This window comes from Scyliorhinus canicula, chromosome 15, assembly GCF_902713615.1.
Source record: "Scyliorhinus canicula chromosome 15, sScyCan1.1, whole genome shotgun sequence".
In the NCBI taxonomy this organism is placed as follows: Eukaryota; Metazoa; Chordata; class Chondrichthyes; order Carcharhiniformes; family Scyliorhinidae; genus Scyliorhinus; species Scyliorhinus canicula.
The window spans coordinates 60,614,209-60,758,387 of NC_052160.1; positions in this window are offsets into that span (position 1 = coordinate 60,614,209).

A 144,179-nucleotide genomic window follows, 5' to 3' on the forward strand; every position below is an offset into this window, starting at 1 on the left:
GGGGACTTGATTCATGATTCCTTTCATGCTTCCGGAGGAGGTTGGGCCCTGTCAGCCAGGACGGGAGCGAGACCCTGGAGGTGGACTTCCTGGGGAAGGCAAACATACGTTCGTGAGGGGTCTCGTTGGTGGTAGTGCACAGGAGCGACCGGATGGAGTGGAGCGCATCGGGTAGGACCTCCTGCCAGCGGGAGACTGGCAGACTTCCAGACCGTAGGGCAAGAAGGACAACCCTCCAGACCATCGAGTTCTCCCTCGCCACCTGTCTGTTGCCCCGGGGGTGGTATCTGGTCGTACTGCTGGGGGCGATGCCCTTGCTGAGCAGGAACTGACGCAACTTGTTGCTCATGAAGGAGGAACCCCGATCGCTATGGATGTAGATGGGGAATCCGAACAAGGGGGAGAGACTGTGCAGGGCCTTGATGACGATGGCAGAGGTTATGTCAGGGCATGGGATGGCAAAGGGGAATCTTGAGTATTCGTCAACAATGTTGAGGAAGTACACGTTACGGTCAGTGGAAGGGAGGGGCCCTTTGAAATCGATGCTGAGGCGCTCAAAGGGGCGAGAGGCCTTTACCAGGTGCGCTCTGTCTGGCCGATAGGAGTGCTCCGCGCAGACCTGGCAGTCCCTGGTCACGGTCCTGACCTCCTCGATGGAGTAAGGCACGTTGCGAGCCTTGACAAAATGAAAAACATGGGTGACCCCCCCCCAGGTGACCGAGGTCATTGTGGAGGGCCCAAAGTGGGTCTACATGTGCGCTGGCACATGTACTGCGGGATAGGGCTTCCCCGGTCGGTACAAGATATCGTAGTTGTAGGTGGAGGGCTTGATCCTCCACCTCAGAATCTTGTCGTTCTTGATTTTGCCCCGCTGTGTATTGTTAGACATGAAGGCAACAGACCGTTGGTCAGTGAGGAGAGTGAATCGCCTGCCGGCCAGGAAATGCCTCCAATGTCGCACAGCTTTTACAATGGCTTGGGCTTCCTTTTTTAAGGAGGAGTGGTGAATTTCGGAGACATGGAGGATACTGGAGAAGAAAGCCACGGGCCTACCCATCTGGTTGAGGGTAGCTGCCACAGCAAAGTCCGATGCATCGCTTTTCACCTGGAACGGAATGGACTCGTCCACAGCGTGCATCACTGCTTTGGCAATATCTGCCTTGATGCGGTTGAAGGCCAGACGGGTGTCAGCTGTCAGGGGCAAAATGGTGGATTTAATAAGTGGACGGGCCTTGTCTACATAATTGGGGACCCAGGGCATAGTAAGAGAAGAACCCCAGGCATCTCTTCAGGGCCTTGTGGCAGTGGGGGAGGGAGAGTTCCAGTAGGGGGCGCATGCGGTTGGGGTCGGGCCCAAGGACTCCGTTTTCCACAACGAAGCCAAGGATGGCTCGGCGGGTTGTGCAGAAAACACATTTTTCCTTATTGTAGGTGAGGCTCAGGAATTTAGCGGTGTGGAGGAAGTGCTGGAGGTTATCGTCATGGTCCTGCTGGTCATGGCCGCAGATGGTGACATTATCTAAGTATGGGAACGTGGCCCGTACTGGTCAACCATTTGGTCCATTTCTCGTTGGAAGACCGAGATCCCATTGGTGACGCCAAAGGGAACCCTGAGGAAGTGGTAGAGGCGGCCATCTGCCTCGAAGGCAGTGTATTGGCGGTCCTCCGGGTGGATAAGGAGCTGGTGGTATGCGGACTTCAAGTCGACTGTGGAGAAGACTCAATACTGCGCAATCTGGTTGACCATGTCAGATATGTGGGGAAGGGGATGCGCATCGAGCTGCGTGTACCGGTTGATGGTCTGACTGTAGTCAATGACCATCCGGTGCTTCTCCCCAGTCTTGATGACCACCACTTGGGCTCTCCAGGGGCTGGTACTAGCCTCAATGATCCCCTCTCGTAGGAGTCGCTGGACCTCCGACCTGATAAAGGCCCTGTCCCGGGCACTGTAGCGTCTGCTTCTAGTGGCGACGGGCTTACAGTCCGGGGTGAGGTTAGCGAAGAGCGAGGGTGAGGTGACCTTAAGGGTCGCGAGGCTACAGACGGTGAGGGGGCAGGGGTCCACCCAACTTTAAAATAAGGCTTTGGAGGTGGCACTGGAAGTCGAGCCCCAGTCATTGGGCATTGCAGAGATGGGGAAGGATGTAGAGCTTAAAGTTAGTGTACTCTATACCTTGAACAGTAAGTGTCGTGACACAGTACCCCTGGATTTCTATTGAATGGGATCCGGAAGCCAGGGAGATTTGGGTCGTGGGTAAGATTGGGAGGGAGCAGCGCCTTACCGTATCTGGGGGGATGAAGCTGTCTGTGCTCCCGGAGTCGAAAAGGCAGGCCGTCTCATGCCCATTAATCCGGACTGTCATCGTAGATTTTGCGAGGTGCTGAGGCCGGGACTGGTCGAGCGTGATGGAGGCAAGCTTTGGAAGGTGAAGGGTAGGCCGGTCGGAGGTAGCGGCGGCCAGCGTACGACCGGGTGAGCAGGGCTCCCGGGAGGCTGCGGAGAGGTGCCAAGGTGGCGGCCGGCATTGGCGATGGAGTCAAAGATGGCGGCTCCCATGGGTCGCGCGTGGTGGGCGAAATCGAAGATGACGGGGAAGATGGCAGAACATGGGAAGATGACGGGGAACATGGTGGGTGGCGCGGCAGCTGGGGGCGGCCCCGACAGGCAGCAGGCAGCGCTGCTGGGCCTAGGAGTTTTAGGGAGAGCTCGGGCCTGGTAGGCTTTCGCAAAGTGGCCCTTCCTCCCACACCCATTGCAAGTCGCGTTCCATGCAGGGCAACATTGTCTGGGATGCTTACCCTGGCCCCAAAAGTAGCACCTCGAGCTTCCGGCGTTGGCGTGCTGCTGCGGGCTGCTGCGCGGCACAGGCTTGCGCCTCACTTGAGTCCGATCGTGGCAGCGCCCACGAGGTTCACAAGGGTGCCGCGTGGTCGGAGGTGTAGGCCTCCATGTTCTGGAAGGCCACCTCCAGCGCGTTTGAGAGCTGCACTGTCTCTGGAAGGCCAAGTGTACCCCCTTCTAGCAATCGCTAGTGAATGTAATTCGATTTCATGCCTGCGATATAGGCCTCCCTGATCAACAGCTCCGGGTGTTGGGTAGCCGATACCGCCTGGCAAGCACAGTTCTGGACCAGTACCCGCAAGGCACGCAGGAATTTGGCTAGGGACTCTCCAGGGCGTTGTCGCCTCGTGGCAAGAATGTGCCCAGCATACACCTCATTTACAGACTTTACATATTGTACCTTCAGCAGCATTATCGCCTCCGTGTACAAGGGGGCGTCCCTGATGAGAAGGAAAACTTGCGGGCTCACCCGTGCGTTGAGGATCTGCTGCTTTTGGAGGTAGGTGAAGTCTTCGTTGGAGGATATGAGGTACGCTTCTAAGCAGCTTAGCCAGTGCTCGAATGTTGCAGTGGCGTCGGCTGCCTGTGGGTCTAGCTCCAGGCGATCAGGCTTTAGCGATGAATTCATCTTAGAAGTTTAGTTTATTAAATTGATGTGCCATCAACGAACACGAGACGAGTAGTGAACGTAACTGAGGCTTTAATAAACTAACCAGAAGCCTCCTGGCCTCTGATCCCGAACTGGGGCAGAGGCGGAGATCAGCCACCTTTACATGGAGCCCGAGGGGAGGCGGAGCCATTAGGCAGTGGTTTACCACATTCCATGTAATACAGTGGCAGTTTACCAAAATACACATATTATATACTACAATGGTTCAGAGCCAGCAGGGGCAAGCCCAGACATGTAACAATACAACAGTACAATACAATACAACACAGTGGTTTACCACACAGAGCGTGGAGGTGGGAGGAGGGGGTGTGTGAAGGCTAGGCATTCTAAGTGCCTACGTTGTCAATGCTAAGTAGCTGAAGGCACAGACCCCAGAGATGGAGAGAAAGGTGTGAGGGATTCATAAGAGGTGAAGCAAGGTATATGCAGGGTTGGGGTTACTGAAGGGACAGGGAGAGGTGAGGCCGTAAAGGAATTCAAACTTGGTGGTGCATTTGAAATATGAGCATCTGGGGAGCAGGAGCCAATGAAGGAGAGTGAGGACAACAGTGATGGGGTCAGTGGGACTTCGAGCAGGGTAAGGTTATTGGCAGCAGAATTTCAGCTGAATAATTGTTACTGGTGGGTGGGGGGTAGGCGGTTCCATGGCCGGCTAATCATTTGAACCATCGAGTGCGGATACGACAAAGGCATGGCTACAGGTTCCAGCAGCCCATCCACTGAGGGTATCAGTGCTAATGGGTTGGAAACTCAGCTCAGGATCAAATAGGATCCAAACAGTTTGCTTCCACCAGAGGCTGTGAAGGAGAATAAAATCAATACTAAGGACATGGACCTAACAGCGCTGCATAAAGATAATGAAATGAAAATCGCTTATTGTAGGCTTCAAATGAAGTTACTGTGAAAAGCCCCTAGTCGCCACATTCCAACGCCTGTTCGTGGAGGCTGGTACGGGAATTGAACCGGTACTGCTGGCCTGCCTTGGTCTGCTTTAAAAGCCAGCGATTTAGCCCAGTGTGCTGAACCAGCCCCCTGGGTGGGATTCTCCATCGGTTGACACCAGAAATGGGATACGCGGTTGGGCGGAGAATCGGGTTTGGCGCCAAAATCGTGGCGGGCCCCGGTTTCACATCAAATCTCAATTTGCATGTACAGTAAACACCATTGGCATATCATTAGCGAGCCTGACCTGGTATTCCCTGCGTTTCACGCGATGCTCCGCCTCCACTGGGGCGAATTCCGACGGCGAGGTTCATTTGTGCTTTGCAAAATCATGAAACAGGCACTGTGGCTGCTGAGGGAGAGAGAGAAGATACAGAAAGTGTCCAACATCACCATAGTGTGCTGTGTTGCTATCTTTTAGTGGCTATAAATATGGTGGTTAATAAGGTCGCCTTTCTTAATCTTAATTATGAATATGCTTTTCAGAGTCGCCAGGTATCTCTTGATACCGCCACAAGGTTCAACCAAATATCGATCAAAGAGCCAATACACCAGTTAGTTAGTTCAAAGTCAATGGTACTTTATTTACAGTATGGTTTACTCATGCACAATAACACTACAGGCTAAACTATCTCTATCACTAACACCTATACTTAACTTCGGGTGCCCACTTAGGTCAGAGGAACAATGGCCGTTGTTCGGATCTGAGGCTGTTGGGTTCGAAGAGGTAACAGGAGAACAGCTAAGGTCGTCCGTCTGGTAGCGAGCGTTGAACTTGAACTTGCTTCTGGTGGTGCAGGTGGAAGGGTCTCTCCAGTTGAGAGCCGAATCCAAGAGAGTGAACACATGGCGAGGGTTCCTTCTTATACTCGGGGGGCTTTGCGCGCTTTTAGGCGGGCCTTAAACTTGGTCCCAATCAATTAGGCAGCTTCTCGATCACTGCCATCGATCTGAGCCAATAAAGGGACGGGTGCCTTGATGGCTGGGCGTGTCCTAAGTGGCCGTTGGCCTTGCTTTGTTTGTGTCTTCTTGCTGAGGTAATGGCGCCGGAATGTCTGGGACAGTATCGGCTACCTGAGCACTAGTCTTTTGTTTATCGGAGATGGGTCATCAATGTGCAAATCGGCCAAGAGTTTCGGTTCTGTCTGCAGTCTGTCTTCTAATTACACATTCAGGCTCTGTGCCTGCTTGTTACTTTGCATTGTCCATTTTTCCCTGTATGCTCTTCGAGTGTCCATTTTATATAGCTGAAAGTGGCCATCCCAGATGGCTACAGCTGACAGTTGTGCTGCTGGCCCGGCGAGGGGGGGGGGGGGGGGGGGGGGAACAAAGTTATATTAACCAATCAAAACCTCAATGCAAACCTGGAACATTCAAACGCTGCAAAAAAAAAATGTGGATTTCCTTGGCTGTTAGGATTGATATCTACATAGATACAGCTCTGGAGAAGTGGAAATTGAGCAGTAATGTGGACAATAACAGCAACATCTTGGTACTTGGAGAACTGAAGAAGCATTGCTGGTGGAATGGAAAAGGGATCTTCCTGTGGAGTCTACGCCTGTGGTAGAAATGGCCCTGGCCCTCGGAGGACTAACGGCATGCTATCTCTATAAACCTGGCATCATCCAGAACTCCACTGCCCTATCCCATTGGTTCCAGGTTAAGAGCACCTTCAACGTAAAATTCTCATCCTTGTTTCTCAGACGTTGCCCCTCTTTATCTCTGTAATCTCCTCCAGCCCTACAACCCTCCCCAATATCTGTGCTTAATCTTTGTCTCCTTTAATCTCTCCATAATCGGTGGCCACACCTTCAGTTGCCAAGGCCCCAAGCGCTGAGATAGGCTCCCCGCACCTCTCCTCCTCACTTTCCTCTTTCTAAACACCTCAAAACCTCACTCTCTGAAGCTTCTGGTCATCTGAATTAATATTTCTTTGTGTGACTTGGTGGCATTTGTGTTCTTGTGATGTGCCTGAAGATGGTTTAGGTAAGGCACTGGATAAATATCAATTGTTTTTGGTGCTGATCCTTGAAAAGATAAGTAGGATAATATAAATAATATATTGAATAGAGTCAGAGCGTTTGGGGGGGGGGGGGGGGGAGAGTGTAGTGTAAAGGGTTAATGTGAAATATGTAAATAGGCAGTCCACATCATCAGTGATGTAAGCCGGCATGGCAACAGGACATGCCGACAGATGGTTCTGTATATAGTTACAATAATGTTTAATAAAAGGTATCAACAGCCTTGCCTCCAGCAGCCTCTACTGATCCTAACCAAGGATGACCTAAGCTAAAGCCCACAGCAATGATAACAAATTTACTCATGAGTTTGGTGGACTAAAATTTTTTTTTTTTTTTTTTTTTTTTTAAACATTTTTTTTTAGTAAATTTAGAGTGCCCAATTATTTTTTCCAATTAAGGGGCAATTTAGTGTGGCCAATCCACCTACTCTGCACATTTTTGGGTTGTGGGGGCGAAACCCACGCAGACACGGGGAGAATGTGCAAACTCCACACAGACAGTGACCCAGAGCCGGGATCGAACCTGGGACCTCAGCGCCGTGAGGCGGTTGTGCTAACCACTAGGCCACCGTGCTGCCCTGGTGGACTAAAATGACTGGTTGATTAGATAGGTGTGTACAGCTGAAGTCCAGCCCTCCTATTTGTAACACTCTCGTAATTTGTTTACATCGCGCAAGTCATTTTACAAACAGACCTGGGCTGACAAGTGGCAAGTAACATTCACGCCACACAAGTGGCAGGCAATGACCATCTACATCAAGAGAACATCTAACTATTGCCTCATGTCATTCAATGGCTTTATCATCACTGAAACCCCTGCTATCAACATCCTTGGCTTACCATTGACCAGAAACTGAACTGGACTAACATATAAGTACTGTGGCTACAACAGCAGGTACGAGGCTAGGAATCCTGCGGCGAGTAACTCACCTCCTGACTCCCCAAAGCCTCTCCACCATCCACAAGGCATAAGTCAGGAGTGTAATGGAACACTCTCCACTTGCCTGGATGAGTGCAGCTCCAAGAACAATAAAGAAACTCGACACCATCCAGGTCCCCCTTCCACAATTCAATCCCTCCACCACCAACGCACAGTGACATCCATGTGTACCAACTACAAGACACACACTGCAGGGACTCACTTAGGTTCTTTAGGCAGTACTTTCCATTCCCATGACCGCTACCAGCTAGAAGGATAAGGACAGCAGATACCTGTGAACACCACCATCTGAAACTTCCCCTCCAAGTTACTCACCATCGTGACTTATAAATATACCGCTGTTCTTTCGATGTCATTTGGTCAAAATCCTGGAACTCTTTCCCTAACTGCACTGTGGGTGTACCTATATGTCTGGGACTGCAGCGGTTCAAGAAGGCAGCTCACTACCGCCTTCTCAAGGGTAATTAGGGATGAACAATTAATTCTGGCCTAGTCAGCAATGCCCTCATCCTGTAAATGAATTTTTTTTAAATAGGAGAAAACAAAATGGCTGACCCAACCAACCTACTTTCCGGAACATGCAAACCTAGACCCCATCTGCCCTCTAAGACAAATGTACAAGATCGAAACAGGCACATAGAAAATACAAGCAGGAGGAGGCCATTCAGCCCATTGAGCCTGTTCCAATATTCATTATTCCTGGCTGATCATCCAAATCAATAGCTGAATTACGCTTTCCCCCATATCCTTTGATCCCCTTTGCCCTAAGTGCTATTTCTTTAAAAAAAAAAAAATTTAGAGTACTCAATTCATTTTTTCCAATTAAGGGGCAATTTAGCGTGGCCAATCCACCTACCCTGCACATCTTTGGGTTGTGGGGGCGAAACCCACACAAACATTGGGAGAATGTGCAAACTCCACACGGACAGTGACCCAGAGCCAGGATTGAACCTGGGACCTCGGCGCAGTGAGGCAGTAGTGCACCACCTTGCTGCCCATAAGTGCTATTTCTAACTGCTTCTTAAGAACATATAATGTTTTGGCCTCAACTACTTCCCATGGTAATGAATTCCTCAGGCCAACCACTCTCTGGGTGAAGAAATCTCAACGCATCACTGTCCTAAGTGGTCTACCCCAGGGTTTTTCATGACCCGCGGGTGAGCGGTTGTCAGAAGGGTCGTGGAGGCCACGACCGGTAACAATTCTGAATTTCATAGGGAGAAGCTGTTGCTCGTTATGCTTTCCCTTAATTTGCTATGTTTTAATTACCTTTGCTCAAGAGTCGTCAGGTATCTTTCTGATACCACCACAGGGTTCAAAGCCGAATACTGATCAATGACTCGATACGCCAGTTAGTAAGTTTGAAATCAATGCACATTTATTTACACACACAGTCAATTATTACTCATGCATGAACTCTACTCGCTAAACTACAACTACTACTAAAAGCCTATACTTAGCTTCGAGTGGCCCACTCAGTCAGAGGAACAATGGCCGTTGTCCGGTTCTGATACTGCTGGCTTCAAACTGGTATGGGATAGTAGCTAGGAGCGCCTATCTTGTAGCGTGCGTTGACCATTGACTTACTTGGTTGGTGCTTGGCGGCCTCTCATCGCTGAGAGCCAAAGGCAAGGTGAAGGTGAAGAGATCTTCCAAGAGCTTTCAAGAGAGCAAACTGACCTTGGGGACTCTGTTTTATAGCCCCCAGGGGTTTCGCACCCTTCTGGGCGGACCCCGGACTTGGTCCCAATTAATTGGACCATGTCCCAATCGTTCGTATTGATTTTCTCCAATAACGGGGTTGTGCCCTGATCGTTGGGCGGGTCCTATGTGACCGTTGGCCTGCCTTTGTTTTAGCTCCCACTGGCGCCGGGGAGTCTGTCCTGGTACCGATTGTTTCAATGTTTCTTTTTGTCCCCGGAGATAGCTCATTACTATGCTAATGGCTATTGGTTTCAGTTCTGTCTGGGTTCTGCAGCTCCTAATACACAGGAAACCTTGCCCCTGCTTGTTTTCTCTAGTGCTGTCCATTTTTCCCTGCACTCTTTGCGAGTGCCCATTTTGGAATCGGGAAGTGGCCACCCCAGGTGGCGACAAAGCTGCTCCCCGGAAGAATAAGAGTTTAACGAGCCATTAACTGGATACGAAGCACAGAGGTGATGTGCTGCGGCCGGCAGCACTCGCGTGCATGCGCCCTTGCATCCAGCTACCCGGCAAGTTTCTCTCAGCGATCGCCCAACTCCAGTCGGAGCTGCCACATGGAAGCTGTGTTTAAATTCCATCCTCTTCCCAGCACCCCCCCCCCCCCCCCCCCCCCCGCCAGTGAGCGTAGCAACAATCAACAATCCCTGCGTGTTTGCATTTTTGCTGGAAGCAAAAAGGAATCTTTGATTGAGAGCCAGATAGGAAGATTTTTCATTTCCTTGGCCTTGCAGCTGTGACAGACATTGAGACCGAATATCCACTTGATTTTTCACTCGATCGCTGGTCACGGGTTTGCCCGACATTGAGCAACTTATTCCGTCATCAGCAACTTTTTTTTTAAAAATGCTGTCGACGAACTTCTACTTGGGTTTTCTGAGCATTTTACCTTTATAGGTTCCTTATCCCCTTAAATATGTGGGTTTTTAAATGAAAATACCCCCTGAAACTAAGTGAAAAGGAGCCACCTCGTGCCCATTTTCCCGCTACATAACACCACCAATAGTCCCAGATTTGTTCTTTTTAACCTCCGTCTGTCTTCCACTAGACTTGGGGAAAGTATGGGGTGTGGTGGAGGTTCAAATTAACCCTCCCACCCACACAAGGTGATTGCAATTGGACCCAAAGCACAGCGGGCTGCTTTACTGTTTGAACATTCTCCCTGTGTCTGCGTGGGTTTCGCCCCCACAACCCAAAGATGTGTAGAGTAGGTGGATTGAACACGCTAAATTGCCCCTTAATTGGAAAAAACGAATTGGGTACTCTAAATTTATTTTTAAAAAGGAATTAAAACTTTCAATTAGGGCTGTTAGATGTTGCATGTATGTTAATCGTGAATTTATTGCACACATTGAAGAAATAAGACAACACGGACTAAGATGTGTGATTGGACATTTCTTTAAGTTAGTGCTACACCAGACCTTAACTCATAAAACTGCCCTTACGTTAGAACCAATTGGCTAAATTATTGACTTCAATCAGGAAGGCCACATAATGGCTCATGTGTGAAAATGGAAGGGATCGTGTTGGTGGATTGGAGTGCTCTTTAGAGTTTGGGTGTGGAGGATGCTATTGTATCTGAACTGTACTCTAGCTGATATGGCAATGCTAGGCACTGACACGAGCCTGATTCACATCCTAGCAGCAACATTCCCCAACTGGGATAACCAAAGGTTCACGCACACGCACAATGACAAAACCTGTATGGATCCGCATTGACTCAAACATTTGCGCAGTTTGAGTGCTTTTGGCAGGTGGGCTGCCCTATTTCAGAATTGCACAGCTTTGATCCCAGCCCCGGGTCACTGTCCGTGTGGAGTTTGCACATTCTCCCACGTCCATGTGGGTTTCACCCCCACAACCCAAAGATGTGCAAGGTAGGTGAATTGGCCACGCTCAATTGCCCCTTAATTGGAAAAATAAGAATTGATTACTTTAAATTTATATTTAAATAAAAAGAATTGCAAACAGCCCTCAGAACAGATTTCTTTAAACTAATTAAAGGCCACACAGTCGCTGGGTCAAAATCCTAAAATTCCTTGTCTGACAGTACTGTGGGTGTATCTACACCATGATTTCAACAAGATAGCTCAAAATCTCCTTTTCAATGGCAAATAGGGATGGGCAATAAACGTTAGCCTTGCCGGGGACAATAAATTCCATGAATGAGTACAAAAATGATGCAGTGTGCCGAATGGGCTGCTTCTGTTTTTACCATTCTATGATTCTATTTTGGCTTTTCGTTTAATTGGACCATGTTTCTTTCCTCTGTAAGTAGGGTTTCCAACTGTGACTCAAAGTATTTCTGGAGGTTTCACTACATGACTTGCCCCCACACTCCAGCCATTAGTCGACCAACACACCCAGCCTTGTGATGCATGGCCTTCCAATGCCAATTAAGACTCATTATCCAATTGGACTGTCCAGTTTGACTGTCAGCCAAACAGCCTGTTATTGCCATTTTCAATATTTTTGTATCTGGTAAAGAGAAATGGTCGAATAAACTGCTGGGAAAATAAAACCATTTTCTTTTTATGTCCTGTTGATCTTTCTCCAGGGTTGCACACAGCAAATTGTTCTCCAATTCCTGGAGACTACAGGGCAATCGTGCAGCACTGGCCATCCTATTTGTAAGTGGAAGGACTGTTTGTTGTGATGCTTTCTGTTTGGTGACCCTGGGGCAGGGCAGTATCATCTTGATTGATCCATCGGGAAAAAAAAGGCCCAGGCCATTCTTTTTCTGGAAGTCTTCCCCATGCACTGACTGACAGAGGCCGTAAGCCTGTTCTAAATAGCCCGAAGGTCTCTCTCTTAGTGACGTTCTTCGATCTCTTGGCAAAGTGGAATAGCAGGCAAGGTTAATTGTCCTGTAATCTTCAACACTGTGCGGCATCTCCATCCCTTTTGATGGTAAATTGTTGCCTTTGGCTTGGTACTTTCTCATATCGTTCTCACAGAGTTATCACATTGTTTCCTTAACTGGTTCCACTTGTTTAATCAACTCAGGGAGGTGGCAGTGCTGCTGATTTATGGTTCTTGGGCTTTTTGACACCTGCTCTGACCTCATCCTTTGGAACCTGCAAATGATTGCAGTGAATGATAAACCAGTTGCAACATAAACTGGCATGATAATAAACAGGCTGGCCTGCTGTGAATCAAAAAGGTTGCTGTGTACATCGAACAGGGTTTCATACATCATGGTGCATTTGTGTTAAGTAAAGAGAAATAAAGGTTTGCTTTTGTGGCAAATGAATTGTTCACTTATCAGATGTTTACGTGATTGACGTAACTTATCGAAGTTACAAACTCCATTCTATGCGGCGATCCCTGGAAATTGCTGTTTAATCTTTTTGTGTTAATCTGTGCTGATACTGACTGAGTTTTGAAACTCCAAACTTTTTGTCACAAACCAGGTGGCTGGGTTGGTCAAATGATTTACGATAACAAACCGTAGCAGGAGTTCTTGGAATTCCAACTGAAACTCTCCATGGGTCAGTGGAGAACAGCAGCTAAACCGGTATTTTTAATCATCTTTCTCTTCATTGTCACAAGTCGGCTTACATAAACATTGCAATGAAGTTACTGTGAAAAGACAACACGAAGGGCTGGTTATGATGGTGTGTGTCTTTGTCTGCATAATGGGGTGGTGGATGATGTGGGGGGGGAGGGGGTGGGGGGGGGGGAGTGGGCTGCATAATCAAAGACCCCTCCCCCCCCGGCTTACTCACTCTTCCAACTTCTCCCATCGGGCAGGAGATACAGAAGTCTGAAAACATACACAAACAGATTCAAAAACAGCTTCTTCCCCACTGTCACCAGACTCCTAAATAACTCTCTTGTGGACTGACCTCATTAACACTACACCCCTGTATGCTTCATCCAATGCCGGTGCTTATATAGTTACATTGTGTACCTTTTGTTGCCCTATTATGTATTTTCTTTTATTCCCTTTTCTTCCCATGCACTTAATGATCTGTTGAGCTGTTCGCAGGAAAATACTTTTCACTGTAACTCGGTACACGTGACAATAAATAAATCCGATCCAAATGGGGGAGAGGACTGCGTTTCTGTTCCAATGTGCTCACTTCACCCGGATGCTCTATTGCTGTTCCTGATTGGGTCTCATTTTAATATAGGGACAACTAATCTGAGTTAATCACACTGTTTATGGGTGACTAGTGAATTGTGTGAAGTGTTACAGGGCAGGACAGTCAGCGGTCTTGTCATTTGTTGGAGAGTTGCTTGGTGGTGAAGGTCAATTCATTAATGATGGGCGGGATTCTCCCCTACCCGGCGTGACGGAGGGTGCCGGCGTAGGGGAGTAGCGCCAACCACTCAGGGGTCACGCCTCCCCAAAGGTGGGGAATTCTCCCCACCTTTGGGGGCCAGCCCCGCGCCGGAGCAGTTTGCACCAGAAGACTGGCGCAAACACCCGGCGCAGTCGGAAGCGGGGCTGGCCGAAAGGCTTTCGGCGGTCGGCGCATGCGCCGGCAGTGACGTCAGCGGCAGCTGGCCGCTGACGTCACTGCCGGCGCATGCGCGATGCGGGGTTCTCCTCCGCGTCCGCCATGGCGGAGGCCGTGGCGGCGCGGAAGGAGAAAGAGTGCCCCCACGGCACTGCCCCGCGGAGTGAGCGGGGGGCCCCGATCGCGGGCCAGGCCTCCGTGGGGGCACCCCCCCGGGTCCGATCGCCCCCCGCCCCCCCAGGACCCCGGGGGCCTGCTCGCGCCGCTGAGCCCGCCGTTTCAGAGGTGGTGTAAACCTCGGCGGCGGGAGAAGGCCTCCCAGCGGCGGGACTTCGGCCCATCCGGGCCGGAGATTTGAGGTAAGTTTAAAAAAAATGAAATCCCGCCGGCGCCAGCTGTTTTCACAGGCTGCCGGCGGGATTTGCACAACGCCGGTTTATGACCGGCGGGAGAATTGAAAAACCTGCGGGAGCGGAAATAACGCCGCTTCCCGCCTATTCTCCGACCCTGCGTGGGGTCGGAGAATTTCGCCCGATATCTGCAGCAACCTCTGATGTGCCTGTCCTTCATGTAGTCAAACATGATCTGCTGTTGACATGTCACCACTTGCAGGTTCCTGCAGGAATAATTGGATTCAGAACTGGAACTCACCAACTAATTTCCCTTTCCATCCACCATTGGCACACTGAGGTGTGTCAGAGTGAAAAACATTGGGACTAAAACAAGTAATGTTAAAAAGACAACCTTATCACGCGGAGCACTTGCAATCAAGCGGATTAACTAATCACAAAAATAGATATAAACGGGCATGAAACATGGCTGCAGGGTGACCAGAGTTGGGAACTGAGAGTCCAGGGGTATTCAGTATTTAGGAAGAGCTGACAAAAAGGAAAGTGTGGTGGAGTAGCACTGTCGTTTAAAGAAGTAATTAACGCAATAGTGAGGAATGATATTAGTTCTTTTTTTGAAAATAAATTTAGAGTACCCAAGTCATTTTTTCCAATTAAGGGGCAATTTAGCGTGGCCAATCCACCTAACCTGCACATCTTTGGGTTGTGGGGGCGAAACCCACGCAACACGGGGAGAATGTGCAAACTCCACACAGACAGTGACCCAGGGCCGGGATCGAACCTGGGACCTCGGCGGGAATGATATTAGTTCTGACAATGTGGAATCTGTATGGGTAGAGCTGAGAAACACCAAGGGGCAAAAAACATTAGTGGGAATTGTTCATAGAACCCCCCCAAACTGCAGTAGTGATGTTGGGAATGGCAGTAAACCGGAAATTAGAGAAGCATGCGATACAGGAACATAATTAGCCACAATACCGTAGAGGAGGAATTACTGGAGTAGTGCATACAGGATAGTTTTCTGGATGAATACTTTGAGGAACCAACTAGAGAACAGGCCATCCTAGACTGGGTACTGTGTAATGAGAATAGAATCATTGGCAATCTGGTTGTGTTTCTTGGGGATGAGTGACCATACTATGGTAGAATTTTTTTATCAAGATGGAGAGTGAAGTTGTTGATTCTAATACTAGGTTCCTGAATCTTAATAAAGGAAACTACGATGATAGAAGGGGTGAGTTGGCTTTGATTGATTCAGAGCATTACTTAAAGGGATGACAGTGGATAGGCAATGGCAAACATTCAAGGAGCGCATGGGAGAACTGGAACAATTGTTTATTCCTGTCTGGCACAAAAGTAAAACAGGAAAGGTGGCTAACCCATGGATTACAAGGGAAATTAGAGATAGTATTCGATCCAAAGAACATACAAATTGACCAAGAGAAACAACAGGTCTAAATATGGGGAGCAGTTTGGAATTCAGCAAAGAAGAACCAAGGGATTGATTAAGAAGGGGAAAATAGAGTACGAGAGTAAGCTTGCAGGAACATAAAAACTAACTGTAAAAGTTTCTATAGGTGGGCAGCACATGGGACTGCAGTGCTGAGGACCCGGGTTCGAATCCCGGCCCTGGGTCACTGTCCATGTGCAGTTTGCATATTCTCCCCGTGTCTGGGTGGGTTTCACCCCCACAACCCAAAGCTGTGCAGTTGGATGTATTGGCCACGCTAAATTGCCCCTTAATTGGAAAAAAAAAAAAATCGGGTCCTCTAAATTTATTTTTTTAAAGTTTCTATGGTTATGTGAAGAGAAAAAGATTGGTGAAGGCAAATGTGGGTCCATCACCATCGGAATCAGGGTAATGTATAATAAGGGACAAAGAAATGGCTGAGCAACTCAACACATACTTTGGTTCTGCCTTCACAAATGAGGACACAAGTCATATACCAGAAATGTTGGAGAATGGAGGGTTTAGTGAGAGGGAGGAACTAAAGGAGATCGATATTAGTAAAGAAATGGAGTTGGGGAAATTGATGGGATTGAAGACTGATAAATCCCCAGGGTTTGATAATCTACATCTCAGAGTACTTAAGGAAGTGGCTCTGGAAATAGTGGATGCATTGGTGGTCATCTTCCAGGATTCTATAGACTCTGGAACAGTTTCTGCAGATTGGAGGAGAGCTAATGTAACTCCACTATTTAAAAAGAGGGATGGAGAGAAAACAGGGAATTATAGAGCAGTAAGCCTGACATCGGTAGTGGGGAAAACTCTAGAATCCATTATCGAAGATTTTATAAAAGAGCACTTTGAAAACAGTAGCAGGGTTGGACATAGCGTGGATTTATGAAGGGAAAATCATGCTTGACAAATCTACTGGAATTCTTTGAGTATGTAACCAATAGAGTTGACAAGTGGATGTGGTATATTTGGATTTTCATAAGGCTTTTGACAAAGTGCCGCATAAGAGATTAGTGTGTAAAATTAAAACGAATGGGATTAGAGGAAGTGTATTGAGATGGATAGGAAACCGATCGGCAGACAAGAAACAAAGAATAGGAACAAACGGGTTGTTTTCAAATTGGCTGGCAGTGACTAGTGGGGTACCGTAGGGATTGGTGCTAGGACCCCAGTTATTCACAATATATATTGATGATTTGGACGAGGGAACAAAATGTAATATCTCCAAATTTGTAGATAACATCAAGTTGGGTGGGAAGGTGAGCTGTGAAGAGAATGCAGAGATCTTTCAGTGTGATTTGGACAAGTTGAGTGAGTGGGCAAATGAATTGCAGATGCAGTATAGTTTGGATAAATACGAGGTTATCCATTTGGTAGCAAAAACAAGAAGGCAGACTGTTATCTGAATGACCATAAATTAGGAGAGGGGAATGTGCACTGAGACCTGGGTGTCCTCGTACACCAGTCACTGAAGGTAAGCATGCAGGTACAGCAGGCTGTGAAGAAGGCAAATGGTATGTTGGCCTTCATTGCGAGAGAATTCGAGTACAGGGGTAGGCATGTCTTGCCTTGGTGAGATCATCTGGAATACTGTGTGCAGTTTTGTTCTCCTTATCTGAGGAAGGATGTTCTTGCTCTAGAGGGAGTGCAGAGAAGGTTGACCAGACTGATTCCTGGAATGGCTGGGCTGATGTATGAGGGGAGATTGAATTGGTTTGGATCGTATTTGCTGAAGGTCAGAGGAATGAGGGGGGTCTCATAGAAACCTATAAAATTCTAACAGAGCAGCATGGCGGCGCAGTGGTTAGCACTGCTGCCTCAAGGCACGGAGGACCCAGGTTCGATCCTGGCCCCGGGTCAGATCCTGGCCCTGAGTCACTGTCCGTGTGGAGTTTGCACATTGTCTGCGTGGGTCTTACCCCCCACAACCCAAAAGCTGCACAGGGTAGGTGCATTGCCCATGCTAAATTGCCCCTTAATTGGAAAGAAATAATTGGGTGCTCTAAATTTATAAATAAATAAGTAAAATTCCAACAGGACTAGACAGGGTAGATGCAGGAAGGATGTTCCAGATGGTGGGTGTGTCCAGAACCAGGGGTCACATCTGAGGATGTGGGGTAGACCTGTGTTTTTCAAAAAACATTTCCCGGGACCCACATCTGTCAACTGGCCGACCTTTGGGGCCCACACTTACCGGCAATTGGGACCCATGCTGGCCAACCTTTGGGACCCACGCTGGCCGGCAATTGGGACCCACGCTGGCCAACCTTTGGGACCCACGCTGGCCGGCATTTGGGACCCACACAGGCCAGCATTTGGGACCCACTCTGGCCAACCTTTGGGACCCACGCTGGCCAGCCTTTGGGACCCACGCTGGCCAACCTTTGGGACCCACGCTGGCCAGCCTTTGGGACCCACTCTGGCCAACCTTTGGGACCCACGCTGGCCAGCCTTTGGGACCCACTCTGGCCAACCTTTGGGACCCACGGTGGATGACCTTTGGAACCCACACGGGCCGACCTTTGGAACCCACACGGGCCGACCTTTGGGACCCACACTGGCCGACCTTTGGGACCAACGCCACATTTGCTTTCCCAGCCTATCCTGAGTAAAGGCAATGTTTAGGACACTAATGTTTTCTTGCCCTAGGCAAGAGAGGAAAATAAAATCATCTAGTTTTGCTGTTCGCAACCACAATGATGTAGCTCCTGGTACATTGAATTGATGCCAGAATTGAGTGAGGACAGGATGAGGCATGTGCAGCTGAGATTGATGTCTTCCTATCTATGAAAATTCACTGTCCAGGGCTACGCATAGGAGACGCAGGAGGTATTCCACCTTATTGAATCATTAATCCTTGGTGGAAGGAAATTTTGCCTATGATCAATGAATGGCCTATTTTAACTGGATGCTCTCTGTTTTGGCCACCAAGTACATACATCGTCTGTTGTAAAATCCAGGAATAAAAGTAACAGTCAACGATTCCCACAAAGCTGAGGAGCAGCCGTAGCTTCTTGCTGGGTATTTTCTCCATTGAGGATTTGGCCGCCTTGCCTGATCCCTCTGAGTCCGCGGCTAGAACCTCGGCCGGTCCTATCAACACTCATGCCTGTTAGGATCCCGTTACTGCACCGGTCCCCTCCCCCCCTGCAAAGACTCAAACTGGAGCATGAGAACAGTCACTTTTAAAAATCTAACTTAGGTAACCAGCGAGTGACACCAAAATTCCTTTCCCCAGACCAGCCTAGGTTTTGCAATGTTCCAATTTTCACAAAGCAGCTCCACATCAGCTCCACACCGCTGCTTGTAGAAAACATTCTGTCCAATACAAACCACCAGCTGCATCATCATGTTCACCGATATGTGGGGAACTTGTGCACAGAGTTTGCGCCGTCCTCTCATGGCATGACCAGTCTATATTGCCTGTTCTAAGGACTGGTTTAGCACAGGGCTAAATCGCTGGCTTTAAAAGCAGACCAAGGTACGCCAGCAGCACAGTTCAATTCCTGTACCAGCCTCCCCGAACAGGCGCCGGAATGTGGCGACTAGGGGCTTTTCACAGTAACTTCATTTGAATCCTACTTATGACAATAAGTGATTTTCATTTCATTTCATTTATTTTTGTTTCAAAATGAAATGAAAATTGCTTATTGTCACAAGTAGGCTTCAAATGAAGTTACTGTGAAAAGCTGCTAGTCGCCACATTCAGGCACTTGTTCTGAGCAGGGGGCTGATTTCGAGGGTGGAGGATCATGCCCCGCACTGGGTAGACCTTGAGCTGGGGGAGGAGAGGGACTAGCGCCCGCTCTGGCGCCTGGAGGTGGGGCTGCTGGCGGATGAGAAGGTGGGCGGGGCGGGTTCGGGGGTGTATCAAGAGGTACTTAGAGGCCAATGATAATGGGGAGGTCCGGGTGGGGACAGTTTGGGAGGCATTGAAGGCGGTGATTAGAGGGGAGTTAATTTCCATCCGAGCCCATAGGGAGAGGGGAGAGCAAAGAGAGAGGGAGAGGTTGGTGGGGGAGATGGTGAGGGTGGACAGGAGATACGCGGAGGCTCCGGAGGAGGGACTGCTGAGGGAGTGACGTAACCTTCAGGCCAAGTTCGACTTGCTGACCACCAGAGAGGCGGAAGCTCAGTGGAGGAAGGCACAGGGAGCGGTGTACAAATATGAGGAGAAGGCGAGTAGGATGCTGGTGCATCAGCTCCGTAAGCGAGACGCGGCCAGGAAGATTAGTGGAGTGACGGATAGGGGAGGGAATGTGGTGCGAAGGGGGGTGGACATTAATGGGGTCTTCAGGGACTTTTATGGGGAATTGTACCGGTCCGAGCCCCGGTGGAGGGGGGGGGGGGGGGGGGGGGGGGGGAAATGGGGCGCTTCTTGGATAGGCTGAGATTTCCGAAGGTGGAGGAGGGACAGGTGGAGGGGCTGGGGGCACCGATTAAACTGGAGGAGCTGGTCAAAGGGATAGGCAGCATGCAGTCGGGGAAGGTGCCGGGGCCGGATGGGTTCCCGGTCGAATTTTACTAAATGTACGCAGACCTGCTGGGCCCCTTGTTGGTTAGGACCTTTAACGAGGCAAGGGAGGGAGGGGGGCTTTGCCCCTGACTATGTCACGGGCGCTGATTTCCTTGATCCTTAAACGGGACAAGGACCCCCTGCAGTGTGGATCATATAGGCCGATCTCGTTGTTAAATGAGGATGCCAAGCTGTTGCCGAAGATCTTGGCCACAAGGATGGAGGACTGTGTGCCAGGGTCATTCATGAGGACCAGATGGGGTTTGTGAAGGGAAGGCAGCTGAACACTAACATACGGAGGCTCTTGAATGTTATTATGATGCCGGCGGTAGAAGGGGAGGAGGAGATAGTGGTAGCATTAGACGCGGAGAAGGCCTTTGATAGGGTTGAGTGGGGGTACTTGTGGGAGGTGCTGGAAAGGTTTGGGTTCGGGGAGGGTTTTATCAGTTGGATGAGGCTGCTATATGAGGCCCCGATGGCGAGTGTGGCCATGAATAGGAGGAGATCGGAGTACTTTCGGTTGTACCGGGCGAAGAGGCAGGGGTGTCCCCTGTCCCCCTTGCTCTTTGCGTTGGCAATTGAGCCCCTGGTCATGGCGTTGAGGGAGTTGAGGAATTGGAGGGGTCTGGTGAGGGATGGGGAGGAGCACCGAGTGTCATTATACACAGATGATTTGTTGCTATATGTGGCGGACCCAGTGGGGGGAATGCCGGAGGTGATGAAGATTCTTAGGGAATTTGGGGGCTTCTCTGGGTACAAGCTCAACCTGGGTAAGAGTGAGCTGTTCGTTGTGCACCCGGGGGATCATGAGGAGGGAATTGGTAGGCTCCCACTGAAAAGGGCAGGGAGGAGCTTTCGGTACTTAGGGGTCCAGGTGGCTAGGAGCTGGAGGGCCATTCACAAACTTTTAAAAAAAATAAATTTAGATTACCCAATTATTTTTTCCAATTAAGAGGCAATTTAGCGTGGCCAATCCACCTACTCTGCACATTTTTGGGTTGTGGGGGCGAAACCCACGCAGACACGGGGAGAATGTGCAAACTCCACACAGACAGTGACCCAGAGCCGGGATCGAACCTGGGACCTCAGCGCCGTGAGGCGGTTGTGCTAACCACTAGGCCACCGTGCTGCCCTCGTTCACAAACTTAACCTCACTAGGCTGGTGGAGCAAATGGAGGAGGAGTTTAAAAGATGGGACATGTTGCCGCTATCGCTGGCGGGCAGGGTGCAGTCCGTCAAGATGACGGTGCTCCCGAGATTTTTGTTCCTGTTCCAGTGCCTCCCCATCGTTATCCCGAAGGCCTTTTTTAGGAGGGTCATCAGTATTACGGGATTTGCACGGGCGCATGGGACTCCGAGGGTGAGAAGGGTGTTTTTGGAGCGGGTCAGGGATTGGGGAGGGGGCTGGCGTTGCCCAACCTCTGTGGGTCCTATTGGGCTGCCAATGCAGCGATGGTGCGTAAGTGGGTAATGGACGGGGCAGGGGCAGCATGGAAGAGGATGGAGATGGCGTCCTGCGTGGACATGAGGCTGGAGGCGCTGGTAACGGCGCCGTTGCCGCTCCCTCCAACGAGGTATACCACGAGCCCGGTGGTGGCGGCTACCCTCAAAATTTGGGGGCAATGGAGACGGCATAGGGGGGAGGTGGGGGGCTCGATGGAGTCCCCGATACGGGGGAACCACCAGTTTGTACCAGGGAGCATCGATGGTGGGTTTCTTGACTGGCACAGGGTAGGTATTAGGCGGTTGAGGGACCTGTTTGTGGATGGGAGCTTTGCAAGCCTGGGTGAGTTAGAGGGGAAGTTTGGGCTCTCCCCGGGGAACATGTTTAGGTACATGCAGGTTAGGGCGTTTGCCAGGCAGCAGGTGGAGGGGTTCCCTCTGCTGCCCCCACGTGGGGTACGGGACAGGGTGCTCTCGGGGGTGTGGGTTGGAGGGGGGAGGATTTCGGACGTGCACCACGTCGTGCAGGAGGTGGATGAGGCCTCGGTGGAGGAGCTGAAGGGTAAATGGGAAGAGGAGCTGGGTGAGGAGATTAAGGAGGGGACATGGGCGGATTCCCTGGAGAGAGTGAATTCCTCCTCTTCATGTGGGATCCTTAGCCTCATACAGTTCAAGGTGCTACATAGGGCCCACATGACCGGGTCGAGGATGAGTAGGTTTTTCGGGGGCGAAGACAGGTGTGCTAGGTGCTCGGGGAGCCCATATGTTCTGGGCATGCCCAGCGCTGGGGGTGTTTTGGAAGGGGGTAGCAAGGACGGTGTTGAGGGTGGTGGGATCCAGGGTCAAGCCAGGCTGGGGACTTGTAATTTTTGGGGTTGCAGTGGAGCCGGGAGTGCAGGAGGCGAAAGAGGCCGGTGTTCTGGCCTTTGCGTCCCTAGTAGCCCGGCGGAGGATTTTGCTTCAATGGAAGGATGCGAGGCCCCCAAGCGTGGAGGCCTGGATCAGTGACATGGCGGGGTTCATCAAATTGGAGAGGGTGAAATTTGCCCTGAGGGGATCAGTACAGGGGTTCTTTAGGCAGTGGCAGCCTTTCCTTGACTTCCTGGCAGAATGGTAGGAAAATAGGCCGGCGGCAGCAGCAACCGGGGGGGGGGGGGGGGGGGGGGGGGGGGGTTTGTTTCGGGGGAGGGGAGAAATGTGTATATGTGTTTATTGAATATGCCGGGTGCTTATCTATTTCTTCTTTTTGTAGGTACTGGGGGGGGGGGGTTTGGTTTTTGGGGGGTTATTGTGTTTTTCTTTTTGTTGTTGTGAATACTGTTTTCTTGTTGTTATTTTCTGTTTTTGATATTTTTTGAAAATCTCAATAAAAATTATTTTTTAAATGAGGTTTGCCTTGCTGTTTTCTGCATGCGTATGTGGCTGTAGTAGCGTCTGAGGGCAGGGTAGAGGGGGGTGGGGGGGGGGCAAGGGTAGTTTACTGACGGTGACTGAAGATTTCTCTTTGTTTCATCCTCTTTGTGGGCCTGTTTGTTGTACTTTATGTAACTGTCGGATAATCCCTCTTGATGGAAATAGCTGACACCACATCAAGGGGGGATGGGAGGCCAGCGTCCGCCATGGAGGTTGGATGCGGCATTATTAGTGGACAAGAGATTTTGTGAATGCATGTCCACTGCCATTGGGAAATATATTAAATTTAATAAAAGTGAGTTTATCTCACCTTCCACGCTGTGGGAAGCCATTAAGGTGGTTATCGGGGTGAGATAATTTCCTACAAAGTACACATGGAATAGGCAGCGGGGCAGAGCGGCAGAAGTAAAGGCGGACTCCATCATTGAGGTGGATCATCAATACTCACTCACCCCAACTGCTGGGTTGCTGCAAGCAGGAAAAACAAGACTCAATTTGAATTATTATCAACGGATAAGGCGGTGGGCCAGCTGCGATGCTCAAAGGGCGTATTTTATGAACACGAGGAGAAGGCCAGTCACCTTTTAGCTCATTGGCTGAGGCGGCAGACGGCTTCCTGGGACATTGTGCAGATACGGGACTCTATTCAGAGTCCAAATGAGATGATCTCCTCATGGTTTTCCCTCTCGTTTGACATGTTAATTTCCCACTTTGGAAAAGACCATAAGACGTTGGCACAGAAATCGGTGGCAGCCTGGTTTCTGCCCGCCTCAGGTCAGTGTGGCTTTTGAAATGTTTTATCGGGATCTCTATAGATCGGAGCCCCTGGCTGGTGGTGGACTTTTTGGATGGGTTATCCATCCCAGTGATGGAGGGGAAGAGGCTGGAAGAGTTGAAATCCTCTTTGGGCCCAGATGAAATGAGGAAATGCATTGGGTTGATGCAGACGGGTAAAACCCCTGACTGTGATGGCTTTCCATTTGAGTTTTATAAGAAGTTTGAGGAGCAACTGATACTTCTAAGTTTAGATATGTTGAATGACTCCTTATCCCAGGATTCGTTGCCCTTTATACTTGTGCAGGAATCTATTTGCTTGATCCTTAATAAAGATAAGGACCCAACAAAACTTTTAAATGTGAACGTTAAGTTACTTGCTAAAGTACCAACACTGCAGCTGGAACACTGCCTTCCAGAGGTGGTCTCGGAGACCAGACAGGCTTCCTCAAGGGTCTGCAATTGTCGGCTAATATACGTTCTCTGTTAAATGTTGTTCACTTCCCCCTCTTTGATGCCTGAACCTGAGGTGATTGTTTCACCGTGCTCTTGAGCTCTGAACCACATGGACAGCAAGCTCCTAGGTTTGACCTTTGGGTTAGCTGAGAATAGCAGTGCACTGATAGAGCTGGTAAAACTGACGTCAATGTAACTGTGTCTGGGAAACTTGGGAAAAAAACTCAATCCCCAAACCTGGGTTTCACACTGGAAAACCAGAACAGGAAAATCCTGAAAAGGCCATGAGACCCATTGAGAGCTCCATCCAGAGCCCAAATGAGATTATCTCCTCATGGTTTCCCCTCTTGTTTGGCATGTTAATTCCTCACTTTGGAAAAGACCATAAGACTGAAGCGCAGAGGTAGGCCATTCAGTCCATTGGGTCTGTTCCACCATTCAATGAGATCCTGACTGATCTGGGGCGGAATTCTCCGGGGGGTCGGAGAATCACCCGGGGCCGGCGTCAATCCCGCCCCTTCCATGTCCCAAATTCTCTGCCCCCGAGACTCGGCGGGGGCGGGAATTGCGCCGCGCCGGTCGGCGGGCCCCCCGCGGCGATTCTCCGGCCCGCGATAGGCCGAAGTCCCGCCGCTGACAGGCCTTTCCCACCGGCGTGGTTTAAACCACCTCTGGTACCGGCGGGATTGGCGATGCAGGTGGGCTCTGGGGTCCGAGGGGGGGCACGGGCCGATCTGACCCTGGGGGGTGCCCCCACAGTGGCCTGGCCCGCGATCGGAGCCCACCGATCGGCGGGCGGGCCTGTGCCGTGGGGGCACTAATTTCCTTCCACCCTGCCATGGCCTTCACCATGGCCAGGGCGGAAGTGACCCCCCCTCCCCTGCGCATGCGCCGGTATGACATCAGCAGCCGCTGATGCACCGGCGCATGCGCGGACTTCCGTCGGCTGGTGAATGCCTTTCGGCCCCGGCTGGCGGGGCGACAAAGGCCGTTCGCACCAGCCGGCGGAGCGGGAGCCATTCCGGCGCGGGCCTATCCCCTAAAGGTGCGGAGAATTCCGCACCTTTGGGTAGACCCGACGCCGGAGTGGTTCATGCTATTCCATCCCGCCGGGACCCCCCGCCCCGCCGGGTAGGGGAGAGTCCCGGCCCAGATATAAAGCTCAAATCCAGTTTCCTGCCTTATCCCCATAACCAAGGATTCCCTTACTGATTTAAAAGTCTGTCTATCTCAGCCCTGACCATATTTAATGACCCAGGCTCTACAGCTCTCTGCGGTAAAGAATTCCACAGATTCACCACCCTGGGCGGGATTCTCCCCTACCCGGCGTGACGGAGGGTGCCGGCGTAGGGGAGTGGCGCCAACCACTCAGGGGTCACGCCTCCCCAAAGGTGGGGAATTCTCCCCACCTTTGGGGGCCAGCCCCGCGCCGGAGCAGTTTGCACCAGAAGACTGGCGCAAACACCCGGCGCAGTCGGAAGCGGGGCTGGCCGAAAGGCTTTCGGCGGTCGGCGCATGCGCCGGCAGTGACGTCAGCGGCAGATGGCCGCTGACGTCACTGCCGGCGCATGCGCGATGCGGGGTTCTCCTCCGCGTCCGCCATGGCGGAGGCCGTGGCGGCGCGGCAGGAGAAAGAGTGCCCCCACGGCACTGCCCCGCGGAGTGAGCGGGGGGCCCCGATCGCGGGCCAGGCCTCCGTGGGGGCACCCCCCCGGGTCCGATCGCCCCCCGCCCCCCCAGGACCCCGGGGGCCTGCTCGCGCCGCTGAGCCCGCCGTTTCAGAGGTGGTGTAAACCTCGGCGGCGGGAGAAGGCCTCCCAGCGGCGGGACTTCGGCCCATCCGGGCCGGAGATTTGAGGTAAGTTTAAAAAAAATGAAATCCCGCCGGCGCCAGCTGTTTTCACAGGCTGCCAGCGGGATTTGCACAACGCCGGTTTATGACCGGCGGGAGAATTCAAAAACCTGCGGGAGCGGAAATAACGCCGCTTCCCGCCTATTCTCCGACCCTGCGTGGGGTCGGAGAATTTCGCCCCCTTTGAGAGAAGAAATTCCTCCTGATCTCCCTCTTAAATGGGTGACCCCTTACTCTGAAATTATGCCCTCTGGTCATAGACTCTCCCATTAGAGGAAATAACATACCATTCTCTTTTTCCCCCAACCCCATTAAAAATTAAATAAGGTATGCTATTTATACTTTGAACAATCCTGAAAAGCCCGTACACCCACCATTAATCTGACTTCCTTTTAAATGGTATCATTTAAAAAAAACTTTAGAGTATCTAATTAATTTTTTGCAATTAAGGGGCAATTTAGCGTGGCCAACCCACGCAAACACGGGGAGAATGTGCAAACTCCACATGGACAGTGACCCAGAGCCGGGATTGAACCTGGGACCTCGGCACCGTGAGGCAGCAGTGCTACCACTGCGCCACCGTGCTGCCCTCTAAATGGTATCACTTAGGGCAGCATGGTGGCGCAGTGGTGAGCATTGCTGCCTTACGGCGCCGAGGTCCCAGGTTCGATCCGGCTCTGGGTCACTGTCCGTGTGGAGTTTGCACATTCTCCCCTGTTTGCGTGGGTTCGCCCCCACAACCCAAAGATGTGGGGCGCGATTCTCCGCTGCCCACAACGGGTCGGAGAATAGCTGGAGGGCCTTCCCGACATTTTTCCCGACCTCCCGCTATTCTCCCCCACCCCCCCACGGCCGCCCCACGAGACGAATCGCTGCTCGCTATTTTTTACGGCGAACAGCGATTCTCCCCTGGCCGATGGGCCGAGTTCCCAGGCCTTTACAGCCGTTTTCACGAACGCAAACACACCTGCTCTCACGTTCGTGAAAACGGCCGCAAAGTGCCGTCCCGGACAACCATGGCATCAATTGGCACGGCCGCACCACGGTCGTGCCAAGGGTGGCATGGGCCCGCGATCGGTGGGCACCGATCACGGGCAGCGGATCCGATACCCGCGCACTCTTTGTTCCTCGGCCGCCCCGCAGGATCAGTCCGCGGGGCGGCTGAGGGGCATGATGGCCCGCGCATGTGCGGTTTTGACGCATATGCGTGATGTCAGCCGCCGTGACATATGCGTGATGTCAGCCGCCGTGACGCTAGGCGCGCGGGCTTAGCGACGGTCGCTAAGCCCGCGATGCCGTGCTTCACGGGGCCGCGCTGCTAGCCCCGACTGGGGGGGGGGGAGAATCGGGTCCCGGGAGGGGGCGCGGAGGCTGCCGTGAAACACGGGCAGTTTCACGGCAGCCTTTACGACTCTCCGCATTTGCGGAGAATCGCGCCCGTGCAGTTTAGGTGGATTGTCCACACTAAATTGCCCCTTCATTGGAAAAAAATGAATTGGGTATTCTAAATTTATTTTTAAAAATGGTATCACTTGATCCCAATTTGGCAACTTCTCGAGAGGTCTGTTCCAATGCTGACTATCCTGTGGGGAAATGTTTATATTTTCTGATCTTGAACCTTTGTCTGAGATCCATTCCCTCGGTCTGGTGTCAACCTTTGGGCTCAGTCACTTGTTTACTTCAGCGACCCTGGCTGAGAATGCTGCTTGTGTGAATATCAGGGTTAGGTTAGACTCTGATGCCCATCCTGGTATAAAGAAGGTTGCCAATGCTCAATGTCAGGCTTAGAGCACAAAGACAGGCACCTGTGTGAGATCCTGTGCCAACTGATACCCGTGGGTCCACATGTCATCAGTGTCTTCAGAAGGGGAGGCAAGATAAAGGAGGGAGGTAAAGTGGGACGTACATTCCTATAGTCCCTTTTCCAACAACAGGATGTACGGAAATGCTTTTCAGTCAATGAAAGTGCTTTTGAAGCGCGGTCACTTTCCCCCCGAAAATGAGGCGGTCAGTAATGCACACAGCAATGCCCAGAAGCGCAATGAGGTAACTTCAGGTCATGTTTTAATGATGGCAGGGCAGCACGATGGCGCAGTGGGTTAGCCATGGCGCCGAGGTCCCAGGTTCGATGCCGGCTCTGGGTCACTGTCCGTGTGGAGTTTGCACTTTCTCCCCGTGTTTGCGTGGGTTTTGCCCCCACAACCCAAAGATGTGCAGAGTAGGTAGATTGGCCCTTAATTGGAAAAAATTAATTGGGTATGCTAAATTTATATTTTAAAAAAATGTTTTAATGATGCTGGTTGCAGAATAAATATTGGGCAGGAAACATGAGAGAACTCTACTGATATTCTGTAAAAACAAGGCGATGGAATGTTTATATCCACCTTTGAGGTAGGTAGGCAGAATTAAAAAAAAAAAATTTAGAGTAACCAATTAATTTTTTCCAATTAAGGGGCAATTTAGCATGGCCAATCCACCTAGCCTGCACATCTTTGGGTTGCTGGGTCGAAAATGACACAAACGCAGGGAGAACATGCAAACTCCACACGGAGAGTGACCCTGAGCCAGGATTGAACCTGGGACCTCGGCACCGTGAGGCAGCAGGGCTAACCCACTGCGCCACCATGCTGCCTGAGGGTAGGCAGAGATGTGGTTAAGTGTTGGATCCAGAAGGCAGAATCTCCAACAGTGCAGCGGAGCTCCCTCAGTACTGCTCTGGGAATGGTGGAATCTCTGTGATGGGCCTTGGATGCAGGATCACCCAAAACTGAGCTACCACTGAGCCATTGGAAGTGGGTAAGTGCGTATTTTTGACATATTCTTGTCCTTGTCACTCTTAGCTTACGAGGCGAGAATACACTTAAAGGGCTTTAACTCTATTCGCATGCAACTGCCTCAGGCAAACGTAGAGTACAAAGCATTTTGCAATAAAATGACTATTGAATAATTCTGCCCACTTTTGCTGTGATTGCTGCTGTGTAGGTTTTGATTACATTGCCCATCTCAAAGCAGCCGCAAACACTTGTGCCTGACGACTGTGACAAGAAAATTATAATACATACAGCAACATCCAGAGGAAAGGAGTCAAAATATCTGGGACTGGGCATTAAAAAGTGGCATTATTAGATAAAAGAAAATGATTGAGGACGTAATGCACAGAACTGAGGTGGCAGACAGTGAGTGGGAAACAACAATCAGTGGCATCAACTGCATCTCAAACATGATGTGATCACATTTGCATTCATGTGGATCTGACTTATGGATCAGGAAGTCAAATTAAAAATACATATTCATAATTTTAGTCAACCTGCTCACATTTATGTGCTTCCTAACCCATGGCACTTGTTTTTGCTGAATCCCCTCTCTCTTCCTGCCTCTCACATTCACTCTCGCTTCTTCTTTCCCTCCTCCAGGATGGCACGGGTGCGCAGTGGTTAGCACTGCTGCCTCACAGCACCAGGGACCTGGGTTCAATTCCGACCTCAGGTAACTGTCTGTGTGGAGTTTGCACGTTCTCCCTGTGTCTGCGTGGGTTTCCTCCGGGTGTTCCAGTTTCCTACCACAGTCCAAAGATATGCAGGTTAGGTGGATTGGCCATGCTAAAATTGCCCCTCAGGGTGGAGTTTCAGGAATAGAATGCGGGATTCTCTCAGCCCGGGACCGGGTCGGGGAATCGCCGCAACCGGCGTGAATTGCGCCACGCCGCCGTGATGCGATTCTCCGCAGAGTGGCGATCACCACCATTGCGGTCGAGCGGCCACCCCACCCCGATTCTCGGCCCGGGATGGGCCGAGCGACCATTACAAAAAGCCCGAGTCCCGCCGGGGGTATTCTCATCTGCTCTCAGCCGGCGGGACCTCTGTGTGGAAGGGTCGGGGACGGCCTGTGGTGTGGGAGGCGGGATCGACCTCGGGGGGGCTCCGGTGTGACCTGGCCTCTTTGATCGGGGCCTACCTATCGGCGGGCCGGCCTCTCGGGCTCGGGGCCTCCTTTCCTCTGCGCCGGCCCCTGCAGCCCTGTGCCATGTTGCGTCGGGGCCGGCGCGGAAAAGGGAGCCACTGCCCATGCGTGCGTTGGCGCCGGTGCCACTGCGCATGCACGGACCCCATGGCGCCCAGTTGACGCCGGGATCAGCAGCTGGAGCGGCGTGGGCCACTTCAGTGCCTGAATTACTGATCCTGAGGCCATGTTGACGCCGTCCAGAAATGCGGCGGTGTTTCCGACGGCGTTTCCACTTCACCTCAGGATCAGAGAATCCCGCCCAGAGTGGGGAGGGGGGGGATTGGGCCTAAGTAGAGTGGTCTTTCAAAGGGTCGGTGCAGCCTCCTCCTCCTCCTTCTCTCCCACCCCCCACCAGTTGGTACGGAAGCACGCTTTTGAATCTCCTAATGAAAGATGAAGGTAGGGTTAAGATCGGGAACTATGAAAAGTCTTGTAACATACCCCACTCAGCAACTGCAGGGGATGGGGGTGCTGGGGTTACTGAGATCAGCCTGCTGACTCTGTTGCTCAGCAAGGGAGTGAGCCATTCAGATCAGACAGGTCCCACTCTGAGGCTTGGGCAGTGCTGCGTTTTCAAATCTCAACCAGAGGCAGGAGCTGCTATTATTGACCCTGCTGTGATTTCTTCAACCTCCGCTGGAAGTAACTATTCATGGATATTTGATCTTGGTGTCCCTATCCCTATATCTAAATAGCCTATCTTGTCTCCTATAGCATAGGGTTAGTTAGCTCAATTAGTTAAGGGGGTGCTGCTAATATTGCCGGTGGTGCGGGTTCAATCCCTGCACCAGCTGAGGTAATTGTTTGGGGATCTGTATCTTCTATTTGCCCCAGCGCAATATCTTGGAATAATTAGCAACCCATGGGTAATGAGGATGCTACATGAAGAGAGGGAGTCTCACTTATCTGGAGTGGTTGCTTGGCATGGAGTCCATTGGGTCCATTGAGTCCATGCTGGCTCTCTGTGGAGAAATTTATTCAGTCTCATTCCCCCACACCTTTAAGTACCCATCCAACTTCCTTGTAGAATCATTGTGGAATCTCCGCTTCCTCCACCGTCATGGGCAGTGAGTTCCAGGTCATTCCTACTTGGTGTGTTAAAAAGTTCTTCCCACACTCCGTCCCTCATAATCTTAGATCTGTGTCTCCTAGTCTTTGTCTGAGGCACTGGAGAATAACAGGTGCCTGTGGAATTGTAGCTGAGGAGGAGGTGAAAAATTGGCAACAACAAAAGAATGCTGTTATGTAGCTGATTGATGTCTCGGCTGTTAGCATCAGTGTGGAACTGAGTCACACTAAGGAATGGATTTTCCTATTCCTGCACCTGGGTACAAAAAGTACAGGAAAATCCAAGTAAGAATCACAGGCCTGCAGAGGAACCTGGACAATTTTGCAGTTAATTTCCTTTATTTTGTTACCCAATTAAGGTGCAATTTAGCATGGCCAGTAGCCAAGTCCATCAGTCCTATTCAGTCCTTCATTTTGCAATGCATAAGGCTGTCCTTTCTGACACCTAGCCTGCACATCGTCAGGTTGTGGGAGTGAGACCGATGCAGTGCTAAGCATTGCGCCACCCTGCCGCCCCTTTATCAGCTAATTTAAATGGATTGGAATTGAGGAAGGGAGAGGATAAAAGGGAAATGGAGCGACAGAAGTGCGAGGGAGCCCTGTCTGGTATTTGTTCTCCTTTCTGCTACATGCTGGCCATGCAGTAATCGCAGGTACAGGATAAGCTCCCATAAATCTGCCTGCTTTAGCAATGAGGCTCACATTCTAAAGACCTGACACTCAGCCCTCAGCCTGCTTTGCACCTGAGCTCAAATAAAGCTTTGAAGAGTTTCCATGGTAACCCCTAATCCAGGCAGAGGGAAATGATAGAATCCAAGGATTTTTACAGCCATTCAGCCCGTCGTATCTGGCTCTCCGAATGGGCAGCTCACTGTCTGCCATTCCTCAGCAACCCGGCAAATTCTCCCTTTTGGAACCATAGAGATGAGACAGCACAGAAAGAGGCCATTCGCCCATCTTGTCCATGCCATCCCAAAGACACCCAGGTGCCCTTTCTAATCCCACCTTCCTGCACATGACCTATAGGTCTGCTGCTCATTGCATTTATAGTGCAGATCCAGGTAACAGTCCAATGCCCTTTAGAATGCTTCTACTGAACCTGCCTCCACCAGGATCTCAAGCAAAGCATTCTAAACCATAAACACCTGCTGTGTGACAAGGTTTCCCCCATGTCACAGTTGCAAACAGTTAGTTACAGCTTGGCAAATTACCTTCTCGAGTGGCCCACTGGAAAGCTTTTAAAAAATAAATTTACAGCACCCAATTTAATTAAGGTGCAATTTAACGTGGCCAAATCCACCTACCCTGCACATCTTTGGGTTGTGGGGTGAGACCCACGCAGACACGGGGAGAATGTGCAAACTCCACACCGACAGTAACCTGGGGCTGGGATTGAACCCCGATCCTTGGCACGTGAGGCAGCAGTGCTAACCACTGCACCACCGTGCCACCCCGCCTACTGGAAAGCTGCACTGCTCAGCATTGGATGGGAGGGTATTTGACCGCGCTGTGATAGCCCTTCATGGCCATTTGAACGCTTGCATCGGAAGCATGGCTATCATAGATAGCAAGTGGAGCGGAGCGAGTACCCACCAAACTGTAGTCCAGCAAGTGACATCGCCTTCAGCGGTGGATTGGAGATCTTTTCTATGTAGCTACAACAATCACTTGCATTTACATAGCGCCTTTAATAATAATAGAATATCCCAAGGCACTTCACAAAAGAGTAACTCAGACAAATATGAACACCAAGCCAAAGAAAGACATACCAGGACAGTCAACCAAACACTTGTCAAAGAGGTAAATTTTAAGCAGCAACTTACAGGATGGAGAAGAGCAGAGGTAATGAGGTTTAGAGACCAAATTTCAGAACAAGAGCTCAGACAGTTGAAGACACGGCCGCCAATATTGGATGGGGCCTAGGAAGCAGGAAATGCCAGGATTGGAGAAACGCTGAGTTCTCAGAGGGTTCTGGGACATGAGGAAATTACAAAACCGGGAAGTAGGGAGGGGTGGGGGAATGCAAGGCCTTGGAGCGATATGAAAATAAGGGAGCCGGTACGGACATGATGGGCTGAATGGTATACTTCTGTGCTTTAATGGTTCTGTGAATTGAGTCTTTGACGTCCCAGGATCCAATGCAGTGATGGGTGAGCGGGACTCTTTCAAGAGTATCAACATCACATTCCAATCTGTTTAATTTTCGTCACATATAAAGCTTTGACAAAGGGTCATCTGGACTCAAAACATTAGTTCTTTTCTCTCCCTACAGATACTGCCAGACCTGCTGAGATTTTCCAGTACTTTCTCTTTGGGCCCCAATCATATAATCCCTACAGTGCAGAAGGAGGCCATTTGGCCCATCATTTTGCAATTTATAACTCTGCCCTCTCGAACACAATGCCACTTGCTTGCCTCATCTGCCTATTCCCTGGAAGGATTGCTGGGGGCCATTACAGAGACGGAGGCTAGTGGTCAATCATGTTCAGCATGTACAGTCAGCTAATTTCCTGTGAGCCTATGACTGATCTGCTCCTGTTGACTGCAACTGTCGCCGACAAGTCAGCACGCCCTATAGGTCACACTTGGAATAACTTCCTTTCATCCAAACAAGGTTCACTCTTTAAATTTGAAAATAATCAGGTTTGTAGTGCAGCGCCCAAAATGTCTGCGTTTAGTTACTGTCACATAAGCAATGGAAAATAGAAATAATATCTGCAAGTTCACATAGAGTTTAAGGAAGTTAATGTTGACATGTTTAGACATTTTGGAAATGTGCATATTAACTCTTGTCCTGCTGCATACCATTGCACAAAAGCGGAGACTGCCACTATAAGCATTAACACTCTACAAATAAACATTTGATTTTGGATGTGTAAGGATAAATATTTGGAACTGTTTTATCTTAATTCTTACTCCACCATCTGTAGTTGTTCTTTACCCGTGCTCCCTCGTTCTCTGAAACTCCTTTGTTAAAACCCTTGACCTCGCCAACTTCCTTCCCTTTTTTCAAAACCCCTTCTCTCTTTAACTGTGCTTTCACAGTCCTTCACCCGTTTCTGGTGCCCCTCGCTTTCCTGCCTATTGCTCCTTTCTCAGCCCTATATAACAAGCTGAAATTATTTTCTCTTTATATGAAGGGCTCGATAGGGGTATAGGTTGCTGCTATATTGGCGAAGCACTAAAGGTGATCATTAATTTGGCACAGTGGTTAACACTGTTCCCTCACAGCACCAGGGACTGGGTTCAATTCCGGCCTCGGATGTCTGTCTGTGTGGAGTTTACACATTCTCCCTATGTCTGTTTCCTCCGGGTGCTCCGGTTTCCTCCCACAGTCCAAAAATGTGCAGGTTAGGTGGATTGGTGCCTCACGGCACCGAGGACCCGGTTGTGATCCTGGCCCCGGGCCACTGTCCGTGTGGAGTTTGCACATTCTCCCTGTGTCTGCCCACAACCCAAAAAGATGTGCAGGGTAGGTGAATTGGTCATGTCTAATTGCCCCTCAGCTTGCTCCCAGTGCCAGTCTCAGCACATATGCCAGATTCATACTGAGACTACAGGTTTGGAATGAAGCTCATCTGATTCACATCTTTAAATCATTCCAAGGTTCTTGTCCATGCTCTGCCTGGAGATCTTGTGGTTCAGTAGGTGATTTAGTTCCCCTACCTCTTGAGCTAAAAGCAAGTCCCACTCCAGGACTTGTTGGTCATCGAAGGAGTGTTAATGATATGGTTCAACCAGATTGACAATCAGCATGTTAACAGGCTGTTCTCCAAGCGGAGAAACATGTGTATGAAGATACAGAACAAACAAACTACACTTTGCCTGAAGTACAAACTTATGTTATTGGCCATAAATTCCCATTTACTCATTTCAATCTGTGTCCTCTTCCCATAAAGAAATCATGTGAGGGTGGAATGTGCTGACTAAAGTCAACATTTATTGTATATTCCTGGTTGCTATTTAAGAGTTGTGGCGCGGAAGGAGAGGGGGGTTTATCTTGAACTGCCAGAGTCCACGTGGAGTTATTCTTCGCAGCCGTTTGATATTGAACTGAATGGCTTTAGAGAGCACTTCAGAGGGTCACTAAGCAACCAGGTTGGTGTGGGACTGGTTGGATTTGAAGTCAGGATGGCTGAATTGCAGTAACATATTCTACTTTACATCATTAAGTACACATTTTAGTGGTGGTCTGGATTCACCTATCCGTTACTATTTACCATCTAAGCTCAGTTGGCTGGGCAGCTGGTTTGTGATGCAGAGATAAGGCCAACAGTGTGGGTTCAATTCCCATACCGGCTGAAGTTATTGATGAAGGCCCCACCTTCTCAACCTTGCCCCCCTCCCCTCCTCACCCCCCCGGGGTGTGGTGATCCTCAGGTTATATCACCACCAGTCAGCTCTCTCCCTCAAAAGGGGAAAGCCTATGGTCATCTTTTAATAATTTTATTATTGTCACAAGTAGGATTCCATTAACACTGCAATGAAGTTACTGTGAAAATCCCCTAGTGGCCATTTCCGGTGCCTGTTCAGGTACACAGAGGGAGAATTCAGAATGTCCAATTCACCTAACAGCACGTCTTTCTGGATTTGTGCGAGGAAACTGGAGCACCCGGAGGAAACCCACGCAGTCCAAAGATGTGCGTGTTAGGTGGATTGGCCATGCTAAATTGCCCGTAGTGTCCTAAAAAAAGTAAGGTTAAGGGGGAAGTTGTTGGGTTACGGGTATAGGGTGGATACGTGGGTTTGAGTAGGGTGATCATGGCTCGGCACAACATTGAGGGCCGAAGGGCCTGTTCTGTGCTGTACTGTTCTATGTTCTATACACGGGGAGAACGTGCAGACTCTGCTCAGACACTGACCCAGGCCCGGAATCGAACCTGGGACCCTGGTGCTGTGTAGCAACAGTGCTAACCACCGTGCTACCGTCTGCCCACTGCTACCGTGCTGCTCACGGTAGTCTAGGACTATGGCGACTTATACAAGGTCACCTCCTGAAGAATCTTTCGCGATTGGGAGAGTGAAGTAATTTGCGGCCCTTAGCTCACTCTCCTGCGGCTCACAGCTGTGCCATTTGTCTCCACCACCTCCAGGGTTTGGCCACAACTGTGACCCCACTTCGATAGTAAAGAGCTTTGATCATCTGGAGGTTGTGCAAAGAACAATGTAAATACAGTTCTTGCATTCCACTCTCTTCTGTCCTAGTGACCCTTAATAAAGTCACGGGGAGTCCAAGGTGAGTTGTAGAGGCATTTAAGGGCGGCACGATTGCACAGTGGTTAGCACCGTTGTTTCACAGCTCCAGGGTCCCAGGTTCGATTCCCAGCTTTGGTCTTGACTGTGCGGAGTTTGCACGTTCTCCCCGTGTGTGCGTGGGTTTCGTCCGGGTGCTCTGGTTTCCTCCCACAGTCCAATGATGTGCAGGTTAGGTAGATTGGCCATGCTAAATTGCGGTGCAGTGGTTAGCATAACTGTCTACAGCGCTGAGGACCCAGGTTTGATCCTGGCCCTGGGTCACTGTCCGTGTGGAGTTTGCACATTCTCCCCTTGTCTGCGTAGGTTTCACCCCCACAACCCAAAGATGTGCAGGTTAGGTGGATTGGCCATGCTAAATTGCCCCTTAATTGGAAAAAAATAATTGGTATTCTAAATTTATCAAAAAAAAGGAAAAAGAATTGCCCTTAGTGTCTGAAAAAAAGAGTTAGGTGAGGTTACTGGGTTGCGGGGATAGGGTGGAGGTGTGGGCTTAAGTGGGGTACTCTTTCTCAGGGCCTGTGCAGACTCGATGAGCCAAATGGCCTCCTTCTACACTGTAAATGCTATGATTCTGTGATTCAATGCTACGATTAATACGACATTGTGGACGGGATTCTGTGATCCTGAGGCTAAGTGTTGACGCCGTCGGAAACGCCGCCGCGTTTCTCGTCGGTGTCAACACGACCTCAAGATAAGCAATTCTGGCCCCTACAGGGGGCTAGCACGGCACTCAGACAGTTCACGCCGCTCCAGCTGCTGATTCCGGTGTCAACTGGGCACCGCGAGATCCGCGCATGCGCAGTGGCACCGGCACCAACAGACAGATGTGCAGTGGCTCCCTTCAACGCGCCGGCCCCTCTATCCCTGCGCCATGTTGTGTCAGGGCCGGCGCATTGAAGGGAGGCCCCTAGCTAGAGAAGCTGGCCCGCCGACCCCACCATTGCCCCACAGGCCGCCCCCGACCTTTCCACGCCAAGTTCCTGTCGGCTGAGAGCAGATGTGGACAGCGCCGGCAGGACTCAGCTTTTTTACAACGGCCTCTCGGCCCATCCTGGCCCGCGAATCGGCCGGCCGCGTAGAGCGACCCACGACCGGCACCACACCAATCACGCCGGCGCCATGGAGAATCGCGTGCCAGCGTGGTGCTGGTCGCGGGGATTCTCCTCTCCTCTCCTCTCCTCTCCTCTCCTCTCCTCTCCTCTCCGGTCCGGTCCGGTCCGGTCCGGTCCGGTCCGGTCCGGTCCGGCCCGGCCCGGCCCGGCCCGGCCCTGGGGCTACAGTTTACCAGACTCTCCTTCCTAGTCAGCCTCACACTGGCTGACCTTTTATCCCAGTGCTCGTAAACTTACCCATCCCCAGAGGGAGTGGTGGAGCTTGTACTCCCAATGACCACAGGAAATCAATCATCCTCAATTGGATGAGGTATAGGTTATTGCATGACCAGAATTGGTCATAGTATTTGAATTGAGGTCCAATCAAAGCACACCTAAGTTCCTATGTCAAAATTCACCCCAGGAGTCTAGAATATGGGATCCATTTAGTTTGGAATCTCTGCTTTCTCTCTATCTTTTTAATATCCTAGATCTCAACATTTTGGGTGATTTAACTTTTTTTTAAGGGGCAATTTAGCGTGGCCAACCCACCTGCCCGACACATCTTTGAGATGTGGAGGTAAGACCCACGCAGACACAGGGAGAATGTGCAAAATCCACACGGGCAGTGACCCGGGGCTTGGATGGAAACGGGGTCCTCAGAACCATGAGGCAGCAGTGCTAAACACTGTGCCACCCACTGATTGAGCCATGTTGTGTGTCCTTTCTTGATTACTGCCTCATGTCCACAGTAGTCACTATGTTTTAAAAGTACTTCATTAGTTCTAAAGCGCTTTGAGATGTTCCACAGAGGTGAAAGATGTTATAAAGATGAAAAGTCTTCCTTATACTTGGTATTAGAATGATAGAATCGAATCTCTACTGTGCAGAAGAAGGTCATTCGGCCCATCGAATCCTCACTGACCCTCCGAAGGAGCACCCCACCCAGACCCAATTGCCCCCCGTATCCCCACCTAATCTTTGGATACTAAGGGCTAATTTAGCATTACTTAGTATTATTCCCATTATTTAGTATTACTGAATTGATGCCAGTTCTATGGCATTTCCCAATAATGTCAGATGCTATTTGGTGCCCTCCCCTATCTTCTTGATATTGGCCATGGTTAGGAAAGGCCATTTTAGTAACTCTGTACATGTAGTCATTTCTCCTGTGCACACTGTTGCTCCTTTGTGGCCAGGCAGCAGCACCATAACACAGCAGAGACCCCTGGATATAATGATTCTGCTGTCAGCTCGCCCGCTGGCTCTGTTGGTTACTGCATGAGAAATAGAACCATAGTGACCTGGTCAGCTCAGGGTTGTAATCTTGCTCTGTGGGGAATTTGCTATTCCTCAGGGAATAAAGAGCTTGTTTTAAAAAAAAAATGCCTTTATTATGTCCTCAGCTTGTCCCAAAGGACTTTACAACCAGTCCTTGTTACGCCATTAATACAGTTGCCAGTTTGTACACCGCAGAGGTCAACACCGTGCATCAGTGACCCAGCTGGACTTAGTTGGGGACATTCGCTAAATCAGAAGGTCATGCCTTTAAGCCTCACTTCAAAAGTTGAGGATATAATTTAGGCTGACACTTCAGTGCAAGACTGAGGGGATGCTGCTTTGTCAGGTGTGCTATCTTTTGGTTGTAATTTTAATTTGAGACCCCCTCAGGTGGATGTAAATATCCATGGGAATGTTCAAAGAAGAGCAATGGTGGCCTGGTCAAAATCCAGCCATTGCCCAACATAATTGATTTTTAACAAATCTTTCCTGGGATGTGGGTGCCAGCACTTTTATTGCCCATCCTTAATTACCCTTGAGAAAGTGGTTGAAAAGGTGGTTAAGCTGCCTTAGACACGTAGAATCCCTACAGTGCAGAAGGAGGCCATTCGGCCCATCGGGTCTGCACCGACCATTCAAAAGACTCAATCACCCACCCTATCCCTGTAACCCCACCTAATCTTTGAACAGTTAGGGGCAATTGATAATAGACAATCCACCTAACCTGAAGAAACTGGAGCACCCGGAGGAAACCCGCGCAGACCCAGGGGAGAACGTGCAAACTCCGCACAGACAGTTACCCAAGAATCGAACCCGGGTCCCTGGTGCTGTGAGGCAGCAGTGCTAACCACTCTGCCACTGTGCCATCCCTTCTTGAACCACTGCAATCCCTGTGGTGTAGGTTCACCGAAGGTGCTGTTTGGCAGGGAGTTTCAGGATTTTAACCCAGTGTCAGTGAAGGAACAACGATACATTTCCAAGTCAGGGTGGTAGTAGCTTCGAGGGGAACTTGCATTTGGTGGTGTTCCCATGTGTCTGCTGTCCTTGTCCTTCTAGACGGTAGAGGTCATGGGTTTGGAAGATACTGTTGAAGGCACCTTTGTGAGTTGCTGCAGAGCATTTTGTTGATGGTACACACTGTTGCCAGTGTGTGTTGATAGTGGAGAGGGTACAAATCCAGTGGGCCACTTTGTCTTGAATGATATCGAGATTCTTGAGTGTTGTTGGAGCTGCACCCATTCAGGCCAGTGGGGAGTATTCCCTCACACTCCTGACTTGTGCCTTGTAGAGATGGTGGACAAGCTTTGGAGAGTCGTGAGTTACTCACCGCAGGGTTCCCAGCCTCTGATCTGTCCTCATAGCCAGATTATTTTCATGGTTGATCTGGTTCAATATCTGGTTGATGTTAACCCCCCAGGATTCAGTTGTTTCACAGTGGTTAGTACCGTTGCTTCACAGCGCCAGGGACCCAGATTCGATTCCCGACTTGGGTCACTGCCTGTGCGGAGTATCCCCATGTCTGTGTGGGTTTCCTCTCACAAGTCCCGAAAGATGTGCTTGTTAGGTGAATTAGACATTCTGAATTCTCCCTCATAGTACCCGAACAGGTGCTGTAATGTGGCGACGAGCAGATTTTCACAGTAACTTCATTGCAATGTTATTATAAGCCTATGTGTGACACTAATAACAATTATTATTATTGCTACTGAATGTCAAAGGAAATGGTTTGATTCTCTCTTGTTGGAGATGATCATTGCAGGGCACATGTGTGGTGCGAATGTTACTTGCCACTTGTCAGCCTAGGTCTGAAAGTTGTTCACGTCTGGCTACATATGAACACAAAGTGTTTCAATATCTGACCAGTCGTGAATGATGCTGAACATTGTGCAATCATCAGCACATATCTCTACTTCTGACCTTTTGATGGGGGGAAGGTCATTGATGAAGCATCTGAAGATGGTTGGGCCAAGGACACTACCTGGGGAACTCCTGCAGTGATGACCTGCGACTGAGATGATTAACCACCAACATTCACAACCATGTCTTTTTGTGCCTGGTATGATTCCAACCAGGGCGGCGTGGTGGCGCAGTGGTTAGCACTGCTGCCTCGTGGCACCGAGAACCCGGGATTGATCCCGGTCCCGGGTCAATGTCCGTGTGGAGCTTGCACATTCTCCCCGTGTCTGCATGAGTCTCAATCCCACAACCCAAAGATGTGCAGGTTAGGTAGATTGGCCATGCTAAATTGCCCCTTAAATGGAAAAAAATAATTTGGTATTCTAAATTTATTTTTTAAAAAGGTATGATTCCAACCTTCCCCAGCCAACAGAGCTAACCACAATATAATCCCCTGTTATATCACCAAAGTGTCTGCTCGTTATGTGCCTGCCTAAACGGTGAATGTCTCGTTGGCTTTGCATGGAGAAGAGCATTAAGGTCACAGCGAACGCATTGCCACCTCCACTTCCCACAAAGTTCACAACCGGCAGTGACTCAGAACAGGAGGCCTCAACCACTCTGCTGTAGAGGTGCTGCTGCCAATTCCCTCTGCCACCCCAAAGAACTCACGCCAGAACAAGGCTTGATATTAACATATGAACAAGGAGCAGAAGTAAGCCATTCAGCCCCTCGAGCCTGCTCCACCATTTAATAAGATCATGGCTGATTGGGTAGTAACCTCAAATATGCATCCTGCCTTCCCCTGATAACCTATCACCTCTTTGCTTACCACCTCTACATTAAAAATATTCAAAGACTCTGCTTCCATTAATTTTCAGGAAGCAAGTTCCAAAGACTCACGGCCCTCACGGGAGGGGAGGGGAGGGGAGGGGGGGGAGGGGAGGGGGGAGGGGAGGGGAGGGGGGGGAGGGGAGGGGAGGGGGGGAGGGGAGGGGAGGGGGGAGGGGAGGGGGGGAGGGGAGGGGAGGGGGGGAGGGGAGGGGGGGAGGGGAGGGGGATGGGGAGGGGAGGGGGGGAGGGGGGGAGGGGAGGGGAGGGGAGGGGAGGGGGGGAGGGGAGGGGAGGGGAGGGGGGGAGGGGAGGGGAGGGGGGGGAGGGGAGGGGAGGGGAGGGGGGGAGGGGAGGGGAGGGGGGGGAGGGGAGGGGGGGAGGGGAGGGGAGGAGGGGAGGGGAGGGGAGGGGGAGGGGAGGGGAGGGGAGGGGAGGGGAGGGGAGGGGGAGGGGAGGGGAGGGAGGGGGGAGGGGGAGGGGAGGGGGAGGGGAGGGGGGGAGGGGAGGGGAGGGGGGAGGGGAGGGGGAGGAGGAGGGGAGGGGAGGGGGGGAGGGGAGGGGGGGAGGGGAGGGGGGGGGGAGGGGAGGGGGGAGGGGAGGGGGGGGAGGGGAGGGGGGGAGGGGGGAGGTGATGGCCTGGCAGGGGGCGATGAGCCCAGCAAGCCCGAAGACATTTAAGCCCCACTGCTGACTTTAACCGCAGGGTCTCATATGATTTATGTTGGATAGACTCTTGCCCGACAGCCGGTCAGATTAACTGTGGCTGTTGAGTGGGGAAGACGTTCGTTTAAGCATTGGTAGAGGAAATGGTTGGGAACGCGTGGGGATGGTGACCAGCAATCAGCAGGGGAATAGCGCTCTGGGTCATGATCAAGGGCACAATGAGAGCTAGTGTAGGCGATTGATTGATTGATTGATATTTATTGTCACATGTACCGAAGTACAGTGAAAAATATTTTTCACAGCCGAGGGAACGTACACAGTATGTACATAGTAGACAAAAGAATAATCAACAGAACACATTGACAGTGGTACATCAACAAATATGGGGGAGGTTGAGTGGAAGGGATTTCCTGCCGGGGCCTTTGGGAAGTGCTCCTGCTCTTCCTGGTACATAAGAAGGCCTAAAAGGAGCCAACCTCGGGAAGTGTATGCCTCCTAACTCAGATGAAGTGCTGGGAAGCTGACAACACAGGGCCTTGATCCCCATAATCTGCAGCTAAACCTAAGTCATGACATTGCTTTAAAAAAAAAAATTAGTGTACCCAATTCATTTTTCTCAATTAAGGGGCAATTTAGTGTGGCCAATCCACCTCCCCTGCACACCTTTAGATTATGGGGGTGAAACCCACGCAAACACAGGGAGAATGTGCAAACGCCACACAGACAGTGACCCAGAGCCGGGATCGAACCTGGGACCTCGGCGCCGTGAGGCAGCAATGCTAACCACTGTGCCACCGTGCGGCCTAGTCATGATATTGCTGATCTTATCAAAGTGACTTTTGAATGGTTACTAGCCCCTCCACACTTTTCCTATTGCTAGAGTGTTGTTAAAGGCCTGATTTGTAAACATTTCAACAGATGGAAATGGGGCGGGATTCTCCCAGCATTGGGCCGTGCCGGAGAATCCCCGAAGAGTGGAGAATCCGCGCCATTGGCGCCGGCGTGGTTGGCACGGCGCCAGTCCTGCCAGCCCACCGATTCTCAGGCCCGGATGGGCCGAGCGGCCGTATGAAAAGAGCCGAGTCCCGCCGGCACCGTTCTAACCTGCTCTGAGCCGGCGGGACCTCGGCGTTGAAGGGCCGGGTGGCGGCCTGTGTGTGTGGTGGGGCGGGGGGTCCGACTGATTGGCGGGCCGGCCTCTGTGGCTGGAGGCCTCCTTTCCTACACGCTGGCACCTGTCGTCCTGCGCCATGTTGCATTGGGCTGGCGCATTGAAGGAGGCCACTGCTCATGCGCGTGTTGGCGCCGGAGTAACTGCGCATGTTCTCGTTGGCACCGGAGTAACTGTGCATGCATGGATCTTGCGGCACACAGTACGCGCCGGGATCAGCAGTTGGAGCGGCGCGAACCGCTCCAGCGCTGTGCTGGCCCCCTGTAGGGGCCAGAATTAGTTTTGGGAGCGGCCCGTTCACGCCGTCGTAAAACATGACGGCGTTTATGACAGTGTGGACACTCTGCCCTGGGATTGGAGAATCCCGCCCGTGGTGACTGATTTGGGGCTGGTTGCACAATTCCAATATTTGAACATACCCTCAACTCTCTCTTGCCCTTGGGGGAGGGGATAAAGAGTCAAAGTCGAAGCCCAGCTACACGTTGGTAACCAAAGGGGTGAAGAGTGCAAACACCTCCCGTTTCTCACTGGATGATGCCCCAGATACAGCCACCGAGGAAGGAATGGATATTTTCTTGACATTCACAAACTATCTGGTGCGGTTTCTATCATTAGCTACATTGGTCGTGGGGGACTGTACGGGTGCTCTGGAGGGAATCGCAGTCAACAAATTTTAAACCTGCACAGCAGCACACTGCTGAGCTGACATTACACAGCAGACTGTAGAGGAGGCAATGTGCAGGAAATTAAAACTGCTCCAGTGAAAAGTGGTGCTGAGAGAAGGGCATGCATTGCAGGGAAGAGAGAGTGTGCTTTTATTGTTTAATTAGGACAGCTTTGCAATAAATCACTATGATTTGGTACCCTGAGACACCAAAACCTTTCCGGAACTTTCACTGCAGTCTAGAAAAATGATTCTAACTTATGAATAGATAAATAATGCAATACTTAACGCCCCTTTTTTGATATTGAAATTCCTTGGCACTGTGCAGCGGCCAACATACTGAATTTATTTGTTTGTCTACATTACACCTCCCCAGGGTGACTACATCGCCCAACCAGTACCAATTCAACATAATAAAAGATATGCACAAAATATCCAATTACGCAGTATGCAAATATCAAACTGACTTCCCAATGCCTTGCCACATCATCCTGCCCTGAGATTTGAGAATACAGAGTGTACTTGATAATTGAATTGCGAAATGAACAGATAGTGGAAGAAGGCTCACCGACTATATTACCCTTAATGGAATTAAGTTCGCTTTTAAATTTGTGTAAAATATATTTTTTTCTGCCTGGATTAACACATGAGCTAATTTGTAATCCGAACTACGACCACACACTGACAACACAATCCAAAAACAGGCAAACACAACGCAAACTCACAACATTAACCATAGACAACCCACATGCAAACACACAAAACATGCAGCACAAACATAGCATATGGAGTCATATAACACACATCCACATACCTTGCACACTCGCGCTCACATAACACACACCCTCACTCACACACTTTCAAACTCACAAAACTGCATAGTATACACACTCATTGTATACCCACACACGGGGCGTAAATCCACATTCCCTCGCACACTCACACAACATATCCTCTCAACATACACACTCAGACTGTATGTTCTCATAACACCAATCCACATATCAGATTCACACATTTTCACACTCACACAACATACAGAATCACATATTTTCACACCCACACAACAGACTCATGTTCTCTCACACACACACACACACACACACACCTCTACACAACAAAGATTTACACATTTTCACTCACACATACACCCACACAACATAGACTCTCATATTTTCACACTTCAGATACACAGATACACAACATTTTCATACTTACATACACACCCACACAACATACAGATTCCTGCAATATTCTCACCAGCCTCGGAGATATCCCACTAGGATTCATTGTTGTGTCCTGACACTACACTAAGCATATTATTTTCTGGTAATCATCTACTAATTAGTAAACAGAATTCCATTCAATGTACAGCCCAGAAACAGTCAATTTGGCCCAACTAGTCCATGCTGGTGTTCATAGAATCCCTACAGCCCAGAAGGAGTCCATTTGGCCCATCACGTTTGCACCGGCCCTCATAAGGAGCACCCTACTACCCCGCCCTATCCCCGTAACCCCACTTGACTGGACACTAAGAGGCAATTTTGCATGGCTAATCCACCGAACCCGCAGATCATTGGACTGTGGAAGTAAACTGGAGCACCCGGAGGAAACCCACACAGACATGGGAAGAACATGCAAACTCCACACAGTCACCCAAAGCCGGAATTGAGCCCAGGTCCTTGGCGCTATGAGGCAGTAGTGCTGACCACTGTGACACCGTGTCGCTTTCCATCTTTCTTTACTTCATAGAACATAGATCATACAGTGCAGAAGGAGGCCATTTGTCCCATCGAGTCTGCACCGACCCACATAAGCCCTCACTTCCACCCTATCCCCGTAACCCAATAACCCCTCCTAACCTTTTTGGACCCTAAGGGCAATTTAGCACGGCCAATCCACCTAACCTGCAAGTCTTTGGACTGTGGGAGGAAACCCGAGCACCCGGAGGAAACCCACGCAGACACGGGGAGAACGTGCAGACCCTGCACAGACAGTGACCCAAACCTGGGACCCTAGCGCTGTGAAGCAGCAATGCTAACCACTGTGCTACCGTGCTGCCCCTAGAATAGTACAAATATCACCTCAGCCATTGAAACACCCACAGCTTGACCACGCAATAAACTTAAAGCAATTATAATCTCAATTCCTCGAGAAGGCTGCCCTTCTAACTTCTCCCCCAGTTTCCTGAAAAGGACTTGCGCTGGTATTTACTTTCTATTGTCACTGAAAACCCCCTAGTACCTCACCCAGCTGCTCTTCTGTCAGGAGCCAACGCAGGCAATGTTCCCACCTTTTGAGATTCCAAAGTTTCAGATATGTTGGTTGTTTTATTTTCTCAGGTTGTTTGGAAGTGCTTAGTTTGAAACCACCTAATAAGAAACCTGGGGAGACAATATAGACTCAATGGTACAACGTTTAGGGGAGTACTGGAGCAGAGGGACCTCTGGGTTCAAGTGGATAATTCCCTGAAGATGACCAGGCAAGGTGAAACAGTTGTTAAGAAGGCTTATAGCATCCTTGGGTTTATAAATAGAGGCACAGAGTATAAAAGCAAGGAAGTGTGCTGCACCACTACAAATCATTGTCAGACCACATTTGGAGTGTTGTGTTCATTCTGGACACTTCATTTAAGGAAGGTTGCTAAAGCACTAGAGAGAGTGCAGAGGAGATTTACTAGAATGATACCAGGAATGAGGAATTGTAGATACAAGGAAAGAGTGGAGAAATTGGGCTTGTTCTACTTGGGGCAGAAAAGATTAAGAGGTGATCTTATTGAGGTGTTTCCACCAGTTGGTCTGTCAGTGACTATGGGTCACAATTTCAAAATCATCAGCAAGATCATCAGCCAGGAGTGAGATGAGGAGAAACGTCTTTACTCGAAGAGTTGTTGGGGTTTGGAATGCCTGGGAGACTGGTGGAAGTGGATTCCATAGGAGGTTTCAAAGGAGAGCTGGATATGTATTTGAAAGTGATTAATTTAGAGGGCTACGGAGATAGGGCTGGAGAATGGGACTAGCTGAGTAACTCATTTGGCAGCCGGTGCAGATACGATGGGCCGAATGGCCTCCACCTGGTGCTATAAATAACAAACAAACAAACAAACTTAAAGGCACAGGAGCAGGTAGAGGCAATTCAGCCCTTCCGACCTGTTATACCCTTCAATGAGATCATGGCTAATCTACATCTCAACTCGATTTACCTGCCTTAGTCCTATATCCTTTAGTAGCTGATGTATATTTTAAATCAATTATCAAAATGACAACACAACTATTGTTGCTGCAAAACTTCATAATTCCCTTCAATGTTCTCTTGAATTCTCACCACTTCATTGAGATTGGCCACACATCAACTTTTTCTTCCATTTCCAAACTGTGGCTCTGGGGGTCTGCCAACACGTCGATTTTTAAATTCTCATATTCATTCACCAGCTCGCCACTGCCTATCTCTGTAACCTCCTCCATCCCTCTGAGATCTCTTCGCTCATTTAATTCCTGTGCATTCCAATATTCAGTTGTTGCTCTGTTTACTTGCTATAAATATGGCAGTCAATATGGTCGCCTTCCTTAATACTAATTATGTTTACTTTCAGAGTCGCCAGGTATCTCTCGATACCGCCACAAGATTTAAACCGAATACCGATCAAAGAGCCAATATACCAGTTAGTTAGTTCAAAGTAAATACTATTTATTTACACACACAGTAAGATCTACTCATGCACAACAGTACTACAAACTAAACTATCTCTAACGCTAACACCTCTACTTAACTTCGGGTGCCCACTTAGTCAGAGGAACAATGGCCGTTGTTCGGATCTGAGGCTGTTGGGTTCAAAGAGGCAAAAGGAGAACAGCTAAGGTTGTCCGTCTGGTAGCGAGCGTTGACCTTGAACTTACTTGCTTCTGGTGATGCTGATGGATGGGTCTCTCCGCCTGAGAGCCAAATCCAAGAGAGCGAATCTCTCGTGGGGGTTCCTTCTTATACTTGGAGGGCCTTCGCGCGCTTTTAGGCGGGCCTTAAACTTGGCCCCAATTAATTGGGCAGCTTCTCGATCATTGTTATCGATCTTAACCAATAAAGTGGAAGGTGCCCTGATGGCTGGGCGTGCCTTAGGTGGCCGTTGGCCTGGCTTTGTTTGTGTCTTTCTGGCGCCGGGATGTCTGCAACAGTATCAACTACCTGAGTGTTAGTCCTTTGTTTCCTGGAGATGGGCCATCAATATGCTAATCGACCCAGAGTTTCAATTCTGTCTGGGAGCTGTTTCCCAAATATACATTCAAGCTCTGTGCCTGCTTGTTTTCTAGCATTGTCCACAGTTCCCTATATTCTTTGCGAGCGTCCATTTTGTATTCTGGAACTGCTCATCCCAGATGGCTACACTGTGCCCAACCACCGTATCTTCAGCTGCGCAGACTCGGAGCTCTGGAATTCACTCCTCCTATATCTCTGAGGCTCTCCGTTCCTGTCAGCTGTGGCTCAGCGGGTAGTTCTCGCACCTCTGAATCAGTCAGGCTTTGGGATCAAGTCCCACTCTAGAGATTTGGCTGCTTAATCGAGGTTGACATCGAGTGCAGTACTGAGGGAGTGCTACACTGTTGAAGATGCTGCCTTTCAGATGAGTATTTCTTTCTCTTTAAGAGGCTGGTTTAAACCTACCTCCATTGCTATGCTTTTGGCCACTTGTCCAGGTATTCCCTTATGCCGCTCAGTGATAAATATTTGATAACTCTGCTGTGAGGAGCCTTGAGACATTTTACTGTGCTATTGGTGCTATATGAAGGCCAGGTGTTGTTTTGTATTTTGGTGCCCTGGAGACTGTGGCTCATTGGTAGCTGAATTCTGAATCAGAAGCGAGGGTCTCAGCAGAATTCACCCACAGCTCTGTTTCCGACAAGACAAAATTGACCAAGGTATCCTCCTTAACTACCAAATCCTCCCAACAACTCCCTCCCCTCGCAGGCCGTTGGCCACCGGTGGTCTCAGCACAATTCTCTGGCTGCCCTGTTTCCTACATGACAACACTGGCTGGGGTTTTCCGCCCCTCCCCGCCCCCACCCCAGCCAACGGCTAATGACTCACTGGCCCCACCAATGTCTACTGCTTTTGTGTGGCTTGTTTGACCTGCTGCTGGGGTGTACTTTGGCGAGACTGGAGGATCCTGCCAGTGAGAGGGGCCTGAATTTCCAGCCCATTAGCGACACTTCAGAAAGGAGCTCATTGGCTGCAAAAGCACCTCTGGGTGTCCTGAGGTGGCGAAGGGCGCCATATAAATGCAAGTCTCTCTTCCATACTCTAACTGGGGCCAAAATGGAAACAATTTCAATTCATCAGCTCAACCACTTTGGTGAACTCATACACTTAAAAGGAAAAGTGGAAAAAATAAGACGCATCTTGTATAGCTTCCCAACCCATAAGCTGATTATAGAGGGAGGAATAAAATATTCACTGTGGTTCAGTGACTGACATTCAAAATAAACAGGGAGCTATGCTGTAGAGCTATGCTCTGGTTTAGTCACCCTGTCTGAAAGTTCAGATGGTGTTGAGTCAGAGTCAGATTATGACCAGGGAAAGTATTTTCCCATCAAACATCCCATATGTTTTTGTCTCACTGGTTCCATAAATTCTGTTGTAAGACACATATAATCTATTTTGCTTTTTTTAAATAGAAGGTTAGACGAGGGTAACAAAAATGGTCTTGTTTTTTTCTGTTAGACTGACATCAGAGTGGGAATAGGCCACGGATTTAAATGATACAGTCTGGTTGCTAGGCAACAGGAAGAGCAGCCAGCGGTAGACGGTCTTATCATTAACTTTCCATTAAGTCGGACCTTTGCCACACTAATGACAGAAAAACATCTATCATTTGGCTCCACAAAAAGTCGCTGATCCAAGTTATCTGGGGTCTGTTCCAACCGTGAGAGAGGCAACTCCCTCAAAGGGCCGAATAACAGAAACGTTGGAAAATATTCAGCAGGTCAGGCAACATCTGTGCAGAGAGAGGAATACTGACGCATGACCTTTCCGGCAGTATATCTCCTCACAGATGCTGCCTGACCTGGTGAGTTTTTTTCCTCCAGCATTTTCGGTTATTTCGCATTTTGCATATCTCTGGTTCTGGCTTGGCGCGCCTAAAAAGAAAGACTTGAATTCATGTAACATTTCATAAGAAGCTCAGCATGATGAAAAGCAGTTTGCAGCCAGTTAAGTCCCTTTTGTTTTTAAATGTGCTCGCAGTTTACTGAAGGGAATGTGACAGCCATTTTGGTGCTGGATACAGATGGGATAAACCAGCATTTCTCTGGTTGCCAATTTTGTATCTGGGCGTTAACCGAAAAGTCAGGGTATTGTTGGAGCCTGAATTCCTTACTGGCTCTGTTTACCCTCTCTGGCACTTTGCCAGCGATAATGGTCAGCCTTGCACGTGAGAGTCCAGACAAACAACTCAATGGGAGGCATGTCTGGTCTGTGTCAGTACCAACTTCATTTGCCTCCCAATCACGCCGATGCTGCAAGTTAGGGGTGAGCTGGCACATGGCATATTTTAAACAAGGACACATTCATAATGTCTGTTTGTATGCCATGAAAAAAGATGTCCATCCCACAGATCTGGATGAAAAAAATTACTTTCAAGAAAGGAAAAAAATTACCCCACTTAAACAACACCTTTCACAACTTCAGAAGCCCCCTCACCTTCCCCCTCCCCCCAAAGGATTTTATTTTAAAGGGTACTCACTATTGCAATGCAGTAAACTTGACAGCTAATTTGTGCACAGCACGATCCCACAATAGCAGTGCGAATTTGAGCAGATCAGCCACTCAGTTCAAGGGCAATTAGGGATGGGCAATCCCATTAATGAATATTTTTTTAAATGGCTATACTATCCAGGAGTGTCGACTGGGTGCTCAATTCTACAGAGAGGATATTAAGGTCAATTAAACTTTTGAGTAACAATAGCAGTGCGAATTTGAGCAGATCATTTGTTAGTGGTGATGATGATTAATAGCAGGGGGGACTCTGCTGTTGTACTGCCATGGAATCTTTTCCATCCATAAAGGCACAGAGGTCCTCAGCTTGACACCTCATCTAAGACAGGTCTGGAGAGGTGGTGGCACACTGGTATTGCCACTTGATTAGTAATCCAGCACCGCCTCTCACTACCCCTTCCCACGCATAATACTCAGGGACCTGACTTTTAAACCCACCCTGGTAGATGGTGAAATTTGAACTCAACATTAAAAAAAACTGGAATAAAAAGTCTAATGATGACCATGAAGCTATTGTTGATTGTAAAAACCCATCTGGTTCACTGATTTCCTGTAGGGAAGGAAATCTGCCATCCTTACCTCGTCTGGCCTATATGTGACTCTAGAACCACAGCAATGTGGCTGACTTTGAAATGGCCTCGTTCGCGGCACCATGCCACAGTGGTTAACACTGCTGCCTCACAGCGGCAGGGTCCCGGGTTCGATTCTGGCCTTGGGTGACTGACTGTGTGGCATTTGCACGTTCTCCCTGTGTCTGCGTGGGTTTCCTCCAGGTGCTCCTGCTTCCTCCCGCAGTCTAAAGATGCGCAGGTTAGATGGACTAGCCATGGTAATTGTCCCATCGTGTCCAAAGGTTAGGTGAGGTTACTGGGATAGGGCAGGGGAGTGGGCCTAGTAGGTGCTCTTTCCGAGGGTCGGTGCAGACTTGATGGGCCAGATGGCCTCCTTCTGCGCTATAGGAATTCTATGATTCTATTCTATGAAGCCACTCAGTTCAAGGGCAATTAGGGATGGGCAATCCCATTAATGAATATTTTTTTAAATGGCCATACTATCCAGGAGTGTCGACTGGGTGCTCAATTCTACAGAGAGGATATTAAGGTCAATTAAACTTTTGAGTAATGGCAGCAAGCCCAGATCTGCCTCTGTGGTCTAGTTGGCTGAGACTCCTTGTCATGTCACACTAAAATGGTGGCCAGGCAAAGAGGAGATGGTGCATCAGGCCGCTCCACATACCACACTACCTGAAGCATCATAATTAGTCACTTTATACTAACCCACCTCCCTGACAGGTATGTCATCCCTAGGCACAGGCAGAAATTCAGAGGAAATCTCGGCAGCGAAAAGGGAAAAAAATATTCAGGAAAATTTCACCCAGACCCCTGAGGTGATTGAAACCTGTCCGCATGGGCCAAGTGTCATAAAGACTTAGGCCTAGATTTTCATCCACTCGGGTGGGCAAGAGTTGGAGAATTCCCGGCTCGACGAACCCAACTTCTAAAAACGTCAGTATTGGAGGCTTCTTGTTCTCTGGTCTATCACATAAGATTCCAGTGTTCAAAGGCTCGAACACTAAGGTGTATCTTTCCTTTTTTCCAAATGTATTATATTCCAAACTTATTCAAATGGTTACAAAACATAAACAATCAGGGGAACATACTGCCCACACAATTATACAGTTTGTACAAATTTTTCCCCATTTTCAACCCCCGTGACGAACAACTCTTCAAACATTTAAAGATAAATAAATTTAGAGTGCCCAATTCTTTTTTTTCCAATTACAGGGCAATTTAGACTGGCCAATTCATCAACCTGCACATCTTTGGGTTGTGGGGGTGAGAACTCAAAGCCCTCCGCTGAACCCTTCAATATGTATTTGATCTTTTCCAGACAGTTGTATAAATCTCCCCAATTGTGCTATCGGCCGCCATTCCAGTGAGATCCTTTGTCGGGCAACCAGAGAGACGAAGGCCACAGCACCAGCCTTCCTCCCTTCCATCAGCTCCGGCTTCTCCAATGTGCCAAATATCGCCACCAATGGGTCCGGTCCAACCTCTTCCCCCACAATCCTCATTAGCACCGTGAACATTCGCGCACAAAATCTCTCCAGCTTCTCGTAGCCCCAGAACACATGTACATGGTTTGCTGGTCCCTGGCCACACTTCTCGTAATCGTCTGTCACTCCCTGGAAGAACCCATTCATTGTTGCCCAAGTCATATGCACCCTATGTACCACCTTGAACTGTATCAGGCTCATCCTTGTGCATGAGAAAGTCGCATTTTCCCTTCATAGCACCTCACGCCATACTCCCCAGTTTATCTCCCCTCCCAGCTCCTCCTCCCACTTTTCTTTCATCTCATCACCTGCTCACCTCCCTGTTCTCCCAGCCACCCATATATGTCTCTGATCCTGCCCTTCCCTTCCACGTCCGGAGGCAGCAATTGCTCCAGCAGGACATACTTCGGTAGCTTGGGGAACCGTTTCCAAACCTTCCGCACAAAGTCCCTTACCTGCAAGTACCTAAACTCACTTTCTCTCAGGATTTCTGCCCTGTCCTTCAGTTCCTCAATATTGGCAAACCCCCCTTCCAGGTACAGATCCTCACCTTAACCAGCCCCACTTCTCTCCACTTCCTAAACATACCGTCAGTTCCCCCTGGCTCAAATCTGTGGTTTTTGCACAGTGGAGTTAACACTGACATCCCCTCTACCCTAAAGTGCCTCCTCAACTGGTTCCAGACCTTCACTGTGGATTGCACCACTGGGCTCTCCAGATATTTCCTTGGTGCCAGTGGCAACGCCGTGGTCACCATAACCCTTCGCTGGACCCCCCATGGATTCTTCCTCCATCCTAACCCACTCTGCTCCTTCTCCTTCCCACCATCCCCTCACCTTCTCCACGTCCGTCACCCAGTAATAATGCAGCCCCCCCTTCTGCCTCTGTAACAGGGTCCTCTTGACCCTTGGCACCTTCCCTGCCCACACAAAGTCTGAGATAATCTTATCCAGTTTCCGCGAAAAGGCCTTTGGTACAGAAATCGAAAGAGTCAGGAATAGGAATAGAAACCTCAGCAAAACGTTCATTTGTGACATGGGAGCAGCTGTTATATGTGGCCACCACTTGGACCCTCCCTGCCAGAGTCAGGTGCACCGTGTCCAACATCTTCACATCCTTCCTAATCCCCCTAGGTTGGCTCTCCGACCCAGCTTGTTCACCGGGAATGTTTCACTTTTCCCTACGTTCAACTTGCACCCCGAGAACGGCCCAAACTTCCCAAATAGGCCCATAATCCTCCTCATGCTCACTAGCGAGTCCGACACGTACAGTAACAGGCTGCCCACATGTAGCGACACCCAATGCTCCCTGCTCCCCCTTGTAATCCCTTGCCACTCTACTGACCCCCTCAGGGCCATTGCAAACAGCAGCGGCAACAGCGGGCACCCCTGCCTTGTTTACCTGTGTAGTTCAAAGTTTTGTGAGCCCATATTAATGGGCTGTACACTCGCCACTGGTGCCACATATAACAGCTGCTCCCATGTCACAAATGTCGGCCCAAACCCTAACCTTCACAGGATCTCAAACAAATACCGCCACTCCACCCGTTCAAATGCCTTCACCGCATCCATGGACACCACTACCTCTGATACCTGACCTCCTGATGGAGTCATGGTCACATTTAACAGCCTCCTTATATTACTATAGAGCTGCCTACCCTTTACGAAGCCTGTCTGGTCCTTCGTGACCATCCCTGGGTCATAACCTTCCATCCTCCCCACCACCAGTTTAGCCAGCAATTTTACATCTGTGTTTAACAGTGATATGGGCCCCCCCTTGCCCTACACAGCTGCCCTATCACCCTCCTCGTCGTCAACCTATCAGATTGCCCCTGCAACCTTTTCCTTCTCGCTAATCCCTCCTTGGTGGGCACTCTCAAATACTCCCTATCTACTTTGACTATCTCGTTCATTAAGCACCCATACTCCTCCTCCTTTTCCTATCCTCATGTGCCTTGAACGAGATAATCTTCCCTCGGACCACCGCCTTCAGTGCCTCCCAAAATGTGGCCGCCAACACCTCCCTGCTCTGGTTCAAATCTGCATAATCTTTAATCACGGACCGCACCTTATCACAAAACCCTCTATCTGCCAACAACCCCGAATCGAACCTCCATCCCGGCCTCTGCTTCTGTCCCGATCTAGGCTGAATTTCCAGCCAATGGGGCGCATGGTCCAAAACGACTATCCCTACACACTCTGCTCCCTCCACCCCTACCAACACCTCCTGCTCACCACAAAAAGTTGATTCTGGAGTACACCCTGTAAACATTTTTTTTGAAGTAATTTTTATTCAAGTTTTCAACAACAAATTTTATCACAACAGAGAAAAACAGTAACCCCTCCCCTCCAATACAAAAACAATAAATTAACAAGAAAAATAAATAAGCATAAAACCATGAGAACAAACCCCCATAACGAACCCGAAGCCCCCCCCCCCACCAGTTGCTGCTGAAGTTTTTTTGAACAAATGTTTTTATTGGGTTTTTGAACAAGGTATAATTACCGTTATGTACACAGAATAAGAAACATATATATATATACACATATTTAGAGGAGAAGGGCACACCCCAACATAAAAAGAATATAATAAAATATGAAATAGAATAACTGGTGGGGTATTGTGCACCAGCTCGACAGCGGCAGCTCTGTACATCTGGCAAAATTACCCACACCCCGTAAGTAGGCGACTGCCCGCAGGGGGGGTGGAGTGGGGGGAGGGGGGGGGGGGACTGGGGGGGCCTGGGGGTGCAAACACACATTTGGGTGCTGGGGAGAAAATCACAGTGTGCGATATTTGGCTGTGCTGTGTGTTGTTGTCGTCCGCCCCTCCCGGACGGGTCTCGCTGCCGTCCCACGCTCGCCCCCGCTTCTGCCGCTCCACCCGTCCTCCATCTCCATTTTCCTCGTTCCCCGCTCCTGGAGGTGTCATGCACGTTTTGGCATCCCGTGTCGTCCCTCCGGCTCCCGCTTCCCTGCCCCCGCCCCACCTCGCCGGCCCTCCTCTCCCGTCCCCACCCCCTCCATGGTTCGCCTCCCTCTCCCCAGGTTTATTTGTCTTCCCCCTCCCCCCCTCGTGGTTCGCCCCTCCCATCTCAGGTTTAGCCACCCCCCTCCCAGTCCATCTCTCCCCTCCATGCCCCAGCTACCTTCCCCCGATTCACCCTGTTAACATGTGAGAAGAAGGAAAACTTCCTTCCCCCTGGGTTATTAAAGCATCACAGGTCCACCAGACCCATCTGAGGTGTATCTTTAATTGACCATCCAAGCTTAATTTTTTTAAATAAACATTTTATTGAGGTATTTATTGTTTTATAACAGTAACGAAGAAACAGTGCACATAAAACTATAAACATAGTGCAAAAGCTGTCTTCCTCTCTCACAAGTCCCAATTTTCTAGCCTCCTACTCTACACTAAACTACCCCCACAGCGTCCCCTCCCCCTTCCTGCTGACAGTTCATTTTCCGTAAGGAAGTCAACGAATGGCTGCCACCTCTGGACGAGCCCTTTCAAGGCGAACTTGATTTTCTCCAGGCAGAGAAAGCTAGCCATGTCCGATAGCCAGGTCTCCGACTTCGGGGGCTTTGAGTCCCTCAAAGCTAATAATTTTTTTAAAAAATTAAAAAATTTTTTTTTACAGTACCCAATTATTTTTTTCCAATTAAGGGGCAATTTAGTGTGGACAATCCACCTACTCTGCACATCTTTGGGTTGTGGGGGTGAAACCCACGCAGACACGGGGAGAACGTGCAAACTCCACACGGACAGTGACCCAGGGCCGGGATTCGAACCCAGGTCCTCAGCACCGTAGGCAGCAATGCTAACCACTGTGCCACCATGCTGTCCCCTCCAAGCTAATAATATCTGTCTTCGGGCTACCAGAGAGGCAAAGGCCAGAACGTCTGCCTCTTTCTCCTCCTGGATTCCCGTGTCCTCCGACACCCCGAAAATCGGCACCTCTGGACTTGGTGCCACCATTGTTTTCAATACTTTGGACATGACGTCCGCAAACCCCTGCCATAATCCCCTAAGCTTCGGACATTCCCAGAACTTATGGACATTGTTCGCTGGTTCTCCCGCACACCTTGCGCACCTATCTTCCATCCCAAAAAACCTGCTCATCTGGGCCCGGTGACCGACCTTAAACTGTATCAGGCTGAGCCTGGCACATGTTGTGGACACGTTGACTCTGCTCAACCCGTCCGCCCAGAGACCATCCTCTATCTCTCCTCCCATAACTTCTCTTCCCATTTGTGTTTCAGCTCCTCGGTCTGTGTTTCCTCTGATCCTATTAGATCCTTATAAATGTCCCAAACACTCCCTTCTCCCACCCACACTCTGGAAACTACCCTATCCTGTACCCCCCTTGGAGGTAGGAGCGGGAAGGTTGAGACCTGCCTGCGGAGGAAGTCTCGTGCCTGCAGGTAACTACCACCCCCACCATCCACTTCCTAATGCCAGCCCGGCCTCCCCCCCCCGGCTGCGCTCCAACATGCCCTTTTTAACTCGCGGGGTCTTACCTGCCTATACAAAGCCCAAGATCACCTTGTTGACCCGTTTAAAAAAGTACCGAGGAATTAAGATTGGGAGACACTGAAACACAAACAGGAATCTCGGGAGAATCGTAATTTTCACTGTCTGTACCCTCCCAGCCAGTGACAACGGGAGCACATCCCACCTCCGAAAATCCTCCTTCATTCGGTCTACTAGTCGGGCCAGATTAAGCTTGTGCAACCGTTCCTGCGCCGCTGTGGGGAGGGGGGGCATCACCGCTTGTCCCCCGGTGCAGCCTAAAGTAGCCCGATTTCCCACTGCGCTTCCGTGAGCTAGCCTGCCCAGCCAGACATATTCCCACCTATTCCCCCCCACCCCACTCGGACACACATATGCAAACGTAAACAATCCCAACCCAATTGCCCAAAAGAAACACAAAGAAAATCAAAAAGAAGATCCAAGGGCAGCACGGTGGCCTAGTGGTTAGCACAACTGCCTCACGGTGCTGAGGTCCCAGGTTCGATCCCGGCTCTGGGTCACTGTCCGTGTACAGTTTGCACATTCTTCCCGTGTCTGTGTGGGTTTCGGCGTGTACCACTCCGGCGTCGGCCCGCCCCAAAGGTGCGGAGGATGGCCAGCGCCGGAGTGGTTTGCGCCCCACCGGCAGGCATGGAAGGCCTTTGGCGAAGGGACTCCGCCGGCCAGCACGGGTCCGCGCATGCGTGGGACATCAGCAACTGCTGATATCATCCCCGTGCATGCACAGGGGGGGTTTCGCCTACGCGTCGGCCATCGCGGAGGCTGACACAGCTGACGCGTAGGAAAGGAGTGCCCCCACGGCACAGGCCCGCCCGCGGATTGGTGGGCCCCGATCATGGGCCAGGCCACCGTGGGGGCACCCCCGGGGCCAGATCGGCCCACGCCCCCCCAAGACCCCGGAGCCCGCCCGCGCCGCCAGGTCCCGCCGGTAAGGGACCTAGTCCAATCTACGCCGGCGGGACTGGCAAAGAACCAGCGGGACTTCGGCCCATCGCCAGCTGGAGAATCGCAGGGAGGGCCGCTGTGAGCGGCCGCCGACCGCGTAGTGCGATTCCCGCCCCTGCTGAATCTCCGGTGCCGGGGAATTCGGCGGCTGGTGGGGGCGGGATTCACGCCGCCCCGCCCCCCCCCCGGCGATTCTGCGATACATACGCAGGACACTGTTCTCCCATTTGCAGCTCCGTGTCTGCCTGGCCCACCGTAGAATGCACTCCTTGTCACGGTACCTGTGGAATTTCACCACCATTGCTCTCGGGGGGGGGGTCACCTACACGCGGCTTCCTCGCTAAGTCCAAGGGTCGGGTGAACATCCCCTCCCCCAGTAGCTTCTCAAACATAGTCGCTATCTATGCCCCTGTGTCCGTTCCTTCGTATCCCTCTGGGAGACCCACGATTCTCAGGTTGTGCCAGTGGGACCTGTCCTCTAGATCCTCCATCTTCTCCTGGAGCCTATCCTGTTGGTCTCTCAACATTCCCACCTCCAACTCCACTGCAGCTTGGTGCTTTTCCTGCTCAGTCAGTGCTTTCTCCACTTTCTGGATCGCCCGACCTTGAGCATCCAGTCTGTGTTCCAGCCGTGCAATTGACTCCTTAATCGGGTCCACGCAGTCCTGTTTCTGCTTGGTGAAGCCCTCCTATGTGAACTGCATCAACTGATCCATTGAAGGTTGAGTCATCAAGCCAGAACTCCGGTCCTCCGCCATGCTTTCTCCCGTTGCAGCCTCAGCCCAAGCCTTCTCCGTTCCCCTATTTCTTCCTTTGCACGCACTCCTGGTCCGCTTCTCCATGCACTGATGTAGGATTCCTTGTCACAGTTGTATCCAACATCAATTTTCCACTTCAGATCCAACAAAAAATCGGGGGAAAAGGTCCAAAGCTCCGACCCGAGCAGGAACCACCAAATGTGCGACCTACTCCTTCATAGCCGCGACCGGAAGTCCCCAAGCTTGATTTTAAGGGACGCTCAATGATCAGACTGCACGAGGAGATGCTGGGTTGCAGGTGCATCTCAAGAATGAGTGCTGGGTGCAAGGCATTCATCCAAACTACATTGTCCCAAATTGCCCAAGGTACAAGTATCACAGCTCAATGGGCCGTGCCATGCTCCAGGGAATATTGCACATCAGGTTTTCCCTACTACTTTGGCAGAATTTGCTTCCCAGGTGGGAGAGAATGTGCTTTACAAGGGAAGCAGACGTTCAGGGAAGCCAGGAATGTTGCATGTAGTGTCCACTGGTTCATTACACTGGATGATGTACAAGTTTTCAAAGAATTGTTATTGAATCGTTATGTGCTCATCCTGTGCAATATGCCTTGTCGGCATGTTTGTTGGCACATACAATCCAATCAGCATGTAAAGTCTCAAGTCACATGATTCTCAGGATTGTGGGCATGGTTAGTATTTTGGACAAAGTGGCGGCTGTGGCGGCTGGCGATATCAGGGCACTTTGTGAGAATTGATTTTGTACAAGGACTGGTCTGGTGACGATCCCCTCCTGCACGGACTCAGTTCTGGCTACCTGGCCTTGCCTCCAAACTGCTCTACCGTAGGAAGCCTCCTCATCCTCACCCCTTTCGGAATCTTCAGATTGAGCAAGGGCCGAGCAGGGGCTTCCTCCTCATCATCTTCTTCCTCAGGCGTTGGAGCTCTGCTCATGGCTTTGCCATCATTGATTTCCAGGCCCCACTGCGGTGCAATGGGTGCAGCATGTCGCATAGCACTGCAAATCTTGATACCCTGGCTGGAGTATATTGCTGAGTGCCACCTGAGTGTCGAGGCACCCAAGTGCATCTTGATTGAGTGGAAGGACTTTCAGTTGACAATGCAATACCCCTGTTAAGTTGGTGCCTTTATGGCAACATAGGTGCTTGTACCTGAGGAAGGCCTGCTAATTGGACAAAGGCCATGGCTCTTTGTGTCTGAGACAAGAAATCATTTTTTAAAATTTAGAGTACCCAATAATTTTTTTTCCAATGAAGTGGCAATTTAGCGTGGCTAGTCCACCTAGCCTGCACATCTTTTGGGTTGTGGGAGTGAGACCCACGCAGACCAGACACGGGGAGAAAGCGCAAACTCCACATGGACAGTGACCCAGAGCCGGGATTTGAACCCAGACCCCACCACTGTGAGGCAGCAGTGCTAACTACTACACCATTGCGCCGCCCCTGAGACAAATCAATAAGGAAATTTACATAATTCCCCACATGTGCAAACAGAACATTAGTTACAGCCTTAATGCAGCTCTATACTGCTGACTGGGATAAACCAGGCAGATCCCGTGATGATCCCCCCTCGAAAGGAGGCATGGAAGTTGAGAGAGATTTTTTTTTATTCATTCAGAGGATGTCGGCTTTGTTGGCGAGTCCAGCATGTATTGCCCATCCCTAACTGTCATTCACAGCCATTGGCAGGGGTGGGGGGTGGGGGGATGATGGATTATGGCTCGTGTTGCCGGACCATGCAACATACATATGTCACCACCTCTTGGCTTAGCCTCAGTTGCTTTCGACACTTGATCTCCATTATATGTATATTTTTTAAATTTAGAGTACCCAGTTATATTTTTTTCCAATTAAGGGGCAATTTAGTGTGGCCAATCCACCTAACCTACAAGCTTTTGGTTGTGGGGGTGAAAACCAAGCAGTCGCGGGCAGAATGTGCAAACTCCACATGACCCAGGGCTGGGATTCGAACCCGGGTCCTCAGCGCCACAGTCCCAGTGCTAATCACTGTGCCAACGTGCTTCCCCTGATCTCCATCATATTGAGCAAGGTTGTCCTGGGTCTGTACAGCCTTTCTCACAGGATAGTATCTGGTTGTCCTGCCTCTCCTCCTTCCTGGTGTGCAGGCAGCAGCCTCTCCCTCCTGCCCTCCTGCTATCCCTTTGGCTGGTCATGCCGGCTGGCGTCTATGGCCCCCATTATGAGGGTACCATGCCCCTTTTGTATCTTCCTTTGCACAAAGCCCCCTTCTCAAACACATAGTTATTTCTGACGTCTGGGTGCACAAGTCAATTGGGACAAAAGAAAAACTGTCCTGCAAGTTCAGCAGACCCACCCTCCTAGATCCTGGTTCAAGCATGACAGGATGATTGGCATTTTTGCCAATTCAGGGGGGCAGTTAGGACATGTTTACTTAACAAGCAATTTCCCCTGCAAAGGCTATCCAAAGAAATGCACAAAGTTCAGACCTGCTTCTACCAGGCCTACACTGCACATGCTGCCTTTCCCACACCAGTGATACCAAAACCAGGCTGAAGTGGAGGGAGCTGCTGATTTAAATGGACAACTGCCTCCAGCAAACGCTCAGGTGCAAATCCCAACCCAGGCCCTTTCCCACCAAAATGGTGGATGATGTGATGGTGTCGGCCAGAGGGTGGGCTGGGGTGGTCCTGATTTTGAGGTGCGTCCGCCATTTTATCTCTGAGGGCAAGACTCTCCACTGAAGCGAAAACGAAGACCTTTGCTTTCCATCTACTAGAATGATATCACTTGTATAAGGCTCTGGTCAGACCTCATTTGGAGTATTGTGAGCAGTTTTGGGCCCCAGACCTGAGGAAGGATGTGCTGGTCTTGGAAAGGGTCCAGAGGAGGTTCGTAAGAATGATCCCTGGAATGAAGAGCTTGCCGTATGAGGAACGGTTGAGGACTCTGGGTCTGTACGTGTTGGAGTTTAGAAGGATGAGCGGGGATCTTATTGAAACTTAAAGGATACTGTGAGGCCTGTGATGTGGAGAGGATGTTTCCAATTGTAGGAAAAAGTAGAACCAGAGGACACAATCTCAGAATAAAGGGACGACTTTAAAACAGAAGTGAGGAGGAATTTCTTCAGCCAGAGGGTGATGAATCTGTGGAACTCTTTGCCGCAGAAGGCTGTGGAGGCCAAATCACTGAGTGTCTTTAAGACAGAGATAGATAGATTCTTGATTTATAAGGGGATCAGGGGTTATGGGGAGAAGACAGGAGAATGGGGATAAGATAAATATCAGCCACGATTGAATGGCGGAGCAGTCTCGATGGGTCGAGTGGCCTAATTCTGCTCCTATGACTTATGGTCTTTTGGACTCAGGGTCGAATTATCGTTGTAATTCATTGACGGTAAAACTTTGAAGTGTGCAGTGGTGGTGGAAAGTGCGCTATAAACGCAAATATTTTCTTTTGATAATCGCTCCTGAGAAGTGCCTTGGGATGCTTTAATGCGTTGAAGGTGTTATATAAATACTAGCTATTGTTGTGCTCAGATTTTTGGGGGTCACTTTCATTGCAGCAGAAGCCAAGGAGTCCCTGTTGACATGAGGAAACATTGAACATGTTGTTGGCACTGCACTAACTATCGAGCAAATCAACAGCAACTGCAACAAAAAAATTGAAAATGCATGAGGTAATCTCGTGAATGCTGCTCACTGAGTGCTCTATACTTAGCACATCGCTAAGGGTTCTTCAGTGTTTTACACTGTACTCCCAGGATGGTTCAGCTGGTTCAAGGGATGTAAATGGAAGGCTTGTGAGCGCCCAGTCACTGTTCAATTGAAAATGTGTGTTGTTTTTGCACACAGAATCTGCTGTTGTAGGTATTTAAATTATTCTAACGAGGTGTAAATTGGCGCCCACCTTTCCCAAGCCCATATCCCAGTTCAGCCCTGAGCTCAGCGATGTCTGTTTATAAAAGCAGACACCACAGGAGTGTCACTCTCCTGACTGGCAATCGATAGATGCAGGCCCGAGGGTGTGACAGGTAGAACTCCAATTTATCCCCTGATTAGAATAATGTCAGCAACAGGAAAGGCTGTATGGGTAGAAGGAGAGTCTTTCTTGTCAGTCTTTCCAGCCACGAAGCTGGTACAATCGGCTGGATAGACAAGGAGATCATCAGCTCAGGTCTCCTCTTCTGATCAGCCTTCTCCTGGACGCAGGCTGTACACGGAGGTCAGGTGAAGCAGAAAGGGGCAGGTTTGCCTACAAACCAGTGTTCCCCTCCCCCCCGGGTGTGTTTGGGGACATCTTCAACCTCTCCCTATTCCGTTCCAAGGGCCCCACAAGAAGACCGGTGCCAAAGAAGAACCAGGCAACGTGCCTCAACGACTACCATCCGGTGGCCTTGACATCTATCATTATGAAGCACTTCGAGAAGTTGGTCATCGGGCACATCCATTTCATACTCCCAGAATGCTTTGATTCACTGCAGTCTGCGTACCACCACAACCGGTCCACAACGGCCCCTAGGCCTACACTCATCCCTGGAGCATCTTGGCAACAAGGACTCCTACATCAGACTCCTATTCATTGACTCCAGCTTGGCCTTCAACACCATAATCCCCGTCAAGTTCACATCAAAACTCCAAAACCTCGGACTTGGCACCTCCCTCTGCAACTGTATCCTCGACTTCCTGACCCATAGACCACAATCAGTAAGGATAAACAACAACACCTTGTCCACGATAATCCTCAAAAGGAGGCCCCACAAGGCTGCATACTTAGCCCTCTACTATACTCCCTATAGACACACGATTGTATGGCAAAGTCTGGCTCCAAATCCATCTACAAGTTTGCTGATGGCATGATCATAGTGGGTCAGATCTCGAACAATGATGACTCAGAGTACAGGAGGGAGATAGAGAAGTGGTAGAGTGCTGTAATAATAACAATCTCTCCATCAACGTCAGGAAAACTAAGGAGCAGGTCATTGACTTCAGGAAGCAAAGTATCGTACACACCCCTGCCTGCATCAACAGAGCTGCGGTGGAGATGGTTGACAGCTTCAAATTCCTAGGTGTGCACAAACCCAACAATCTGTCCTGGTCCCCCACATTGATCCTACGACCAAGAAAGCAGAAAAGCGCCTCTACTTCCTTTAGAAAACTAAGGAAACGTGGCATGTCCACATTGACTCTTACCAATTTTTACCGATGCACCATAGAAAGCATCCTAGCTGGCTGCATCACTGCCTGGTATGGCAACTGCTCAGCCCAAGACCGTAAGAAACTAAAGAGTTGTGGACACAGCCCAGCCCATCAAGCGAAACCACCTCCCACTGCCTTGAGAAAACGGGCAGCATAATCAAAGATCCCTCTGATCCGGGTTAATCACTCTTCCAACTTCTTCCATCGGGCAGGAGATACAAAAATCTAAGAACACGCAGTAACAGATTCAAAAACAGCTTCTTCCTTGCTGTTACCAGACTCCTGAATGACCCTCTTATGGACTGAACTGATCAGTCCACACATCTTCTCCACTGAGTAGTACTACACTCTGTATGCTTCACCTGATGTCTGTGTCTATGTATTCACATTGCGTATTTATCATACGTCCTATGTTTTTTCATGCATGTAGGAACGACCTGTCTGAACTGTTTGCAGAACAATACTTTTCACTGTACCCCGGTTTCCGACATAATAAATCAAATCCAATCCAATCACAGTGAACAATGTGCTGACCTTTACTGACCAGGGAGTGTAGGGCAGTCAAATGGTGAAATACTGAAAAACAGCCATCGTGTCTGGCAGCGTCTGTGGAGAGAGACAGATGGAGTTCCCTGGAATAATTTTTGCCATTTATTGCCCATTCGTGAGGGAAATTAAGAGTCATTGTTGTGAATCTGGAGTCACATGTAGGCCAGACCAGGTAAGGACCAGATTTCCTTCCATAAGCAGATGGGTTTTTACGACAATCGACAATTCCAGATGTTTGTTGAATTCAAATTTCACCATATGCCACGGTGGGATTCGAACAAAGGGCCCCAGAGCATTACCTTGGGTCCCTGGATAACTGTAGTCCAGTGACAATACCACTGTGCCACTGTGCCATAGCCTGCTCTGCAGGAATCCCTCAGGGAGTGTCCTCGGCCCAACCATCTTCACCTGCTTCGATTCTGACTTCAGGTGACTGTGTGGAGTTTGCACTTTCTCTTCGTGTCTGCGTGGGTTTCCTCCGGGTGCTCCGGTTACCTCCCATAGTCCAAAGATGTACAGGTTAGGTGGATTGGCCATGCTAAATTGCCCTTAGTGTCCAAAGATGTGTAGGTCAGTTGGGGATAGGGGATAGGGCGGGGGAGTGAGCCTCGGTGGGGTGTTCTTTTGGAGGGTCAGTGCAGACTCGATGGGCTGAATGGCCTCTTTCTGTACTGGAGGGATTCTATGGATCTCTCAGCACAAATACAAAAGCAAAATCCCGTATACGCTGCCTGGCCCACTGAGTGTTTGTTACAGCTACTTCACGTACATTCAGCGACCGATATTATATCAGCAAACTCAGCAACCATTTTACATACAGTAAGATCCCGCAAACAACCAAGAGGGGCCGGTTTGGCTCAGCTAGCTGGACAGCTGGTTTGTGATGCAGTGCGATGCCAATAGCGTGGGTTCAAATCCCATGCTGCCAGAGGTTATTCATGAAGGCCCTGCCTTCTCAACCTTGCCCCTCATCTGAGCTGTGGTGAACCCCAGGTTAAATTACCACCAGTCACCTCTCCTCCTCAAAGGGGAAAGCAGCCTATGGGTCATCTGGGACTATGACTTCTTGTCCAAAAAAACTCCTTGTGATGCACCCTGGGATATTTTCCTATATTTAAGGCTCTATATAAATGCACACTGTTGTTATTTTGTGTTTGTTACGTGCTTCAGAGTGAGAAGGTTTTGTTGGTCAGTTCATCAAGGGTGTGAAGTTTGTGCACCAGGATCTGGTAATGTTGCCATGCCAATAGGTGAATGCAACGACATCAATAGCTTGAATTTATATAGCGCCTGTCAAATAGAAAAATGCCCCTGCACAGGAGCATTATTAAACCAAGTTTGACGCTGCAGGGCTGGTGACCAAATGCTTAGTCAAAGAGCTAGGTTTTGAAGAGTGTCTGAACGGAGGAGAGAAAGAGGCAGAGAGGTTTAGGGAGGAATTTCTGGAGCTCAGGGTCCTGGGAGCTGAACGTATGGCCGCTAGTGGATGTGCAAGAGGTCAGAATTGGAGGAGTGCAGAGAACTCAGAAGGTTATGGGGTTGGAGAAGGTTACAGTGATAGGGAGGGGAGACGCCATGGAGGGATTTGAAACCAAGGTGGAGAATTTGAAAACGCAAGTCAACACTCACTGTCGAGGTCCACAGGTCATTTGGGAAAGAGGACAACTCTGCTTTAATGAGGATGACAGAAAATAGGGGTCAAAGGCGGCAAGGGAATAGCAGGGTGAGGAAATAACCTGCAGAGTATTCTCATCTTGAGCTGAAAATGCTGGCTGAGTAAAAATGCCATTTCCTGGGTTTTCGTTTCAAAGTGCCCAATCTCTGCTGGCCACAAGTTGCTGATTCTTTCAATCACTCAGCCCAATCTGTTAGATCAATGAATGCGCAGGGAGATAGCACAATCTGGTCTGGCTGACCTCCGCTTTTCGCTGGCCTTATCAGTACTGATACTGAAACAAAAGGTCTCCCCCCACCCTCCTTTATCAAAAAGTTTAGCTGCAGCTCAAACCTCTGAACAAAATGGAACAGGAAAGAGACAAATGTTGAAGAATACATGTTAGTATTCATTCCTGCTGTTTCTAACTGCATTTTCCAAAGATATCTTTTTTCTTCAAAATATTTATTTCCTCCATTATAATTTTAAAATTGTTATTCTGAAAGAGCTAAGAGCCCAGTTTGACATGTACTTTTCAATGCATTACATTTATTTGACAATAGTTACTTTATACATTAAGGTGTCTCATTCCTCAATGGTTTTTCTCCTCTTCCCTCGCTGCACCTTTCCCCGCCACTGTTCCACACGGGCTCTGACTTGTGAATTGAAGATCTTCCAGCAAATGTTTCATCGTTTGGAGTGCCTCGCCACGATCACAGTTGCCAGAATTAATTTGATTTTACCGCCCTCCCCCTCCACCTTCTTCAGAAAGGCCTTGCGGCAGCCTACAAAGTCCTGAGGCGATTGAGACACAGCCAAAAAGGCAATGTTTCATTAGCTTCTGACGCAATGCATTCCTTGGCGCCATAGCGACAACTCCTAGTCGCAGCCTGCAAGCCTGTTCACATCCCCGAGCACACATGCAAACTCTCACATGCAAAATACACACAAAACCTGCAATTGCAGAATGCACATGCTCTCTCTCGCCCTCTCTCTCTTCCAATGAGGCCTTCTATGCATGTTGACAAATGGCTCCAATGGGTGCTGGATATAACCCAATACCTCACCCAAACAGCCATCCCAGACATTGGGCAAAGTTCTCCATCTAGGACTAAGTTGTTTGGCGGGTTTTCCCCCGTTGTAGAGGGTGATAGGAAACCATGCTATATCTTTCATCCCTGATGTCATTGATAATGCTTCTGGAGGATTAGTACTGTATTCCGTGGTGGGACGGGTTTGATGGTCTGTGTTCCACCATTATATCTTGGTGCCATATATAACGGTGCCTGACATCACTTACCCACCGTTGAAGAAAGAAGATGGACCCATTGAAAAATAAGATGGATTTCCAGGAACACTGGGGCTGGAAAATGGATCTCCTCAATGACACAGAAGATGGAAACTCCACCCGATAGATGCCCCCCACCCCTCCATCTACTGCTATGGTGTTCCAGGGACAGGTACAGGGTCGATGGTGGCCTCCACACTGAGCTCTGAAGGCAGCTCTATATATTTAGAGTACCCAATTCATTTTTTCCAATTAAGGTGCAATTTAACGTGGCCAAACCACATACCCTGCACATCTTTGGGTTGAGGGGTGAAGCCTATGCAGACACGGGGAGAATGTGCAAACTCCACACGGACAGTGACCCAGAGCCGGGATGACTCCCCTTCAGGGTCTCTTTCGCATTTGCGATATTCCAGAGAGTGATGAAAGGCATCTTCCAAGGGCTACCCAAAGTGACAGTATACCTGGATGACATGCTCATTAGGTGGCCACTGAGATGGAGCACTTGTACAATTTGGAAGAGACCCTCAGGCGATTCTCCCAAGCAGGCATCCACCTGAAGAGAGGTAAATGTGTCTTGCAGTCGAAGGTGGTCATGTACCTTGGTTACCGTATGGACAAGAATGGCTGGTACCTAGTAGAGGAGAAGGTCCAGGCCATAAAGGGGGCTCCAACACCAGAAAACATGATAAAACTGATGTCGTTTCTGGGGCTTGTGAACTATTGCTGTGAGTTTATCCCGAATTTGACCGACCTGATGGCACCTCTTCATGCATCACCTGCTCCACAAAAAGAAGCATTTGCCAGGGCAAAGAGTCAGCTGCTATCTTCCCAGCCGTTGACCCATTACAATCCTTCACGGTTGCTTGTCCTCACGTGCGACTCCTCCACATCCAGCATCGGAGCATTGCTGCCCATCGATGAGACGCCAGCATGGAACGCCCCATACCGTATGCCTCTAGGACTTAGGCAGATGCAGAGCGCCTCGATACCCAGATAGAGAAAGCAGGTCTGGCTGTGATGTATGTGGTAAAAGAATTTCATCAATATGTCTATCATCGTGGACCACAAACCTCTGCTCGGCCTTTACAAGGAGGGCAGGGGATTACGGCCATAGCCTCGGCCTGAATTGAGCTCTGTGCCTTGTTATTAGCAGGGTATAAGTATACGTTTCGGCATCACCTGGGGGTGCAAATAGCACACACTGACACTTTCAGTTGTCTCCCGCTGCCTGTGAGCAACCCCCCCCCACCCCACCTCTACCAGTGACGGACGAAACTGTGGCGACACTGAACTTCATGGATAATCTGCCAGTGACAGCCGGGCAGAATCGGATATGGGCTCAAAAGGATCGCACATTGGCAAAACGTTGCTACATCATTCTACATGGTGGATTACAGGGAATCCCCCAGGCAGCCCTGCAGCCTACATCCTGAAGCAGTTGCAGCTTCGTGTGGGAGATGGCATCCTCCTACAGGGAGCTCACGTAGTCGTCCCACGGCTGGGTCAAGAGTCGATCCTGCAGGATCTGCTTAGCGGACTTGGAGGGTGAAGATGCTGCCGAGGAAGTATGCCTGGTGGCCAGGGATCAATGGCGGCATCAAGAGGCTAGTAATCTGCTGCCCAGCATGCCAGGAGCAGCAAAAGCTGACTTCACCGGGCCTTTCATGGGATCTATGTCTATGGTCCTCATAGATATCCATTCCAAGTGGCTGGATATGCACTGGATGCTTACTACCACCTCAAGAGCTACTGTGGAGAAATTATGGCACTCGTTATAGTCCCCACAGGATACTGGAGGTATTAGTCACGAATAGCAGGACCCCGTTCATGAGCAAGGAATTCTTATCATTTGTGCATGCCAATTGGATAACTCATATCCGGAGTGCCCCATACCATCCATCCTCTAATGGTTTGAGAGAGTGGGTGGTTCAAACACTTAAACAAGGCATGTGGAAAGAGACCACGGGCTCTCTAGATACAAGACTGCTGAGGTTCCTGTTCCATTACTGGGCCATGCCTCACGTTTCAATATGCATAGGACCGGCAGAGCTATTAATGGGCTGACGCCTCCGAACCTGCCTGAGCCTGACATTTCCAAGGCTTGGCGGAAATGTAGAGTCAAAACAGGTGATTCAATATAAATATCACATCCTCTACTAGGTACAAGCCATTCTTGTCCATACGGTAACCAAGGTGCATGACCACCTTCGACTGCAAGACACATTTGCCTCTCTTCAGGTGGATGCCTGCTTGGGAGAATCGCCTGAAGGTCTCTTCCAAATTGTACAAGTGCTCCATCTCAGTGGCCACCTAATGAGCATGTAATCCAGGTATACTGTCACTTTGGGTAGCCCTTGGAAGATGCCTTTCATCACTCTCTGGCGGCATGGTGATACAGTGGTTAGCACTGCTGCTTCACAGGGCCAGGGAGCCGGGTACAATTCCGACCTCGGGTGACTGTCTGTGTGGAGTTTGCACTTTATCTCCGTGTCTGTGTGGGTTTCCTCCAGGTGCTCTGGATTCCTCCCGCAGTCAAAAGATGTGCAGGTTAGGTGGATTGACCGTGCTAAATTGTCCCTTAAAAAATATCATGACCACGGGACACCAGGGAGAAGTTTTAAACCAGGGGACGCCGTATATGTTCCGGAATTTCAGTGACATCACCCATTGGCTCCCTGGGATCATGTTGGACAAAACAGGGCCCATATTGTATCAGGTCAGAAACCGGGAGAAGAGCATGCGGAAACATGTGGACCATCTCAAGGGCAGAGAGCCAGCCTCAGTGGAAGCCGCACCAGGTGCCTTCACCGCCTATGGCACCACTACGTATTCAAGGGGCGCAATCCACTGTGGCCCAGCATCCAGACCATCAGAACGACGACGATAAGGCCTCGACTATGGCCACAGAAGCATCCACATTCATGGACAATGCCGTGGCTGGAGCCAAACCCCTGGCAGTGACCTTCCATCATTTGTCGCTAAAAAGACGACCAATAGGGCAGCATGGTGGCGCAGTGGGTTAGCACTGCTGCCTCACCGCGCCCAGGTCCCAGGTCCGATCCCGGCTCTGGGTCACTGTCCGTGTGGAGTTTGCACATTCTCCTTGTGTCTGCGTGGGTTTCGCCACCACAACCCAAAGATGTGCAGGGTAGGTGGATTGGCCATGCTAAATTGCCGCTTAACTAAAAACAAATTTTAAAAAGGCGACCAATAAGTCGCCACACGCCACCCGACCCAGCTCCACCGCTGGCAGAAGCACAACCACATACAAAGCGCCAAAGAAGGCCCCCTCAGATGGCTACTGGAGTGGATCTTTGAACCTGGGGGGGCGAGGGGCGAGGAGAAGGGCGTAATATACCTCACAAGGCTCAAGGGGACACCCAAATCGATCTCTCCGTTGGATTCATGGAATACAAGCTTCCCTTTCGGGCAAAGGCCCACCCAGCTGGAGCTTATGATTGGACTGTATAAACGTTAGTCCAGACAAGGACCAGCATCCTGATTGTCCCGATTTGCCGTTTCCTTTGACCATGAAACTACCATTTACTCAACTACTTGGCCCTGGTTCAAAATGCATACAGGCAGTATATCTGCTAAAGCTGTAATTAAAGAGTCATAAAAGGTAAGCTTCATTCTGACCACTTACTTGATTACAGGTGAAAGGCTAATGGAAGGTTGTTTTTATTTTGGATGGTTCCCTGGAGTGTGGATAATTTATGAGCAATTGTATTTAGTCCCAGATAAGCAGGTCATGGAACTTAGTGGGATTCAGCTGATGTAATTAATGGGAGGAGCCAGGTCTGTTTGTAGTTTACAGTCTATTGTAAGATTTTAAGTTGAACAGCAGTTTGCCACAGGATTTGTGTCTGACAGACATAAGTGTACTGGATCTGCTCTTGAAAGGATCTCTCTCCAAAGGTATCTACACAGCTAAGCAAGAAACCTGTTTTGGTAACTTTATTTATAAGGGGCCAATTCAACTGTATGCCATGCTCCGATGCCTCGACAGCGGCGTCAATGCATTCTACTCCACACGTCCAGTAAATGCCATCCACATATCATTAGCGGGCTTGACCTGGTATTCTCCGGGGCCTCCGTAATGCTCCGCTTCCACTGGGGGGAATTACCAATCGCGAGATTCACTTTTAAAAATCGGGATACAGGCGGACAAGAGCATTACAAATAGACCTAACTTATGCAGCTCTTAAGGAAACAGCTATTTTGGAGGAATTTAAAGCTTGACTTCCCACAGTAGTGAGAACTCATGTGGAAGAGCGAAGTGTTAAGATTGCTAGACAGGCAGTAGAAATGGCAGATGATTTCAAAATAGTTTATCAATCAAGATTTGGTTTTCAACATCAATTTCAATCTGTGAAGGATAGAAACTGGGGAAATGAAAAATTCATTGGTGTTCAAGGCAAAGGAGGTCTAGTTGGAGATATTAAAGAATTTTGCCTCAGGTTAATAAGGAAACATATATGGGTGGAAGAGAGATAAGAAAACTTAAATGTTTTCAATGTAATAAGGTTGGACACACAAAGTCTCAGTGTTCGTGGCTTAAGGAAAGTAGAGGGAAGACAAACTCTTCAAAACAGGATAAGCCAGTGGGGTTTATTAAAGTGGCAAAATAAACCATTGCTGAAGTTGAAGAGGTGCAAAAGTGCAAAAAGTTGGTTCAGAGGTTCGTTGATAAGAAGGTGTCAGACTTTTAAAAAGATTTTAATTGTGAGGGTAAGGTTTACTAATGTCTATAAGGTGGAGCAGGTAAGGAAATGAAGATCTTAATGGTTACAGGAGCAAGTCAATCTTTAATGATGAGAAATAAAGAGATATGTAGTTCAGAAGGAGTATTGGCAGAAAAGGTGGTAATATGTGGAATTACTGAGGTGAGTAGTATTCCATTATGTAAGGTAAGGTTGGCGAGTCCGGTGAAAAGTGGTGAAATGGTGGTCGGAGTAATAGAGAAATGGCCTTATTCAGGGGTATAGTTTATCCTGGGTAATGATATAGCTGGACCACAGGCGGGAGTGATGTCTGCTGTGGTTGAAAAGCCGTTGGACAATCAAACAACTGAGATGTTACAAGAAGTATATCCTGGGGTGTTTGCAGATTGTGTGGTAACAAGATCACAAAGCCACAGGGTGAGAAGGAGGAGGGGACATCAAGGAGTAAAGATAGGGAGGCTGAGGTTCAGTTATCAGAAACAATCTTTTACCAAATGGTTGTTAAAGAACAAGAGCAGGTGGAGGATGAAGCTGATATCTTTACTTTCTGGAAGTTGGTAGAATTACAACACTATGTTAATAAAGGGCCTAATGGGTGACAGGGTGGTGCAGTGGTTAGGACTGCTGCCTCATGATGCCTCATGGCACCGAGGTCCCAGGTTCGATCCCGGCTCTGGGTCACTCTCCGTGTGGAGTTTGCACATTCTCCCCGAGCCTGCGCGGGTTTCGCCCCCACAACCCAAAAAGATGTGCAGGGTCGGTGGATTGGCTACACTAAATTGTCCCTTAATTGGAAAAAATTAATTTGGTACTCTAGCCTCATAGCGCCGAGGACCCGGATTCGAACCCGGGTACTGTCCGAGTGGGGTTTGCACATTCTCCCCGTGTCTGCGTGGGTCTCACCCCCACAACCCAAAGATGTGCAGGGTAGGTGGATTGGCCATGCTAAATTCTTTTTAATTGGAAAGAAAAAAATTGGGTTCTCTCAATTTCTTTTTAAAAAGGGCCTAATGTTGGTTGCATATCAATTATATTTAATTATATGCAGATGGAGGATGTTAGTTGGGCCTACATAGATGGACACTGAAATTGTGTGAGGGGAGGGGGAGAATAGTGGGTTGAGTTAGGAGGTATATGCTTGTTATATTACACTCTGTAAATAAATAAATATAGGACTGAGTATATGGATTGATTCCAGAAGCATCCTTCATCCATTGGCTTTCTGGGATATAACACCTAACATAGGAACAGGAGGAGGTCATTCTAGTCTTCCAAAATGGGCTTGCCCTAATTTTAAGATTATATTTCATCGTGCAGCACGGTGGCGCAGTAATTAGCACTGCTGCCTATGGCGTGAGGACCCAGATTCGATCCCAGCCCTGAGCCACAGTCTGTGTGGAGTTTGCACATTCTCCCCGTGTCTGTGAGGGTTTCACCCCCACAACCCAAAAATGTGCAGGGTAGGTGGATTGGCCACGCTAAATTGCCCCTTATTTGGAAAAAATAATTGGGAACTCTAAATTTATTTGAAAAAAACATTATATTTCATCTAATTTTTGATGGCCTCTCCTCCAATGGAATCTATTCTATCGGGAATCATTTTAACATTTTATTTTTTTACAAATTTACGCACAGTGGCCTGGCCCGCGATCGGGGCCCACCGATCTGCGGGCGGGTCTGTGCCGTGGGAGCACTCTTTCCCTCCCCGCCGGCCTCTGTAGGGCTCCTCCATGGCCGGCACGGAGAGGAAACCTCCTGCACATGTGCAGGAAACACGGCAGCAGTTCTGCGCATGTGCCAGAACACGCTGGCGGTCCTGCTCATGCGTCAACTCATGCCGGCCGGCAGAGGCCCTTCGGCACTGGTTGGCATGGCGCCAACATCTCCAGCGCCAGACTACCCCCGGAAGTGCGGAGGATTCCGCAACTTCCGGGCGGCCCGATGCTGGAGTGGTTCGCGTCGCTCTTTGGCACCGGTACGGGCCGCCTCCACGATTCCGGGAGAATCCCGGCCCTTGTTCAGATCATTCCTCAATCGACGATACTCATGGAAATACAAGCTAAGGTTATGCTGCATTACGACCACGTGGAGAATTTCGTCAATGCTGAATGGATCAGGCTGCAGGCTCAGTTTTGAAGAAGTTTGCTGCGGCCTAACCAGTCACCAACAAAAAAACTGTTAAAGAACGTATCTTAATGTGGAGTAAATGGACCAGTACTGTTCCTCCATATGCCGATGCATATAGATTTTTTCTAATTTAGAGTGCCCAATTCTTTTTTTTCAACTAAGGGGCAATTTAGTGTGGCCAATCCACCTACCTGCACATTTTTTATGTTGTGGGGGTGACTTCACCTCCAAGCTATAATCAGTGGCGGACTGGCCAGGGTGTCAGCTTGCCTGATGGCAAGTGGGCCCCTGATGAAGTGGGCCCCCTATATCAAATAAAAATGCAATAAAGAAACAAACACAGACAACTGTTTTAGTAATAAAAAGGAATAAACAGGACACAAATAAACAGTGCATGAAAAGGAACGAAGCAGGGGAGGTAGTGGAAGGATGTGGAATAGGGGGGCCCTGGTCGGGCATAATTAAGGAAATTCCATGTTTTCAGCAAGAGTGTGTGAATTTAAAGATAAAGTTACAATTCGTGATTTGAGATGGTCGACAACTTCAAAGGATATCAAGCAGTAGTCTTGGTTCAGCAGGTACATCAGTCCAGGGCCCAGAGATCCAAGAAGGGGCCCGTGAATCTCTGAAGGGCCCTTAAAAATTATAATTAATTAGATAAATAAATCTCCAACTTCTTTCCTGAGATTTGTATTCTAACTTAATAAAGTATAATTGTTTTTAAAAAGAGCAATACCAAAAAAAAATGCAATAAAGAAAGAAACAAATAATCACTCAGTGTATGAAGGAACGAAGCAGTGTTAAACGGATGTGAAAAGGAGTGGAGGGGGGGGGGGGGGGGGCTGGTTCACCCGGGTCGGACATAGTTGGAAATCCACGTTTTCAGCAAGAGTGTGTGAATTTAAAGATAAAGTTACAGTTCGTGATTTGAGATGGTTGGCAACTTGAAAGGATATCAAGCAGTACATAGGGTCGTGAGGTCACCGAAAAGGAGAAGCGGTATCTTTGACCGTGAATCATGAGGTCAAAGATATTGAAGTGATAAGCCATGATCGGTAAACTCAAAGGGTTGCGACTTGTAACACTACACTGGTATCAAACTGGACATGTTAACTTTGGTCGTGGGACCATTCTTAATGTCTTACTATAGTCGGACCAAACTTCTAAGTTTCAACAGTTGTCTCAGTTGCTTGCTGATGTGAACACTGGACAGTGGATTGTCTCCTCTTCTGAAGCTGCATAGGCCACAGTAGTATTGACTAATGAACATAGCCTATTGAAGTGTAAGTAAGTTATTTTATATTCTTTTATCAAGTAGGGGTTTATCTGGCGTTCCTTCAAGTTATTCTTGCATTCATCAATATTCATTTTTCCCAATGTGGGCTATTTTTAATTAAGTTTTTATTTCAGGAATATTACCCCTACCAGCATGGAAAAGAAAAAGTATAAATCTGGGTCACAAAAACGCAAAGAACAAAAAGAAGCAGAAAGGAAGGAATCAGCCAAGCAATGCAGGCCTATTACAGAGTTTATAATACCCCAAGCACAATCCACATCAATATCCAGTTCTGCAACAAATAATCAAGAAGCAAGAAACAATGCTCATGGTGATGATGCAATGACATGTGAGTTACAAGAACAGAGAAGAGCTACTTTGAATGTAGAGACAAATACAAGTGCATCCATTACTAATCAACCCAGGCCCAATATTTCTTCTGGCTTCCTTGTTCCGGTATCTGTACTGCCTGTAGTTGCAACATCTGAACACATAGCTTCAACTAGTGACAGGGAATCAGATATTCCTTCAAGAATAAATGACTTGGTTTCTGAAGCACATCCTGTAAATGAACCTACGCAAGAAAATGAAAGATCAATTACTGGAATCTTCCAATATCCATCACGAGCAAAGCTAAAACAGTTTTTTGCTGAACATCCACTTCAGCCACTTGATGATCTGCCATTTGATGCTCGTTTGTATGAGAGGAAAATTATGAATGACTCAGTCCCAAGAAAATGGCTAACATATAACAAAGAAAATAGACGCTTATATTGTTCATACTGCTTAGCCTTTGAGTTTCCCAACACTTATAATCCATGACCCTTTGTACGTGGCTTTAGTGACTACAGGCGTATTAGCCAGAGCTTGACTTTACATGAATCGACAACAACACATGTCAGAAATGCTCAGCAATATATCAGTGTGGTTATTGATGGCACCTTAGATAAATGTTTTGCAGCATCACTAATTAAAAGGAAAGAAGAAGTATTGAAGCAGAGAAGTATTGTCATGCGGATTATAGACATCATCATAAAGATGTTAGGCAAGCAAGCACTTCCTTTTCGAGGTCACAGAAATGAATCGGCCTACACTCTAGATAATGAGGTTCTGAATCATGGCAATTTTTTAGCTACAGTGCAGTTGATGGCAAAATATAACCCCATTATGGCAGCTTATGTTTCTGCAGTGCAAAACAAGTCTAAACAAAGAATCAAACGATTAGAGCAACAAGGAAAGGCTCAAAGTAAAGGCCTTGGTGGACTTGTTACATACCTGAGTAAAACAACTATAAACATGTTAATCAAAATTATGAAGAATATGATACAAGTCATGAAGTTTCTCAAGCAAAATATTATTCTATTCAGGTTGATTCAACACAAGATAATTCATCCATCGATCAGTTTAGCATTATTATTCGGTATGTGCTTAAAGGTATTATCTGTGAGCGACTACTTTCAGTTGTGCCAAGTAATGATGGTACAGGACAGGGACATTTTGATCTATTGATTGAAACATTACAGCATCTTAAAATTGACCCCAAAAAATGTTTATCTGATAGCACAGATGGCGTTGCAAGCTACCATGGCCAGTATAATGGTTTACAAAGTAAAATTGCTGATGAGGCTGATCAACATGTTCATATATGGTGCTGTGCCCATGTCTTGAATTTGGTGATAACTGAAACAACAAAATGTTGTGTGCCTGCAGTTTCTTTTTTCAATTTTCTCCAGAATATAGCAACTTTTGTGAAAGCATCATACAAGAGAATGGCTGTATGGATAGAAGTTGTTGGAAAACATCTAGGACAAGAAAAAATGAAATGATTAAAGCTAATTGGTGATACCAGATGGTCAAGAAAATCCAATGCAGCAACAACTATATTTGGACGTTTTGATGATGCCGCTGCCAGTATTTTCGTAAATCTATTGACATGCTTATCAATGATATAAGATTCAGAAAAGTTTGATGCAAAAACAAAACATAAAGCAAATGTTTTACTTCAAAGTCTTCTAAAGTTTGAAACCATATTGACAGCATTTACTTACTTGTATATATTTGAAACTACAACCCCGTTATCAAGTTATCTACAGACAAGTGGTTTAGATATGTTTACTGCATGGAGTTTGGTAGATTCAACTACAACAAAGTTGAAGGAACAGACAAGAACATTTGATAACGTTCACAGCAAGGCTTTGGAATTTGTAAATAAATGTAATGACAGGATTTCACAGATGAATATGGATGAAAATCAAACATTGGAAATTGATGCGTTGGAAACAGCATTGCCAGTTAAGAGGCAGAGGAAGAAGAAAAGAATGGCAGATGAGCTTATTGATGGTGAAAGAAATTCCTCAGATTCTCTAGCTGATTTTTGAGTAAATGTGTTTAACCTAATAATTGATCCCATTGTCCAGTCACTAGAATCACGCTTTGTACAACACAAACAGTTGTATAAAGATTTGTCCTGCTTGGACCCAGCAAAGTTTAAAAATATTGCAGAGAAGGGCCTTGAAGATGAAGCATTGGAAGGTATTATTAAGCTGTTTCCACAAATCAGCAAAGATCAAGTAATATTGGAATTGTTTTCTTTTGCTTCAAACTTTGATGTATTAAAGCTATTGCTTAATGATGGTGAGAATATGGATTCCAGTTGCAACAATTGCAAAATTTGCAGCACTTGCCCATCGTGTGTACTAAAAATTCTGGCATCCAACAGACTTCATGACAAGGCATATGATAACCTTTATGAACTTTATAAAGTCATCTGCACACTATCAGTTACTCAAGTCCAATGTGAGAGGACATTTTCAAAGCTAAAGATCATAAAGACAAGGTTAAGAAATTCGCGGTCTGAGGGGAATTTGGAATCATACATGTTGCTATCCATTGAAAAGGAATTGTTAGATGAATTGGATGCAGAAGCAATTATTGGCAGGTTCGCACAATCATCTAGCGAACACAAACGATTGCTCTTAATATAGTGGACTGCATGCAATGCTCTATTGTGCTTTTGAACTATCTGTTAATGTGTAAATTGTGCAGTAAACTATTTAAAAATATCGGGCAGCACGGTGGCACAGTGGTTAGCACTGCTGCCTACGGCGCTGAGGACCTGGGTTCGAATCCCGGCCCTGGGTCACTGTCCGTGTGGAGTTTGCACATTCTCCCCGTGTCTGCGTGGGTTTCACCCCCACAACCCAAAGATGTGCAGGGTAGGTAGATTGGCCACTCTAAATTGCCCCTTAATTGGAAAAAATAATTGGGTACTCTAAATTTATAAAAAAAAAAAATATCAACCAATTACTTAAAAAGAAATTTTAAATTAAAAATTCAATTATAACATTCTGTATTTACATTTGGTATCTACTGACAGTAATATGTACAGTACATGTACACTGTAATTACTAAGAAATACACATTTTTTCCACAAAAATTTTAATTGTACCCTTTTTTCCATATGTATTTTTTGAAAATTTTATTTATTCGTTATGAAAATTAAATGATAGCATTGTAGTTGTGGGTGGGCCCCTTTTGTCTCCTGGCAACCAATATTTTTAGACCCAGTCCGCCACTGCCTATAATAATACTCACAGAAATTGTTCCCTGGCTCACCAGGCCTAGAGTGTTGTGCTCTGGAACTGTATGGTGCCAATTCAGATCTTTTGTTCAATTCATGACCTCCTGATTTACCGTCCATTACAAATGGAAAATTATGAGTTGCCAAATTGGGTGGGTGCCTGATTTCCCGACACAAACACTTCAAAGCTTTTAAAAGGAAAACTAATCCTGCCAATTGCGGTCAGCTTTGTCGCATTCTCCAAGTCGTCCCGACCTCTGACCTACAAAAATCACGGTTTGATTGGCTACCGCATGCACTCACCTTCCAGTTAACAATTCAAGGATCTTGTGATGCTGCGTGACATCAGCTTCTTGTCAACAATTGCCTTACCCGATTGACATTTAAGGCATTTCATCTTGTTTACTCCCTGGCCATGACTATTTCCAATTTTCCAATTTTCGTCCTCTTATCCCGGGGGCTGATTTTCCTTTCTGCTTTATTGTTAACACATGACTTAGCAGGTGCAATGAAATTCCTGTTCTTCCTATTTTAAAAAAAAATGTAAAAGTCTTATCCCTGGGGTTAATGACCAAAGCAATCGCGGAAAACTGCATCCAAGCGGGAGCTTTATGTCGTTAAAAGATGCCAATCTTTCACATTTAACTCCCACTATATCATTCCTGACACAGGTTTTATAGCTTCCTTTACAAACTGTATTTTGAACATTTAATGCATAGAACAACAGCATTGAACCGCTTCTTGGCAGTAGGCATATATTGCCAAGTGTTGGTGTGCAGCGCCCCTACTTCAGGGCAATACACAGGAGACTGGACTGGTCAGTCTAAAAGCGCACATTACTCTCTCAGCAGGTAGCTTCGGTAGTCACCACAACCCAGGAAGCTAATGATTGGATTAACTGCTCTGTCCCACTTACAACAATGTTTCATTTTTTAATAAATCAAACCTAAAATAGAATTGCAGAGAATGCACAGCCCAGAAACAGGCTTATCAGCCCAATTAGTCTGCGCTGGTGTTTATGCTGCGTACAGGCCTCCTATCCTATTCCATTTCATCCTAACAATTAATTCCTTTATTCATTTCCCCCTCATTCTTATCAAGCTTCCCCTCCAAGACCTGTGGTAGTGAGTTTCATTTATTTAAGATTTAGAATATCCAATTCTTTTTTTTCCAATTAAGGGGTAATTTGACATGGCCAATCCACCTACCCTGCACATCTTTGGGTTGTGGGGGTGAGACCCACACAGACATGGGGAGAATGTGCAAACACTACACGCACAGTGACCCAGAGCCGGGATCAAACCCGGGTCCTTGGCGCTGTGAGGCAGCAGGGCTAACCACTGCATCACCGTGCCGCCTCTTACAGTGAGGTACATTTTAAGCACGCTGTGGCTGAGGAGCTTTCTCCTAAATTCACTATTGGATTTATTAGTGACTACCTTCTATTTATAGGTCTTCCCACACTCACGGAAAAGCTCTCCTCCATTTACCCTACCAAGCCCATTTGTAATTTTAAAGGTCATGGGGGGCACAGTGGTGCAACGATTAACACTGCTGCCTCACAGTGCCAGATACCTGGGTTCGATTCTGTCCGTGGGTCACTATCTATGTTGAGTCTGCACGTTCTCTCCGTGTCTACGTGGGTTTCCTCCGGGTGCTCCGTTTCCTCCCACAGTTCAAAGATGTGCAGGTTACGTAGATTGGCCATGCTAAATTGCCCCTTAGTGTCCAAAGATGTACAGGTTAGGTGAAATGTCAGAAAATGCCTCTGGAGAATTCTCAAATGCAAGTTCTCAGGTAGAAAAGGACTGACTGTACCACCTCAATGGAAGAGATCTAACAAAAAAAATGGCTTCCAGACGTATCGGCTCCATGAGGGTTAGAATATCAAATAGGGGTTTTCCAATGAGCTAATTGTAGCTGGTATGCTCATGTGTTAACAATTATTCTTCCAGGGCGGCCCAATGGTGCAGTGGTTAGCACTGCTGCCTCATGGTGCCAAGACCCAGGTTTGACACCGGCCCTGGGTCATTGACATAGAGACATAGAGTCAGAGATGTTTACAGCATGGAAACAGGCCCTGAGGCCCAGCTTTCCCATGCCGCCCAGTTTCTATCACTACAGTGAACATAGAACATACAGTGCAGAAGGAGGCCATTCGGCCCATCGAGTCTGCACCGACCCACTTCCACCCTATCCCCGTAACCCAATAACCCCGCCTAACATTTTTGGGCACTAAGTGCAATTTAGCATGGCCAATCCACCTAACCTGCACGTCTTTGGACTGTAGGAGGAAACCAGAGCACCCGGAGGAAACTCACCCAGACACGGAGAGAATGTGCAGACTCCGCGCACAGTGACCCAGCGGGGAATCGAACCTGGGACCCTGGAGCTGTGAAGCCACAGTGCTATCCACTTGTGCTACCGTGCTGCCCAGACTAAGCTAGTCCCACTTGCTCACATTTGGCCCATATCCCTCTATACTTACCCTGCCCATATAACTGTCTAACTGCTTTTTAAAAGACAAAATCGTACCCGCCTCTACCACTGCCTCTGGCAGCCCGTTCCAGATGCTCACCACCCTCTGTGTGAAGAAATTTCCTCTCTGGTCTCTTTTCTATCTCTTCCCTCTCACCTTAAACCTATGCCCTCTAGTTCTAGACTCCTCTACCTTTGGGAAAAGATGTCGACTATCTACCTAATCTATGCTCCTCATTATTTTATAGACCTCTATAAGATCAACCCTAAGACTATAACGCTCCGAGGAAAAAAGTTCTAGCCTCTCCTTATAACTCAGACCATCAAGTCCTGGTCGCATCCTCATAAATCTCTTCTGCACTCTTTCTAGTTTAACAATATCCTTCCTATAATAGTGTGACCAGAACTGAACACAGTATTCCATGTGTGGTCTTATCCTGAGCCACCACCATCCTAAGCAAAGAGGGATTAAAAATAATAGATTCTCATATTCATAAAATGGTTACAGCACAGAAGAAGGCCATCCAGTCAGTCATGCCTGTGCTTGTTTTCTTCAAGAGCAAGCTGTCTAGAACCACTCCACCATCCTTTCCCAGGAGCCCTGTACACCCTTCCCTTTCAGATCATAATCCAATTCTCTTTTGAAAGCCACAATTCAACCTGTCCCCACCACACACTCAGCCAGTGCATTCCTGATTCTAACAACTCATTGTGTGAAACGTTTTTTCCCTCATCTAGTGATTACTTTTTTGTGCCAATCTATCTGCCCTCTGGTTCTCGACCACCAATAGGAACAGTTTTCTCTTTACTACTCTACCCAGACCTCTTAAAAAAAAATTCAATGGATGTAGGATTCATTGCCCATTCCTAATTGCCTCGAACATCTCAATCGAATCTCCTCGTAGTCTTCCCTTCCCTAACTCCCAGTTTCTCCAATCTATTTCTGTGACTGAAGCTCCTCATCCCTGGAACCATCCTCATGAGAGAGCCATGACCAGGCCCCAACAGGATGCAGGAGGTCATAGGCCAACGCCATCTGTTTCCTGATTAAGACTAGTTTTCAGACTATATTAGGAGAATTCATGTTGTGTTTATCCTTATTTTTCCTTTGCTACTTTTCTTTGACCCCCTCACTCCCCCACCCCCACTACCACAATTCCCCTCGTGCTACAGTTCTTTCACTCTGGAGGTTTGGATAGTCAGTGGTTCTGCCAGAAAGGATTCATCCAGACTTCTGTTTTCCCTCAATTCAGACATGGAATCCGTGCTGAGCCCAGCAATGACCCAGCTTCTGACCTGTTTGAGAATGAATGAAACTCTCCCGATGAGGATTGTTGCTGGATGATGCCACAGTCAGGCTATGATTTTACATACGATTATAGTTTGTTCCCCTTCCTCTCCCAAAGGATGGAAATGAATGTTGCCAAAAGCCCTCGAATTGGAACCCAAAACCTTCAAAGGTTATTGATGATGCGGCCGTCTTGAACACCAGCACAACTGTGCATTCTAATCTGATCAGGTCACTGTAATTAATGCTTGTGAAATTTTTGCATTAGCCATTTAATCAAATAATCTGCGGACCCTTTACTTTCCCAGAAATCACATCAAAACACCATCTGGCTTCGTAACGGGCTGTGCAATGTTTTTCCATCTGTTTCCTCGGTGCAGCTAGATTGGAACCAGTGCTCGACCCAAATCAGTTCTCACAAGGAATGCAGATGTGGCACTGACTGACCAGGAGACAGGAGAGAAGGGGTGAGATTTAATCCAGCTGTGATACAGACAAAAAATCCTGCATCCAGCTGCCGCTGGAACAAAAGTAGACTGTATTGGTCTTTTTTTTTCTGGAGAGCAGAGTGTCTTCACAGAATGGGCCCATTTTACATCCAGCTGTTACATCCAGATTAACCAGAGCAGAAAGTTAACAGTTATCAGCCAGTTTTATCTTCATCCATTTCTCAGTCCCAGCGCATGAGAATAACTTGGGTGAACAATTCTATAAATGTCAGAGGAAAAGTTCATTGTTTGGCCAGAGTTACGCCATGCAGATTTGAATTTGGACCTTTTCTCTGCCAATATTCTTCATTTCAGCCCCTGAGCCTTGCCGGTGTTAATTCCATGGATACAAACAGCCCTCAGGTACATCTCCCAAGAATGTGGGATGCCGGACAGTAAATGCCCACCAACTATTCAACTGTGAAAGGCATCACGGACAATTCACACATGCTCACTTTCCAGCTCGGCTCAATTTATTCTCCAGCCACTACCGTCACTCCGCCTTCACCTCATGAAGACATCACCCCCAAGCTGGGACACAGTTTCGCAGTCAGTTGTCTTGGGAACCAAACCCAATGTTGCTTCAACTGCTCTCTTCCCAGCTAACCTCAGCTGGCATAGTGGTCTGGACATTACAATGGCCTAAGTCTTAAGAGGCAACAACTTGCACTGATTTAGCGCCTTTAGTGCAGTAAAACACAGCAGCTCACTTAGGATATATGAATGTCAGTCTGTATGTAGTGTGTGTCAGTGCATGCATGTGTATGAGTTAGTATGCTTGTGTGTGTGTGTCTGCGAGTGTGTGTGACAGTGTGAACGCTCGTGTGTCAGTGTTTGTGTATACAGTGTATCTGTCAGTTTGTGTATGTGTCCCATCTGTGACTATGTCCCGTGGCAGGAATGTGGATGGGGAGTATTTCCCGTAGTGGAGGCTTGCGGGCAATCATGAAATATCTTCTGGCCCTGACTTAATTAATTTAAAATATATATATTTTTATTAGCATTTTCAATTGTATATACAATTGCATTTTGTGTTTGATATGTACAGTATTGACTTTAAAAAATAATAATTTAGAGTACCCAATTCATTTTTTCCAATTAAGGGAGCAAGGGGAAATCCTGCTGGAATTTAACCTGTTTAGGGACTCCCGTGGAACATTCCGGCCACTGTAGCCGATCCTCCCTCTCGAAAATGGGAGTGAAAAATCTCCCCCAGAGTCAGTGTGTGTGTGTGCCAGTGAATGTGTGTGTCAGTGCGTGTGTGTGTCAGTGTGTGTATGTGTGTGCCAGTGTGTGTGTGTGTCAATGTGTGTGTGTGTCAGTGCATGTGTGTGTGCCAGTGTGTGTGTGTGTCAATGCGCGTGTGTGTGTGTGTCAATGCGTGTGTGTGTGTCAGTGTGTGTGTCAGTGCATGTGTGTGTGTCAATGCGTGTGTGTGTGTCAGTGTGTGTGTGTGTGTCAATGTGTGTGTGTGTGCCAGTGTGTGTGTGTGTGCCAGTGTGTGTGTGTGTGTGTCAATGCGTGTGTGTGTCAGTGTGTGTGTGTGTCAGTGCATGTGTGTGTGTCAGTGTGTGTGTGTGTGTCAATGTGTGTGTGTGTGTGTGTGCCAGTGTGTGTGTGCCAGTGTGTGTGTGTGTCAGTGTGTGTGTGTGTCAATGTGTGTGTGTGGCAGTGTGTGTGCCAGTGTGTGTGTGTGTCAGTGTGTGTGTGTGCCAGTGTGTGTATGTGCCAGTGTGTGTGTGTGCCAGTGTGTGTATGTGCCAGTGTGTGTGTGTGCCAGTGTGTGTGTGTGTGTGTCAGTGTGTGTGTGTGGCAGTGTGTGTGGCAGTGTGTGTGTGTCAATGTGTGTGTGTGTATCAGTGCATGTGTGTGTGTCAGTGCGTGTGTGTGTGTCACTGTATGTATGTGTCAGTGTGTGTGTGTGTGTCAATGCGTGCTCTAAGTGAGGACAGGATTGTGCTTGTCAAGAATACCCTTTGAGGGCAGCACGGTGGCGCAGTGGTAGCACTGCAGTCTCACGGCGCTGAGGTCCCAGGTTCGAACCCGACTCTGGGTCACTATCTGTGTGGAGTTTGCACATTCTCCCCGTGTTTGCGTGGGTTTCGCCCCCACAACCCAAAGATGTGCAAGGTAGGTGGATTGACCATGCTAAATTGCCCCTTAAAAATGAATTGGGTACTCTAAATTTTTAAAAAAAAAAAGAATACCCTTTAAAGTCAAGGAGTCTGTTGGTATCTGGGATAAATGTCCATTTTGTTGAGGTACCTGAAGGGTGACTGATGCTCATGGATAATCCCGGCCTTTATCAGAAGAGGAGTGGGGGATGGGGGGGGGGCGGAGGGATACCTTGTGCTACGGACACAGGCTTTAAAAAGTGTTATAGTCACCAGGAACATGTAAACGTCCAGTGGACTGGCATTATTGATGTGTATTCTCTGCCATGGCTGTGTCGGTCATTTTCATGGATGCAATGGTTGTAGTGGTGGAGTGTGTCATGTGAGAGTGCCTTCAAGAAATGGATATTGTTTGATTGGAACAGCATTTCCCACATCTACATCATGTATGGCTATTTTAGTACTTCCCAATTTATCTCTACAAACTTGCCCATGTGATATCAATAACTCTTTCAGGTCAGTCCATTTTTCCACTGGAAGGTAACTCAACAATTTATCCCAATTTTTAAGAACATCCTCGTTTTCCAATTTAATTTGCGGTATGTCAAATTCAAAGTCATCCGGATTTGGTTCATCACTTTGAGCTAGAATCATTAAAACCTCCTCCTTTTTCTCTCCTTCCCTTTCAAAGTACCTTTTAAATACATTCACATGACACACTCGGTGAGTTTTCCTTCTATCTGGCATTCTTACCACGTAATTCACCTCACTTAATTTCCTTTCAATTTGATAAGGTCCACAAAACCTTGCTTTTAAACGTTCACCTACCACTGGAAACTAGATTAAAACTTTATCTCCACAGGCAAAACTACGAACTTTGGATTTCTTGTCCGCTACCTGTTTCATCACATTTTGTGCAACTTTTAAATGTTGTCCAGCCAATTCACCTGCTCTATTTAATCGTTCCCTAAAATTTAACACGTAATCCAATAATGTAATTTCCGATTTCTCACTCACCAATTTTTCCTTAATCGATTTAAGTGGTCCTCTTACCTCATGACCAAAAATTAGTTCAAAAGGACTAAATTTGGTTGGCTCAATAGGTGCATTCCTAATTGCAAACAATACAAATGGAATTCCTTGATCCCAATCCTCTGGATAATCTTGACAATAAGCCCTCAACATCGTCTTTAATGTCTAATGCTACTTTTCTAACACTCCCTGCGATTCTGGATGGGACGCAGTTGATTTAAATTGTTTTATTCCTAAGCTATCCATAACTTCTTTGAATAACTTTGAGGTAAAATTTGATCCTTGATCCGATTGTATTTCTGTGGGTAGTCCATATCTAGTAAAGAATTTAAGTAACTCCTCCACAAACTTTTTAGCTGTACTATTACATACTGGAATGGCCTCTGGAAACCTAGTAGACATATCCATTATAGTCAAAAGATATTGATTCCCACTTTTTGTTTTAGGAAGCGGACCTACACAATCAATTAAGACCCTTGTAAAAGGTTCCTCAAATGCTGGAATGGGTATTAAGGGCGCTGGTTTTATCACTGCTTGAGGTTTCCCTATCACTTGACATGTGTGATATGATCGACAAAATTTAACTACATCTTTATGTTGTCCAGGCCAAGAAAAATATTTTTGTATTCTGGCTGGAGTTTTCCTTACTCCTAAATGACCTCCCACTGGCACCTCATGTGCAACTTGCAACACCTCCTTTCTATACCCTACCGGCAATACTACTTGATGAACGTCTGCCCACTTTTCACCCGCCTGCATATGTAAAGGTCAGCATTTTCTCATCAAGACATCACTGTTACGGTAATAACACTCTGGTATACTCTCAGATTCCTCTTCCGTGTATGCTTTCTGATACATCCGTTTTATTTCTACATCTTTTTGTTGTATGTCCGCCAATTTTCCTGGACTAAAAATATTCACCCCATCCTCCACCTGGTCTTGTTCCTTTTTAACCATCTGATCAAAAATCGTTTCTGATAATTGTACTTCACCTTCATCTTCACTCTTTGATTTCTCCTCTTGTCTTAACCTGTGACTTTGCGACCATGTTACTGCACAATCCGGAAAAATCCCAGGATATTCGTCCTTCAACACTTCAGTTGTCTGATTTTCCACTGGCTAATCCACCACAGTAGGCATCACTCCCACCTGTGATCCAGCTATATCGTACCCAAGATAAACTGTATTCCTGGACAAGATAGTTTCTCTATTATGCCTACTACCACTTCACCACTCTTCATTGGACTTTCCAAGCTTGCCTGATATAATGGAACACTGTTCCTCTCACCCTGAATTCCACATTTTACCACCCGTTTTGGCAATATTCTTCCCAAACTACATACCTCCTCATCTCTTACCATTAAAGATTGACTAGCTCCCGTATCTCTTAAAATTGTGACTTCTTTACCTGCTCCTCCTGATACACATGAGTAACTTTACCCACACAAGTAAATTCTTTAAAGACATCTGGCACCTTCTTATTAATCACCTCTTGATCAGGCTGTACAATCTTTTGCACCTCCTTTGCTTCAATTGGGCTTTTCTTTACCACTTTAACAAACCCCACTGTATTATCCTGTTTTACCACATCAGCCTCCCCAGTGCTTTCCTTCCACCACTAACACTGTGACTTTACATGGCCTAGTTTATTACAGTGAAAACATTTAAAACTTTTCATGTCTCTTTTCCACCCTCCTGGATTTCCTTCATAAGCTGAGGTACACTCTCCTTATTATCTCCCATCAGATCACCTTTGCCTTTACCACTTGAGTATTTCTCATGTCCCCAGTTTTCATCCCTCACAGGCTGAAACTGATGTCGGAAACCAAGCTTTGATTTATGAACTAATTCATAATCATCTGCCATTTCTGCTGCTAACCTCGCAGTTGTAACCCTCTGCTCTTTCACATGAGTTCTCACCATCTCAGGAATTGAATTTTTAAACCCATCCAAAAGTATAATTTCTCTGAGAGATTCAGACGTTTGGTCTATTTTCAAAGCTTTATCCACCTATCAAAATTACTCTGTTTGATCCTTTCAAATTTCATGTATGTTTGACCAAATTATTTCCTTAAATTTCTAAACCTTTGTCTGTAGGCTTCAGGCACTAGTCATATGCACCTAAGATGGATTTTTTTCACCTCCTCATACATCCAAGATACCTCCTCTGGTAGTGATGCAGCCCTACCTACCAGCTTTATTTGAATCAGTAGTACCCACATGTCCTGTGGCCATTTCATTTGTTTAGCCACCTTCTCAAATGAAATGAAAAAGGCTTCTATCTCTTTCTTGTCAAACCTTGGCAATGCTTGGACATATGTAAATAGATCCCCACCAAGCCTTCGACTTTGACGCTCTTTCTCACTATCCTCATCACTATCATCCAACTGTACATTTCCCTTTACGTCTGCCAATTTTAACTGACTGTCATATTTCATGCCCATTTTCTGAAGTTCAAACTCTCTCTCTTTATCTTTTTCCCTGATCTGTATCTCCCTTTCTCTTTCTTTTTCTTCTGCTCGAGATATTCTTTCTTTTCTCCTTTCTTCTCTCTCTTTTTTCCCCTCTCTCTCTCTCTCTCTCTCGTTTATTCAAGCTGCTTTAATTCTTTCTCATGTTCCATTTGTTTCATTTGTAACTGAATTTTTGCCATTTCCAATGAGTCAAACTGTATCTCAGGTAATTTTAAATGCTTCGTCACCACCATAATTACCTCATATTTTTGCATTTTGTCAGGTAATCTTAATTGCAATGTTTTTGCCAAATCTAAAAGTCTGTTTTTAGTCTCTGTCCATAATGTACTGCGTGTGACCGTCTCCACCCCCAAAAACTTCAGAGCCTCTGAAAGAGCCATTGTCCACAACACACTCCCCATTTAAACTAGAATACCACACCTGATAAGCAACCACAATATGCTCATCCCTCACTGTCTTTAAGTTCACTTAGCCAATCCAATAGATAGACTTTTATCCCAGACGAGCCCCCAATTTGTTATGGGCCAAGGTTTAGAGAACCCCAAAGTGTATCATGGAGTTCACCTGACCCACAACTTTTAATAGATTGTGGTATGGGGAGCACACGGCCCACTCTACAGGTGTGGTACAGCAGAAATCGAAACGTATTTTTTTAAGCAATACAATGTTTATTCTATGAACTCAAGTTAACCTTTTTAAAACATACAGTGAACACCTTAGCAACCATCAATTCAAATGCAACCCACAAAGAATACAACACTAAGTAATCCTTCTTTCCTTTTAACATCCATAAGACATTAAAAAAAACTTTTAACAGAAGCACATCAGGTTTAAATTCACTACCGACAACAGTTATCACTCTGAATTTATCGAATGATCAAGAGATAGTCTTTACATGGCAGAGAGAACAACAGTACAACTGCTTTGGTTGGCTTCAGCTCCAACACTAAAATGTAACCAAAAAAACAGACACACCCAAGCTTTTTTCAAAATGAAACTAAAACTTTTACAGATGCACCATAGAACGCATCCTGTCAGGCTGCATCACAGCCTGGTATGGCAACTGCTCGGCCCAGGACCGCAAGAAACTTCAGAGAGTCGTGAACACCGCCCAGTCCATCACACAAACCTGCTTCCCATCCATTGACTACATCTACACCTCCCGCTGCCTGGGGAAAGCGGGCAGCATAATCAAAGATCCCTCCCACCTAGCTTACTCACTCTTCCAACTTCTTCCATCGGACAGGAGATACAAAAGTCTGAGAACACGCACGAACAGACTCAAAACAGCTTCTTCTCCGCTGTTACCAGACTCCTAAATGACCCTCTTATGGACTGACCTCATTAACACTACACTCCTGTATGCTTCATCCGATGCCAGTGATAATGTAGTTACATTGTATATGTTGTGTTGCCCTATTATGTACTTTCTTTCATTCCCTTTTCTTCCCATGTACTTAATGATCTGTTGAGCTGCTCGCAGAAAAATACTTTTCACTGTACCTCGGTACACGTGACAATAAACAAATCCAATCCAATCAAAGCAGAGTCAGAGCTCAGCTGCACCCACACTCTGACATCACTGCAGTAATAAACACCCATTTCTTAAAGGTACACCCACTACAGTTATTCTATAAAAAAACACCCATTTCTTAAAGGCATTCTCACATGATAGTAGTATGGCTCAGAGAGAACTCTGGGCATATAGCCAGAATTCGGTTTTGAGCAATTCATTAATTTGCCAAATTTCTAGGAATTCTTTACTGGTTAATGGTTGGGGAGAATATTTTAAAATCCGTATCGACTATCGTTTACCGAAGGAGGGCACTTTGAAACGAATAGCCTCTGTGTCACCTTAAAGTGATGAAGAGAATGCTTCACAGCTCCAGGGTCCCAGGTTCGATTCCCGGCTGGGTCACTGTCTGTGTGGAGTCTGCACGTCCTCCCCGTGTGTGCGTGGGTTTCCTCCGGGTGCTCCGGTTTCCTCCCACAGTCCAAAGATGTGCGGGTTAGGTGGATTGGCCATGCTAAATTGCCCGTAGTGTAAGGTTAATGGGGGGATTGTTGGGTTACGTGTTACGTGGGTTTAAGTGGGGTGATCATTGCTCGGCACAACATCGAGGGCCGAAGGGCCTGTTCTGTGCTGTACTGTTCTATGTTCTATGTTCTATGTTCTAGAATCACTGACTGGTAATATGAAATGGATCATAAACCTCACTAGCATCTGGAGGATGGGGCTGCTGCCCCATTCATGATACTGAGAGTAAGGCAGGTCTTTCACCTCATGCATCAAATCCCGGCAACGTGAATACCAGTCACAAATCCCACTTCATCAATCTAATCACTGTTTGCGCCAAGTCTCAGCTGAATGGCAGTGCAGCAAGGTAAATGAGCTGGGGCTGCTGCCTCTGAATCGGTGCAAGTGTATGACTCCTGAAGACTTGGAGCATCGCTTCATCTGAACTCAGGTTGAATGTGAGCATCAGCAGACGTTTGGGTCGCCTCCTAAGACCTTTCAGCCACAGTACACCGAGGGGCTGGAAAGGGTATAGAACTACTCAGGCTGAATGGCTCACATTGAATGTACGGAGTGAATATTACATGTATCACAATTGTATTGAAACATCTTAGTAAGCTATCCATGTAGAAAATCTGAATATCATTGCACTTTCTGTGTTGGCCATTTTGAAATGTTTTGTAGTGTTCTTTTATGAATAAAGTATGCTTTTTAAAAGAACAATTCTAATTAAGGGGCACTTTAGCATGGCTAATCCACCTGCCTGCACAACTATGGGTTGTGGGGGTGAGACCCGTGCAGACATGGAGAGAATGTGCAAACTCCACACGGACAGTGACCCAGATCGAACCCGGGTCCTCAGCATCGTGAGGCAGCAGTGCTAACCATTGCACCATCGTGCCACCTAATAAAGTACACTTTTGAAACACGCAAAGTTAGCAGACTGATAAAACATAACCAAGCCCCTCATCCAACGCCCGCACACCGGGCACTTTTTAATTCAATGAGGTTCAGGAAGCAGTGATCAGGAATGGGAAACCCTGGCTGATGATCCTTTCCACAACCCAGGGTCACTGAGGCCACTTTTAAGATCTCATTGGCATCAAGCTGGGAGCTGCTGTCTCAGTTCAGACTGAGAATCAAACAGTGGCCTCTACAACTCAGTTACAAGCTACCTTCCCTAAGTGGTTGTGGGGGGGAGGAGGGGGGTGGAAATGCGCAGCTTCTAATGGCTAAGAAACTGAGAGTTATGCTAAGCCGTGTGCTGCACAACATGTTGTTGGAACGAAGCCATGTATACAGGGTTGAAACAATAGACATATTCATTGGTGTTTGTACTGGCTATAACTAAAACCACAGCTATATAATGTATGGAATATCATTATATGTACAAGAATTGGCCAATATCCGGTGTCTGCAGGCTAAGAAATGGTGACACCCAATACCACCCACTGGTGTGAGGTAGATCTCTGTTTTCGATCTCTGTCTCACATTTAATACCTGTTACTGTATCCGATTCCTCTAATTAATTCTCACCTAGGTCTGTGAGGATGAATGGATTCTGTCATTCAATCTCTAAACCCCAGGCCAGCAGAGACAATTGGCTACAATTTTTGCTTTATTTCTTTCAGTACTCTAGTACTCTATCTCTGTTTATAGAACTTCAAATTATATTGCTCCTTTTTAAATTCCATTTATCAACCTTCATGCAAACCAGGGAACTAGATATTTTAATCTCTCGGTTGCTCTGTTCATTCAACATCCTTCACCCTCTTTACATTTAGTACGGACGTCCACACGATGTGTAGTGGTGTCAGTAGAGTGTTTGCGCGGGCTTTAAGCAGATCGCCATTTTGCCTCTTTGAGCAACACCCTTAATAAACCTCTCAACGTGTTTTACAAGAATCCTGAGTGTGGGCACCTCCATACCTTTTCTCTTTGCGGCAACAAAGAAACATAACAGGAGAGAACACCGGCAACGAGGATTTAGAGTCGGAAGGAAACTTGTGACGAGGATTGAGGCAGAAAAATCGCTGGAAAGAAGATTTTTGTTGACTAACCGTCGGATGGTATCGGGAGCAACGGAAGATGCTCATGACCGGACTCGCTCGCGCGCACAGATGTTGGGTGAAACACAGTTTGCACCAACAACTGTGAGTAAGAAGACCGATGGTCGGGGAAGACATGCTTGCCATGAAGTGAGCATGGTCTGGGCTGCAGGGACTGCGTATGTGGCAAAGCTAGACGGGCTGTGGGGAACAGGGATTTTGAAGTCTGCTGACTCTGCAAGGGCCACTACTCAGGCGAATAGTCCAAATACTCAGGCATAAAAGGGGAAAGATTTCCTTATTGCTTGTTCAAAGGATTATTTGTGCCATACTTTTCAACATCGTCAGAAGGGAAAAAGTGTCAACCTGAGGAGCCAGGATCCAAAAGATGTCAGGAGAAACGGGAACCATGGATGGATTTGATGAGGATTATGAAAGATGGAATTCATATGAGAAAAGATTCCAATTGTTTTTAATCTGCTAACCAAAGGGCCTAAAGGTCACATCATTTCTCAGCATAGTTGGCCATATGATGTTTATGCTGCTATAGAGTCATGTTCATCCAGCAAAATCTGGAACCAATCCTTCAGTGAATTAATAAAAAATTGAGAGAGATATTTCTCCCGTAAACCATTACTGATTGCAGAAATGTTCAGATTCCACTGCTGTAGTCAGGAAGAAGCCGAAACCATTTTACAGTTAATAGTGTCTTTAAGGATATTTACTAGATATTGTAGCTTTGGTACAACACTGGATGATACTCTTCAAGACAGACTGGTTTGTGGGTAACACAGTGAGGCAATTCAAAGGAAGTTGCTTAGTGAACGTGTTTGAACTCTGAAAGCTGCTGTGAAAGTTACCACATCTCTGGAGCTTGCTACGAGACAAGCTTCGAAATAGGGGTTGGAGCGAAGGTCCGCAAAATGGATACTTCAAGGAGCAAAACTGCAAAGGTGCACGCATGTCACCATTGTACACAGGTTAGACATTCAGCAGAGGAATGCTGGTGTACATTAAATACTTGGAAGAATTGTGATAAGAAGGGCCACATTGCCAAAACGTGTGAGGCTCAGAAAACCTCTTTTGCACCAAGAAAGCGCAAGAAGAACAATATAAGTAAACAATCTAGAAGTATTTATAAATTACTGGATGAAGCTCAGGATCACTCAAAGGACAGTGAAGCAAAGCTACAACAAGAGCTGAAGCTCTTGTCCTCAGTGCTGTAGGCAGCAGTGCTAACCACTGCGCCACCGTGCCACCCTAATCTCTTTCTACTTTTATTGGAAACACAATGGCAGAATTTTATGCTGCTTGGGCGGGCACATGCCTGACCCAGAAGCACGTTAACTCACGCAAAAAGGCTTTGGGCCTGCACCCCAACATCAATGTGCACTTGCGCAATGTTTTAGTCAGTGGGCACATATCAGCGAAGAAACCACACCTGCTGATAATCAAATGGGAAACCTCACTGATTAAGGACTCAATTGAACACAATTTTACGTGTCCCGCCTGCTTTTATGATTGGCCAGCCGGTCTTTATGTTTTAACTTCAACCTAGGGCAACATGGTGGCAGAGTGGTTAGCACTGCTGCCTCACGACGCCAAGGACTCGGGTTCGATCCCGGCTCTGGGTCACTGTCCATGTGGGGTTTGTACATTCTCCCCATGTTTGTGTGGGTTTCGCCCCCACAGCCCAAAGATGTGCAGGGTAGGTGGATTGGACACACTAAATTGACCCTTAATTGAGAAAAAAAATATTTAGGTACTCCAAAATGTTTTTTAAAAGAGGACATGATGCCTCTTGTGATTGAATGGCCAGTGGGCACTCACCATCGAGCTTCACAAAAGGATAGTGGGATGGCGTGTCCATTGTCTATGAAAACAAACCCCAGCAAGGAGTCATCACAGAGAGGGAATCGGGGGTGGGGGTGGGGTGGAGAACTAGTGGAGAATATGCTTCCCTTCTTCAACAGATTTCAGAGCACTGGTCAGTGGGATAACACTGGACAGTTTTAGGGACGTTAACCGTAACAGAAGCTGTGCACACCTCACCAGGAATGTGCACTGGCAGCAAAAGCTCCCACCGGACGTCGGTGGGAATGTGGATTCAATACTGACCTGCTCCACGCACTGACAAAAAGCCTTGGAGCCAGAGAACCTTTGGAAACTATCCCGTGACCCTCCCATTCACTGGAAACCCGTTAAACTCGGACGTGATAATCAAAGATGACTTCTTATTTGGCCAAGTGCTTCTTCCCCCCCCCCCCCCCCCCCCCCCCCCGCCCAATGAAGGTTGTTTGAAGTTGATACATGTCTCTGATTTGAGCCAGAGATTCTGACTTTCCATCCCATTGCGAATATTAATCAAGGCAAGCAAAAATATGATTTCAATAAAATAAATATTTCAAACCAAGAGAACTGTGGACTGTGACTCAGCCAAGGAATCTGTCTAATATCTACATGAGATAAATGTGGCTTATGCTATTGATCCTCCTGTCTTTCTAGCTGTTGGTTTGCAGCATTTCCATACCGAAAGGGGCTTGAAGCCTGCTTCAATCTCACAGAGAATGAACATATTATTACTGACTATAAAGAGATAAGTTTTAAATATGTTGCAGACATTGCTGAACTGTATTCGAGATTATTGGCGAGGGGAAAGAAGGCTTTAAAGTAAAATGAAAGCCACAATTTCCTTCATATCCCTGAACCCTCTGCTGTTCTGCATCAGTTACTGCTGTGCAGCTTAAACATCACAGAGAGAAGCTGAAAATCAGTTTTTTTTCCCAAACCGCATATTTGTGCTCTGTGTGGCAGCATATATTACAAGAAAGGACTCCGGCTTCACTTCCTGCTCTGTATTGAGTTAGCTGATCTCCGTCAGAAAATGCTGAACAGAATCGGGAAGCCCGGGGAGTATCTGTGGCAGGAACAGACTATCTCCCATTTCATATAGGCCGGCTCTTTTGTTGGGGCTGGAAGAAATTACAACTGGATGAAATTTTTAAAATACGGAACAGGAGAAGGGAAGGAGCGAAGAGAGGAAGATAAAAACAGAGAGGAAGATGAATAGCATCAGCTACGAAGTGGAGAGGAGGAGATGGTCGCAAGGCTGAAACGATAGAGAGACAGAAAGAGGAAAGAAAATAAATTGCATTTATATGGCACCGCAGGAAGCCTCAAAGCATTGAGCAGCCACTGTGATACATCGCAGTGCAGTCACTGCTACCGTGTGGGAAATGAGCAGTCAGTTTGTGAACAGCAAGCTCTCACACACAAAGATGAAATAATTAAAGGCACCCATACGAACTGTGGCCCGAAGTTCACAGTGGGCAGTCAGCAGAGTGCGCAGCTGCATGGCTGCCCTGCAGGCCGTGGCAATGGTGCTCCGTCCCTGTCTACCCTGACCCCAAAGCCCACCCCCCACCCCCCGACTCCCCTCCTAGTCCTCCGGCCAGTGGCACAACTGTCAGCACACTATGGTGATGTTGGACACTTTCCGTAACCCCTCTTGCTCCCTCAGCAGCCACGGTGCCTGCTTCACGATTTTTAAAAATACAAGTGAACCTCGCCGTTGGGAATTCACCCCGGTAGAAGGAGAGAATTACGGAGGCTCCGGATAACACCGCGACAGGCTGGCTAATGGGCCGGATTCTCCGAGCCTCCGTGCTGCAGTCGCGCTCAGCGTGAGGGCGGAGAATGGCGCGTCAAACCCGCGATTGGGTCCGTAGCCTTCCCGCGATTTTCCGGGTTCTGAAGAATCACCGCCAATCGTGCGTGCACAGTCGATGCGGCGCCGGTCGGGGGCCATTGAAAGAGGCCCCCGTGGCGATTTTCCGCCGACAACAGGCTGAGTTCCCGCCGGCATGGTTCACTCATAGTTTCACTCGGCGGGCACTCGGAGTGGCGTCTGTGGACGGGGGGATCCGTCACTCTGGGGAGGGGCAGGGCCTCCAGGCGGCCAGGCTCGCGATCTGCGGGGGGGGGGGGGGGGTCCGACTATATTGTTGGGGTCGGCCCGCCGTGTGGGTCTGCCATGTTGCACAGGGCTGCCGTGCGCAAGAGCGGACCCGCGGCCGGAAGTGCAGGGCCCCGTATCGGCAGCCGGAGCTGCGTGGGCTACTCTGGGGCCCTGCGAGTCTCCTTCAAAATGGAGAATCATTCTGGAATTTCCAGTAAAACGTCCAGAGTGATTCGCACCAGTTTTCTCGTGGGCGTGGAGACATAGCCCCATTATCAGAGAATTCCACCCATGATATGCCAACAGCATTTACTGTACATGCATTCTGGAATGCATTGACGCCGCTGTTGAGGCAACGGAGAATTGTAATTTGGCTTGAAACCGGCCCCCGCCAGGATTTCGGCACCAAACCCGATTCTCCCCTAAATCACGTTTTACAATTCCAATGTCAGCTGACTGAGAATCCCAGCCGAGAACTTTCTCCCCTAAAGGGATCTAATAGAATGGCAGATCAGGAGGGGGCTGAATGGCCTATTCCTCTTCCTATGTCAGGAAACGCTTTCTATTATAACCTGCCTGCTTACCATTGGCTGGAGACTAATGACAATCCCACAATCCTATGGGAGTATGAGCTTCCCCAATGAGAGGGGGCGGAGAAATCATTAGCAGATTCCCTGCATAAATAGAGCTGGCCAGTTTGGAATCAGCAGAGAGAGAGGAGTAAGCAGCAAGGGAAGTTGTTGCTGCTGTTGTATATATATGTTATTGTAAATAAATGTTATTTCTTTGTATCCTAAAAACTCATGCTGGATTCTTCGTGGCTCTCACAAAACTTTCTAATTCATAATGACAAATAAAGGAATCAAGCGTATTCTATGTTGATACATGAAGATACAATAAAGCCAGTTGTCAAATGCACTGGTTAAAGGTGAAACCAGGCAGGTTAACTGTTGGCTCAGTGTATTGGGAGTAGCTCAGCTCCGAGAGACTGCCACAATTGAAGTCAGTGCCCTACGATTGGGTTAGGGTGAAAGCAACTTGGATTCCTGCTCCAGACTGCAATCCTTTTCTCAGAAACTCTGCGCATATCAATATGAGTACAGGATCAAATTTGCTGTGATGCCCCTGTGGTCGAATAGGCAGTCAGTGCTTGCTGCCTTAATTGAACAGGAAACATTTTAAACATTAGGGGCTGGTGCCCCTTATGGGAATGAGTTTCAATGTGAATGTGTTTTAAAAGTAATTCCCCTGGATGGTCTTCTGACACCTCGAGAACATACTGCAGTTTTGAAAGCGAGGGTGGTGGGTTGAGTGAGCCGGCAAGCCGCTCATCTCCAATTAATTGACCATTAAACATTTTAAAGAGACTTTTTCCTACCTGGAGAGGGCCGGCAGGAAATTTCCTATAGAGTGAATGTGAACTGTGAACACTCTAGTGTAGTACCAGCCTGGCAAGGGCACCGGGAGGAGGCATAAAGTAATATCACTGGTGAATTAAAGAGTTGAAAAATAAAGAATTATTGAAACACAGGAGAAGCAGCGCAAGTCAAAGTATGTTGTGACTGACCATTTTGAGGTCCAGATGCTTGATGACACCATGAGGCATCTGGCATTCTTGCCTGTTCCATTCTGAAAGGTGTTATGGGCTAGGGTTTAGAGAACCCCAAAGTGTATCATGGAGTTCACCTGATCCACAACTTTTAATAGATTGTGGTATGGGGAGCACACGGCCCACTCTACAGGTGTAGTACAGCAGAAAAGGACAGGTATTTTTAAAAACCAAAACAATGTTTATTATATGAATGCAAGTTAACCATTTTAAAAACAAACAGTGAACATCTAAGCAACCATTAATTCAAATATGACCCCAAAGACTTCTGCATGAAGTAATCCTGTAAGCTGTCCTTTTAACATCCAAAAGACTTAACAAACCTTCAAACAGGAGCACATTAGGTTTACATTCACTACTGAGAGCTTTTACAATTCTAGGTTCACCAAATGATCTTTGGATGGCAGAGATCAATGGTATAGCTCTTTGTTTAAACTTCAGATGCAGCTCACTGAAAAACACACACACCCAAGCTTTTTCTCAAACTGAAAATAAAAGCAGACGTAGAGCTCAGCTCCACCCACAATCTGACATCACTCTAGTAACATGAGCAGCTACATTTCTTAAAGGTACATTTCTTAAACACCCATTTCTTAAAGGTACTCTCACACGACACCTTTCCCCCAAGAAAAAAACCCCATCAACTTCAAGATGGTTTCATTTATCACCTTTGCACTATCCTTTAAGAAATGCACACAGCAAATATACTTGTTCATTTAAAAAAAAACACACGCAAACAGGTATAATAATATAGTCAATTCTTCCCGTTCTTCTTCCTCCAACTGAAATCCATCTCGATTAACAGTCTCTTTGAACAAGAAGGTCTCTGCACGATCCGTCCATTCCTTTACGCCTCGGCATTTCTGTTTAAAGTCAGATACTTTAGTTTAATCTGATCACAGAGTCCCTTGCAATTCTCCAACACAGGAGCATTGGTTATCACAGCTTTCAGGCAGTCAAATGCCTGTTGAAAGTCGCTGTCCATTGAAACATTCGACGTTTCTTCAGCAAGTTCATCAGTGGAGCAATCCATTGCAAAACCATTGCACAAATGTTCGATCAAATCCACTCATGCCAAGAAATCGCATTATTTCCCTTTATCTCAAGGGTATGGAAACTCCTCAGGGAAAGTGACTTGGGCTTTTCCAACTTCAATTTTGGCTAGGTTTATCACCAAACCCGTTTCCTGAAGTCGATCGAATAACTCCATCAGATCTATTAAATATCTGTCCATGTCTGGCTGAAAATTACCAGATCGTCGATGTATACCGCACATTGGGTAATCCTGAAACAACTTTGTTAGTTAACCGGTGAAATGTGGCTGGTGCGTTTTTCATGCCAAATGGCAGAACCTGGAATTGGTATATACCATCTGGAGTCACAAAAGCTGAAATCTCCTTCACCCTTTCGGTTAAAGGTACCTGCCAGTAACCTTTAAGTAAATCCAATTTGGAAATAAAAGCGGATTGTCCCACTTTCACAATGCAATCCTCCAAATGTGGGATAGGATAAGAGTCGGTTTTTGGAACTGCATTAACCTTTCTATAGTCCACACATAATCGTTGGGTACCATCTGGTTTAGGTACCATCACTATGGGTGAGCTCCATTGGCTGCAACCCACTTCAATTATGCCACTTTTAAGCATACTTTCAATCACTTTGTTAACCTGTGCCAATTTTAAAGGGTTAAGTCTGTATGGATGTTGTTTGATTGGAACAACATTTCCCACATCTACATATGTATACATCGCGTACAGCCATTTTAGTACCTCCCAATTTATCTCCACAAACTTGCCCACGTGATATCAATAACTCTTTCAGGTCAGTTTGTTTTTCCTCTGCATGGTAACTCAACAATTTATCCCAATTGTTAAGAAAATCTCGTTTTCCAATTTACTTTGAGGTATGTCAAATTCACAGTCATCTGGATTTGGTTCGTCACTTTGAGTTAGAATCATTAAAACCTCCTCCTTTTCCTCTCCTTCCCTTTCAAAGTACCTTTTAAGCATATTCACATGACACACTCGGTGAGTTTTCCTTCTATCTGGTATTTTTACCACATAATTCACCTCACTTAATTTCCTTTCAATTTGATAAGGTCCACAAAACCTTGCTTTTCAAGGTTCACGTACCACTGGTAACAACACTAAAACTTTATTTCCACTGGCAAAACTACGAACTTTGGATTTCTTGTCCTCTACACATTTCATCACATTTTGTACAACTTTCAAATGCTGTCTAGCCAATTCACCTGCTCTATTTAATCGTTCCCTAAAATTTGACACGTAATCCAAGAATAGAATTTCCGATTTCTCACCCACCAATTTTTCCTTAATCAATTTAAGTGGTCCTCTTACTTCATGACCAAAAATTAGTTCAAAAGGACTAAATTTGGTTGACTCATTAGGTGCATCCCTAATTGCAAACAGTACAAATGGAATTCTTTGATCCCAATCCTCTGGATAATCTTGACAATCAGCCCTCAGCATTGGCTTTAATGTCTGATGCCACCTTTCTCACGCTCCCTGGTTCTATTCTGGATGGTACGCAGTTGATTTAAATTGTTCTATTCCTAAGATATCCATAACGTCTTTGAATAACTTTGAGGTAAAATTTAATCCTTGATCCGATTGTATTTCTGTGGGTAGTCTATATCTAGTAAAGAATTTAAGTAACTCCTCCACAATCTTTTTAGCTGTATTATTACATACTGGAATGGCCTCTGGAAACCTAGTAGACACATCCATTATAGTAAAAAGATATTGATTCCCACTTTTTGTTTTAGGAAGCGGACCTACGCAATCAATTAAGACCCTTGTAAAAGGTTCCTCAAATGCTGGAATGGGTATTAAGGGTGCTATTTTATCACTGCTTGAGGTTTCCCTATCACTTGACATGTGTGACATGATTGCCAAAATTTAATGACATCTTTATGTAGTCCAGGCCAATAAAAATGTTTCTTGATTTTAGCTTGAGTTTTCCTTATCCCCAAATGACCTCCCACTGGTACCTCATGTGCAACTTGGAACTCCTCCTTTTGATATCCTACCAGCAATACCAGTTGATGAGCTTCTGCCCACTTTTCATCCACCTGCATATGTAATGTTCTCCATTTTCCCATCAAGACATCACTTTTACTGTAATAACACTCTGGTATACACGCAGATTCCTCTTCCGTATATGCTTTCTGATACATCCGTTTTATTTTTAAATCTTTCTGTTGTAACTCCACCAATTTTCCGGAACTAAAAATACGGCATCATCCTCCACCTGTTCTTGTTCTTTTTCAACCACCTGATCAAAAATTGTTTCTGATAATTGCACTTCAACATCATCTTCACTCTTTGATTTCACCTCTCGTCTTAACCTGTGACTTTGCGACCTTGTTACGACACAATCCAGAAAAATCCCAGGATATGCGTCCTACAACACTTTAACAAACCCCACTGTCTTATCCTGTTTTACCAGATCAGCCTTCCCAGTGCTTTTCTTCAACCACCAACACTGTGACTTTACGTGGCCTACTTTATTACAGTGAAAACATTTGAAATGTTTCATTTCTCTTCCACCCCCTGGATTTCTTTTTTAATCTGAGGTACACTCGCCTTATCATCTTCCATCAGATCATCTTTACCTTTGCCACTTGAGTATTTCTCATGTCCCCAATTTTTATCCCTCACAGGCTGAAACTGATGTTGGAAACCAAGCTTTGATTTATGAACTAATTCATTTAAATCTGCCATTTCTGCTGCTAACTTCGCAGTTTTAACCCTCTGCTCTTCCACATGAGTTCTCACGATATCTGGAATTGAATGTTTAAACGCCTCCAAAAGTAGAATTTCTGTGAGAGTGTCATACGTTTGGTCTATATTTAAAGCCCTTATCTACCTATCAAAATTACTCTGAGCCTTTCAAACTCCATGTATGTTTGACCAAATTCTTTCCTTACATGTCTTAACCTTTGCCTATAGGCTTCAAGCAGTAGTTCATATGCACCTAAGATGGATTTTTTCCCTCCTCATACATCCCAGATACCTCCTCCGGTAGTGATGCAAACACTTCACTAGTTCTACCTATCAGCTTTGTTTGAATCAGTAATACCCACATGTCCTGTGGCCATTTCATTTGTTCAGCTACCTTCTCAAATGAAATGAAAAAGGCTTCTACCTCCTTCTTGTCAAACCTTGACAATGCTTGGGCATCTTTAAATAGATCCACACCACGCCTTCGACTTTGAAACTCTTTCTCACTGCCCTCATCACTATCATCCAACTGTACGTCTCTCTTTACGTCTGCCAATTTTAACTGACTTATGTTTCATAGCCATTTTCTGAAGTTCAAACTCTCTCTCTTTTTCCCTTTCCTCTCTGTGTCTTTCTTTTTGTTCTGCTCGGGCTATTCTTTCTTTATTTCTTTCTTCTCTCTCATTTTCTTTTTCCCTGATCTGTATCTCCCTCTCTCTTTCCTTTTCTTTCAATGCATATTCAAGCTGCTTTAATTCTTTTTCATGTTCAAATTGCTTAATCTGCAACGGGACCTTTGCCATTTCTAATGAGTCAGAATGTATTTCAGGCAAATTCAAATGCTTAGCCACCGCCATAATTACTTCATCTTTTCGTATTCTGTCAGGTAATGTTTTTTAAATTTTTTTTTTATAAATTTAGATTACCCAATTATTTTTTCCAATTAAGGGGCAATTTAGCGTGGCCAATCCACCTACTCTGCACATTTTTGGGTTGTGGGGGCGAAACCCATGCAGACACGGGCAGAATGTGCAAACTCCACACGGACAGTGACCCAAAGCCGGGATCGAACCTGGGACCTCAGCGCCGTGAGGCGGTTGTGCTAACCACTAGGCCACCATGCTGCCCTTTGTCAGGTAATGTTAACTGCAATGCTTTTGCCAAATCTAAAAGTCTTTTTTTAGTCTCTGTCTGTAAGGTACTGCGTGTGACCGTCTCCACCCCCAAAAACTCCTGAGCCTCTGAAAGAGCCATTGTCTTTTTTTATAAATAATTTTAATTCAAATTTTCACATTTTCACAAAAAAGAAAACAGTAACATAAAATTCTAAGAACGAAAAGAACAAATTAAATGAAATGAAAATCACTTATTGTCATGAGTAGGCATCAATGAAGTTACTGTGAAAAGCCCCTAGTCACCACATTCTGGCACCTGCCCGGGGAGGCTGGTACGGGAATTGAACCGTGCTGCTGGCCTGCTTGGTCTGCTTTAAAAGCCAGCGATTTAGCCCGGTGAGCTAAACCAGCCCCACCTGTATATACAAAAGAGAAACAATAAATAAACGCCCGTCGTTTGCAAAGATTCAACGCAAAACAAAAACAAAGAGAAAGGGTTGCTGCTGCTGCTGAACTTTTGATTTTACCGTTCTACCAGGAGATCTAGGAATGGTTGCCATCTCCTGAAAAACCCCTGCACTGACCCCCTTAGGGCAAATTTCAACCTCTCCTATTTAATAAACCCCACCATATCGTTGACCCAGGCCTCCACGCTTGGGGGCCTTGCATCCTTCCACTGAAGAAGAATCCTCCGCCGGGCTACTAGGGACGCAAAGGCCAGAACACCGGCCTCTTTCGCCTCCTGCACTCCCGGCTCCACTGCAACCCCAAATATTGCGAGCCCCCAGCCTGGATTGACCCTGGATGCTACCACCCTCGATACCGTCCTTGCTACACCCTTCCAAAATTCCCCCAGCGCTGGGCATGCCCAGAACATGTGGACGTTGTTTGCTGGGCTCCCTGAGCACCTAATACACCTGTCCTCGCTCCCAAAAAACCTGCTCATCCTTGTCCCGGTCATATGAGCCCTATGCAGCACCTTAAACTGTATGAGGCTAAGCCTCGCACAAGAAGAGGAGGAGTTCACCCTTTCCAGGGCATCCGCCCACGTGCCCTCCTCAATCTCCTCACCCAGCTCCTCCTCCCATTTACCTTTCAGCTCCTCCACCGAGGCCGCGTCTACCTCCTGCAACACCTGGTGCGCTTCTGAGATCCTGCCCTCTCCAACCCACACCCCCGAGAGCACCCTGTCCTGAACCCCACACGGCGGCAGCAGAGGGAACCCCGCCACATACCAGCTGACAAATGCCCTTACTTGCATGTACCTAAAGGTGTTCCCCGGGGGAGCCCAAACTTCCCTTCCAGCTCACCCAGGCTCGCGAACGTCCCATCTATCAACAGATCCCCAAGCCTCCTGATACCTGCCCTGTGCCAACTCAGGAACCCGCCATCAATTCTCCCCGGAACAAACCGGTGGTTCCCCCGTATCGGGGACCCCATCGAGGCCCCCACCTCCCCCATGTGCCGCCTCCATTGCCCCCAAATCTTGAGGGTAGTTGCCACCTCCGGGCTCGTGGTATACCTCGCCGTTAACAGCGCTTCCAGGCTCGTGCCCACACAGGATGCCATCTCCATCCTCTTCCATGCTGCTCCCTCCCCGTCCATTACCCACTTACGCACCATCGCTGCGTTGGCAGCCCAATAATACCCATAGAGGTTGGGCAGCGCCAGCCCCCCCCCCCTATCCCTGCCCTGCTCCAGAAACACCCTTCTCACCCTCGGGGTCCCGTGCGCCCACACAAACCCCGTAATGCTCCTGTTAACCCGCCTGAAAAAGGCCTTCGGGATAAGGAGGGGGAGGCACTGGAACTGGAACAGAAACCTCGGCAGCACCGTCATCTTGACTGACTGCACCCTACGCGCCAGAGACAGCGGCAGCATGTCCCATCTCTTAAACTCCTCCTCCATTTGCTCCACCAGCCTTGTGAGGTTAAGCTTATGCAAGGCCCCCCCAGCTCCTGGCCACTTGAACCCCCAAGTACCTGAAGCTCCTCTCCGCCCTTTTCAGCGGGAGCCTCCCAATCCCCCCCTCCTGGTCCCCCGGATGAACCACAAACAGCTCGCTTTTCCGAAAGTTAAGCTTATACCCTGAGAAATCCCCAAATTCCCGGAGAATCCCCATCACCACCGGCATTCCCCCCACCGGGTCCGCCACATACAACAATAGGTCATCCGCATAGAGCGACACTCGGTGCTCCTCCCCACCCCGGACCAGCCCCCTCCAATCCCCCGACTCCCTCAGCGCCATAGCCAGGGGTTCAATTGCCAGCGCAAAAAGTAGCTGGGACAGGGGACACCCCTGCCTCGTCCCTCGATACAATCGAAAATACTCCGACCTCCTCTTATTCGTGGCCACACTCGCCATTGGGGCCTCATACAACAGCCTCACCCAACTAACAAACCCCTCCCCAAACCCGAACCTTTCCAGCACCTCCCACAAGTACCCCCACTCAACCCTATCAAAGGCCTTCTCTGCATCTAGCGCCACCACTATCTCTGCCTCCCCTTCTACCACCGGCATCATTATAATGTTCAAGAGCCTCTGTATATTAGTGTTCAGCTGCCTCCCCTTCACAAACCCCGTTTGAACCTCGTGAATAACCTACGGCACACAGTCCTCAATCCTCGTGGCTAATATCTTTGCCAACAATTTGGCGTCCACATTCAGGAGTGAGATCGGCCTGTATGACCCACACTGCAGGGGATCCTTGTCTCGCTTAAGAATCAAGGATATCAGCGCCCGAGACATCGTCGGGGGCAATGCCCCCCCCCCCCCCCCCACCCCACCCCCCTTGCCTCGTTGAAGGTCCTAACCAACAGGGGGCCCAGCAGGTCTGCATACGTCTTGTAAAATTTAACCGGGAACCCATTCGGCCCCGGCGCCTTCCCCGACTACATGTTCCCTATCCCTTTGACCAGCTCCTCGAGCTCAACTAGCTCCCCCAGACCCTCCACCCGTCCCTCCTCCAGCCTCGGAAATCTCAGCCGGTCTAAAAAGCGCCCCATCCCCCCATCCTCCACCGGAGGTTCGGAACGATATAGTCTCTCATAAAAGTCTCTGAAGACCCCATTGATGTCTACTTCCCTTCGCACCACATTTCCTCCCCGATCCTTAACTCCACCAATCTCCCTAGCCGCATCCCGCTTACGGAGCTGGTGTGCCAGCATCCTGCTCGCCTTCTCCCCATACTTGTACACCGCATCCTGAGCCTTTCTCCATTGAGCCTCCGCCTTTCTGATGGTCAACAAGTCGAACTCAGCCTGAAGACTGCGCAGCTCTCTCAGCAATGTCTCCTCCGGGGCCTCCGTGTACCTCCTGTCCACCCTCACCATCTCCCCCACCAATCTCTCCCTTTCTCTCTGCTCCCCTCTCTCCCTGTGGGCCTGAATGGAGATCAACTCCCCCTGAACCACCGCCTTCAGCGCCTCCCAGACCGTCCCCACTCGGACCTCCCCATTATCTAGATACCTCTCGATACATCCTCGAACCTGCCCCCTCACCGCCTCGTCCGCCAGTAGCCCCACCTTCAAGCGCCACAACGGGCGCTGGTCCCTCTCCCCCCCCAGCTCGAGGTCCACCCAATGCGGGGCATGGTCCAAAATGGCTATCGTCGAGTACTCAGCGTCTACTACCCCCGCAATCAGCGCCCTACTCAAAACAAAGAAATCGATCCGGGAGTAGGCCTTATGCACATGGGAGAAGTATGAAAATTCCCTGGCCCTCGGCCATGCGAACCTCCATGAATTCATCCCTCCCATCTGGTCCATAAACCCCCTCAGCACCTTAGCCGCCGCAGGCCTCCTAACCGTCCTGGAACTGGATCGATCCAGTGGCGGATCCAGCACCGTGTTGAAATCCCCCCCCCATTACCAGGCCACCCACCTCCAAATCTGGGATCTGGCCCAACATGCGCCGCATGAAACCCGCATCGTCCCAATTCGGGGCGCATACATTGACCAGCACCACCCGCTCCCCTTGCAGCTTGCCGCTCACCATCAAGTACCTCCCCCCGCTGTCTGCCACAACATTCGACGCCTCAAACGACACCCTCTTGCCCACCAGGATCACCCCCCCCCCCCCCGGTTTTTTGCATCCAGCCCCGAATGAAACACTTGGCCCACCCATCCCTTCCTCAACCTAACCTGATCCGCCACCTTCAGGTGCGTCTCCTGAAGCATAGCCACGTCCGCCTTCAGCCCCCTCAGGTGCGCGAACACGCGGGACCGTTTAACCGGCCCATTCAGTCCCCCCACATTCCAGGTGATCAGCCGGATCGGAGGGCCATCTGCCCCCCTCTCCCGTAATCCGCCACGTGCCCATTCCAGCAGCAACCCGGTATCCCTCCCCTCTTCTCCCCACAACCCCCCCTCCAAGCTAGGGCACCCCCTAGCAGCGTAACTCCAGTCATTATACTTCCGTAAGTCAGCCGACTCCTGCTGACCCCGGCTGCTCCCGCCACCCCAATTACCCTCCCCAGTGACACACACCCATTCCCCCAATGCCGCCCCCGCCCCGAGCGTCTCCAGCGTGGGAGAAAAACCACCAATCCAAGCCCCGCCCCCCCGACCCAAAACGCGGGAAGACAGGCACATGACCCAACAGGGCCGCGAACCCCACCCAAACCCGCAACCAGTGAAATAATAAAAATCCCAACATGATATGATAAAACACCCAAGCAAACAGATGACAGTCCCGAACAGCAGACAAGAAAAAACAGAACAGCAAAAAAAACACCGTCCAATAGAACCAAAAAGAAAAAAGCGAAAGGATATCCAGGAGGACAAAGCCTCCGGGCTGTGTACAATGTTCCCCAGCCCCCAGTCTTCAGTTCAAGTCCAGCTTCTCTGCCTGGACTAAAGTCCAGACCTCCTCCGGGGAGTCAAAATAAAGTTGGCGGTCTTTATAAGTGACCCACAGGCGTGCCAGCTGTAACAGGCCAAACTTGACCCCCTTCTTGTGGAGCACTGCCTTCGCCCGGTTAAACCCAGCCCTTCTCTTCGCCACCTCCGCACTCCAGTCCTGGTAGATCCTGATCTCCGTATTCTCCCACTTACTACTCATCTCCCTCTTCGCCCAACGAAGCACACACTCACGGTCGACCAAGCGTTGAAAGCGGACCAGCACCACCCTGGGCGGCTCTTTCGGCCCGGGCTTCCGCAGCCGCACCCGATGGGCACTCTCCAGCTCCAAGGGTCCCCGGAACGACCCCGCGCCCATCAGCGAGTTCAGCATCAGGACCACGTAGGCCCCCAAATCCGAACCTTCCAGCCCCTCCGGGTGCCCAAAATCCACAGATTCTTCCGGCGGGAGCGATTCTCCATCTCCTCCATCCTTGCCAACCATTTCTTGTGAAGCGCCTCGTCCGACTCCACCTTCACCGCCAGGCCGAGGAGTTCGTCCTCGTTCTCCGAAGCCTTCTGCTGCAGCTCCTGAATCTCCGCAGCCTGAGCCGTCTGAGTCGCCCCAAGCCTGTCCAGCGATGCCCTCAATGGCTTCAGGATCTCAGCCTTTAGTTCCTGGAAGGAGCGCAGCAGCAGCTCCTGCTGCTCCCTCGCCCACTGCTGCCACGCTGCCGGTTCCCCGCCCGCCGCCATCTTGTCCTTTCTGCCTCGCACCTTCTTCTGCTGCAAAGTTGATTTTCTGGTTGCTCCACTTCTAGTCCAGCCCATCCACCGGCCGCCAAGCACAGAGGCTGCGTTCCCACCCGGGGAAAAGTCAAAACAGCGCCGTTGCGGACCATTAAAAGAGCCCGAAAGTCCAAAAATAGCGGGAGCCACTGAACGTGCGGCTTAGCACTGCATCGCCGCAACCGGAAGCAAAAGAGCCATTGTCCACAACACACTCCCCACTTAAACTAAAATACCACACCTGAAAAGCAACCACAATATGCGCATCCCTCTGTCTTTAAGATCACTAAGCCAATCCAATAGATAGACTTTTATTCCCCTTGAGCCCCCAATTGTTTTGCATCAGGGTTTAGAGAACCCCAAAGTGTATCATGGAGTTCAGCTGACCCACAACTTTTAATAGATTGTGGTATGGGGAGCACACGGCCCACTGTACAGGTGTGGTACAGCAGAAATGGCAAAGTATTTTTTAAAGCGAAACAATGTTTATTCTATGAACGCAAGTTAACCTTTTTTAAAGCAGTGAACCACTAAGCAACCATTAATTCAAATACAACCCCAAAGACTTCTGCACTAAGTAACCCTGTAAGCTTTCCTTTTAACATCCAAAAGACTTAATAAACCTTCAAACAGGGGCACATTAGGTTTACATTCAATACTGAGAGCTTTTACAATTCTGGGTTCACCAAATGATCCATAGATAGTCTTTGGATGGCAGAGATCAACGGTACAGCTCTTTGTTTAAACTTCAGATTCAGCTCACTGAAAAACACACACACCCAAGCTTTTTCTCAAACTGAAAATAAAAAGCAGAAGTAGAGCTCAGCTCCACCCACACTCTGACATCACTCCAGTAACATGTGTGGTGAATGTGATTCACACGATATATAGTTGCCAATATCACTCCATGTATATATGTTCGTTATCTACCCGTTGTAAGATCTATGCTGTATATAGTTGCCAATATAACTCCGTGTACATATGTTCACTATCCACCATTGTAAGTGCAGTTGCACTATCCGACCACCGGGGGAGTCCTCCTGGGAGTACACGAGAGTTTGTACTGGGCTCCTCCCTTGGCTCCGCCCAGGACTCCTCCCCCTGGGACCGATGTATAAAGATCAGTGCCTTAGAGCCAGCCTGCGAGTTCATTTGAAGTTCAACGATGAATAGGCTGGCTCTGTTGTAAGTGTATTAAAGCCTCTGTTCAGATCCAACTACACGTGTTCACTGAATTGATGGTTCCATCAAAATGAACAGCTCCGTTTCTTAAAAGTACATTCCTTAAACACCCATTTCATAAAGGTACTCTCACATGACAAAGGCAATGGCAAGCCAGTCATGTCTGCCAGCTGTCTTTGAACGTTGCTCGTCCAGAGACAGCGCCAGCCATCAGGCACTGCCGGTGGCACTAATTGGATTAATTTGGGGCCTTGTATAACAAAATAGCCATGCAAAGGTGATGTTGGACAGGGACCCAGAAATGATTGGCATCGGATTCGTAATTAGGGGTGGCACAGTAGTTAGTCCTGCTGCCTCGCCGCACCAGGGACTTGGGTCAAATTCCTGCCTTGGGTGATTGTCTGTGTGGAGTTCCCACTTTCTCTGCCTGGGTTTCTCCTGGATGCTCCAGTTTCCTCCCACTGTCCAAAGATGTGCAGGTTAGGTGGATTGGCCATGCTAAACTGCCCCTTAATGCCCAGGGATGTGCAGGTTAGGTGGGGTTAAGGGATCGGTGGGATAGGCCGGGAGCCTGGTTAGAGTTCTCTTTCAGAGGGTCCGTGCAGACATGATGGGCCAAATGGCCTCCTCTTGTAGTGATTCTATGATTCTAATCCCGGATTGAAAATCCAGCTCTCTGGTGTCACTTCGGACTGGATTTTCTGGCCGCACCATAGCGTGGCCCACGCCAACCAAAGTCCATTGACTTTCGATGGTACCGACAAATCCCATCCTGACTTTCATTGAATTTGTTAGATTTGCGCCAGAAATTCCAAAACACCTTTCTTAACGCTGAACAATTCATGTAGCAGGTATGCGGAAAGCTAAAATACTACAGCATTGCTTTTCATTCGCAGGGAAACAATCTAAATTAGTTTCTTTTCATTCAAACATTCCCACTTTCAAAGTTAGCATCACATTTGCACCCGGCGCAACACATTGGCCCCACGGTTGTAATTCCAGGAGCGGCCAGCCTTTTTGAGGGGAGAGTTCCTCACACCTGGTCAAAGCTCGATTATCTAATCAGGGAACATGTAAAATGAGTTGTGCCAAATGCAGATTACACAATGAGAACAGCGGCACATGTAATTCAATCTCCGCCATGGGATTAGGGAAACATGGTCAGCCATGGGTGACTGAATAATGAAGGGAGCCACCTGGGACAATGAACTGCCTGTCACGGTGTGTAACCTGGGATTAGCTGCACAACACGCTCCCTCGCCACACACCTGAGGCCACAGATAGAGCCCTGCTTGTTTTTAAGAGGAGGAGACAGTGCGGAGATTGCAGACAGAAGGTTGCCGACAGAACAGTTAAACTGGGAGCGGATGGGTTTTCATCTGGTGTGGAAACACTGGCCAAAGGCTAAAGCAACCAATGACACACTCAGCACAGCTGCCAGCATTCATTATTCGAGGAAAACACATCTGTTTTCAACACAAAAAGAGACCAATTTCAAAATATGTTGAGCACTGGTCTGGGGCCTGAACTCTGGAATTCCCTCCCTAAACCTCTTTGACTCTACCTCCTTTAATATGCACCAACCTCGCGTTTTTGGTCAGAAAAGAGCATTATAACAGGAGTAGACCATTCACCCCCTCGAGACTGCCCTGCCATTCAATTAAATCATGGCTAATCTTCTCCCTCATCATCCCCGAATCCCTTGATATCTTTGATACTGAGAATCAATCTCTGCAACAAACGTACACAATGACTGAGCCTCCGCAGTCCCCTTCAAACCCACGTATCCACCCTATACCAGTAACCCAACAACCCCCCAACTCTACCCCTTAGGACACTACGGGCAATCTTAGCATGGCCAATCTACCTAACCCGCACATCTTTGGACTGTGGGAGGAAACCGGAGCCCCCGGAGGAAACCCACGCACACACGGGGAGGACATGCAGACTCCGCACAGACAGTGACCCAGCCGGGAATCGAACCTGGGACCCTGGAGCTGTGAAGCATTTATGCTAACCACCATGCTACCGTGCTGCCCGGGTTATGGGGATAAGGTGGAGGCGTGGACTTGGGTAGGGTGCTCTTTCCAAGAGCCGGTGCACACTCGATGGGCCGAATGGCCTCCTTCTGCACTGTAAATTCTATGATTCTGTGATTCTAATATCTGTTCACATTGCTTAGTGTTAAATTCTTGTCTGGGAACATTCATAGAACATAGAACAGTACAGCACAGAACAGGCCCTTCGGCCCTCGATGTTGTGCCAAGCAATGATCACCCTACTTAAACCCACGTAACCCGTATACCCGTAACCCAACAATCCCCCCATTAACCTTACACTACGGGCAATTTAGCATGGCCCATCCACCTAACCCGCACATCTTTGGACTGTGGGAGGAAACCGGAGCACCCGGAGGAAACCCACGCACACACGGGGAGGACGTGCAGACTCCACACAGACAGCAACCCAGCCGGGAATCGAACCTGGGACCCTGGAGCTGTGAAGCATTGATGCTAACCACCATGCTACCGAGATGCCCCTGCATTCCTGTGAAGTACTTTGAGGTATTAAAGGTGATATATAAATACAAGTTGAAATGAAATGAAAATAACTTATTGTCACAAGTAAGCTTCAAATGAAGTTACTGTGAAAAGCCCTTAGTCACCACATTCTGGCGCCTGTTCAGGGAGGCTGGTACAGGAATCAAACCGTGCTGCTGACCTGCCTTGGTCTGCTTTCAAAGCCAGTGATTTAGCCCTGTGCCAAACCAGCCCCTTTTGTTGCTACAAGGGAAGGATTTCCTCTGTATTTACAGTATATATGTGTGATGATCGGAATACCTTGCCCCTTTAAGAGGCTTGGAACCCTGGGGGACTCCGCCTCTGGCTACGCCCCCTGGGAAACAGTACTTAAGATGAGACTCCATTTTGCGAGCACACTTCTCATGGAGGCTGCCATTGTTCACTGCTTATTAAAGCCTTTGATTACTGACCTAACTTTCGTGTCGTAATTGAGAGTGCCTCAATTTAATAAGCAGTGAACAATGGCAGCCTCCATGAAAAGTGTGCTCGCAAAATGGAGTCTCATCTTAAGTACTGTTTCCCATGGGGCGTAGCCAGAGGCGGAGTCCCCCAGGGTTCCAAGCCTCTTAAAGGGGCAATGTATTCCGATCATCACAAGCCTCTTAAAGGGGCAAGGTATTCCGATCATCACAATATGCAAAAATTTCAAACTATTTTTTGGGGAACAGATTTATCATTCCTTTACACACCGCCAAGTGTTCCTTATCTTTTATTTTTCAGAATAAGGTACAGTAGACTGGATGATATTTCCTTCCTGTTATTCCTTTCAACTTTGGGTCTGAGGATTCCAGGGATGCCCCTTTGCTGTGAAATCAGAAGCCCTGTGGGAATCAGGGCCAAGGACACAGACTCCATCGCAAATAACAGGGAAAGGGTCTTGCAGTATTGCGCCACTGCCTTCTGGAGTAGGGCTGACCTGGAAACACTCCCACTCTTATCTCCTGCCACCAGGCATATTGGAAGGATTTATAGGCTGCTAATTAATCTGTTTGGCCACAATATGAAGGCATCATCCATGGCCATCGAGTCCAGGAGTGGGATTTGAACCCTTTAGGCCCTGAGGTAGAGATTCTCCTCACTGCACTACAAGACCTCCTAAGAGTAACACTAACCCAAATTAAATTGAGGCCTTCTAGTCTGTAACGTTTAATGCTGTCAACAATACATCACCTCTGTCTTCATGATCAACATCGCCTCCTGTCCAGCAACAGCACGGTTTTAAACTTTCCGTCCTTGTTTTCAAATCCTTCCATGTCCTCACTGCTCCATGTCTCTGTAACCGCCTGCAGCTCTATAATCCTCTCAGATGGGCAGCACGGTAGCATGGTGGTTAGCATAAATGCTTCACAGCTCCAGGGTCCCAGGTTCGATTCCCGGCTGGGTCACTGTCTGTGCGGAGTCTGCACGTCCTCCCCGTGTGTGCGTGGGTTTCCTCCGGGTGCTCCGGTTTCCTCCCACAGTCCAAAGATGTGCGGGTTAGGTGGATTGGCCAGGCTAAATTGCCCTTAGTGTCCTAAAAAATAAGGTTAATTGGGGTTGTTGGGTTACTGGTATAGGGTGGATACGTTGACTTGAGTAGGGTGATCATTGCTCGGCACAACATCGAGGGCCGAAGGGCCTGTTCTATGCTGTACTGTTCTATGTCTATGTCTATGTCTAGATGTACTGTGCCCCTCCAATTCTCTCCATTTGAGGGGCGGCATGTGGCGCAGTGGTTAGCACTGGGACTATGGCGCTGAGGACGCGGGTTCGAATCCCAGCCCTGGGTCACTGTCCGTGTGGAGTTTGCACATTCTCCCCGTGTTTGCGTGGGTTTCACACCACAACCCAAAGATGTGCTGGTTAGGTGGATTGGCCACGCTAAATTGCCCCTTAATTGGAAAAAAAAATTGGGTACACTAAATTTACATTTTAAAAAGATTCTGGCCGTTTGCAAATCCATTGGTGGCAGTGCCTGAAGTCCTGGGGCTCCAGCCCTACTTTTGTGGCAATATGTCTATTGTAAAGTTTATGAAGGGTTAATAATTTAATGTAAATGCAACCAATCACTTGATGACGATAAGCACATTCACATGGATCACATGATACCCTTTATTCTGGGAGTAGATGATTAGACGGGATAGAGAGTAGTCGTTTTTTCAGAAGCCCTGTACATAAAATCATAGTTTAGTTTTTTACATCCTTTGTATCTTAGTAAGAAGTTCAAATCTATTTTAGTTGTTTAAGCTTTGTTATAAACATAGTTTGATGTTCTTTGTGCAACACTACACATCAAAGCCACCCTCTTCCAGAAAGCAAAGAACATCAAACCTTTCTCCATCTCTTTGTCCTCGTTTAGCCAATCCTGAAAATCCACCTCTTGGTCATCTTCTCTAATATCTCCTTATATGGGTCCAATGGGGGGGGGGGGGGGGGGGGGGGGGGGGTGTGCACGGTAGCACAGTGGTTAGCACTGTTGCTTCACAGCTCCAGGGTCCCAGGTTCATTCCCGGCTTGGGTCACTGTGTATAGTCTGCACATTCTCCCTGTGTCTGTGTGGGTTTCCTCCAGGTGCTCCGATTTCCTCCCACAAGTCCCTAAAGATGTGGGGGGGCAATTCTCCGAGCCCCGCGCCGGGCCGGTGACTCACCGCAACCGCGCCACGACGCACCGACGCTGCCGTGCGATTCTCTGAGGTGCGGAGAATTGCCACCATTTGCGCCGGCGGTTGAACGCGGCCCTGGCCACGGGCCGCTGGAATCGGCTGGGCCACCGATTCTCCGGCCCGGATTGACCGAGCACCCCCGCGGATACGACAGAGCCCCGCTGGCGTCTTTCACCCCTGTCGCTGCCGGCGGGAACTCTGCACGAAGGGCCGGGGGGGGGGGGGGGGCATGTTGGGGGGGTGGCTCTGTCTCCCGGGGGGGTGGCCTCCAATGGGGTCCAACCGATCGGCGGGTCAGCCTCTGCCCCCCCCCCCCCCCCCGGGCCTCCTTTCCTGCGCGGCCGGCCCCTGAACACCGACGCCATGTTGAGTTGGGGCCAGCGCGCGACGCGCATAAGAAGTCCCCCGCGCATGCGAAGGTTGGCGTGGCCCAACTGCACATGCGCGGATTGGTGCGGCGCCCATTTGGCACCGGGAAGGGAGGCTGGAGCGGCGTGAACCACTTCAGCGCGTGCTGGCCCCCTGTGGGGCGTTCACGACGGCACGAGCACTAGGGCTCTATTTGGGAGAATCGCCCCCGTGCTGTTAGGTGAATTGGATATTCTGAATTCTCCCTCTGTATACCCAAACAGGTGCCGGAGTATGAGGGCTAGGCACTTTTCACAGTAAATTCATCGCAGTGTTAATGTATGCCTACTTGTGACAATAAAGATCATTATTATTATTGTATGGCTCCATGTCAAATTAGGTTTGACAACTCTCCCGTGAAGAACCTTGTAACATTTTTAGTATAGTCTGTTGAAAGGTGCTATACAAACACAAGATATTCTTATTTACACATTGAGTAATGGAGCATTGATTGAATTCAAAGTAAATGAGAAAGAAAAGTAACAATCACATTTATGGAGGAGTTGGTGGTGCGACTGGGCTCGTAACCCAGAGACTGTGCTTATGCTCTGCACTTACAAGAAATAGTGCCAAGGGATTTTTCACTTCCACCCCAGCAGGCAGACGAGGCCAGAGTTTAACGCCACGTCGGAATGATGGCATCTCCGGCAGTTTGGCACCCCCTCAGTCCCACACTACAGTGTCAGCCTTGTCTTCTGCGCTCAAGTCCTGGACATGAGACTTGCATTCAGAACCTTGTGATTGAGGCATAAGAGCTACCCACTCAGCCGGAGCTGAAACGAGTAAGGCTGAAGAGGGATGTAAAAATCTGCCATGCAACATCCACATTTTCTTGCATGTTAAGCAGAAGCAAAATACTTGACTTTGAACAGTACTTTCATTCAGTCGCTCGCTGATTGAAATACCTGCATTTTGCAAGTGTGGTGAGGCCCTTCCAGATCCTGCTTAATTTATCAGGTCCAGGCTAATAAAGTAGCAAGACTAAATAATCTGTGAATGTTTTGGTGGTAGATTTAGGTCAGTTTCAGTTATTGGTCATTCAGAGGATACTGATTTCAGTGTTTTCCTATTAATAACAATGGAACCATAGCCCAACACCAAAAGGTCATCCTGTCTGGGGTAATGTGCATTGTTTTTAATCCCCACTGGTATAATGCATGCTGAACACATGTAGAAACATGGTTAACTCAGGCACATGGGGGCAGCACTCTGGCGCAATCGTTGGCATTGCTGCCTCACGGCGCTGAGGTCCCAGGTTCGATTCCGGTTATGGGCCGTGTGGAGTTTTGCACATTCTCCCCGTGTTTGCGTGGGTTTTGCCCCCACAGCCCAAAGATGTGCAGGGTAGGTGGAGTGGCCACACTAAATTGCCCCTTAATTGAAAAAAAATTGGGTACTCTGAATTTATTTTTTAAAAACTCAGGCTCATGGGAACAGAATAAGCCATTCAGCCTACTTGAGCTTGTTCAGCCATTCAGTTTGATCATGGTTGATCTGTGCTTCGATTACCTCCCTTTGTCCCATCTCCCTCGATATCCTCACTTACCAGGACACCAGTGGGAATGCCCCATATCTTTGAAATAGTGCCATCTAGAGACAGGGCCTGGGTTTAACATCTCGTCCTCAAGACAGCACCTCCAACAGTGTAGCATTCCTTCAGCACTGCACTGGAGTGTCAGCCTGGATTTGTGTGTTCGGATCCTGAAGTGGATCTTGAATCCAGAGCCTTGTAGCTCAGAGGCGCGAGTGCTCCCAACTGACGGTGTCACTGTTTATCAATACATCAAACCATCGGGCTGGTTTAGCACAGTGGGCTCAACAGCTGGCTTGTGATGCAGAACAAGGCCAGCAGCGTGGGTTCAATTCCCATACCAGCCTCACCGAACAGGTGCTGGAATGTGGTGACTCGGGCTTTTCACAGTAACTTAATTGAAGACTACTTGTGACAATAAGCGATTTTCATTTAATCGTGTCACTCAGTACCAGCACCAGTCTGGAAAAGCAAATCACAGAATTATTTTCTGCCACATTTGGATTTTATGACTCCTTTCCCGGGAGCTGAAGAATTCCTTCAGTGCTCTGACTGTTATGAGGGGCCTGGACTTCGCAGTGCGCAGCACTTCAATTGTGGTCAAATATTTTTTTGCCAGAAGAAATACAAACAGCAAGATTTAGACTCTTTTGTGTTTTTAAATGTGGGCTTGAGGTTCCCGTTAAACTCTTCCACCTGTTCATAGGGTTTGTGGGAACAGAACAAAAGGAAAACAAAAGCTGTCGGGCTGGAAGCAGAGATTGGAAGATCCAAATACTCATACGGAGAATATGTGGGGGTGTGGGAGGGGGGGCTGTGCACGGGGAGTAAAGGGTGGGTGGGTTTGCATGGAGGATGGAAGGGAGTGGATGCGTGCTGAGAGGTAGTGGGGTTCGGACATGAGGGTTGAGGAGCAGGTTTGTGTGCGGGGAAGGTGAGGTGGGGGGGGGGGTGTTGTGTGTGAGGGATGGGGTTGTATGATGGTGGGGGGAGGGTGGGTCTGTGCAAAGTGGATGGGAGGGGGAGGGGTGGCAAGGCCTGGTCACAAGAAACATGACGAAAACACAGAAGGAAGCCGCTCATGACTGCAATTGCCAGCATTCGAGTTCCAATGAATTCTAACTCATGCTGCAATCTTGGCAATAAGACTGATCTTCTTGGAAACGTTTAAATAAAGTAACTCTTGCTCACAGTATAATTGTATCGCCACCATGGCAAAAGAAGCAAATTACTTTCCCCTAGACAAAAAGATTATTTATTAGCAAGATAACAAATCATTCACTGGGTTTCAGTGCGGTTTAAAGGGGCCACAGTGGATTAATCCCACCTGCACACTAAAGCTGGTTCGTATTATTACAACGTCGTTCATTTCTCTTAAGTGTTTCAATTCTCCAATATTTATTTTTGATTCTGACTCAATCATTCCAGGAAGTCACTGTGCTCATTTTTAAAAAAAATTTAGAGTATCCAATTCTTTTTTCTTTCCAATTAAGGGGCAAATGAGTGTGGCCAATCCACCTACCCTGCACATCTTTGGGTTGTTGGGGTGAGAACCACTCAGACATGGGGAGAATGTGAAAACTCCACACGGACAGTGACCTGGGGCCTGGATCGAACTTGGGTCCTCAGCACTGTGCACCGTGTTCTTAACTACCTCCCTGAAGATGCATTCTATTCCCTTACCTACCACTTCCCCATTAACATCTACCCTGCTGTGCTGCCTTGGCTGATCTACAGCAGGATATAGAATCACGGGAACCAGTCACCTGACATTGGCAGTCACAGACACTTGACCATGGGTGACGTTGGAATGGAGTTCAATTGCTATCCTCAGCTGATGGCGGATCAGCAGATTCTGACACGCCAGCATCCACACACCAGGCAGGGACATGGGGGAGTAGGTGAAAGAATTTCACTCAGAGAATTGCTCATTCAGGGAGTTGGTGCAGGTATGATGGGCCGAATGGCCTCCTTCTGTACTCGAACAATTCTGAGACATTCCAGGAGGGACCATGGCTGATTCTTTCTCTTAGCCTCCTCATCTCTGCATAACCAACGTCACATTGGATCCAGTTCAACTGGGAGGGGAGAAGAAATTAGCGAAGGTCATGGGTCCGCAGATGGTAAAGTTAGCAGCATTGTTCTTAGGGTCATAGCGAGTTATAGAGCTTTTACACTGTGGAAAAAGGCCCTTCAGCCCATCGTGACTATGTCAGCCATCAAGTACCTATCTATTCTAATCCCATTTTCCAACACATGGTCCGAAGCCTTGTATGCTTTGGCATTTCAAGTGCCCATCTAAATACTCATTAAATGTTCCCAACTCTACCACCTTTCCAGGTTTTCAGGCTTGTGTGTTGATATCAGATGAATAATTCCAGGAGGCGCATGCTAAACGCCTCTCTACACAAATAAAAGCCTCAACCATGATGCACAAAACAAATGTCCTAGCCCAGGACTATCGGAATTCCCAGGTCAGGTCTGGAGGTCGATATTTAAGGCCCCACTGGTGAGCCCCTCGAGGGTGGGTCGCCGCTTGCTTATATTCTACGAAGCCCCCGTGGTCCTCGTGAGGGTTATAACAGTGGGATAAGGCTTTGGCCAGGGCCAAGCGTCAAACTTCCTGCTCACATCCATAGATAGGAAGGAAGAGCTGGAACTTGCACCTGTGAAATTTCCCCTCTCACCCCAGCCAGAGTCGCCACCTTCAGGATAGTGTGCAGAGGTCAGGCATGAAATTAAAGCGGGTAACCGGTGTGGAATGCTTTTATAGACTGCACCAAACGGAGTGGTCATCTTATGGGGTCCTAAACACTGCCACCCCCCCCCCCCCCCCAAACTCTCATTGGAAGTGAGTGAGAGAGTGATAGGTAAAACAGAGCGGAGAGCTTCAGGGAGGGAATTCTAAAGGTTAAGATTGTGGCAGTTGATGGGCGTGACCATGAAAGAAGGTGAAGGTGCACGAGGTGAGAGTTGCAGGAGCACTGAGGTCTTGGAGAACTGTAGGACTGGAGAAGGAACCATTCCAAGATGGAAAGGACCAATTCTTGGTAAACTGATTCAGAGTGTTAATGATTGACAGTCTGTTGCAGCTTCAATTCCACCGCCCCTTAAATCAACCCTTCAACACTTTAATCCATTAATAGTAGCAACCCAAAAGGTATTCATTGATTTTTTTACAACACCCGTGTTTGAAATCTCTGACCAGAACCTTCCTCAAGCAAGGGCTTAAATTTGAAACACACTGATGCAATCTGACTATGTTCCCTTCGATTACATCTAATTAGAACAATTTGAAAGTGTCAGTCAATGCACACACTACCAAGATGTTAATGCAGTGACAGAAAGGCTCAGTATCAAGCAAGCAATTTCTTTATTTACATTATTAGTATAGCTCTGACCTCATCCTAGAGTCCCAATGTACAAACTCACTTCCCTATCACTCCCATTACAGGATTTACTGGTCCATGCATGTGTAATCCTGATCAAAGCCAGAAAACTCTTTTGCAATCATTTGTATTTATTTGCTGAAATATTTCTGTCATGACTTTTACGCACTTACATCCCATGATTTGTGTGGACATACGGTGGGGCTCGTTGCAGTGTGATTGATTAAAGGAAGCGACTTGCACACATTTGTCATTGTATATAGGGAGCCTGTCGAATAAATCATAGTCCATGTTAAATATTTCTTGGCAAACTTTTGTGTTTAATCACGATTCAACCAAAGGAAAAAGTGAAAAAAGAGGAAAGGTATTGTCAGATCAGACAAATCCCACTTAATGTCAACCTGTGTAATATGGCAAATGAAATAAAGACAAAGGATTTTAGAGAGCTACACCGCAGACCCCCAACTGTCCTCACCCTCATCGTGAACCTGTACCCAACAACCACCTGGTTATTCAGCTGCCCTTCTGGTACCTTGGCCAAGTTTCAGTTGCTCACGGGTGAGCCGAGCTGATGAGTTTTGGGAGGTTATTTATTCACAGAGGGGGAGATATCAAGCCAGACCACTCCTGTCGAAAATCAATAACAAATAGACAAATCCAGAAAAAGGAAGACTTGCATTTATATAGCACCTTTCATCAGCCCAGTGCACTCCAATGTCAATGAAATATTCCTGGAGTGCAATCGCTGCTGCAATGTGGGAAACCTGGCAGCCAATTTGCACACAGGACAATCCCACAATCAACGATGTGATAAAACAGAAAATGTTGGAAATCTCAGCAGGTCTGGCAGCATCAGTGGGGAGAATGGGACAAGACACAGACGCAGCCAGACCTGCTGGATTTTCCCAGCATGTTCTGCTTTTATTTCAGATTTTCAGCATGTGAAGTATTTTGCTTTTATTATAGCAATGTGATAAACCTGTTCCAGTGATATTGGTTGGGGGAGAAATATTGGCCAGGATCCTGGGGAGAACTCATCTGTTTCTTCAAAACAGTGTCACAGCATCTTTTATTGAAAAAAAATGTTTTCCTTTCTGAGTTACAAAGTCAGTGCCCATGGTAAGACGGGACAAGCCCCTAATCCATCTCCTTGCTTGCTCCGAAAATCAATTCAAATTCATGGAAAAAAAAAATAATCTTTATTAGTGTCACAAGTAGGCTTACATTAACACTGCAATGAAGTTACTGTGAAAATCCCCCAGCCGCCACACTCCCTCACCTGTTTGCGTACACAGAGGGAGAATTCAGAATGTCCAATCCACTGAACAGCAGGTCTTTCTGGACTTGTGGGAGGAAACCGGAGCACCCGGAGGCAACCCACGCAGACACAGGGAGACACCAAACAGATAGTGACCCAAGCCAGAAACTGAATCCAGACCCCTGGTGCTGTGAAGCAACAGTGCTAACCACTGTGCTACTGTGCTGCCCATATTCACAATTCACAGTTCCCCCAAAAAAGGGACCTACTAGATCCAAGCTGACAAGAACAAGCATTACACCTGGGGCGGGATTCTCCCCTACCTGGCGGGGTGGGGGGTCCCGGCGGGATGGAGTGGCGTGAACCACTCTGGCGTCGGGCCGCCCCAAAGATGCAGAAGTCTCCGCACCATTAGGGGCCAAGACCTAACATTGAGGGGCTAGGCCTGCGCCGGAGTGGTTGGCGCCCCGCCAGTCGGCGGGAATGGCCTTTGGTGCCACACCAGCCGGGGCCGAAGGGACTTCGCCGGCCGGCGGAAGTTCGCGCATGCGCCGGAGCGTCAGCGGCTGCTGATGTCATCCTCTCGAATGCGCTGGGGAGGGGGTCACTTCCGCCTCCGCCATCGTGAAGACTATGGAAAAGAGTGCGCCACGGCACAGGCCCGCCCGCCGATCGGTGGGCCCAGATCGCGGGCCAGGCCGCACCCCCCCCCCCCCCCCCCCCCCCCCCGGGGCCAGATTGCCCCCCCCCCCCCCAGGACCACGGAGCACACCCGCGCCGACGGGGCCGGCATGACAGCGGCGGGACTTCGGACCATCGCGGGCTGGAGAATCGCCGGGGGGAAGGGGGGGGGGGCACTGACAGGCGCTGCGCGATTCCTGCCCCTGCCGAATCTCTGGTGCCGGAGAATTCGGGACACGGCGGGGGCGGGATTGACGCCGGCCCCCGGCGATTCTCCGACCCGGTGGGGGGTCGGAGAATCCCGCCCCTGATCTCAGGCTTGATCCTACACTTTTTTTTGAATATTTGTATTGGCATTTTCAATTATACACAGTAAAACTTTGAGTCCAATATTTACAGCTCGTGCAATTCTTATTTGCATACAATTGTTCTTGGTGTTTCTTCCCCCTCTTCCACTCTTTCTGCCCCCTCCCTCCATGACCCCTCCTTGGCATCCCCCTCTTTCGTTCTGGGTGTTCAGTCCCCTAGCTCCTATTCTCCCCTTTCCCCGCCGCCCCCCCCCCCCTCCCCCCCCTTCCCTTTGCGTTTTCTGATCCAGGCCTCTTAGGTTTGGAGAGTGGGCCCCCCAACCCACACTTGGGTTCGGGGGGTGGATCCCCCAACACCCCCCCCCCCCCCCCCCCCCCCCCCCCCATGCTTCTCCTTGTATCCTTGTATTTCCTCTGAGATTCCTACTCTCTTTTCCTCTGTAATATCCATCCAACAGCCCTCTGGGCAGCATGGTAGCACAGTGGTTAGCACAGTTGCTTCACAGCTCCAGGGTCCCAGGTTCGATTCCCGGCTTGCGTCACTGCCTGTGCGGAGTCTGCACGTTCTCCCCGTGTCTGCGTGGGTTTCCTCCGGGTGCTCCGGTTTCCTCCCACAGTCCAAAGATGTGCAGGTTAGGTGGACTGGATGTGCTAAATTGCCCTTAGTGTCCAAAAATGGTTAGGTGGAGTTACAGGGATAGGGTGGAGGTCTGGCGATGAGGAGGTGGTGTAGGCTTAAGTAGAGTGCTCTTTCCAAGGGCCAGTACAGACTCGATGGGCCGAATGGCCTCCTTCTGCACTGTAAATTCTATTATTCTATGATTTCTTCCCCTTTCCCCCTAGAGTTGTGCATCTCTGTCTGCCTTCTGTCGTCTCTTGCTTTTCCCTAGTCGCTGCTGGCTTCGAACAGGTCTTGGAACAGGCCGATAAACTGCATCCATGCTTTGAGGAATCCTTCTTCCGACCCTCGGATGGTGTACGTGATCTTCTCCAAATGGAGAAATTCCTCCAGGTCTGCCAGCCAATCTGCAGCTGTGGGTGGTGCCGCTGATCGTCAGTTGAGCAGGATTCTCCGGCGTACGATTAGGGAAGCCAAGGCCGTCGATTAGGGTGTCGACCCTGTTCCCTATGTTTAGCTCTGGCTGTTCTGATACCCCGAAGATTGCCACTTTGATCCTACACTTGACCTTAGCCAAAAGGCCGAGATGCGATCTTTTATGCCTACCTGAAAGAGCAGGCACGGCCTTGATTTAAAATCTGACATTGGCACCGCCAACTGTGCAGCACCCCCTCTATACTACGTCAGAGTGCCAGCCTAGCTTGGGTGCTCAAGTCTGGGCAGTGGCACATGAATAGACAACTGAAAGTTGACTTTCAGTGTGACTAACTATCATAGCTCTTACTAGGCACCAAGGGCTAGATTTTCCTGGTTCGGTGTTGTGAGCTTGATTGGCCTCACTTCCAGATGGAAACCCAGAAGAGGCCATGTTGAGTCATTCCTCTTCCCGGCATCAAAGAAGCCGTCTCCAGGAGCCTCATCTAATTAAACACACTGAGTGGAACAGACAAGTGGGAAACCCGGTGGAAGCGCTCCCTGTAATGTGCAGCCAACAGCCCTACCGGGCTAGGTAGGTGTTACTGGGACAGGGAGGAGATTATGAGGGTGCCTCAAAATGGGGATCCTCTCTGAAGGATTGTAAAAAGTTAGAAATCTCTCATGGCCACGGCTGTCAGGTCCTCAGTATGGAGAGGTTACCCTCCACAGGAGCTTGTGGCTGTGGCCATTGCATCGCAGTGGGCCTATGCTGGTGTGGTGGAGGGAAGACAAGAAAAGCGGCCCTTCCCCCATGCTGCCAGAGGCTGACTGCTCCAAGTTACTTGCCAGGCTCCAGCCTAATCAGGAGGCCGTCAGAATATCCAGCACTGATGGTAGGGTAGTCTCTGCCAGGCTCACACTACCTCTGGTTTAGAGCACTCAGAGATAGGATTGTGCTGAGTAGGCAACCCAGCATACTACTTTCTGGCTTTGCTCCCAGTCCCACCACCAAACCTGCCTCTGTGGGATCAGGAAAATTCAGTCCCAGGAGTCACAGTCAGTGACGACCTGCAGCAGGAGCCCCAGGTGAAGTTTGTCCTCTATCCCTGGAGCCCAAGCCTCACCGTAAAGCCTGTAATTAAAAAAATTTTTTTTTTAAGAGTACCCAATTCATTTTTTCCTATTAAGGGGCAATTTAACATGGTCAATCCACCTAGCCTGCATTTTTGTGGATTGTGGGGGTGAAACCCACGCAAACACGGGAAGAATGTGCAAACTCCACACGGACAGTGACCCAGAGCCGGGATCGAACCTGGGACCTCGACGCCGCGAGGCAGCAATGTTAACCACTGCACCATCATGCTGCCCCCGTACAGCCTGTAATGTCAACCGGTCTGTAATCAAATAACTCAGCACGGTCCTTTTTCATATAGTTTGGTTTCATATTGAAGAAGCGAACCTCCAGGAGACGAAGGCAATATGTTTAATGGAAAGAAATTGCAAGCACTTCACTTAATTTGTGTTAATTCTTTACTGAAGTGTGTGTGTCAAAGGGAAACAAACACATCATGAACACTGGATGCCATTCTGACAATTATATTGGAGGGGTGGGCGGGGGAGGGGGGGGGGCGGCACGGTGGCGCAGTGATTAGCACTGCTGCCTCATGACGCCAAGGACCTGGGTTCAATCCCGACCCCAGGTCACTGTCCGTGTGGAGTTTGCACATTCTCCCCATGTCTGCGTGGGCCTCACCCCCACAACCCAAAGATGTGCAGGGTAAGTGGATTAGCCATGCTAAATTACCCCTTAATTGGAAAAAAAAAATGAATTGGACACTCTATATTTACAAAGAAAAACAAGATGTGCAGTGTAGGCCGTGTTGGCGATGCTAAATTGTTCCTTAATTGAAAAAAAATAATTGGATACTCTAAACTTATTTTTAATAAAGGGGAACAAATATTGGACTGCTGGAATTGGGTTAGGATCAGACCTCCATTCAACAGTTATTAACAAAACACAGTAACACATTATTGGATGGTGTGATCAACCTATTGAGCTGTGCATTCCTGTGTTCCATTTGCGGAAGTTTGGGGAAGAGGAAGTTGGATGGGGGAAATATTCCAACCTGGAACGAATTATTGTGTGTAACGTACACATATATTGTTCTTCTTCCAAGATATCTTGGCACAGTTGGAATGGTTTTACACTGGAATCAACTCAAAGTAGACTCTACATGCACTTCCTGTGATATTGACCACAGTAGTTGGATACGAGAAAGAAATTTGAGCAGCGATTGACATGAAATATGAAGAATGTGAGCCCATGACTGACACTTACAGGTTCTGCCCCTGCATCTCTGTACCCCAAAGCTACTTTTCTTCAAGTTCCCTGCTTAACGCCTCTTTGTCTTCCAGTGTCACCAACCCATCACAACATTACTGTACAACAAAGACTGCTCAGCAGAGATTACATTACAGGCAATGAAGAGATTGAGTGACATTACTAATAATATACATGGGCACACACAAAACAATGCTCTTAATAGCCTCACTGCTGGCAAGCATCTTAGTTCTCATAACAGTAACTGTTTGAAAGACATTTTTTCACCAGTGTTAATGAACTTGCATATTGCACATATCCCATTCCGAAACACAGAAAAGCAGACATGGGATAAGAGAGTGTAATTCCACTATTCAGTAAAATTACTACTTAGATTCTGAAATAGAAAAAATAAGGAACTATGCAAATCAAATAAAAATGATGAAAGTTAAAAGTAAATAATGCATTTCGGTATCCCATATAGATGTGTATTCACAACCAAAGCATCTATCCTATTCATTTAGTGTGTGCTCCACCGTTTACTGAGTGAAATCAATGCATCATTACAGTAAACCATGCTGGATTTCTCTTCTACACTTCAAAAGTACTTTATTAGCTGGAAAGCACTTTAGGACATCTTGGGTCGTGAATGGTGCAAGGTAAATTACTTGTCCAGTTCAAGGTCTGGGCCAGGTTAGTGCCTCTGAGATCGATGAGGAGGTGTGCGTGGGCAACTCAATCGCGATTCCAGTTTCTGATGATTATCCTCTGACACTGGGATGTCTTCTTACAATGTGCCTATGATGCCCTCTCATGGTCGAATAAGCCGCCACCAATCTCGCTGAAAAGGGAAATGGTGGCTCTTCATTGACTTTTGACGGTATGTTTAAGAGGGAGAAGCAAAAGTCATAAAGCTTTTAGCTGTAAGCACGGCAAACTTTGAAGGGATTAGATGTAAATTAATGCCAATAAACTGAAGTTGAGCTGTTATAGATACTTACAAAGATGAGGATGAGTCCAGTCCATAACAAACCAGTACATACCCTCTAAAAGGCAAATTTACCACTTGTTCATTTAAGCAACGACCATAGTCAACAAATGGAGAAAGTGGCAGCATCATGCTAAAAGAAAATTATTACACAAATGCAAGGTCATAGGGCAATCCAGTGGCCTGAAAGAGCTATAAAAAGCAACAAAGAAAATATTGAGTGTAAAAAGGGAGTGTGGACAAAACCTACAAGAGTTGACAGTAGAAGATTATAAAGGATCCATCATACTGATGGGTGGAGTCTACAGGCCACCTGACAGTGGAAGGGAGGTGGGGGAAGAAAAAGGCAGACAAATTCGGGAACTGAGTAAAAAAAAGAAGAATAATCATAGGGATTTCAACTACCCGGATATTAATTGGACAAAGAGCTAGATTGCGGGGATAAGGGAATGGAGTTCCGATAATGTGTACGCTGTAGTATAAAGGGTTAACAGATGGATTTGCTAATGTATGAGATAGATTATGATGTACTACTGACAGCCGTCAGTCATGTGTTAGATTTTTTCTGAGAGAGTAATTGAAACACCATGATCCCTTGCCACCCCTCAGAGAGGGGGGACTCGGCCGAACTCAGTGGGTACTCGGCCTGTCGAGGCGCGGAGAATAGCTGGTGGGGCCGCTTTCAACGGCCCCCGACTGGCGCCGCGGCGAACGTGCGGGCACGTTTGGCGCCGATTCTCCGGTCGGAGAATCCCGGTCCATGTGTTCCTTTTCTAAGGCCACCTGACCATAAATAGATGGGCAGACAGTCGGGTCGGATGACCCCCTCAACTACCCACTGCCTAGATCTGTTGATGGCCTCCTTGGCTGGGCTCAGAAGCAGGCCCCAACCCCCTTCCGAACCGAAGGATCCCCTATTTACATGTGCTCAAAGGTAATTAATAGCCATCATCTGTTTCTCTTAACCTTAGCAATGTCATTGACGAAGCATTTCTCTTTCTCCCCCAAAATATCTCGAGTTGCTGCTTCCATTTCTCTCAATTTGCTACAGAAATCTGAATCCAAACTATTGTCACCTCAGGGCTGGGTATCTCAAATATGTTTCTCAATGATTTGCCTGCTTTCACGCAACACACGTGACAAAACCAGAACATTCTGACTCATGTTGGGACGGCATGGTGGTACAGGGGTTAGCACTGCTGCTTCACAGCGGTAGGATCCCGGGTTCAATTCTGGCCTTGTGTGACGGTGTGGAGTTTTCACTTCCTCCCCGTGTCTGCAGGGGTTTCTTTCCACAGTCCAAAGATGTGCAGGTTAGGTGGGGTTACGGGGATAGGGTGGGGGAGTGGGCCTTTCAGAGGGTCAGTGCAGACTCAATGGACCAAATGGCCTCCTTCTGCACCATAGGTATTTTCACATTCTATGTTCAGACTAAGGCCCACATCCCCATTTATTTGCCACAGCTCCCCACTTCCTTCTGTGTCAGAGAACCGTGTTCTCAAACTAATTTTCTCAACGCTCCCTTCCTCTCCAATCCATACATAGCTTCAGACACACTCCGACCGTTTGACATTGACATCGCTCACAGCACTTAAAGCCACTGCTGCTCTTTGGAACTTCCATCGACCCTTTATTGAAGAAGCCTGTGACAGCTCCTTCTCTTGTCTGTACTGCTGTTCACTCCGAGAGCCTCTCTCCCCTTCTCTCTCTTGCTCTGAGTCCTGAAAGTGCACTGAGAAATCTTGCCGAACACAAGGAGCTCTATGGAAACATGAACAACTGCCGCTAAATGTGTCCTGCGGGAAAGAGGAAGCAGCTTCACAAATAGAAGGCAGTCCCTTCAAAAGTAGAACTTGCAAAGTAAAAATACGTTGGGTAAAACCAAAATTAAATGCACATTGAAAAGAAAATCACCCCGGACGATACATAGAACTTGCTGCACGGAAACAGGCCATTTGGTCCTCTGTTTAACTCAGTGTTTATGCTTCACAGTTGAGAATCCTTTCATGAACACTATTGAAAATCCATCTATGCCTTCCACCCTCATATGCATTAGCTAGCTTCCCCTTTTGTGCATCACCCCTAATAGATTCTAAAACAACATAACATCTGGGACGTGGGGACCAGCCCAGTGACCGAGTGATAGTCAACAGTGTTCTGGGCTGGTGCAGTGCAGAGCAACATCTGCACATTATCACTGTGGCATCTTGTTCCTGCGTATCATCATCGCATAGTGATTTAGGAGCTGTGAGAATGATTGAGCTGGAGGCGCAGGCACACTCGAAATAAAGAAAGGTTTGGAACTCAAATGTCAGCAATGTGTGTTTTATCTCTCGGAGTGCTGTGTGTGGTGCCCCCCCGGGGAAGTGGATGCAAAAGGTACAATGACTACAAAAGGATACACTTGGAATCTTGACAATATGCTGCTGTCCCTTTGCAACCTGCAGGCAAAGACTTCCAGCCCCTTGACAATGGGAAGGGATTTCTGCAGCTGATGTGCCAATCACATCACCGCTTGCAGCTGGGAACAGCTGGCTGTACTGGTGAGGGAACGGATTCACCAGCTGAGGGGGTGGTCCCCAGTGCCCGCTGCCTGCGGGAGCTGCTGGCTTCTTTCTGCCAGGCTCCACTCTGTGGGGAGATGGCTCGGCAGCGCTGAGTACCCAAGGACCATGACGTTACTCGAATAACACTCTTATTCTTCAAGACAGAGTGGCAATCTCAAACACCTACATTGTTTGCAGTTTCCCTCCGTGCACTTGTGGGTTAAAAGAAACAGGAGGGAATATCTGTGTTGACGGTTACATTTTGACAATGCTCAACCTTTTCACCCACCTCTCAGAGCCTCATCTTTACTCCCCGAGGTTTGAATGAGACATTAATTCCCCCTCTCAGCAGGACATTAAAGGTTCCCTGTGTGATTTATTGAGGAATAATGGGGGAGTTCTCCCAGTTGTCCCGAACCGGAGGACTCACCATAGTCCCAGATGACCATAGGCTGCTTTCCCCTTTGAGGGAGCTGACTAGTGGTGATTTAACCTGAGGATCACCACACCTCAAGCGAGGTTGAGAAGGCGGGGCCTGGGCAGGACGGTGGCGCAGTGGTTAGCACTGCTGCCTCATGGCACCGAGGACCAGGGCTCGATCCCAGCCCCGGGTCACTATCCGTGTGGTGTTTGCACATTCTCCCTGTGTCTGCGTGGGTCTCACCCCCACAACCCAAAAAGATGTGCAGTTTAGGTGAATTGGCCATGTTAAATTGTCCCTTCATTGGAAAAAAAGGAATGGGTACTCTAAATGTGGTTAAAAGAAAAGAGAAACGGCCTTCATGAATAACCTCAACCAGTACGGGAATTGAACCCGCAATGCTGGCCTTGCTCTGCCTCGTAAGCCAGCTGTCCAGCCAACTTAGTTATTCTCCTGAACTAGTAAGTGCCAATGATCTGCTCAGTATAACACTGCAGAGTTGTGGGATCTTGCTGTGTGAAAACTGGCTGCCTCATTTCCTGCATTACAACAATGTCTACACCCCAAAATGTACTTCATTGGATGTAAATGACTTCTGTATGATCTGAGGTATGAGGTAGTGAAAAGTACTATATAAATTGAATTGCTCTGGTTTTTCTTCTTCAATTTATTCTCCCTCTGATGAATTTTATGTTGTTCCCCCCACCACTCAATAGCGCTTCACAGAAAATGGATCATTCAACCATCGCTGGCAATGGTGATGTGATTAAAAACTGGGATATGCCAGGGGTCATAGAGGAGTGTAGATACCTCAGAGGATTGGAAAGTTGGGGGAGATTACAGAGATAGGAAGGGGGCGAGGAAATGGAGGTATTTGGGAAATAGGCATGGCTGGACCAGGAACCAGAGGTCAGTGACCACAAGGTGATAGGTGAAAGGAACTTGATGCGGCATCTCACTCCAGGGCAAACTTTTATGGCCCTGTGGTGGCCAGAGCAAGGCCACAAACAGCGATGAAATGTTCGAAAGTCCATTAACTTCAGCGGGATCAGAAATTCCTGTGGTGATAGGGGCCAGAAAAAATTGCTTACCAATGCTAATTAAATGTGTTTTGTGTTTAAAGACAACAGAGCTTCTCAGTGCTTTCCCATTGTAAGTCTTTATTCAACTGCTCTAAAATGGCCGCCGGCCATGACAGCGGGGAGTGCCTCATGGCAGAGGTCACCTGACAACGGCAAGACAAACTATTATTGTCATAAGTAGGTTTACATTAGGACATGTTGTACTGTTACCGAAGCCCAAACAAAAGGGTAGGGGGGAAATATGAGATCAATGATAACTAAAGGAAGAAAAAAAAAAATAATGAAAGAAGCTCGGTGGTAGAAAATTTGTGTAATGCACACAGTCAGAGAATGCAGGTGATTGACTGAATCAGCGAGAGATGAACTGAAGGAACAGAGGTCATTCATTTCAAAATTTCAGCTCAGTTCCATTGGTTACATTCTTGCCCCTGAGGTAGAAGGCTGTGTGTTCAACCCTGTCTCGAGGCAATGCTGAGGAAGTGGTAAAACATCAGAGATGCTTTCCTTTGGGTACAATATTAAAGTAAGGCCATTTGCTAATTCTAGTGAATAGTTAAGATTCCTTTGTTGATCTTGAGGGTAAGTAAACAGTTTTCTCAGTGTTCTGGCCAACCTTTGCGCTGTGACTGGAAACATCTTAAAGATTTTGCAGGATTTTTGCCATGTTTGGCATTATATCAATAGTCGTTGCATTTCAAAGTAATCCATCGTACAGGAAATATTGTGAGATGTTTCTAGTGCGTACGATGAAATATTTAAAAAATGTAAGTCTTTTTTAACATAAGAAGACCATCAATTAGATACAAACTTAACTTTGTTCATGTTCTGTAAATTGGAAAAATTGAGGAGTAAGGGATGATTCCACAAACGTGCTCAGTCTTGGGGACCACGTTGGGAGCGTCAGATCGCATTACCTGTGCAACCCACCGGCTAAACATCCATGGATTGACATCTTGATATATGCCAGGATCCAGCGAACGATGGCTTCCGCTCCCGCCTGAGCCAATGTGTTGCTATTGGGCACCTGGCACCAATAAAGAGGCATCATGGGGCCCCTCATTGCAATGGGGCAGAAGCACCAGTCCTAGGAATTGTGCACTTGGGTCCTACTGACCCTCTTGTAGAGATTTGAGCATCTTTCTCCCAGCACAGTAGCCACCTGATGCTCCAGGCTGGGAACCAGGGAACCCCAGGCCTGGCAATTCCTCAATTTCCTGGACAAGCTCCCCATCTGATGAAGGCAACCGTGTTTAGGGTTAGCTTACAGAGAGAATGTGCTGGAGGGACTGTAGATTTCTATCCCGGCCCCGGCCCCTGGTCACTGTCCGTGTGGAGTTTGCACATTCTCCCCGTGTCTGCGTGGGTTTCACCCCCACAATCCAAAGATGTGAAGGTATGTAGATTGGCCACGCTAAATTGCCCCTTAATTGGAAAAAAAATTGGGTACTTTAAATTTATTTTAAAAAACAGAATGTGCGTGAGCTCTTGCTGCTCCCATATTCACATTCTGGAACAGGTTTTGAAGTATTAAGAGCAATACTGGAACAGCTGCACATGGGTGATGCCAGGAGAATTATCTATAGCTGGCCAGCAATGTTACAAAACAAAACATATGCCAGACCAGCTGTATACATTCCCTAATGGTAGAATAATGAGAAGTGGGAACCAGAACTGATTTTCCTCACCTCCCTTTGCAAATTTATATGGCTGACAATTGCATCACTCCAATTCTGTTCGGATAATCTACACTGCTGAGGACTATAGTTAGAGTCTTCCTGATCTTTATAGCTTGATTTCAAAATGGCTGGTTTGCCACAAGGAAATTAAATCATGGAAACAGGCCACAGGCTGATAAGACTGATCCCCCTCCCACTCTGTTTGCTCCATCCCACCCTATCAACATATTCATAGAATCCATAGATATTCTTCAATTCCATTTACCCACACGTACTTATTTAGCTTCAATGCTTCTGTGTTGTTTGCGTCAACCTTGCCATGTGATAGAGAGTCACACAGCTCCACCACTCTCTGAGTAAATAAAAAGTAAAGTCGCTATAATCCCCAGATGACTATAGGCTGCTTTCCCTTTTGAGGGAGAGCTGACTGGTGGTGATTTAACCTGAGGGTCACCACACCTCAGACGAGGGGCAAGGTTAAGAAGGCGAGGCCTTCATGTGTAAATACGGTTCCCCTCGATTTCGCAAGAGCAAAAGATTACGGGGGGTATTCTCCCTCCTTCCGCCGGGTGGGAGAATCACCAGGGCGCCGCACGAATCACGCCACGTCACCCCGACATCTGCACGTGATTTTTCAACCACCCCGAAACCAGCGGCGCACAAATCGCACCGGCTGTTCGGAGAATCGCCGCAAACGGCGAGCGGCGATTCTCTGGCCCGGTTGGGCCGAGCGGCCGTGTGTAAACGGCCGAGTCCCGCCGACGGGGGCGCAGTCCACACCTGGTCGCTGCCGGCGGGTACTCGTTGCGAAGGCTTGGGCGGCGGCCTGTTGCGGGGGAGGGGGGCTCCGTTCCCGGGGGGGGGCCTCCGATGGGGTCTCTCCCCCCTGGCCTGCTTCCTTCTGAGGCTGGTCCCAGAACCCCGGCCAGAGTGCTCCACAAGGTAACCGCGCATGCGCTAGTTAGTGCCGGCCCAACTGCGCATGCGCAGGACCAAAGGCGTCTTTTACATGGCGCCGGGTCTCTGATGCCATGTCGAGGTCCCGCCCCCGTAAACCACATGACGCCCCTACTAGCCCCACGGAGGGGGGAGAATAGGGGTCTGGGAACGGGGTCCGACGCCGGAGTAAAACACTTGGTTTTTATTCCGGCGTCGGCACTTAGACTCCCGTTGGGAGAGTCCCGCCCCATATTTGTACATCCCCTTTAACATTAAAAAATGTCTGAAAAATCTTCACAGGCGCATTCTAAATCAAAATATAGCACAAACTACAAAAGACAATATCAGGTCAGATGAGCAAAACTGATAGGAGGTAAGTGAGGTCGAGAGGCAGAGAGGTGCAGGAGAGGGTGGGGATTTGGGCCCAGCCAATTGAAGGCATGGTCACCAATGGTGGAGGTGGAGCAATTCAAATTTAAATTCAGGGACACATAAAGGTTAGAATTAGAGGAGCATAGATATCTCAGAGTGTTGTGGGGCTAGGGAAGGGTATAGGAGTAGGGAGCGCTGGGACCATGGAGGGATTTGAAAATAACGATGAGAAATTTAAAATCAAAACGCTACATGACTGGGAGCCATCGAAGATCGGCGAGCGAATGAATTTGTTGATGCCTTTCTGATATTTATGACGCTTAGCTCTAGATTCCTTCGCAACTGAAAACATCTTCTTTACATCCACGTTACTGACTGGCTTCATAGTTTTATTGACCTCCATTAGGTCATGTCTCACCTAGCTGCCTCACGGGCCAAGGAACCAGGTTCGATCCCAGCCCCGGGTCACTGTCCGTGTGGTGTTTGCACATTCTCCCCGTGTCTGCGTGGATCTCACCCCCACAACCCAAAGATCTGCTGGGTAGGTGGATTGGCAACGCTAAATTGCCCTTAAATGGAAAAAAAAGTCATGTCTCACCTTTCTTTAGAGAGAAGAGTCTCGGTCTGTTCAATCTGTCCCGATAGTTGTAATCTCTCAGTTCCAGTACTAACAAATAAGCATTGGAAAGCTTATCGGCATGGTCTAACTTCTCATTCAGTTCTCACACTGTGTGTAACTTATTATGGTACAGTGGGTCTGTAGAGCACCTTCATTTTTTTTTTTTTTTATAAATTTAGAATATCCAATTCATTTTTTCCAATTAAGGGGTAATTTAACGTGGCCAATCCACCTAGCCTGCACATCTTTGGGTTGTGGGGGTGAAACCCACGCAGACACGGGGAGAATGTGCAAACTCCTCACAGACAGTGACCCAGGGCCGGGATTCGAACCCGGGTCCTCAGCGCCGTAGGCAGCAATGCTAACCACTGTGCCACCGTGCCGCCCCGAGAGCACCTTCATTAAGACTCCGTCACAAGCTTATGTATTAAAGTAGTGACAATAAGAGCTGACAGCACCTCATGTGTTCCTCATTCTCCTGATTTTTATATCACCCCCACTGACCACTTACACTGTCATCCCAGAAACATTGCTTGATGATCAAAAGGCTAAGGTTCACTTAGCTCGGCTATTATCAGCCTCGCAGTTGCATGATACAATAACGGAGTTGCATTCTCCACGGGCAACGTCCCGACAATCAGAGTCCACTTGCCAACCTTCTTCTCATGCAGTATAAAGTGTTGTTCTCTTTACAGTTGGTACTCTTGCCACCTCCTCCTGATGAGTCAAGATGAAAAGCTTCGACAGCATGTCTGTACTTTCAGCAGCACTCAAGCAATGGAGCTGCATCAATCTTTTTCAGTTAACCTACAACAAACAGAGAAATGACATACAAACTTGTATTTATATAGTTTGCAACCTCAGGATATCTTAAATTGCTTTACAGTCAATTTTCTTTTAAACCATCCAATTAAGGTTTATTTCACTTTGCAGTACTGTCAGAGATGCAGCAGCCAACTTGTGCAGAGCAAGATCCCACAAACACCAATGTGATAATATGGGATTCTCCCTCCCCCGACGCTGATTGTGTAATCGGCAATTGGGCGGAGAATCCCTTTGGATGCCGAAATTGGGGGCAGCGCCTGTTTGATGCAGATTTAGTATGCGCCGTTCCCTCCAAAATGGCGCCATCGCCGCGCGCACTGCACGCCATTGGGATGGCCTCAGCACTCCCCCAATGCTCCACCCCCGATGGGCCAAGTTTCCGACCGCGCGGTTGACGTGTGGTCTCAGCCTTGAGGGAACCCGGGGTGGCGGCTGCGGACTGTGTCCAGTGCCGCCACAGTTGGGCGGGAGCCATGCTGCTGTCTGGGGAGGCTTCGCGAGGACTGGGGGGACTGGTACAGAGTGACCAGGAGGACATTATCTGGCAGGTCGAGTCTGCGCACGGTCAACGCCATGTTTTACGGCGCGACTGCTGCAGTTCGTCGCCGTGCAACGACCCGCCCATACTCCGCCCGTTTATTTTGTGGTTGTGGAGTCCGGGAGTTTTTCACGATGTGGCTGCTAGCCCCTCATCGGTCGCAGGTTCGGTGAGGGGCCACCGTCGATTTGTTTTCACGTAAAACGCCACAGATCCTCCGCACTTAGCCTTAGAAATGGAGAATCTGGCCCAATATGTTTTTGCGATGTTGCTTGAGGGTATAAAGGGTCCAGCCCAAGGGAGGATCCGCCCCCTTTCAGAAGCACAAGGCTAGTGAGCAGCAGCAGACAGAGACAGCTCAGCATAGGCAGTTTAACATAGCTTCACTGGTCATTCCCCTTGAATGTATTATATCTAGTTAAGCTCTGGAAACAGATCGAACCCACTGAATAAAGTATTTGTGTTAACTCACCTGTTCATCTTCGACATGACGAAATTGATGAAGAGCTTTAGGAACTATAGGCGTAAAATCACCATTTTCCTGTGAAGCATGCTGCACTTACACGTCATGTTTCCAACTACGTACCAGCACCTCGGTTACTCATTCTACCTTTCTTGCTCCTAGGCTCCTTATCCCTAATTGCCCCTGTAGTGATCTGTGCATCTGTACATACATCTGCACATTCACCAGGGATCACAGCACAGACAGATGTAACAGCCACAGCATCACTAGAGGGCAGCATCAGAGACGGGTATAAAGGGTCCAGCCCAAGGGAGGATCCGCCTCTTTCAGAAGCACAGGGCTAGTGAGCAGCAGCAGACAGAGACAGCTCAGCATAGGCAGCTTACCTTAGCTTCACTGGTCATACCTCTTGACTGGATTATATCTAGTTAAGCTCCGGAAACAGAACAAACCCACTGAATAAAGTAATTGTGTTAACTGGAAGTCTACAATCTTTATTCAGATTTAGAGAATAACTTAGCCCCTAACTCCAGATTATGCCCCTAACTCTTCCACCTCTGGCAGCCCTCCCAACGTCTCTTCTGCTCCTACTCCAATGCTGGGCCTGCAACATCATCCTGCCCTCATCCTGCCCTGCAAATAGCCCCTGCCACCCCTCTAAATTGTGCCCTGTAGCAGTTGGCAGTAGTTGTGGGCTGGTGGGGATGAATTGTTTGGCTTCTGTTTGCGAACAGACTGTCTCTCAGACTGCTGTCAGGCTGCTGAGGTGGCTGGCTGGGTGCAATAGCTAACTGATGTCCCTGTACTTTGTGTAGATGAACAGAGAGATCTCGGCATCCAGGTACATAAATCCCTGAAAGTTGCCACCCAGGTTAATAGGGCTGTTAAGAAGGCATATGGTGTGCTAGCCTTTATAAGCAGGGGGATTGAGTTTCGGAACCACAAGGTCATGCTGCAGCTGTACATAACTCTGGTGCAGCCACACTTGGAGTACTGCGTGCAGTTCTGGTCACCACATTATAGGAAGGATGTGGAAGCTTTGGAAAGGGTTCAGAGGAGATTTACTAGGATGTTGCCTGGTATGGAGGGAAGGTCTTACGAGGAAAGGCTCAGGGAATTGAGGTTGTTTTCGTTAGAGAGGAGAAGGCTGAGAGGTGACTTAATAGAGACATATAAGATAGTCAGAGGGTTAGATAGGGTGGACAGTGAGAGTCTTTTTCCTCGGATGGTGATGACCAACACGAGGGGACATAGCTTTAAATTGAGGGGTGATAGATATAGGACAGATGTCAGAGGCAGTTTCTTTACTCAGAGAGTAGTAGGGGTGTGGAACGCCCTGCCTGCAATAGTAGTAGACTCGCCAACTTTAAGGGCATTTAAGTGGTCACTGGATAGACATATGGATGAAAATGGAATAGTGTAGGTCAGATAGGCTTCAGATGGTTTCACAGGTCGGCGCAACATCGAGGGCCGAAGGGCCCGTACTGCGCTGTAGTGTTCTATGTTCTATGTTCTATGTACTGCTCAGCAGCTCCTGGGAAAACACCTTGAGCCATCGAGGAGTGTTCCTCAATTCAGCTGATTTGTAATTGTCCCCTTGCACAACACACAATCGTACACAAAAACAACTTTGACGGCAGTAAAACATCCTCCAAATCTGTGTCGTAGGAGTGATACCAAACTGGAGTTAGCACCAAACCAAATAAGGGGCAGGTGGCTGTAAGTCTGAACATGGGTTTTATGAGGCTGTTTACAACCCGTGACCCCAAGAGCATTAGCCTCGGCCTTGGAATTATCAGGCCCATGTCACCATCTCCCTGTGCTTAATTTTGGCCGAAGATCAGCGGCAAAATGGAGGGGGATAGATCAACAAAAAGTGCCTGTTTGCTCTGTCTTTCTGGGGATTTGACAATCAGCCAGGATATTGGGAAAACCCTGCAGAATGACAGTGCCTTAAACAGTCCACAACAAAGTGCTGGGAAAAAGTGACAAACCATGCCTCACCATATATACTTTACTGACTTCAAAAATCACCACTGCGTTATAACGAAGTAATATTTAACCCAGGACTCTTGATTGCAAGTTAAAGCATGGCTGCAAAACAACAGGACAGAGGGATAAATGGTGGTATTCACAGCTGATGCCAGGGGGCATTTCTTTAAACAAAGAATGATTCATATCTTTTAACTTTTGAGGCAGATTGTTCGAGGATCCAGATCACAGGAAAAATCCAGTTGATGACCAAAGATTCGAATTGGAGTTTGTGATGGTGATCTTCTATCCAGCAATTCTCAGCTGAATGGTAGTCCTTTGTGAGATTCGTGATATTTGTTCCAAATCTAAATCCAATATCAGCTATTTATCAATATAGAACGGCATTCACTGCTTATCTGTAATCAATGGCCTAACCGAACGAGCTCGGAGCTAAAAATAAGCATGATGCAGCCAATAGCAGCTGTCACCTATTTTCTCTCGGGTTTTATAATCAGTATTCGAGACAACTGTCTCGCCTTTCGCTGCGTAACTATGTGAGGACTCCCACGTAAAGGAGGTCAGACTACAGTTAGGTTTTGAGCTGATCTGACCTTCAACAGACTGTATAATTAGAGATAACATTTCTTCAACAGCAAAGATGCAGTCCCTGTATCTTCGTGGCTCTTGATCCATGATGAGTCAAGCGCGCAAGTGCACAGCAGTGGGCTCAGCATCAACTCAGTGCCTTTGCTTCAGTTTGAGCAAAATGGAACCTAGCCATTCCACTGCACATACCTGTATTTCCTTAAACTGCAAGGGATGTAGATAGCTCAGCTGTGCTCTCCATAATCGGACGAGCAAACACTCTGCGCACATGAATTACTTGTTTACTTGCTTTGGAAACTTGTGTGATGATGGGCTTTTGCAAATTGCCGGCACCCAAGCGGGCAATAAAAAAGGTGCCTCTCTGCCCAGATACTACGGCCTAGAAATTATGCCGCACAGAACCCATTTGTCGGAGCTGAAGGGTGGTCAACATGCCGGAAACAGAAAATAGGATCTTGGCAGCACGTTTGCCAACTCTCCAGGATTGTCCTGGACTGCGCCAGCATTAGCGGTTTGTTCATATAATCCATAGAATCCCTAAAATGCAGGAGGAGACCATTCGGCCCATCGAGTCTGCACCGACCCTCTGAAACAGCATCCTACTTAGGTCCACTCCGCCACCCTATCCCTCTAACCCCACATTGCTTGCACATCTCTGAACTGCGGGAGGAAACCGGAGCATCCGGAGGAAACCCACGCAGACACGGGGAGAACGTCAAAACTCCACACAGTCATCCAAGGCTGAAATCGAACCAGGGTCCCTGACGCTGTGAGGCAGCAGTGCTAATCACTGTGCCACCCTGGTTGCAGTGGGGTGGTGACGGAAAATGCAGTGAGCCATTCAAAAGTCCATGACTTTGGCTAAACTCACTGTCAACTTAGCTAAGTATGAGTTTGACAAGGCCACTGTAATGTACCTTGGAAAGGTTGTGGGCCAAGGCAAGATTCACCCTGTGCGAGCTAAAGTAGAAGCCATGGATCAGTCTCCTGTTCCGCAGAGTCACAAGGAGTTGAGGTGATTCCTTGGAATGGTGGTATATCACTGAAGTTTCTGTCGAAACATTTCCATGGTAGTTGCACCATTGACAGACATGCTTGACAGACAAGAGCTGTTGGGAAGCTTTCAAATGAGTTAAAGCATTCTTAGTAGTGCCCCTGTGCTCTCCGCACCCATGTTTGACCAGTCCTTTAAACTCACCGTTGATGCTAATGATGTCGATGCTGGTGTGGTGCTTTTACAGAAGGAAGGGGGGAGTATCAACCACCCAATTAGCTACTTGTCTAAGAAATTCGATAATCGCCAGTGGGACAATTCAACCATTGAAAAAGAAACTTGAGTTAGTTCTCGCCTTAAAGAACTTCATGGTATACAAAGGTGCTGCTGCTCATCCTCTGGTGATGTCTACTGATCACAATCCACTAATTTTCTTACACAGGAATGAAAAACAAGAACCAGAGATTAATGCGTTGGAGTTTATTTCTTCAAGAACGGATCTACAGATCAAGCACATCTGTGGTAGTGTATGTTCGGTCCTGAAGTTAAAAGTAAAGAGACTGAAGGTTGCCAATAATGAACTGTCATGTTTCCCCTTATTTATTGTTCTGGGGGGGGGGGGGGGGGGGGGGGGGGGGTAGTGTAACAAACTTGTGACCGGAAACCTGAAATGTTGTCATTATAAAGCTGCCGAGAGTGTAGGTGTAGGAGAGGGAAGGAGGAAGAAGTACAAGTGTAGAAACAGCAGCAGATGTGCTGCCCAGTATTTTGCCACTGACCACCATTGGTGTGTCTCTCCTCTCGACCTGAGTATTTTCATCCACTCACTTATGTTTATTTTCTGCTGTTGGAGAACTGTGTCCCTATTGAGGCAGAGGTGCATATTTTTCGGATTCTTTTCCCCTTGTTGTTCTGTTGTGTTCTGCTGAATCCGGCAGCCTCATAAAGGTTGATTTGATGCACCCGAGTTTTTCGCTTGTTGTTATTCACCCTGTCTCTTTGTTATTTTTTTAACTTTTTTAACTTGTCCTCAATTTCTCTCTGGGTTCCTGTCCTATCATTTTCCTCTTGCGACCTTCTGGATGGGCAGAACTGTTATCGACTGACTGACTTTCTTTCCATATTCTCAGCGCACTGACACTGTACAAAAGCATTGGAGGCGGCATTATGTTTTCCACGGCTTTTTAAAACAACGTGGGTACACCTGGATAAAAGCAAATTACTGCGGATGCTGGAATCTGAAACAAAAGAGAAAATGCTGGAAAATCTCAGCAGGTCTGGCAGCATCTGTAGGGAAAGAAAAGAGCTAACGTTTCGAGTCCGATGACTCTTTGTCAAAGCTGGGAGGGTACACCTGCTTTGTTTAGATATGAATACGGATGGTACTAACTTCAGAAGAGTGGCACACTGGTTAGCACTGCTGCCTCACAATCCCAGGGACTCGGGTTCAATTCTGGCCTCGGGTCACTGTCTGTGTGGAGTTTGTACTTTCTCCCCGTGACTGAGTGGGTTGCCTCTGGGTGTTCCGGTCTCCTCCCACAGTCCAAAGACATGCAGGTTAGGTGGGTTGGCCATGCTAAATTGCTCCTCAGTGTCCAAAGATGTGCAGGTTAGGCGGCTTGGCCATGCTAAATTGCCCCTCAGTGTCCAAAGACGTGCAGGTTAGGCGGCTTGGCCATGCTAAATTGCCCCTCAGTGTCCAAAGATGTGCAGGTTAGGTGGTGTTACATGGAAAGGTTAGGGGCGTGGGCCAGGTAGGGTGCTCTTTCGGAGGGTCAGTGCAGATTTGATGGGCTGAAAGGCCTCCTTCTGCATTGTAGCTATTCTATACTTCAAATTGCCTGTGTATGCCTGTAGACAATTTTCTGAAAGTTTATGGGCGTAACAGAAAGATCCCGCCGTAGGGAGGGTCAATAAAATTTCACCCCTGCACTATGCTCCAAGCATTGGAGAAAAATAATTGGGGCATTATTTAAAAATAGCATCTGGTTTCTTTGTACATTTTGAAAATATATTAAATGGAGGAAAAGGCAGTTTGACTGGGGAAGGCAATTGAAGGTGGTAGTTCATGTGATAAAACGCCAGGCATACTTCCAACCAGACTTTGTAATCCTACTTTTCATATGTACACACACACATGGATGCTACATCCCAATCTCCCTCTACCGTACCATTTTATCCCAAACACCCAGAGGCAGGCTGTTATATAAAAGAGGAGGATAATGCAGGAAAATCTTTTTGTTGTCACTTGACCATGACGCAGAATGCTAGGGGGCTCAAACTATTGAAACTAAATTAATGGAGTCTCTTCAATTATGTTTAAATCATTGGCAACAGTGTGCACTATCTACAAGGTACACGGCAGCAACTCACCAAAGTTCCTTCGACAACACCTTCCAAATCTGAGACCTCTACCATCTAGGACAGACGCAGTAGGTGCAGGGGAACCCCAATACCTGGAGGTTCCCCTCCAAGCCATGCACCATTCGGATTTGGAAATATATCGTCATTCCTTCGCAGTGACTGGGTGAAAATCCTGGAACTCCCTCCCTCACAGCACTGTGGGTGTACCTACACCTCAGTGACTGCAGCGGTTCAAGAAGGCAATTCGCCACCACCTTCTCAAGGGCAATTAGGGAATGGCAATAAATGCTGGCTTAGCCAGCGACACCCTTATGCCATGAACCGAATAAATAAAAGAAGCAGCATCCATCCAGCCCCCAGTTGGTTCGAGATTACACTGAACTTCATGATTTGACAGAGAGATTCTGCACAAAGTGGTTCGGCACAGTTAATTTTAGCACTGACCTGACCTTGAATATGCAATATAACATTTCTTTAAATGACATCTCTTTCCCTGACCTGTTCTACTTTCTCACACTGATTTGTTATTTGTAGCAAAGTTGGACACTTTGATCATAATGCTCTTGTCTCGTCAAGGTCACTTACAGATATTGTAAATAGCTGGGTTCCAGGGGCATATCCTAGGACTCCAATGGCTACTATCGCTCATTCACAGCAATTCTCTGCTCTCTTGTGAAGCAAATTTGCTATCCAATTTGCCACTTCACCATTGATTTCATCGAGCCTTCACATTCGCTTGAAGTCCTTTGTGAAACATCTTGTCAAAAGCTTTGCAAAGTCAAGATATAGAATATTGACCTACATTTAACTTCATCCAATAAACTGGTCACGTCCCGAAAAACTAGAGAAAGACTTGTTTGTAACCTTCATTCGATGAATCCACACTGGGCCCTCAGTTACTGTGCAGTAACAATGAAATAACCCTGAATTGTTTCTTCGATAATAGACTCCATTTTCTCGCCATTATCAACGCCTCTATTAGGGTTCACACCTCTGCCTTTCCTTCATGATTGAAGTCAAGTAACGTTATTTGAATCGCTCTGGTGAAATCTCATTCACAGACAAGGGAAATCATCAGCCAGTTCCTTTCCCTCCAGGGTCAGACCTCTCTTTCAGCTCAACAACAACTTGATTTATGTAGCGCCTTTAGTGAATGAAGTCCCAAAGTACTCCACAGGAGCATTATAAAACTAACTCCAACACCGTTCCACATCACG